Source organism: Leptonotus elevatus, chromosome 9 (assembly GCF_054856555.1).
Source record: "Leptonotus elevatus isolate MCC_2025b chromosome 9, RoL_Lele_1.0, whole genome shotgun sequence".
NCBI lineage: Eukaryota > Metazoa > Chordata > Actinopteri > Syngnathiformes > Syngnathidae > Leptonotus > Leptonotus elevatus.
The window spans coordinates 19556720-19700898 of NC_141247.1; the positions used below are offsets into that span (position 1 = coordinate 19556720).

Consider the following 144179-nt stretch of genomic DNA (forward strand, 5'->3'; position numbering starts at 1 on the left):
CTGCAAATAATTTATAGTCAAAACAATAAATTGATACACGAGAAAGAAACGGCTAAATATTAGCAACATTTGCTTTTTGTCTTGCGAGACGCCCGTCGTATTTCTCTGGAGGCATTTGAAATTAGCTGAAGAGTTGGTGAAAGGAAAAATCGGGGAAATAGAACAAGTGACTTGGAGTCTGATTTATTCATTGTGTTTCTTGAAAAGAAAGCAAATAGGAGCGCTTGACTGCATCTTGTTGAAAATGGAAGCAGCTAGCAGACCACAAAGCTGTTTTCTTGCGATGCTAATCAAAGTATGACACATCCTTTCCGCTTTTTAACTTTGCTCTATCTCACACTTTCTTTGCTTCCTTCCTGCACACAGTGGTAGAGCGCATGTTAGATCAGATTGCTTTTCACAGCTACAGGCCCTTTCAGGCAGCAATGTAGAAGAGCCAGCAGAATCTCACAAACAATTCAAGACATGCAAGAAGTATAAAAAAACGCGCACAAGCGGGGGTTGTCCTCTGGTGGTAGAAAATGAGCTTTCCTGCTCTTGTGATCGCTCTCGTTTCTTGCAATTTTTGGGATTTGGTCAGAATGCCATGATAAAATGGATCCTTGGATGAAGAAGGAATTCAAAGTGCATAACAGAAGAAAAAAAACCCCGGGTTACGTTTAATTGGCAAACACATGTAGCGAACTCAAATGGCTGACTCCACTTTGATGTAGACATATTGCTTAATGAAATGGACGCACACAACAAAACCTTTCTGTACATTTTATTTACAAAATGTATTAAAATTCTCTGTACAGCGCCTCGCTAATGAGGTTCAGTAAATTATGCATGCATCTCTTGCTTTTTTGTACCCACTACAATGCCTGGTGATCTCCCAGAAAGGTGAGCCTTATAAAAAAAAAAAAGAAGAAGAAGGTGGAACTGATTTACCAAATTAAAAAGAAGAAAAAAATAGAAACAGGGCTGAATTTCTAATCTAAGGTCAGTTTGTGAGTTGTAGGGCTCATCAAGCATCACATGCATTTTTTTGTTGAACAAAAAAGACCAACCTTTTATCATGTAATATAAATAGATTGTGTTCAACTGAACACATTTCACATTTTTCTTCACATTATCTTTTTATTTTATTTTTTATTTTATTTTTATTTTTTACATAAAAAACTATCCGCCCACGATTTCTGGTGATTTAAGTATCTTCCTAAAAATTCTATGGACTCACAGCCTTTTTGGGAAAGTAATTATTACAGCAATATGGACATGTGCTAAGCTTGCAGAACCGCCCTGGTGCAACCTTTAATAATATCTTTTTATTTCATTTTTTTATTTTTTTATTTGTATTTTACAATGAGAAATCACCAAACAATGTAATGCTCTTGAAAGGAAACCAAAGTGAAAAGCACAGTTCATTTTCAAATGTTCTTATGTGCAAAGAAAATGGTAAGATAGTCCACATAGTACAGTTTGAAAGCCTTTACTGGTATCCTTTAGTTAGATTCAGCACTTCAACTACAATTGATTTAGCGTTTATTGTCTTGGGTTCTACTTCCATCACAGAGAATGTGGAGGAGTTTAGGGGGATGAGCAACCATACTAGGATATTTTACAGGCACACGCACATACATTTTAAGCGTAGCGACCTTAATGTCGCACACACACGTACACACTTGGCAGTATTGGAAGTGCGAGTCATGACCTGGTTCCGTGGTGTGGTGTCAGCAGCACCAAAAAGAGTGCAAACAACACACTCTGACCTGTTTTAAATGGCATTTCGGGAGGATGAATCAATTAAAAGAGGGAGGGGGGCAAGGTTAGTATAAAAGCTAATTGTGGCATAATCAGTGTCTGGCGGTGCACTGACGAGATAGAAATAACACATTTGAATACATACAGTGTAACTCGTGAAAACCCGACAGCAGGAGAATGAGGAGTAATCTGCTTTTACGAGAAACCAATTAGACCCCAGTCATCTAAGATTCATCTTTTGGCACTTCAAAATGTGCTTAGGGTTGCAAAAATGATGGCTTTAATTCTGTCACATTACGTTTTCTATATGTACTGTAAATATAATACTATCCCACTGAGCCTCCATTCTTCTCTTTTGTGTGAGTTTCAAGCAAAAAGCAATATCGTTGAGAATGCGTTGCATTGATTGGACTTTCCATAAGGCACTGAGAGGAGGGAAATAGGCTCTTCCCATGATCGGTCCAGTCGTGTCGTCATTGCAGATTATCATACCAGTATCCGGCCCAAAAGGATTCGGCTCCATTCTCGTAATCCTTGTCCTTTCAGAGATATTTAATCACATTTGTACGGGACGATGGAAACATTTGCTAAACCTGTGTCAGGATACAAAGCAAAAGCAAATATTGAAGGGAATGATTTTGTATGATTGCGGATGATTTTGCATATAAATCACAGTTGAGTAAAACCAAGATGGATCAAATGTCTTGCGTGCTAATATATCTCAGGGAGATATAGATCTTACATGAACAAAATATAATTAATATGCCGAATTTTAGGGTCCTTCGGCACTGTTTGCAATTACGATAAAAATTTTTAAAAAAATCAGTGAAGAGCCGCCTGTTATCTAATTATCAGCACACATTTACTTCTTATCTCAATGGGCTTCATTATGCTTTAGCTTCCAGATCTTAATTCTTGATCAAACAACAATAACCAAGGCTGAAAAGCAGCAATCACACTAAAGGCTCAAGTAGCCTCTTGACGGTTCATTGTGTGCGATCTGTGTGAGAAGGGCGGGTTAAAAAACATTTGCAGGGCTCTGGTGCACATCCGTGTTTGACTGCACAAAACGTGTAAACAAACCAATTAAAAGCAAAATTAACAATTGAAAGTGTGTATTTAACAGTGTTTACTCCCCATTTGTGCAGTAGGGTGATTGCTTTAGGAATGGTGGTTCCATGGGAGGACGGGGCTGACTCTGTGGGAGCTGTTTTTTGTGAATGCTGCAGCAGTCAATATGTCTAATTAATAATTAACATGTCACTCCACTGACAAGCTGACACATGAGGATCATTAGCTACATATAGGAACCCTAAAGATCACATGTTAGAATGGTGTTTGCTCCATCTGTACGCCATATGCACTGTTGTCATTGTGCTTTTTAATATGCGACTAGAGAATGCCATTTCCGTAGACACTGTGTCTGGATGCTGAAGAGCTGAGACTGAACTGAAATTCTGTGGAATTTACTAAAATGTCAAATGTGAACGCAGAGGTGGGCAATCCGTCAATATTGAATACGCATCGATTAGCGTGGTTGTTGTCTTGCCGTGGTTATAAGTAATTTTAAGTTGGAATGGTTTGGGATAAATATGTGAAGTATTTCCTAATTTGGCAATTTTATTGAGAGCATTTGGTGAATGTGATAAATAGTTCCCAAGATATCCTGAATGAGTTGAATATTTTGTATTTGAAAAGGTTTGAATCCTCAAGAAATGTGGAAGCAGAAGGTAAATGTGTAAAATGGTAAGTGCAAATTGTATGCAATTGTCTGTTTGGTGTTCCTAACATAGAGAACTGTATTTTTCTATAATTTTAGTTATTTAGTATTAGTTCATTGCCTGTATGATGGTGAGATATTTACCCTCAAACAGATTATTTCTCCTTCCATTATAAATGAGAACGTTTTTAAAAATTCAAACAAATTGGCCATCTGCCGGTGTACGAGATTGGATCTTGTGTGACCTTCCACTGTGCAAGGTTAGAAGTGGTACATCTGTAACTAAACAGTAAATCATTTAGCCTCCAATGTAGCCAGAGGCACTATAGCCACAAGACCGTATGTTACAAGGAATACACAATGGCTATGGTTTTTGTATCTAAGTGAGCTTTTGTGTTTGAAATCTTCCAACGTGACATCTAAAAACAACTCTACAAACGGCAGCAACACGGAACCGCATGCACTTGAATAATTTAGTCAAACAGATACGACAGGAAGCTAAATGATTCAACACTCGTAAGGAGAGGTGACGTACCTCTAAATCTTTACACTCTCTGTTCCATATACATTGTAGCCTTCTCTGTATGTGGCAAAATTCTGGGTGTTGGTTGGGGGAGTTGGCTTAAAATTGTGAGCACTCTTGGCCAATTTCAGCCGTTTGGTTTCTTGCCGTGACTTATAACAGAACTCTATCAGGGCCACCATCATGGCCAGCCCCAGCCCTCCAACCAGAATATAGAAGACTCCAGCCACATTGCTTAGGCTGAGAGCGCTTGTCTTGTCCTGCGGGAAAGTCAAGAACACAGTTAAGCATTTGGAAGTGGCGCGAGTGCAGCAGCACAAAATTCAGCCTGACCAGTAAATCTGACCTAATGGATTATTAATATTAACAGCTACAAGCAACAACCCTAGAAATTCTGTTTGCCTTTACAGTTCAATCTAACGGATTTTCCTCAAAATTAAGAACTTCAGACTTCCCCTAAAAGGAAAGTAGCTGACTATTGAAGTTTTATCTAATGGTGAATGCATCCCTTCTTTACATCTACAGACTAGATCTGCTCTTGACCATATTAGGAAGCTGGTCAGCGTCGCTTAGGTCGACAGCTCTAACCATCCCTGTCTCCTTAGCGACATGTACGTATAACTCTTATGGCAACATTGTCATACAGTACAGTCAGAGAAGATGATCAAATCAAACCATTTTGCTGCCGCTTACTTACCGAACTTATTCATTAAAAATTTGTTCATTAGAGTTTTACTATTTGCAGTTTAACCCCTTGAGCATGGACGGATCAAGCAGCTCGCTAACAATCTCTAAACTGGACCTCAGAGGGTTAAATATTGAGTGTATTACATTCCCTGACTTCTTGCGGCATGCCAACCGAGCCTCAGTTCAATCGCAAGAGACCGCAAGTGTAAGTTGCGTTTGTCAAAGTTGTCAAATTTCAAGAGGCTTTGCCCATTCATCACACCACAGGAGGCCAACAAATCTAATAGACGCAGCTCTTTTTTGCAAAGTAGTAATAACGCAAATAAATCAAATTTTCATTAACAGTTTGGTAAATAGAAACGGCAGCATAATGGTCAAAGTGTCATGAAAGTGAGAATGAGCATAAAAGTAGCATTTGTCAACAACTGCTGTGATTCAATTGCAATTGCAAGGCACTCGATGGTTATTTCCCCACTGGATTACCATTACAGATTCTTAAAACAGCTTCACAATTCATATGGTGTGAAAAATGTTCTATGGCAAAAGAAGCAAAATTGGGGGAATGAGTGCCCTGTGAAGCCACAAACCATATTACAGTTAGTGGCAGGTCCAAAAGAAGTAAATTATGTGCAGCAGATTAACACAATGTGAACTACTAATGTTGAGAGAGGTTTGTCTTGCATATGAACAGTAGGTCAAAATGCAATTTGGAATCAGTACAAAAGACCTGCAGCGACTGACCTTACTTCCAGAGTCCTTGGTTCCACATTCACCCTTATCGTACCACCATTTGTTTTTCAGCTTGTCTAAGATGCCTTGTTCACTGAGTTTCAATACTGCAAGGTTTACAGGAGTTCTTCACGTGGGAAATAACATAAATAACATTATAATATGTTATTTTATGTTATTCAACTTGTTTACTACTTACATATTTTACAAAGCGATAAAGCAGGGATCCTGGCCACGGCAACATGACAGAGAGCAGGCATTCTACCTATCACCTTTATAAACCCTTACCTACAGAGCCAGGACCTACCCATATCGCTTTGAGTAATCGGCATACGCTGTTACCATGGCGACGGGCAGGTACTTAAGAGTACGATCTGCCAGTCTGTGCTTGGGAGGATTTGGGGGGCATTTAAGAGTTTCTGAACAGCATTCAACAAGATCAGTTCAAAAGGAGCTTTGTCTTAACAAACGTTATAAATGGCTTAATTGTTCGATTTTAACAGACTGTGCGGCGTATCAGTTTAACTTTATGATTTGTAATGCTTTTGTCATGAGGATTGTTGGAGTCAAAACGTATTTAAGTTTTACTATGCCTAAAGAGTGTGCTTAATTGTTCTAAATATGAGAAAGAAGTCGCCTTAGCGGAAAATTGTCACAACCAAACGGCATGCCATACTTGTGTCAAAACAAGAGTAAACTGAGTTTCCCCCTGAAGATTGATACAGTATATTAACGATGACTTTGATTACTTGTATAACACTGGATAATTTACTTCATAAATCCACTCATATGCCTGTAAATTCACAAATGCAACTTTTAACGCCCCTGTCCTTTTCAACACTCAACACACACATTATGTGATGAGATCTCACAAGGATGTTTTTTTTTTGTTTTGTTTTTTTGGGCCACAACAGGGTTCCAATGTGAAAAACTATCATGAAGACCACACAACTGGGAAGGGACATACTTTGTGGGAAGGCAGTACATGTCTATGTCTGTTGAGTTAGATTTTTATGCTAATTAAAAGTGGCATGTTGATTCAAAAATTACACTCAGTTTTTGTCCTAGGCAAGTTTTCTTCTCCTCAGATAAGCAAAATTAGCTGTAGTAAGACTGTAGTAAGAAAAGCAGGTTATAATTGGACTCATCTACAGCCACGTGGCAACTTCTTTGTACAATTAGGTCAGTACTATCAATACTTAGCTTAGCTACCGCTCCGCCTCCTGGAGGACCACCATCCGATAAGGAATATATGGAGAGAGCTTGATTTTCGTCGCGCATTTTCTTTAAAAGGTGGGAAATATGTCAAGTGTCACAAAAAACGTCCCTAGTAGTACACTACATTAATGCAACTCATTGGAACCAGCCGTTTGGAGCTGCTGGCTACAAAATAAATGGAGTTGGTTGTAGGGCAAGGTGAGAGTGGAAGCCAAGCTATGTTGTTTTTGGTTGAAACAGTACTACTTTCATGGTGTAAATTGTTATTCATTAAATCGTTTGTGTCTGGATATACTCGTCTTGCTGTATGTATATCGAAGTCTTCAAGCTATCTTAGCGTGCTAGCTGTTAACAAAGAGACCGCATGTTTGCAACACATTCCTCAGCAGAGATCAAGCCTGAGTTAAAGTGTTGTGATAATCGTGTTTAAATCGCTAACTTTTGGTTCAAAATTACTTCAATACTTTAAAAAAAAAATGTCTGAATGATTGTGTAACTAAATATAATATGGCACATTCATCACGTCTGCCTGGAATTTAAGAGGTTAATGTTATGGCCCACTGTAGGTTCGTAGGTTCGCTAGCCACCATGCTCGTCTTTCACTCAACTCCACACTGTCTTCCGCCTGGTTTAGAATCACTGCCGGCAGCCGAAAGAAGTCGTCGTTTGGGTGTGTCCCCAAAGAACATAGTCGGACTTATATTCTCAACAATGTCAACAAAAAACAAAAACAAAAAATATATATATGTGAGGTGACTCCCTGTGTGTCTTAAAATGGTTACTTATATCAATAATAAAATAGTTGTATCCCCAAATTAATATCTGTAGTGTATTGTGTCGTCAACATGATATTTGTATTGCCGGTAATGCATACAAGTATGGGTCATACGTGGTTCCGCTCTATGAAACATGAAAAGCAAATTGAAAGGAAGAAAAAATGGTACATCGATAAATGAGTGACATAACTACTCCCATCCCCGAAGGAATCAAGGCAATGCATAATTACGATTAGAGATTACGCCACTGTATGCCTCCAAGACAATCCCGAGAAACAGTTTGTGATGACCCGAGCATCGTTTTGGCTTGTGGAGACATTGATTAACAATGCAATTACCCTATAACATGCACTATGTCTGAAACTCAATCTCGGCTGCATTGTGTTGTGCTGAAGGGCAAGAAACAAGCGTGTGTAAAAAAATGTAAGTGTGTTTGTGAGAGAGCGAGAGTTGGGAGCGAGGGGGGTTCGTCTGTTGAAACCGCAAGCTGTAAGCATGATGCAAGCAATGCACGGTGTGGAAGTGAGTGCTCCGGGACACACTTAATCGGGCCTCTCTGATGACTCCTGAAGAAACTAAACAACCCGGCAAACTAACACAAAGTACATACCTGAGTTTTATTCTATAAAAAAATAATAAAAAATCAACGATGGCTCCTGAGTATACTCTTGGTAACAAAAAAAAAAAGAAGACTTAATGAGCTTAGCGACATAGCAGCATTAGCAATGCAAATAGTGCAAAAATGTGACTCAAGAGGGAATCTTAGGAGGAGAATGTTTAATCTATGCTTTAGCTTTGACTTATGGTGCTGCTTTGGGACCCATTATGCGCATTTCCGGCACTACTGAAGCTGCTTTGCATGATTCACTATGCAAGAACCTCCATTTATCTTATAGTGACCTTTTCCACATCTTTTGTTTAAGTAGTATTATTTGAAAGGAACAACCTCTTAACACAATGTTATTTGGTGGAGTCATAACTGGCGCCTTCACTTTGCAAACAATGTCAATGGGAAAGTCAGTAATAATTTCATGGTGGACACAATGACTCTTTGCGATAATGTAGAACATTACTTTTGGTTCTATAATACACTACAAAGGTTTTAGCAGTAATACATTTAAAAATAATGCATATATTTTTGGAGACTGGGGTCAATTTTAAAAAATGTGCAGAATTTCACAAGTTACTTCATGTTAAAGATTAGATAGCTCTTAATATGAAAAGAAAAATGCACTGAGCTGTCAATGTCTTAAAAATGCAATTATGCCATCTAGTGGCAGAAAAATTACCTTATTACAAATCAATATCACACTCATTTTTTTATAGTACAGTACATCTTTTTAATTTTAACTCAATTTTCTAAATTATTATAAAATAATCAATGGCTAAAAGATGCAGCCATATTTCGATTAGTTAAACATTTTTTTCCACTTTTATGTTGAGTATGACAACTAAGAATTTTTATTTTTTTATTTTACATGTTGAACAGATACAAAATTTGCGATTAATTGTGAGTTAACTATTGAAGTCATGTGATTAATTACAATTTAAAAAATTTAATCGCCACCTACAATACATCAATCCAAAAGTGGGATGTCGATAAATCAGGAACGTGTGTGGTCTCCATGACAACAAATCTCAATTGACTTCCTTTGACATACAATTTCTATAGTCCAGAAAAGCACTCGGTAAAAAGCATAGCTACTGTCTTTAAGACGGATTGACTCCCTCTTAACTGCTAATTGTGGTCAAGGCCAATTCATGACAAATAATGCTAAGTGGTGTAATAACACAGCTGTGGTTCACAGAGGTTTTCACGTGGCATATAATCTAACCAATTACCTGACCTATATCATCCCATTTGAGGTGACAGCATCGTTTGTCTTTCCATTGACCTGCAATGTAAAGACTATAATGCGGCTGTCTCATATGTAATGCGGTGAAAATAGCACGATACGATCGCACATCATCTGAGTAATGTTATACTTGGTTGTCATGGTTGAGCGGGGCTTAACACTTGCACCATCAGCTTCCATAATGGGAAAATCATTCATCATTTAGCCACAGAAGAAGTAGGGAGGGTGTGATCAAAAGGGTCAACGCTGGGTTATTAATGAGCTCAATAGTGGAATCGGACCGAAGGTATTTTATCAGATGATCCATTAAAAACAAATCACAAGCCTTGAAATGTTAATTAGAATTCTCACGTTGCAATGTGCAATGCTTAGTCCCCTCAAGACGCCGCTGTTCCCCTTGCTTTGCTGATGGCTTCCATGAAACCATTTCGCCGCAGGGAATGATTGATCCCATTGGCTTCAGAACACATGGATTCTGGGCCTGGATGTGTACAGAGCAGCTGCGTGTTCAATTAAAGAAGAACTGACTTTTCCAAGATTTGAAAACATATGCTAGGAATGTTTACAGGTTCCAGGAAAAATATTTAAGAATTGACTTAGTTGATCGTAAATGCCTATCAGATTGACTAATAGTATTTCCAGAAAGCTATATTGTCCTCAAGTCCTAGATGAGGTGAGCTGCCATGCAGATTTGTAAGCATGAATAAAGCCCGCCAAACTTTCATAACTGCAGGGCAGCTCATTCACGTCATAAATTGATTCATGTGCGCTTGTTGTCACTAATCTCTTGTTTGCTAAGCAGGGCTCCTTTGTTTGAGCTGAGGTGTTAAACAGTCTGGTCAGACCATCAGTCAATTTGGTGATGTGCCGTTAGGGCAGCAGCAGGTTGCCGGGAGCGGACATTTGGTTCGGTTCTGGTTGGGTTGCTATAACAGCCTTGCCGATTACTCTGCACTGTAGTACCCGATTGTGGTGACATCGAGGCTGACCTTGGAGTCACCTCCCCCGCTGCCGCACTCTCCCTTGTCGTACCACCATTTGTTTTTCAATTTGTCCAAGAGGCCTTGCTCATTCAGTTTTAAAACTGCCAGGTTAACAGCATTTCTTGAAACGATAAAACATAACTTGTAAGAAAATGCACAGGTCCGTGAGAAATCTAATGCAAAGTAATGGGTGTGCCAAGCATTATGATAGGTCAGGGTAGAGAGGCTACCACTGTAGCAGGGGCTTACGCAAATAATCTGTTAATCAGAATGTTCTGGGAAAGGACAAATTGCGGTTTAAGAATTTCAGGAATACGGAGAGATAAGAGAGGCTCACTTAAGGTAAAGACAGTGTTAAATCTTGGAAAAGGTGGCAAGGGGGGTTACGTAGTTTAGAACTGAAGTGTGCGGGATGGGGACACTTGTCATTGAGAAGAGAAGTAACAACAACAAACATCATGCAATTAACATTTGTCACAAGTGACAGCACAGCTTTTAAAAGGCTAAATTGAAAAACCATCGAACCGTTAAATTAAAAGTGACAACACAACAGTCAGGTAGGACGGAAGGAGAGATGGAGGGGGGGGGGGGTGAAGAGCAACAGGAAGACATGAAGAGACATGGAATGATTCTTAGCTTGAACTCTATCTTATGGGTTTGGTTAAAATAACAACCCTAGCACATGTAGAAAAATCCTTGGAAAGAAAATGATGGCATAAAACCTTTGTATCCAAGGTCATCGAAAAGCATACTACCGTTACCTCTGCGTCCATAAAAAAACAAGGAGAGGATGAGAAGAGAATGACAACAGGGGGACATCAGGGTAGGTGGAATACTATAACAACATGGAGGATATTGTTATATTATTCCACCCACCTTAATGCTGAGCCTTTGGGCGTCGCCACTCCGTAGCCTTTGGAGTCCAGGTTCCCGCCCACTTTCATGGTGTCGCAGGGCTTCCGCTGCTCTATGTACTCGTTCATGGTGGACTCGAGGAGAAAGGCAAACTTGCCCTTTGACTTTCGTACCCGGGCCACGCCATCGGGTGTTGTCTTAACAAACACTGAGGGCTCGGCCGATTTCATGTATGACCACATCTTCTCGTATACGGCAATTTTGGATCGCTGTGCGGAAAAGAACACAAGAGAAGAACGAGGTTCAGAAACACAAACATCATTATTTATGTGCTGTAATGGATTTTGTAGCATTTTGAGCTTCGTGATCACTCGGTTGAAAATAGCATTAAGAAGTATCAAAAGACATCCTTTAAAACCACTGTGATATCTTGAAATACTTCTGAAAAATCTGCTGTTGGATTTTAGCAAGATCACAAAGCGCAAGAATTTACAAAATCCATTCCCCTTGTTTAAATACCTCAACGACTTGTTGCTATTTTACTTTACCCGAGTTTTACATAGGGTGACCAGATGTTCCGTTTAATCAAGAAAGTCCCGATTGTGAGCCTTGTGTCCCGTGACCCGGCGGATTTTGCCAGCCCCATTGTTTTGTCCCTCTAATTATGCAGAACCCGTCTTGGTGTCTTGCTTATTTCTTTTTTTTAGTCCACTCACCGAGCCAATTGTTTGGGCAATGTGTATGTCAATCACATAGTTGTCATAGCGATGTTTTCACCATACCAGAACTAGAACTACTTCCTGTTTCCGTGTCCAAGAATAATAGGAAATATAATCCTACTAGCATAATGCTGCAGTCTCCAGTCAGACCCAACACAAGCTGAGCTTTTCTGGTGGCATATTTCCAATGCTACCAATCGAGGCCGGCGTGAGGTAAGCGACACAGCCAGCTTCCAATAGCTGCCAGAACCGAGCAATAATGGTTTGATAAGTGAGTGTATTGACTTGTTTAGTGCTGTTGAACTGTCAACAAAGATAGTGTTTGGCATGAGCTAAATCAACTAGAAAAAGTGAAATTTCTGCAGAAATTGCGTGGGAATGGTGAAAGCTGAATGCATGTGCAATGCTTGTGAAATGCTTATAAAGTAAATTGAAAGATAAATTACGTGAGAATGACTAATTATGAATTGTGGTTGATGATAAATAAAAAAAGGAAAATGCATTAATCATTTCAATGAAATTATGATATGATAGTCAGTTGGTATACTTAGCATAATGGCCATGGATATATTTGCAATGTCGAAGGTGGGATTTGAACCCGCGACCTCCTGGTTACTGGATAATGCACTTTACCAACTGCGCCACTGAGCAGTATCAGACAGCTAGCAATGATGATAAGTTGTATGTATGGTAGTGGGTGTGGAAAGCAAGATTTTCAAATTTCAATGTCTGGCCCGTTGAAAATAAATGGGGAAAAGTTGATATTTAACATTAAATTGTGCAAATATTGTAAGGCGTGAATTTTTGAAGCAATTGGCAAAAAAGTGTGGAGAATAAAAATCACAATAATATGTGGGAATGCTTCCCACAATAACACAACCACCGGTCACCAGATTAAATAGCGATACAATTTGTTATAAATACTTTCTGGTCAGAATCTATGGTATATTTGATTTTCTGTGAAATTGTAGTACCTCGGTTTTTAGTTTTGATAATCTGGTCACCCTATTTACACATAGAAAATGATGACTAGTCATGCAAACAGTTTACAGACTTTGCACGTTTTCTAAATGTATGAATTGAATTCATCCTGACTGTGGAAGGAGTAATGCGAGCGTAGGAGAAGGCTTGGTTACTCATTCACCAGGCAGCCCATCACACATTTACTCAGATGAGCATATTCCAACTGCCTTGGGTCAGGATTAGCCAGCCGGCAAAATCTGGGTGAGTCGAGCACTATCTATAATAAGCATCAAATAAATTATTCAATAGTGCTGGATTTATTTTGGCATAAGGTGTTTCACACTTTGAACAGATGCTGTCACATGGCTGCTCATGAGCAAGTTTCCTGAATGGGAATACTGTACCTTACTGTGTGTACGGCTCACTATATGCAGTTGATAAATATATGTACTGTACAGTAAATTCAAGACAGAACTAATTGGATAATTTTCAAGAACTGACAATCAATCAATTAAATGCTTTAAGGCTGTAGTGTGGACAAGCTTTCAAAGAAAGGACATACTGTGTGAAATGATTTGTACACAAACACTTATTCTCACAAAATGTTAAATATTTTCTAATCATAAAGCCAAAACTAAACCCATGCAAGTTACAACAAATCCATCTTGTCCGTTGAAAAGCTTCAGTGTCACTTTTATAATCAATCAATCCCCCAAAAAATAATACCAACTTTAAGAGCTTTAATCTGCAGATAACAAGCCAAACCAACGTATGAGTCAAATCAATAGCTTGCATCCCCTGGGGATTATGTCACTTCAGTTGAGAAGCTGTACTGCAGAACAACCGGAAGAAACTCAAATAATGGTTATGTAAGAGGTCAGTGGTGCTATGGTGAGAGCTTGTTACATGACAAAAAAAAAAAAAAAAAAGATGATATAGCTGCTACTGCAGCTTTTTGAGATTTTAAACTAGCCCAATTTGGGTGATTATAGTAGTTTTGGACAAAACTTGCTTTTCCAATTAGATGAAACTAGAATGTGCCACACTGGGGATGTTTCATTCTCCCTGACCTTTAAATATTGATTGGTTATAAGAATGGGAAATGTGCTTCTGTCTGGAAAAGTGGTTCATTTATGCACTGCATAACATGTTTCAAGTTGTCTTCAATACTAAATGCGGTGTGCAGTATTTCATCAAATGTAATTGGTATTAGTTAGAATGGTTGTCAAAAACTCAAGAAAAAAAGTTTGAGAACTTTTACTAACAAAGGTAGTCCTTTGGATGGATTATGGATAGTATACAAGATGTGTACAGTATTCAGTCATGACAAATGACTACAATGTTTCAAGGCTGATTAATGTAAGAAACAAAACAAAAAAAGGCGAAAAAGTGATGTTGCTTTAATTGCCTCACTTGGTATTCTTTTCTGCCCATATACAACGTACACATATTTAGCTTCATGCACTGTAAACTACACAATCTGGCGAAAGGCAAAGACAAAATCATGATGATAATCGTTATTCTGATCTGAGTGAAAAAGTCATTAGCCCAGCGTGAAAAGAATTGGTTCTGTAAATCTCAGATAATGAAGTTGAATATAATGCAAAGGAGAATGATTTAGCATGCATACTGAGCTTTGTCACCATGTGCCATCCAGACCAGACTCATCGGCGTCCCAAAAAGCCTCCTTAACAACAACATATTCATCTCTAATGCATCTCTATTAATAAACAAATGCATTAACCTTGACCCGAGGATAGTGCTTTACTGTCTCGGTGCAATATACAATTTGTTTGTAGGCATTTGTCATAGAGCATCAGGCCAAGGGTGAGGATGAGATGAGACAGCAGCATAACACAAATTAAAAAAAGCCTGCCTGATGAATGTTCCCCCGCAAAGATGAAAATGCTTCAAGTCGGGACATTGGCTAGAGTGGTTTAATGCAAATATGATGGATGGGACTTGGACTTGGAGTTGGATGTGATGTTTTTGCTGACAATCTGGTTGCACGCGCGTATCATTTACATGTGTCAAACAGCATGGAAAGGACGGCAGTTGAGAGGACGATTTCCCCAAAGAGTGCAGGCTCATCTGCTCGGGCTGCAGAAAAGCGCAGACGCCTCCTCAAATGAAGAGAAAAGAATGGATCTGGGCATTGATTACTGACGACGGAGTGTGCTGTCTCAGTGCTTTATGAAGTCAATTCATCAATATCAGAGCGGGGGAAGCGGCGCGACCGAAATCTAAATAGGCTGATTGCACGGCAACTAAAGTCTCAGCAGGTCCGTTCAAAGGAGAATCAAACGGAGGGAACAGTACAAGGAGAGTACCCAGGCATGTTTGATTATGGATTTCTAAATTAGGGAGAGACGATATTGGGCATTTTGACGAATATCGGTATCGGCCTTTTTTTCCAAATCTGACAGCTGATAAAAGGTTAAACTAAAACGATTTTAATTTCAAGAAACTATTTATTTAGATTTTCAGTTAACTTGATAAGAGATGCTGCTGACCATGGGAACCTTCTGAACCTTTTGGTTTTGTTCGACATTAAAACAAAGAAATGTGAAAGTTTAAGATTTCAGGATTTTTTATGGTATTTGCTTCTTTAAGTTTCCATTTAACGTTTTAAGACGTACTGATAACCTTGAGAGCTCCTTTTCTAAAAATTACATTTTAATTTTTATTTTTTTATTTTTTTTAAACTTCTACATTTTGAAAAGTCTGAAAAATTGTTCAGTAAGCAATAATGGTTTAAGACATTACAACAAAGTCAAGTTTGGCATTTGTTTTTGATTTTCTTTTTTAATTTACGCCAATCCCCCCCCCCCTTTTTTTTTTTTTTACTGAAAATGAATATCGGCTTCAAATATAGGTAATCGGCCTCCTTGTAATGATCTGCATCGCTATCTGCCCTGAAAAAAACCATATCGGTCTATCTCTATCTAAATCAACAATGGGCTAAAAATGTGTTATTGCTATTCCATAATAAACTCAAATCCTCTTTAAAATGTAACAATGTATATTCCACAAATATGTTCCAATTGTCAGGTTGAAACATACTTAGCTACAAGCCAATCAGCAGTGAGTGCCCACATCTTGAAGCTATTGAGTAAACTGCTGGCTAATGTCCTCTGTACTGTATTAAAGTCATAATTTACAGATAGCAAAAGACTTTGAATTTATCCAAGTTTATTTTTGATTTTGTACTGCAGGCAGAAAATATGTTTTGTCCCAAAGCAGATGCGAGCCGAGTATATCTTCACAATTGTTTTCTTATGTATCCTATTCATGAATGCATTATTTTTGCCAACTTGGGGACACGAGTAACAAGCCGCAAACATGATTCACTTTTAGGATGATGTGGTAAACTAATTGCTGCCAAAAATGCCTCTCTCGGAGCAGTGGGAGTAATTTTGAAATAAATAGTGATTCATGAAAGTGTTGTGGTACAATAAGAGAGGGGAAAACTTTCTCCATTAAAACACAATAGTGTCGACATTTTTATCCACTCACCAGACACGTACGTAAAAACAATAAAGTGCTGAGTCTTAATTTTACCAACACGGCTTTGGTCACATTCAGAATTGTTCAACCTCAGGGGTGTTCATTTGTAATCATTTGCTCCCCAAAACGTATTAAAACTTTCTATTGTAAATGTTGCCATGGTCCCAAAAACGTTGTTATACGTTTTAAAATAACATGTTAGAGCATACAGAAGGCTTTAATACACCCTCTGAACTGAAGAGAATGCTTAGAGCAATTGTAGTTATTATAAAAAATGACCAGCAGGTGGCAGTAGAGTATACGAGATCAACCAGGGCCATGTTGCAAAAAGGCTCTCTTCACCAGTGTTTTAAACAGATTTGTGAATAATGATGAAACTTAGCTATATTCTAATACTAATTGCTACTAAATGGAAACAGACAGAATATGACTTTAATGATCTTTCTTTTGTTAGGTTCCATGTTTTTATAGCAATAGAACCCAATATTCTGTGGGCCTTGCAAAATCTGTCAAAATCCAGTAAACCGGCCGGGAGCGAAGGGGGATTGCTTCAGTGAAAATGTCTGGGAGTGAATGAGTTAACTTAAGTTAGGCTAATGATTATTCTTTAGAGACTAAAACGTACTGTATCTGAGACTCTTTATATGAAGCAAGAGCTCCCTGCCCTATGTTCAGACTTTGCGATATGTCCACGAAGAGATCACTGGTAGTTGTATATTTTTATAATTTTGCTGGCCTAAGATGTCCTAGGAGCCTGAATATAAATTTGGAAGTTATTTAAGTGCCCAGTCAAAAAGTCAAAAAGTGACTGCCCTGTCTAGTCTAAATAACACTTTCATTGGTTGTTTTCAAGTTACAAAGCATTTTCATTTGGATTGCAGGCTGTTTTTTTCATTCTGGCTTCACCCTAATGCCACTAAGTTCTAAGTTCTCCCTTCACAATCCTCCCCTCAAAATGTCTACTCTTTCATTCGCATTGCGGCCATACCGCCGCTTTCTTTCAATATTCTGGATGGACTACCGTTGTCCCAAGGAATAAAAGTTGACGCTCTGAAGGGTGTACTTGTGTCATGCTACGTCCCGAACTCCGATTGACACATCTTTGAAGTTTGTCCCTGAAGCGATGCTCTCTGAGGACAAAGCTTTGCCAGAAGCTACGCCTATCTCACAGTCGTCTATCATTACTTTCGATAGCTCCCTCTTATATGCAAACAAGCTGTAATCTTTATAGAAGCTCCATCAGTCAATACTCTCCTGAAACGCAACGTGACAAGGGCTCAGGGGAGTTGTGTTACAAAGCGCCGACGTGATTGCAGAGCAGCCTCCGGATTTCTGGAATAAATTGTCTCCTCTTCATGCAACTCTGGCCAGAAGCAGGTCCGCTCCGCTTAGAAAATCTACTCATTAAACCTTGTGTTGGACCATGCAGAAGCTCTAATGTCTGCGTCACAATAGCTGAGATGTGAAATTGATTTTTTATGCTGAGCAAAAATGCGTTGGTGACTGCGCACAAGCTGTTGTTCCATCTTCATCACACCTGCATGAGTAAGATCCATGCCTTTTGCCGTTGAGATGTTAATGTAAAATTCTTTGAGGGGCAAACGAGCCTTGGGGCTTATTCACGTCAGTCATTATCCTCTTTTCATGGTCATGCTGTTAAATGAGGTGGATGAGAAGGGTCTCTGATGGGCTCTTCCTATTTTTTCACATAATTAAACACTAGCTTTAATATATCATTGAAGCCACTATTATGCCCCATCTTCCATTTTGATGTGCAATTCAAAACATAACGAAACCAAGCTTTGTGATAGGCTCATCAAAGCGGGAGTTACATTACATGGTTCAGGTGACTCAAGTCAGATTTTTTTTGCTCCCATGTGGCTATTTGGATATGATTCATATAAGACCAATGAGGAAACAAACACAAATGGACCTACACCTCCTCAGATCGGAATTGGACCTTTTCCAAACCCGGTTAAAAAGAAAAATCATCTTTGAATTAGACAGATATCTGTCAATTTGACTACAGCATAAAACGGAAAGATTTTTGTGATATCAAAAAATGAGAGCCAGACAAATCCTTTAAAAAAAAAAAAAACGTTTCCCACTATTAAAGTGACCTATATCCTGTAAAGCACATCTGAAAAAAAACATATTTTTGAAAGGGGAAGTGAAAAGCCTTGAAAATGTACCCTTCAGACTCATATATCTGAACAGTGATATCCTTATGAAGCTGTGGAAGCTCTCATGGCTTGTGCTGTAAGTTATGACTACAATGACGGGAAAAGTCTACAAGAAAAGCTGCACTTTTAGGCGGGTTGATCGGAGGCATTTTAACTCATTTGCTCCCAAAAACGTATACATACATTCTATGTTAAATGTTTTATGTGTCCCAAAGACGTATTTATATGTTTTTATTTGTTTTTGTTTTTTTATATGCTAGAGCATACAGAAGGCTTTGATGCAGCCTCTTAACTGCAAAGAACGGTTGAAGAAATGGTAGTTATTACACAAACAGCCAGCAGGTGGCAGCAGAGTATAGGAAATGAACAAGGACCATGTTGAAAAAAACCCTCCATTATTCAGAATTATAAATAGATTTGTGAATAATGATGAAACTTAGCTATATTCTAATGCTAATTGCTGCAAAACTGTAACAGATAGAAATATACTTTTTTTCCTGATGAAAGAAAATACTTTCATCTTTCGTTTGGTAGGTATCATGTTTTTATAGCAATAGAACACAATATTTTTCTGTCACTAGATGGCATTAGCGTTTCATGTTAGATGTTGGCGAAAGGAAAAGACAGAGCAGGGAAGGTAAGGAAAGTATGCCTTTTAAAAATTAAGAACAACGTTAACTGCTGAGTAGACTAGCTACTCTTGTCAGTTTGTATTACGGTAGTTGAACCATTTTGGGAGATCGACTGTCTTCCTTTGTGAATATTTGTTTGTTTATTTAAGGATCCCCAGGAAGAATAGTCTCTACTAGTACAGCGACTATTCTTCCTGGGGTCTATAAAGTACACACAAGTTCCCTTCATCTTTTTGTTTCTGTATCTTATACACACAATGTGTGAGCTACCTCGACTTGTTATAAAGACAGGTGAAATCATAAAAAATTCAAGCACAGAATCTCATAGACTTGTCATCATATGATTAGTTTGAGACACTGATATTTCCAGCTGGCTGATGCCGTATGGATCTCATTAATGCAGATGGGGTTTTTTTCATGTCAAGCCTCTACAGCTTTAATTAAAAGTCACTCAGAATAGCAGTTCACACATGTCATTTTCTGTTTGAACGCCGGGTTGTAAGTAGGACACCCATTCCACAGAAGCCGGGAAAACCGTCACTTGGCGGCCACTTCTCAGATATTCCAAGAGCCTGCTGTGCCGCCATTGTCAGGTTGGGAACCTAATCTATAATTGGCATCCGTCATCTTTTAGATATAAAACATACCCCATATATAGGTGCAGCATCTAGGATGAAAGGAGCATCCATTGGGAAGAGTTCTTTTGAGAGTTGCCGCAGTCACATTCTGTGCATGTTTTTGCAAGGCATTTTTTTGTTAGAAACATCATTTTAGATATGTCCTTTTAGTGTTTTACACAAAAGTAAGTTGTCCTTTATGTGAGAAAAAAAGGAATATTTTCTTTTGAGCAGTCAGAAGGCTGTTTCATTACTACCTCTCTTTTCATCGCTCCTAATTCAAAAGATGTTTGAAGGGATGTTGCTGTCAACAGCAGAAACTTGAAAAAAAGAACTGCTGCAAGAGCCATTGCTTAGTGATCATGTGGTCTGCTTTGAGAGGCTAATGTAGATTCAGGTTTTTGTTAACTTAATTGCCCTTCTGGTCCATTTAGCCGATGCACATATTGCCCATCCCATCTGAAGGCTTCTTCAGGCAGCTGACCTCCAGAATTCTTCTTCATCATGTCCAATTTGCCAGCCATGGGCAGCTAACTAATTATATTTCACGAGCTGACCCCTCCGAGTTTGAGTCTGATGTAGGCTCTTGATTAGCCTCCTGCTTTTATCACCTCAGAGTCTTCGATGTTGTTATCACACGTTCTGCTGACAGCCCCGGTACCTCAAGGTTGCACACTGCAGTAGTGCCGCATAAATTTCACATTTCATGTCAAAAGAGTTCGAGAACAGCTTCTCTGTCAGCATGCCTCCTGTGCGGGTCAAGATTTCTGCACTTGGAAAAGCTGAAAAAGCACTTTATCAATGGCCTTCCACACACAAGTGTTTTTATGATTCAACAAGCCCTGACGTGCAACGTAACAAGGTGCTTTGTCTGAGAAGTAGCAAAAGAACTACTCACCCTGAAAAACTCTTTTGTGGAACCTGAGTCCAGAGTGCCATATGCTATCTCTGTCTGCTTTGCCAGATCTTCAGCGCTCTCTATAGGAGAGACCATCCTTTCCACTGTCAAGAAGGCAGCCAGGTTGGCTGTGTAGGATGAGATGATGATGAGGGTGAAGAACCACCACACACCACCGACTATACGGCCTGAGAGAGACCTAGCAGCAGGTTGTCCGTGTTATGGAAAACAGAGAGAAATTATTTAACAACACATGCGGACGATCATGTCCATATTGACTACATTTCACATGCAGTCAATATTCGGGTTTAGATCAGAATTCCGGTTTCTGAAAACAATCGAGGTAACACGTTTACATGCGTGGCGGAAAGAGTTACTCCCGTTTACATGCTCATTTGTGCTCAATTGGAATAACCTGTTCGGACCGTGACGCGCGGACAACGTAATTACATAAAATAACGTCATTTCTGCTTTTAACTTACTTTATACGTTCAATAAAAGGCATATTTAAGTCACTCACCACGCTAAATAAAGTAGCCGGCTTCCTCCTTGCTCCAGAAGTGTGGTTCTCATGTTTGTTGACAACGTCTTGAGTATTTAACGGTGGGTTACACACCAGAAGCACGGAATTGTATACTTGTATTTACCGGAAGTGTATATAGGCACATTTATGAAAAGGAGTAACCCAGGGGTCTTATTCAGGTTTTTAAAACCCAAATAAGAGCATATTTGTGTTATTGCGCGTGTTTACGTGGCCTTGCAAAAGTTTTAAAAGGGTTATTTTATTGCCTGCATGTAAACTTAGTCATTGTACCTTGGTTAAAGGTTGGTTAATCATTTTCATACTGTACATTTGAACCCTCCCAGTGATTTGGGTTTAGCTTAAATGAACTGCCACCTAAGGAATACAAAAAGTAACAAAGATGCCTGGCATCTGTACACATCCCATCATTACTCAACCTTTAATTTGATCTTTTGATCCACTGACCCACCTTGGGGAGATATCACAGCCCTGCTGCATGAAGGCGCCCAAAGAGAACCAGAGAGAATTGAAGATCCCAAAGTCATTGGGAGGATCAGGGGGCATCTGAAGGTCTTTGGTCTCGTCCTGGTCCTCAAGGTTCCACTCATAAGGACTGAACCGACTGACCAGGAACAGAACCACGCTCACCCCAATGTAGGCAAACACTATACACATCCAGATCTCATAGGCCAGTGGGTCCAGGAAGGAGAAAACGCCAGGCTTGGACTTTTGAGGCTTCTTTATCATAATGGAGATGCCCAAACTCATAAATGGCTTGGAAAAGTCTATCACTTCCTCTCGAACCAGAGTAATGGTGAGAGGCGCAACAGCTATATCTGCTCTCTGGAAACAGGAACATGCACAGTAACCATTAGTTATGACCTGCATAGAATGTCATGTGTGTACATATGAATCGCTGCAGCTGAAAACTTGTAAGTAAAGGAGAGATGTCATTTAAATCATTTACCAAATAAAAAAACTGAAGAAAGAACAGACATCTTGAGGCACGCTGCAAAACACACTGGAAAACAATACTTTAACATGGCCTATGAATTTGAAAGTTAAAAAAAATATGGCAAACTTTTTTTCTTACTCACCACACACACATACAAACATGGTCTCCCCTGTGGGGAAGCGAATCCACAGCACCTTTTTATTTAACAATTTGAGGTACGTGATTGAGTGACGTGAGTAGAGGACGACGTAAAACTTCGTTTACCGACGGACACACGCAACCGCGGTGCCGGAGAAATACGCAAATCTTCACTTTGGCCGGAGTTTTTAGAAACCTTCGTTTGTAATGGAAAAATGTTTTTAGTCTAGTGACATTGGAATCATGCTAACTTGACATTCTAAGAGTTTTGCTAATGTCTCTGAGCACATTTGATCAGTGGTATAACCTATAGAAGCTACCTTACCGTTAACGCTTACCATATTGAAACAAACCAACGCACATAGCTAATGCTGCTAATACTTAAACTAAAAATGGCTGGTATGGTGACCTAATTTAGAATAGAATTTTGGGAATAGGAGTTACCAATACTGAAATACATCAGTATATAAGCAGTAGGCGTAAAATGCTAGTTATTATTTTAACGGCAACAGTTTTAATGATTTGTTTTCAGTTACAAATAAAAATGGTGAGTCTTACGACATCATCTAAATTCTAAAGTAGCTTTCCTTTTATTTGACACCATTTCTAAGTAGAAAAAGCACCTTTTTATAGTCTGTTTAGTCCTAGAGCAGATTTTTACTTTGGAAATTGACAAAACGTTAGCTTGTGGCATACTGAAAATGTTTACAAGGTCAACTGCGGAGGAGCACAAATAGACCCAATAAATACCATTGTTTTCTTCCCCCTGTCAACACACCTTTGTGAAGGGCTATAACCATTTAATCCTTGTGCAGGCGTAAGCAGCCCTCAATCAATGGCCGGGGAAACAAAGCAATAGCAGCCTCAGGCCTAACCTTTAAAAGACAACTAAAATCTAATTAATTTAACGGTCAAAAGGTCAAAATGTACACAACTATTAGTCTCGGCCCACCTGCTGTAAAATTATGGGCTGGTAAAGACTTGATGGTGTTGTGAAAGATTTATTTTTGGCTTCCAGCGGGAGGAGGAGTTTCCCCATTTGAGAGATAATTTGGAGGCCGCCGCACATCGAACCATGCAATCGAGCAGGCTGACGGTTGGGAAATTGAACAGATGAGGAAGCTAAACCCTTTGTGCGTTTTGTATTCGGCTTCAATTCAACTTTTACAATGGCTCGCAGACAGACGTTCAAGGTAGCGTTGGTGTTGCAAGAGCCCGAGCTCCGTCAAGACTTGAAACATGGCGTGACCCTTTGCTAATGTGCGAGCCTCAACCTTTATAGAGTACAACACATATGGATCTTGTTGTCTCTAACCGCGAGCCGCCATTTAACTGTTGATTTTGTCAGCTGTGAATTTACAATGTGGCATATTCATCATACACATCAAACACTGAACACAATTACACAGTCACTTCAAAGGGACACAATCCATCTCTCATTGAAGTGATTACACAGCGGTTGCCATATGGACTCATTGTTTTCATGTACTTACCTTGCTTTCGCCTGCAAGAAAGGGAGATTTGTAGGCTAAGCAAGACCGAATAATTGCAGTGAACAGCACTAAGAAATGATTTCATTTTCTCCGTCTCAAGATGATCACCAACCCTCCCATGCTTGAGACTGCGGTGGACAAAATCCCCTCAAGGCTGAGCACCGCGGACGGCATTACGACTTTGTAGCGGGCAATAGCCGATGAGTTGTTGGTGATAAGCTTAAGACAGAAAAATGAGATCTCCTCTCATGTTGAAGTTCCTTGCAAACTGTCATGTAATCAGTGAAAACTCCCAGTACTCACCCCATAGACCAGTTCACCCACCATCCCGTTCCATGCCTTGGTCTCGGGGTCTCGGGCTCCATACTTCCCATCCATTACTATAGACAGTTTGTACTTAATTCCAACATGTTTGGCAATCTCAGATGCTAAATCGACGCAGTAGCCTTCATATCTGTCATTCCCCTCCAGATGCATAGAATTTTTCTTGTACATCACATAAGGAGCTTCCTGTAGGTTCAAACACACACTGGTTTACTCACCGCTTGGCACACAATCAGTTAAATACACAGCATGATACAAGCATGCACTCGTTTGAGCCTGTGCACTCACACTCACGCACAGATTTAACGTACTACATACTAGACTAGTTGCTATATCCATTTCCATGCAGTCATGCAGAAAGAGGTGATGCATTGCGAATGCACATAAATGCTCCGATAACAGCAGCGTGATGGCGTCGTGGAGTCGTGCACACGCTGCGATTACCAAGACGTGGAAGCCAGCATACACCAAGCCCAATGCGCCCAACCCAATTTGAGCCCAAGGGTGCAACTGTGTGGAATCTTAAGGAGTGAAGGAAGGGAGAACATACTTTAACCGTTTCCACCAACTGATACTGCATTTTATTGCAAAAGGATCACAAAATGTCTGACCTGAGCTATCCCACTTTTCAGTATTGCTATGTTGGTACAACAGTTGTCGTCGCATGCTTGAAGAAAATTTTGTTTCCTGTTTTGCGCTGCATTCTAGTTTGTTATGATAGGATGTAGAGGTGTCAAAATCGGCACGTAATTGATTATCAAATTAATCAACAGCTATTTTAACTCATTCATTCCCAGCCATTTTCACTGAAGCAACTCCCTTCGCTCCTGGCTGTTTTACTGGATTTTGACTGATTTTGCAAGATCCACAGAATATTCTGTTCTTTTGCTATAAAAAAAAGTACATTTGTATCTGTTTCCATTTTGCAGTAATTAGCATTAGACTTAGCATTAGAATATAGCTAAGTTTTCATCATTATTCACGACTATTCAATATACTATTTACATAGCTAAGGCAGCTTACACCTTGTCATCTCACATCTCATCTCAATTGAAATGTGACCCTGATAAGTGTTTCAAGATACGAGACGTATCACAGCAGACCTAAACAAATGGTATCATTTGGTGGAAAACGGGTGCGTTTACACAACATCAGAAGAGTTTTTACTTTTGGTTCTTGATATATGGTGTCCAAAAGATCCCTTTCTCACACAGCCTTGGAAAAAAAAAATCACTGAAATATCTCAAAACATGGCAATGTTGATTTGTAAAGAAACTGTATCTGGTCTTTTCAGTCTCAGCATGTCAGCATTTGCGTGGGTTTAACTTTTTACTGTTTAGCGTTAAAACCAATGTTGTGTAAATGGCCCTTACTGTGAACGGTGGGGGAGTACAGAGAGGCATAAAGGGCTGGGGAGTCATTGGATAGGCAAGGTCAGCACAGTTGTGGGTGAGGATGGGAATGGGGATGGGTTTCACAAGTAAATGCTAGTGACAGGAGAGAGATCAGAGTGCCCAATCTTATTTCAACATATTCAAGCTCATTTGCACTAGTGCATAATTATAAAGGCTGTTCCATTCCAAAAAAAAAAAGAGGGAAAGAGAAAAATCAATACAAAAGTAAAAAAGAAAAGAAAAAAGCTGTAGCTTTACGAAAAAAAAGAAAAAGAAAGGAAAACCACTCCCTGTATGAAGGAATTGGAGCAGGAGCGTGCTCGGTTTTCATCTCCCTCTCAAAATGCTGGTGCAGCTTATCTTTTCTCTTCCCGAGCACATCATCATTAACAAACAATAGTGGCTGCTCAGGAGAGCGGGCATCGTCATTACAGCCGCACGCAATTAGAGTGCAAGTGGGAAAGCGATGGTTTGTTTGTTCAGTGCTGAACACATCCCCTCACCTCGGAATCCGTCAAGCCTTTCCCCCAGTTAACTGCAAGTCTTCCTGCTACTGAGTGGTGTGCTTGATTTTAAATATGTGATTTTCATTTCTATCCATTTTTCGCCAGTTTTTATATCTTACACAGTAAATTCTGCAGAGTGAATTTGACTCTATTTAGAGTGGGACCAAATAGACTCCGTTTTAGAGTAATATTTACACTTGCAAGAGAGTACATAGAGAATTGAAAACAAATATAAAAGGGTTGAGGAACGAACTCAAAACCTTCAGCTCCGGTTGACAGCCGATCTACTCCCTGAGCCACGCAGCTCCTGCTGTGTTTAAGTATATCGTTCGTGTCAGCTGGAATCTTCCGAACTCCAAGAGCAAAAACATTCGTTTTTGGTCTCCTCTTGGAGGTAAGAAACAGCACACAGTAAATTCTGTAGAGTAAATTTGACTCTATTTAGGGTGGGACCAAATAGACTTAGTTTTAGAGTAATTATTTACAATTGGAAGAGAGTAAAGAATTGAAGAAAAAAAATAAAAGTCACTCAAGGGTGAAGGAACGAACTCACAACCTTCAGCTTGGGAGACAGCCAATCTACTCCATGAGCCACGCAGCTCCTGCTTTGTAGTTGTTAGTATATTGCTTGTGTCAGCTGGAATCTTTCTAACTACAAGAGACCAAAAAGGACGTATTTACTTTCTTGGCTAACAATAGGAGGGGTATAGTTCAGGTTATAGTGTGGCAGTCTCACAAACTCAAGGTCGTGAGTTCGTTCCTCAACCCGTGGGTGACTTCTTTTTTTTTTCTCTTTAAGTCTTTATTTTACTCTCTTCCAAGTGTAAATCTTAGCCTACTCTAAAACTAAGTCTATTTGGTCCCACTCTAAATTTACTCTCGAGTCAAATTTACTCTACAGAATTGACTGCGTAGTAATGACTTACTTCATAATTACATAATTACCAAATGGAAGTTCAACACAGAACAAATGGAAGGAGCAATAGAAGGGAAATAATAACAAGGGAAAATACCACAACTTCCTATTATTTAGCTTTTACCAGCTTGGAAAAAAAAACACGTCTTGATCATCCTCGAGTCATTCCTTCGGCCAGTCGATCCCAAGTGTCATTGAACATTTACTTGATGAGGACAGACAGGTCTACTTACGTATGTAACTGATGGAGTCAACCATTATTATTGATACCATTATTGTGATGTCACTGCTACGACAGGCCACTGAAGTATGGAAAATCAAAATGCTTTGACACCCACACGGATACAGTTGAAACACTCCCCCCCCCACCCCCGTCACGGGTCGACTGTTTCAACATGTAGTGAGTGGATGGAAAGCAACACAAAAAAGATGTGGTTCTACCCGCCCAGGACAGAATGTATCACTCGTTGGCAATCGACACCATGACCTTGAGTGGCAGAATACGTGAAACATTTCAAACAATTTGGAAAGTGTACCATAATAGTAGTGACCACAATCGTTCGGTTTTCCACTGAGGAGTCGTTGGTGACCTGCGGGTCCATTATATTTACAAAGCGTGTGAACTCGTTCCAGTACCCGATCTGTGAAGAGAGAATGTTGGTTAGTGCTGCTGCAGTTACAAATGACTACAACTTGGCTAATATCCCAACCTGAAAATGAAGGAAGACACTTTTGAATGATGGGACTACCATTATACTATGTATGTATATATATATATATATATATATATATATATATATATTAGGGATGTTCGAAACCACTATGAAGTGCAGTAGTGATACCTTGAAATAAGGCCAAGTATTGGCCCGATACCGATACCTGGAATCGGTACTCGCCCATCTCTAATTAAAATGTATCCAAATGGATAAAAAGTGTGAATACTGTACAGCTGGTTCAGAGCAGGAATCATTATTACCACATTTATAGATTTGAACTAACCAGGGTAAGGGTCGTTAATGTAAACGTGAAAACAACGGCAATGTACAGAAACCACATTTGTGGGGAGATTTTGACATGTCGTGATGAAAAGTCCAGTAGCGCTTGAAATCTACAGTAACTTTTAATATCAAAATTGACAATGGTCTAAAATAAGTGTAGGTGAAAATTAGGGAGGGGTCATTACAGATATCCCGTAATGGTATCAGGCCGATACCCAGCCTTATTTCAAGGTATCGGTATTCGGTACTCGTGAAATGCAATTTTAAGGAAAAATGCTATAATTCTAATATAAGTTGTAGGTCTTTCTTTAAAATAATAAGTAAATGTATATATCAAAATTACTAGTGGTATCGGTACTTGGTATTGGTGACTATTCAAGTGTTGAGTACTCGTACTGGCATCAGTCTGAAAAAATGTAGTCTTGAACATCCCTAGGGAAACTGAAAATAATCATCTGTGATCTCGCATTTGCATTTAACTGTGTTTTAATTAAAACATGACTTTAGTGTTTTTTAAAACAACTTAATTTTGGAGGTATTATTTGGTAATTATATTATATGTGGGGTCTAAAGACATCCCAAAAATTGTTTATGTTCCACCTAAAAAAATTGCATAGTGCATAATAACTTGAAACCGCAACAAATATGCTTCCATACGATCTAAATCTATAATCATGAACTTCGTATGGTCCTCGGAGGACTTGAGAAAAATGTAAATGTTGCCTTTGACAGAAAAAGCAGAACCAACGCCTGGTTTAGGCCGTAATGACCTTCGTGCCGAGCTCTTTGAAACAATGCATTTCCCACAAGTGTGCATTATAATACTGTAGCATAATAGAAACAAATGAGATGAATGCTAAAATGTGAGCGGTGCAGTGATGTGACTATTTATCACATACATAAAAATGCGTCATTAATTTTTAAATTCTTCCATGTTTCTTTGTTGTTGTTGTTGTTGTTTTTTTAAATCTAATATTGCAGTTGAATGTCTTTTTCAGCAGGAGATGAGAATATGGCAGACAACTGAAATTCCTACCACTTTCAGCCTCCCAGGTTTTATGGTAAATAATTGATATTCAGGCCTGTGAACTGCATACATGCTTAATAATTGAGCATATAATTCCAGTGGCTCTACGGTTTCTTCTGTGAGGCCCCACCGCGGCAGTTCCTCTGCATTCTGCCGTACAGATGCTTAACTCACACCAATGTCAAGTGTTTGTTTGCCCATCTGAAATAATGGCTCCTCTGGCTCACGATGAAACGCCTTGCATATGTTGCTGCCAGTGTTCTAACTGTTGCTGGCTCCGATTTTCACATTCGCATCTGGCCTCCATTCCCCCCCCACCCCCCACCCGTCAGATCTTTAAATATTTGGGCCAGGCAGGTGTTAAAAAGAAGGAGAAAAACATTTCACACGCTGAGTGGAGGCGTTAGAATGCGGCAAAGTTTTGCCGGGGCTGTTGAGAACGTATCGTAGTTGTTTCCACAAACCGCAAATTGTTTATCCCTTCCTGTCTGTAAGCTGGTGGGATGAGAGCCGCGGAATGAGAGTCGTGTCATGGAGCGCTGCTCCAGAGGCAAAAGTCCTGATTTCACCCTGAGTGGCTGGGACACATATCAGCCCCATACATCACTCGTGACAGTCGCAGCTTGCAGGCCTCCTTCTCTCACTGCCGCTGGGCTGACTTGGCCTCCCACTCCTGACAAACTGTTGCCCAGCTTGTCTTCTGTGCCCTCGCTTGCTGCCTCATATTCACCCTGTGACCCCCCTCGCCCCCCCCCCACCCTCTCGTAACCCCCACCAAATCCCCACTCTCGGCTGCCTTTTTAGCTGTAAGGGTAGCGTGATGCTAATTGAAGTGTGAGTTTTATAGGCCTCAAAGGCCGGCGGTGTAATCATGTGCCATATCGGAGCCGATCACACTCACGAGAAAATCCCAGCTGTCTCTTGGAACTGGGTGAGGTTATGAAATAAAGCCAGAGGTCATTACATGTTATAATGTGAATGCAAGGCTGGGAATGACCATTTTAAAGGCGAGCCAGAGAAATTGTCAGATCTTTTTTTTTTTTTTTAACAGTAATTGGTTATTTGAATGGTCATTACTGTCAGGAGAGGGCCAGAAATCATACCTGCACGATTCCACGGGAATACTCTTTCATCTTTCATGATGGGACACTTTTAGCAGGCTGATCACAGGCTGTGTGCGATTTGTGCGCCTTTTAATCGCAGCAGAGTAGCTGTCCGATAGAGGTGGACAACGGGAAAATGCTGCTGTACGTATGACACCGAGAGCCCTTAGCATTGAATAAATAAATTATTTAAAAATATTAACCAATGAATTGATTCATTTATTGTTTAAAAAATCATCAAAATTGAGTGCAGTATTTGACTGTAACCAGCAGAGGCGCAGTCAATTCACTCTTAATTTTATCCGCCATTTTAAAATTTAGTCTCAGTTTTGAGTCCAGTTTCGATCACACTTGTTAGTTTTTATCATAGTTTGTCAACCTCATCAAATCGAGCATTTTAGTCCAAGAAAAAAAATATATATAAGAGGCTTAAAACCCCAACTTCGTTACTAGTGATGTTCCTCAACGTTAAGTTGTTGAGCCATTTCGTAATCTACTAACTTCCGCTTGGCTATATATACTGTGAATTCAAAATCCTTTTTCATTGCTTAGCGAATGACACCCAGCTCTACCTAGCCGCTAATCCACACTATCACACGGCTCCCTCTCTGATTGTTTTCATTCAAATTTCTGATACTTAGCATAAATTCAAATGAAATGCTTTGTTTTGGCACAAAATCCTTGGAAGAATTGCAAGCAGGCTAGCAAAGTTAGCACTTTAGTAACTCTGCATTACTTTCCTTTGTTTTTCTTTTTAGCCGATCATGGCGTTTAATATTTGACTGTACATTTTTGTTTTTCTTAAATGTCCATAAATAATGTCGATAATGAGAAAAAAAAATCACATCAGCTTATTTGGAATGATGAAGGCCTTTTTCTTACCTTCCTCGGCCCGCCGATTTTCATCTCATACACATCTATGGTGTAGTTGGTTCGACGGCCATAGTTGTCAAACTGGATGTTGCCAGTCATCCCCTTCACTTTGACCTGCCATGTGACACACGCACACAGATCACTTTGCATATATAGCTGGTATTAGACTTCTCATGTCCTTGGAGCTACTGGAGTGTGCACAGTCTGTTAATCAAATGATGAACTGGATTCATTTTAATAAAAGATGTCGTTTTATGGTAATGAGGGTCTGAATTTGAGTGAGCTCTGCGCAGAGATATCTGGAGGCAGGACGGCTCCATGCTCGCTCGCTTCTCTTCTCTCTGTCACTTTCCATCTTTATCTGATTCTCCTTCGCTATCTCTGCGTCGCTTCTTCCGGTCTTTTTCGCCCCTCTCACCCGCCATCCTCCTCCTCCTCCTCCTCCTCCTCCTCCTCCTCCTCCTCCTCCTCCTGCTCCTCCTCCTCCCCTACCGTTTTGAGAGCTCTCTCGATATCGATGCCTTGGCTCCAAGGAACAGCGGGATTGGCAAGGCAGTCTCCGGCGCTGCCGCGGCGAGAGACGTCCACGCGTTGGCGCCGCAGGTACCGGAAGGCCTCTGCTATCACCAGGATGGCATCGTGTGTCAGCGCTGAAGTATACTATAATGGAAGAAGAAAAAAAAAACAGGCGGAAACAGGGCAAGCTTGAATTACTGATTTTGAATTTTGTTTTGGCGGGGGGGTCCACCGGCAAAGGGATTCATTCCTCTTCACATTCTACACTATAAAAACTGTTGGGTCAAAAATAACCCAACTATGGGTAAAAAATGGACCAGTCCTCTCCTTGGGTCTAATGACCCAACTATGAGTCAAGAAATGGGTCTTTTATAAAAGAACTCATAAATATTGGTCAAATCCTAGACTTGGGTCCAAAAATGGTGTAATTTTGTATAAAACAACCCAGAAAGTGGATCGGTCCATTTTTTACCCATAATTGGGTTACTTTTGACCAAACTGTTTTTAGAGTGTGTCTTTGCCATTTTTTCTTCTTCTTTTTTTTTAAGTTAAGACTACCGATGCAGTTAATGGAACTAAAAGGTTGCTGGTTTGACCCCCACTTTCCTTTCATCCTATTGAAGTGTCATTCTAAAGCAAAAGTCTGATTACTCAGTTGCTCATGAATCTGAATAAGAATCTGGGGACAGAATAAAATATCTTTGAGTAATCTGAAGCTTCATGAATACTCCATAAATGCATTTATCTCAGCAATCTAATCAGACAGATTTGATTAGAACTTCTAGCCATGTGGTCAGAATCGCTTTCAAAACTTTGAGTGCATAATTTGCACAAAGCTAGCGCATCAATACGGGATCTTATTCCCTGTGCACGTCCCCTTTAACATAGCCTGACCTTTTCACTAGCGACGTGGGCAACTTGTTTTTTTTTTTTTTGGACCACCGCTGCTTGACAAAATCTAATTAAATGCCATTCAAAATCCATTTCTTTCTTGCGCATTGTTTAATTAGATGTAAATTGGAGCTACGATATAACCTTGCCTCACAGTGCTTATCGATATATTGATTGTTGGGAGGGGGGGGGGTGCAAAGTAGAGGAAGTAAAGAGCGGGAGGAAGACATAATGACAAAGGCAAACAGCGGATGAGCGGAAAGGAAAAAAGCAGGACAGAGATAACTTCAGAGGGAGCGATCATCTTACTTTGCATGCATAGTGTAAGGCCTTCCAATCAAAGTACCTTCAGAGGAGCATTCCGGGCTTCTGGGAATTCTCTTTCATCTAGCCGCTCCCAGCGCTGCATAAACTGCTGCACAATGGGGTTCTGAGGGTTGACTATCTGAAACCCTGAAATGTTGGCTCCTCCGGCAAAGACTTTGTCCAAGCTCACATTAGAAAATCCCTGAGACGAGAAAGAGGGGAAGCCGGGTTGGCAAAAACTTGTGTAACTTGCGTTTCTTTTTTTAATAAGGCTTGAGGCGAAAGACTACAAAAATATTAGCGTTATTATGGCAGTGCGCAAGGTGCACTGTACGAAGAAGCTCATGCTGTAAGGCAAAGTGAAATAACGTGTTTGCTTGCTTTAAACTTTGTGGTGCAACTTGTAGCCAAATAAATAGCATTCCCGTAGACACGGAAGTGTTTCAATTGAGGTTCTAGAACTGACTGTTGTATGTGTGTCGTAATCGTAATTAATCGCATTACTTCAATAGTTAACTCACGATTAATCACAAATTGTATATCTATTCTTAATGTACAATAACGTTTGGATGTCATTGGATCCCAACTAACTGGGTGTGTGTTGCGGAAGTGGTATATTTTTAGCGTTTCATTTAGCATGTGCAATTCGAATTGTCAAAGCCGAGACAAATTGTGCTCGCTGTTGTATTTAAACGGCATGCAGAGCAGTGCCGATGTACTGCAGACAAAATGAAAGGAGCTTGAGAGAACTTTTCCGCTTGTGTAAACTGTTTTGAAATGCCAGAAACAAAAATGATTGCTTATATTGTGTGTTCTGCAATATTATTATAAGTAACCAATCACAAGAAGGAGTCATGCCATATGACCTATGATAAAACTCCTTTCAGCAATGCATTTCCTTGTGTCCGGGTCATTTGATTTCACTGCAATGTGACAATGTGAGTTTTTTTTTAGGTGCACTGTCCAAAGTTTCTAATGCACGGGCTGGGCAGATACACCAAATGCCCACACAATTGGCAATTGGCAATCAAACAAAACATGGCCCTTATGTGGTTGTTGTTTGCCCCCAAGTCATCAGAGTGATATATTTATTTCCTGTAACTCAGTAATGTGTCTTCTACTAACTCTTCCAATTCCATTAATTCTAACATCTTCTAAGATCTCCCAAATTTTCAATGGTAAAAGCATGCTTTTAGAGTGAACCCCAAGTTTTGCGCTGCAGTCACTTTGGCAGATATTCAGTTCATATCCAGTTTTATCCACATTTTCAAGAGGTCTAGTCGTGTCACTTCAATAATTCTGATCCAATTATTCTTTTAATCCCACTGCAGCCATGACCTGGATTTATACTTTTTTTTTAAGGTGAAGTTGCGGTTTTCAGTGTATGCGAGTGCTGCACAACCACATTCTCAGTCTGGAAAAATGTGAGTGGGATCACTCAAACTTGTGCAAAGTGAACATGTCTCATAGCAGAGTGAGTGGGCTGCAGGTAAAAGGCTGTCCTCCACAGGCGATTGAAAATGTTTACTGCTATTTTCTATTGCCTGTTGGGCTATTTATATTGCGCATTCACATTTATTAGCACTTGTGCAATATTGTCTTACGGCCGTATCGGCGCTGATAAAATAGCGGGTCAAATGTGAACCATTGAATGCAAACGTTTTTTGGGTGTGTGCCATTAAGGAACCTCGATGTCTGCAGCGTCTCAATGACTACTTACAAGATTGGACAGAATGTAGTGGTAGCCACGACTATTCTTCCCCAGGGCCACAACCTTTTGGAGAACAACACGAGCACAAAAAATTAGGCGTTGCATATGACACAAATAAAACGTAAATGTGGCAGATTCCTATAAGCACACGGTCTTGCGCTGAAGTGGAATGTGGCCTGGAGAAGAAACAAAAGACCAGGAGCAGAAATTAATTGAGGTGACGCTGATAATGAGAGAAGCACGCAGAACACCCTTGACTGTTTCCGCTCATTTTGAAGCCGCTGTGCAGGAGACGCTGTTGGACAGAAAGGAGAACGAGAAGGGGAGAAAATGACATATTTAAAGCAATTTACAGTGAGACAGTGAGATGCACTGTGGATGCCGCTCTGTTTGAACATATCACACCTTTGCAGCATAAAAGCGCGTTTCAGCCCACGCAGCCTGTCTGAAAATAGTAAGTGCTGTTCTACGCCTTTCCGTGACTCTGCTACCAATCATGTTGCTTTTATGCTACATTTTCCTCCCACTGTTGATTATTTTGTTGATCAGTCTGACACTGACACTTCATGTGGTCCTGATGCTATTGCATAACATATATATATATGCATAACATGTTGGACAACAGCCATATCGGAAGAAATTGTGCATGACTTCTACCGTATGTACAGTCGAAAATCTGTGTATTGATTGTATGTTGCCTTTTAAAGCAACATTAGCATGTTTGCTTTCTTCTTGCTTTGTCATGACAATGTTTGAACAATTAAACAAGATATGGACAAAGGCAATAGTAGCCTTGACCATTAAACTTACAGAAAATAAACATTAACTCATGCACTCCCAGCCATTTTCACTGAAGCAACCGACTTCGCTCCCCCCGCTGTTTTACTGGATTTTGATTGATTTTGCAAGGTCCACAGAATATTGTGTTCTATTGCTATAAAAACATGGAACCTACCCCAAAAAATATTTGAGTATCTTCTTTCATCAGGAAAAAAAAGTTTCCATTTTTCAGCAATTAAAGTCAGAATAAAGCTAAGTTTCATCATTATTATTCACAAACCTGGTAAAAACACTGGGAAAAAGAGCTTGTTGCAACATGACCCTGGCATTTTTTCTAATAACTACCATTGCTTTAAGCGACCTCTTCTTGTCAGAAGCTCTATCAAGGCCTTCTGTATGCTCTAGCATAAAAAAAACACAAGAAATGTATAAATATGTTTTTGGGAGGGCAGGACAAAGTATTAAAAACGTATTTTTACGTGTTTTGGTTTGTATGCTTTAAGTTGCATTTTGCATGTGTAAAACCCATCCAACTGTGAATTTATGGAAGGGCTGACTGACATAATAAAGTATGATTCCTTTCTAAGGAAAACCAGACTCAAGATGTATTGTTTTGTTGTTGGGAACGAGCTGAAAAACTACATAATCAATTTCCATAAAACGTTGGGCAAATTTACATTGGAAGGAAGTATGAATTTGTAATTTGTCTATCTATTCATAAAGTCTTGCGTCAAGTAGCCTAAAAAACACATGAATAAAATGCCAAATTCCTTTTTCTTTTTAAGTACAATTTTATAATTTTTTGCTGATTGAGTATCAACAAAATCATTCTTCCTGACCCAGAAGAAAGAAAAATTGTCATTTATCACAGAGGTTACATTCCAGAAGCTCCAGCGAGAGACAAAAATCCGCCAAGTAGCTTTATACAGAATACCATCACAAAATATGCATATGAGGTCCACTGTAGTATCTGTGACTTTGATTGATTGTCCCTTTTACCTCATTAAGGCCGAGAGCGCTCTAGTGCTCTTCTACCTTTAAAGCCGGGAGAGCGAATATGTCATTTTGTACGATGAAATGCATCAGAATATACAGAATGTGTCTTGAAATTTAAATTCGAGCATTCATCGCTGACGCAGATTCGTGGGATTTATGAAATAAATGACGCGCTTGACGACGGCGCGAGAGGACTTCGAATCAGTGTAACCAGTCGACAGTGGCATATTGTTAAGAAATATGTTTGTAGACAATGGGGTTGTCTACAAATACCTGCAGATGTGACACAGTTGTTTGTTGATTTTTTTTAACGCCACAGGTGTAGGCTCTAAAATGTTTTGGGAAATATGTTTTTATCTGCTTCAGGGGGCTGAGATATCAATTATTTACTTGGCATTGACAATATTGTTGAATATCCAGGAAAACTTCAGGTTCACCCATAGATTTTAGAGGCATGTTTTAGCAGGTGCTTTAGGCCTTAATGAAAGGCAGGACCTGGCCTGTTGAGTGACGTCGGAGTCAGCGAATGAGGATAGAGCTGGCCTTGTTGGCTTAGGATAGCGCTAGCTAACCATTAGCCAGCCTGCATGTTGTTGCAGCTCGTGAGTGAATGTGCTGATGCTCATGATGATGTGCCAAATGAGTAAATCTTTTGTATCACGACACCACCTTATCCATTAGAGGTGGGAATCTTAGAATGTCTCACGATTCGATTTGATTCCGATTTTTGGGTCTGCGATTTGATTCTAAATCGATTTTCGATTAAGAACGGTTTTTTATTCAAAATGATTTGATTGACAATGATTTTTGCTTCAATTTATAGATGTGCAAGGAATCATAATGATCTACTCCAGTCGGACTCGCTAATGCTAATTAGCACGCTACTCGCGGCACTTTTATCACTCAAAAGAACGTTTATTGGAAATAATTTGACTGTGACTTTTTCCTTCTACTCTCTAATGTGGCTACAACTTAACAGTGTATCAGACCGCGTGGAACCACACTGACCCTCAGTGGCCAAATTGGGTACAACAGGAACAGAGCTCCCAATAAAGGCATACACAAACAAAGGCAAGACAGTATAAAATGATTTAAATCAAATCAATTTTGGGACATTTAAAATCGATTCTGAATCGTACTAAATGAGAATCGCGATTCTTATGAGAATCGATTTTTTTTTTGGGCACACCCCTATTATCCATGACATTATTTCTCCTTCACAATGCTCTAAACTCTGGAATACAGCAAACAATTTAAAAGTCGCCACAGTTTTAATGGGGTACTTGTATAAACTTAACAAACCGCTTCTCCCCTTACAACCCTGTCCACCCAGGACTTAACGTTTGTTTTTCCCGGAGAGCAGTGCAATTGGGGCGAGCGCATTGTTCACTGTCAAGTCGTTTGGGAGGGTCAGTGTTCTGTGACAACTTCCCCATCGTTATGGCTTTAAACCCGGAGCGCTGCAGGATGTCAGAGCGAGGCGGCTATCAGAATCCATCAGTGTGCATCTAATGGCTCTTTTACAATGACGCATCCCCTTCGCACTGTAAATGTTGCTGTTTTTCTCTGGAATCCTGCATTTTATCGTCCTAACCTTGACTTTGGCCATAAGCCTCGTCACACCTGCCCTGGAGCGGGCCAGCCAAATGCCACGCCCCCCCCCCCCCCCCCCGCCCCCCTCCCCCCAGCTCGCTGTCAGACTGGCAACAGTGGCACACGACAACCTTGGCATGGAGCACAGCCAGCTTCTCGTCACATTACCTTGTCTGTAAAAAAAAATAAAAACTGCAAGGGAACAATGACGATCTGTTAATGGAGTCAATGAGAAAATGATTCTCTTCTTAGTGCTTTCATTTGAGTATTGACTTTGTGTTAATGTCAAGAGAGAAAGATCAACCTTCATTCCCTGAGAGCACCAGCAATTGTCATCTCCGCCTTAGCAAACCAAATGCAATTTTGCTCCTCTTTCCTTTAAAATTGGTGAGTTTTTTTTTTTCTCTCCAAAGGACAAAGCTAATTTAATATTAATCCAGTTTACGCCATCGCCATTCTCCCTGAATTGATTCCTGCTGCTTTTAATCTCAAACACATCCAAAACAGAAACCTGCTAACCCCATTATTCCTTTTCATGGTGACATGGGAGAAGGAAAAGTGTTTAGTGTGTCTGTCCCCTCTATAATACAATTCCTCTTTTTCATAGCCGCATGAAAATCGATCCGTCCGAGCCGGGAGTTTTTCCTTAAAAAGCCCAATGACGACCGACAACAACTATGACGACCTTGACTTCACCCTCCGTGTAGTCTGCCAGACACACGGAGAGCTCTCGATGTAGAGCTACAGCTTCACGTTCTCCTCTAGCTTTGACCTTTCCAATGCCGGCTGTGCTGCAAGACAAGACGCCGCTCTGATAATGATGGCCTCCACGCTGTTTGTACACAGCTCACATTCCTTGCGGGCATATGGACGAGGGGCCTTTTGACATGTTAAAGTATCACGAGGCCTGAAAATAACATGCACCAAATGAAGTGCCCATTGTATTTGTAATTAATTACGTTAACACATAGTTGCATGCATCACAATAAATTTGATTTTCCACGCCCACTTCCATACGTACAACTGATCGTCATTGCCAGGTGTCTGATACTGCTTGGTGGCGCAGTTGGTAAGGTGAATTGCCCAGTAGCCAGGAGGTTGCACGTTCAAATCCCATGGCCGTTATGCTAAGCCATATACATGTATACCAACTGACTATCATATCAGGAAATGTATTATAATTTCACTGAAATGATTTAAGCGCATCTTAGCATTCAGCTTTTTTAGCATTCCCACGCAATTTCTGCAAAAATTGCGCTTCTGTCGAGTTCATTTTAGTGTTGCAATTCAAAAAGTGAAACTCATGAAATAAATAAATCAAGAAATAATTACAGTGAATAATTTGTTTAAATACACCACCTCAAACAAATACAATATTGTGCTGTATGAAAAGAAAAAGAAAAAAAACTAACCTAAGAATGGCAGTAATTAAAAAAATGTGCCTTTTGTGTGTTTAACGAATCTGTACGTTTCACGTTTTGAATTAAACTACATGAGTAAATTAACCTTTTCTATGATATTCAAATCTATTGGGATGTATCTGCATTCGTATTACAGATTAGAGCACAATGTACATCCACGATATTATGTGGTAATTGTCGTGATATAAAACATGATACGAGAGAAGCCTCATATGCTGAAACAATTATCTCTGGGACGATGAAACATAATTTGGTCAATTATAAAGCATGATTGCTTTCATTTGGTGATTCTCTTATCATTTTAGCACTCATTTGTAAACCTTCCATGTAAGAGGAACCATGATTACGTTCGATGTCTGCATTTAGACTCATTATATTTGGTCTTAATATTTGATACGCCATGGAAAATGTATCCAAGAGATCCAATACAAAAACTCTATCAAAATATCAAATGATTGCTTTTGATTAATATTGTGAGAGAGGTATTTCACAGTAATTGTTACAGTTCAACAGTTTCCATTTTGTGTCTCCGATGTGGAACTTGACAGAATTTCGAATCTTCGAGGTTCCACTTCATCTTTATCCATAGGGCCAATTGTCTCCTCTTTGCTGCAGAGATCTCGCCGCGTTCCACTTCACTCACAATGAATTGGAGATTTGAGAGCTTCGGTTCACTTGTTCAGTGTCCCCTAGTGGAAGTATGAGCACGCTTTGGCTAACAGCCATTGGCAGGAAGATGATCTGCTCCTCTGTGCATTAGACAGGGTTGGGCTGGTTACTATGTTCCGATACGGTTAGTAATTAATTACCTATTGGCAAATGTAGTGCGTAATAAAATACCCACTTGATTATTTTTAATTACTTTTTGATTAGTCCAATACTAAATATGCTAATAAAGACAACATACATTACAATTTGTCTGCCAATTTCTCCCGCAAAAAAACCGAAAATAAAACACAAACACATACTGCCCCGACTCCTGTGGTTATAATATAATGTTACACGTTATCAACTGCAAAACAATCTTGTTTATTCTCGATGTTTAGCAGCTTAAATGTGAAATATAGTGTTTGATTACTAAAGCAGTTTGTGATTGTGTTCAAGGAAGTGTAACACTTTGCGAAAAAGCAGCCAGTGGCGCGGCAAGCAAGCAGGCTAGCCAGCTAGCTGGCTGCTAGCTAATGTTAATTTTGTTCATGAAAGAGTTATAGTCAACAACCTTGAACTCATTTGCTCCCCGAAACGTATAAATACATTCTATTTTAAATATTACCATGCTCCCAAAGACGTATTTTTATGTTTTTATGGGGGGGTTTACGCTAGCGTAGTGGTGCCCAAATCCGATCCTCGAGAACCCCAATCCAGCCTGTTTTCCATGTCGCTCTCCTTCAACGCAGCTGAATCTAATGACCAGCTCATCAGCAAGCTTTGTAGAAGCTATATAAATAACGATCCTGATCATGAATCAGGTGTGTTTGTTGGAGAGAAACATGGAAAATAGGGGCTCTCGAGGACCGAACTTGGGCACCCCTGCGCTAGAGCATACAGAAGGCTTTGATGCAGCCTCCGAACTGAAGAGAATGCTCGAAGCAATGGTAGTTATTACAAAAACGGCCAGCAGGTGGCAGCAGAGTATAAGAGAACTTTCCCCACTGTTTTAAACAGATTTGTGAATAATGATGAAACTTAGCTCTCTTCTAATTCTAATTGCTGCCAAACGGAAACAGATAGAACAATACTTTTTTTGTGCTGATGAAAGAAGAGACTCTAAACTCTCTTTTGGTACGTTCCATGTTTTTATAGCAATAGAAAAACAATATTCTGTGGGCCTTGCAAAATCCAGTAAAACAGCCAGGAGCGAAGGGAGTGGCTTCAGTAAAATGGCTGCGAGTGAATGAGTAATTTTTTTACAAAATCGACCTATTTTTTTCTGTTACTGTAGCACAATACCTTACCTTTTTATGTCCTAATTATGTAAATATGTTACTCCCTAAGCATGGCATTAGGACATACATCGCTGTGCCCATGATTTAATACACAATGAAGCCATACAATATAGCTGTCATATGCTGGCAACGCTCCAACTGCTGAACATTTCCAAACACCTGATTCATATTCAGCAGATTGTCATTGCTGAGATATGAGATCAATTTGAGACTTGATGCCTCAAGGCAATGAAAATAATGAGACACCCTCATGAGCGCAAGTTTTTATGTGAGGCTTTTTGAAACAGCAAGGTGTCCTTCTCCCCTCTCGGTGAAAACGATTGCTGTGATTTTGCTTTATGTCATAAGCAAAAACATGCTCTGCTTCGTAGACTTTAGTGTCACAACACTGCGTCCTTGACACGCGTATAAATTGTCAGCAAAACATTCTCAGCCGTTGGAGTCAGCGGGTCCTTTTCTCTTTGACGATAACACAAGAATGCAATTTAATTCCGTACATAATAACAGTTAGCAAAAAGCCCGCAACAGTCAAGATTGGTGGCAAGAATTTATTATTGAAGTAATCAGATTTTTGGGCAGAAAATTGAACTATATTTCTTTCAGGCATTCTGCATGGATGCCAATACCACAGCTACGCTCATAAAGACTTTGCCCTTTGGGTGGGTATTGGACTTAATGTCTTTATTAAGTGATTGCCATTAAAAAATATATTATAATAATAAAGGTTGGAGTAATCTCTTTCTTAATGTTTGGAACTCTTGTTTTAACTTGCTCTATTTGCATAGATGTAACTCAATGTCCCACAGTTTTTGTATTTTGGCTGCAAACTGCATTGAGACGGAATCGACAGCAACTCTGCTGCTTAGAAGTGCACTCTATTTGGCCGTACTCGTTTGAAAACATGATTGATCAATCATCATTTATCAATTTATCAATATGACATTTCTGCTGTTATACAAACGCCACCAACTTTGAAACCTTTTATTGATTTGTTTGTAATTGGGAAATCAATACAAGAGCGACATCAAAAAGTCTGCTTTGACAAAAATCTTTAAAATAGCGTGTCAAAAAAGGCAGGTGTAAACCTGATTCAGAGCAAAAAAATGAGAGGTGGCGCAGAGACCTTTTCCTCATATAAACATCTTTGAAATGCCATAAAAAAATATGGTGACATATCACCTATTCAGCGTTGCAATTTTTGGAGTCAGTCACAAGAAGGAGTCATGCTATTTAAACGACGAGAACGTTTTTCATGTGGAATCGCCAAAGTTTTAATTGTAATGTTAGACAAATACTTTTACATCGAATTGCCACTCTGCTTTTAGTGCTATTCCAAATCTTTCATGGTGACCAAAACCCTCATTTTAAAATGGTATACGAACCGTCTGGATGTTTCGTGTGCAAAACCATCACCAGCGAAACAAGCCAGGCTGCAGTCTGCTTCTCCGAAAATTCCCTAATAAAGTGACTTTAAAAATACAATCAGCTTGGTCATCCCAGGAGAACTCGCTTCTTATCTGAAGCGCGAGAAAATACTTTTAAGTCAGGGCTGCTCGATTATGGAAAATAAGAATCACGATTATTTTGGCAGTAATTGAAATCACGATTATTTGTTTTTATTTTCACTTTCGTGAATTAAAACGAAGCCTAAATTTTTCAGATAGTGTGTTTTCCATGTAGTGAGCGACAGCTAAGCTGTCTCAGTGGGAAAGCATTATGACCACACTTTATGCCTCTGCAGGCAGGAGAAGGGATGTTGGAACAAATCCCCAGATGCGCCGCTCAAATTTTGTTCTTTTTTTATGAATCCTTCTCACTTTCTGTATGAAAATGCAGCTTTGGCAGAGCCAGCTCGTTCCCTTCCAGTCTTTGAACAGCTTGTGCGCCCTGGGCCTGTCCCAGACGCTTCATTTACATTTATTTATTTATTTGTCTCTCCCCCCTCTCCTGCTTCTCTTTACACTGGCGCTGAGCAGGCTGTTGCCGCTGAGCAAACTCCGGCGAAGAAATCCCGGGAGGGAAGTGGGCCAGGAAGGCGCATAACAGATAGGAGGCTATATTTGTGCAATCTCATAAATGCATCAGATTAGTCATGATTTTATATATGGCCGGACACTGTACTCACAAAAAGACCGATTCATTTTGAGGAATTATCATTTTGATCAGTGTAGCAAGACAGCAGATGCTCAAGCATGTGTGCAATAAAAAAAATGTGTTGCGACTCAGGGAAAGGATGGTCGTTGCATTAATTTCTCTGCACTGCAGTGTATTGATGGGAAAAGTCCTGCTGGTGATAAATACAAAGTGGTTGTTACAATAAAATGGTAATGGCCCCGATAGCCTGCTCCTCAGCATCCCAAAATTCATGCCTTGAAACTTTTTTTTCAGAAACAAAATTGTGTCTGATGGAACATTATGCAAATATGTTTTTTGGTTTCGTTCCCATGCAGCTCAATAGTGTCAACACTTACTAAGATAGATGATCAAGCTTGATCAAAAATTATGATTTAACACTGCTCCAGTGTATTTATCATCTCATAGTAGTGTTAATTTAACATGTTTCTATAATTGTGGTTTATAGTGATGTTGAGATATAGTAGAAACTGACAAACAACTATAATGATAAACATATTTGATCTATCTATCTATCTATCTATCTATCTATCTATCTATCTATCTATCTATCTATCTATCTATCTATCTATCTATCTATCTATCTATCTATCTATCTATCTATCTATCTATCTATCTATCTATCTATCTATCTATCTATCTATCTATCTATCTATTTAATAACATATTCATGTTTATTTTTGATGATTAAAGATCCACCAGAGTGATAGACCGACAGGCAGTCAGACAAACATATATTGTAGCTATTTAGCTAGCTAGATACTGAAGCTTGCTAGCTAGATAGCTAGATAGATAGCTAGATAGATAGCTAGATAGATAGATAGATAGATACTGAAGCTAGATAGCTAGCTACATACTAAAGCTTCAGTATCTATCTGGCTAGCTATCTAGCTAGCAAGCTTCAGTATCTAGCTAGCTAAATAGCTACAATATTTGTTTGTCTGACTGCCTGTCGGTCTATCACTCTGGTGGATCTTTAATCATCAAAAATAAACATAAATATGTTATTAAATGCCAAATTGTAAATACAGCTGTTGTAATGGCATCGCTAGCTAGCTATCCCCCAACTGGCTATTGTCACTCATCAAAGACAGAGTATCAATGTGATCTAATGTTTTGTAGTGTTCAACGCTATTAAAGTTAATGTTTCCAAGCATTTTAACAATCCCAGCCATTAACTTGTTTTGACATGAATATGTTCGGAGTGTCAAAAAGTTACTTGACGCATTGCCTGTACAGTTCTCAATGAAGTAAATTTCACAAAGAGTTTGTCGGAGAAATCCGTCTGTGACTTTGGCGATTGAAACTCGTCATTTTGTCCTTCAGTCAGGACAATCGTTAGTTGGTACAACTACAACAGCAGGTAGAAGCAGAACGTTTACGTCAAGGTATAAGAGTGTCACATTGGGAGCAATTTCACCACATAGCAGACGGCCAGTCCCTGCTTTAATGTGCACACTTATGTGTCTCAATAGGGGGTCTGCAGCAGAGAGAAGTCCAGCAGCTTCCCTCAATTCCTCTGACTCATCTGCACTAGTGGATTATTTCAATTAGGCCAGGACAGAAAAAAAAAAAATCATGCTGCGGTTATCACTGATAAAAATGGGCCAAATTAGGCTCACTGCTGTTATGAAGGTTATTAGAGCTTTATCTCCCCCTGTGCTGAAAAACAAAGTTTAGCCAGTATGTTGTAAATAGCTGTTGAAGTGGAAAATATGTCTAAAAGAGGGTATTAAAAAAAAACACATCCTAATTGAGAACAAAATCATCATTTTGGCCCAGCATCCTTATTATTGGAACAATTACACAGGCACACATGAATGCACCTTCAGTCTAGTTAAAAAAAAAATAAAAAAAAAACCAAATTAATGTTTGAAAGTATGAATCTGGCTTGAAAGGAGACTCATGCATAACAAATTAAGTTAAAAGTCATTGAGGGGATTTTTGGTGAAGCACCGAGACACCAATATTCAAATGAATGTTAACAAGCACAATCTAATTTGTTAGATAATTGCCTTCTAAGCAGAGGCAACGGCAGCAAGCACTCGGGTGCGCGGTAAAGTGATGCAAGATTGAACTTCTACCACTGTGGGAACGAGTGGACAAAATGGAAAAAGTGATTTTGGGTTTCCTCTTTTAAGTGTTTTTTTTTTCTCTCACAAAGAAAAGGATTAAGCAAGCAACGTCATTGGTGGTCTCTCCAAAATAACCTTAATCTCTGGTGCAGCTTCAAATCCCACAATGCAGGCTTACTGGTGTGACCCATTCAGCTGTTAGCCATTGGTCGAATCGTACTTGTTCAGCAAAAAACACATAAATGATAAACCATAATGACCGCATTTTTAACTAGTCGATTTTAAAGTAAGAAAAGGAGAAAATCAACCCTAACCCTAAATTGCATTCCAAAAGAGGGTTGTGTGTCACAGCCAAAACATCACTGCACTGGCAAATCGCTCGGCCCGTGATTTAATTCATTTTGGGATTGGTGATCGGCCGATCCCTTCAAATAAAACCAATATTGTCCGTCAATCTCATTTCCCTCCTCAGAGGTCTGAAAAACGGAGCCACTGTCCTCTCCTGCTGTGAGATAACTAATAGGCTTTTCATTTTTACTTAAGAGGCCTGCTTCATGTAGGCATATAGGGATGGACAAAAAATCGCGATCGGCAGGTCAGACTGATCGGCCAGAAAATTGTGATCGGAGCACCCTTACTTGTAATGAATGCACACTATTGGTGTAGTTGTATACATAGCTGACGAATGCAGCTGGTGTGGAATATATACTTGGTCATGGTGTTGTCTGCTTTTGCGCTAACTGTCAAATATAGATTAAGCAATTAACTTAATTAACATTCACTCCCAAAAACATTTATACGTTTTGATGTTTTTATGCTAGAGCATACAGAAGGCTTTGATGCAACTTCTTACCTGAAGAGGTGGTTTAAAGCAATGGTAGTTATTACAAAAAACGGCCAGCAGGTGGCAGCAGAATATAAGAGATCAGCCAGGGCCACGTTGCAACAAGCTCTTTTTGCCAGCATTTTCAACAAGTTCGTTCACAATGATGAAACTTAGCTATATTATAATGCTAATTTCTGCAAAACGGAAACGGATACAAATATAGTTTTTGTTCCTGGTGAAAGAAGAGACTAATCTTTCTTTTGGTAGGTTCCATGCTTTTATAGCAATAGAACACAATATTCTGTGGGCCTTGCAAAATCCAGTAACAGCCGGGAGCGAAGGGGGTTACTTCAGTGAAAATGTCTAGGAGTGAATGAGTTAAGCAGTATAAAAATAACTGACGGCTTGATGAGTCCACAATTAATTATCAATTCAAATTCAATTTAAAAAATGTATTTCTTATTTTATTTTCATGAAAGGGGACAGAAAGAAGTGAAACATATGGTATCTGCCCATGATCAACACAAAAATAAAAACAAAAATAAAAATAAAGAAAAAGAAAAAGAAGAAAATTAAAAAATAAATAATAATAATAATAATCAACACAAAATAAATGACGTAAGCAATCAAGATGCTTTCAATGTAACAATTAAACAAAATGATTCAACAGCATGACCTTGTGCTATATATATTTTTTACAGTAATTTAGCTTTTATACATTTAAAAAAAACCAATACAAATAGACTGAAATAATTTAGTTTTATAATCCAGATTGTTCCACAAACTGACACCTTGAGTTCAAATGCATTGTTCTTTTTGTTTTGTTCTGTATTTAGGTTTGGAAAAAAATCTCTCTAATTTGTACTCACTTTCCCTTTTTTTTTTTTTTTTTTTTAATTTGCATGTTAATTGGTAAGATTTCATGATGGGTTTTATACATTGTTTTAAGGTGGTTGAACTCCATCAATTCATAATTGTTTTAAGTTTTTAGTTGTATAAATATTGGATTAGTGTGGTCTCTGTATCCACATCCAAACACAACACGAATAGCACGATCAATTAATCAAATGAACTGAATGAATCTTTTTTTATGTTATGTTACTAAAATGCGGGTTGAGTCCAATTCCTGGTAAATCACTGAATTTATTAAGAGCAGTTTCCCAAGACTTGTATCCACATGAGTGTGCTGTTTTGTTGTTGTTGTGTTTTTTTTTTTGTTTTTTTTTGGGCAGCATCGCTTCCCTGCTGCTGCTGAAAATGATGACAATGGCGCAATATAATCAAGTCAGTGGGAGGGCCAAAGCAAGATTCCACGTTAAGCAATGAAGCTAAGAGGAATGTTATTGAAAGAAACAAAGTGTCCCTCTGCACCGTGCTCAACTAAAGCAAACAAACAAAATGCCCGGGGCGGAAACACTGATGTTTCCCATGATGCAACCGGGCCGTTTTTTTTTTCCTTGCCTCGCCTTTTCACCACATCTCGTGATTAAAACATTTGTTATAAAACACGGTTTCATTTTGAAGATAGCTCACCTGCTCTAATATGGTGTTGATCCTGCCCACCTCGCAGTCAATCACAAAGCGCTTTTCCTGCCTCCTGTCCATCTCCTCGATGATGCGTCTGAACTCGGCCGCGTCCGTGGTGCTGCTGACGGAGCGAGCGGTCACCTGCCAGTTGTTGGCCACCGCCGCCTCCATGATGGCCTGCAATATGGAGAAGCCTGGAAAGGGAGGGAGAGACAAGGCGTGACCCTGAATATTAGACGGTGGAAAGGCTGGCACACCGTAAAGACTTTGCCAGGATGGAGTGGCTGCTAATTTATTCTACTGGGGTTTCCGCTTGAATCCAAAGGTCAAAGGCCATCTCATTACAATCTAAAATAGCATTCTGAAGTCCCACTAGCATATTGTATGGAGGCTTGGCTTTGTGCGGCGCTGTGTGTGTGTGTGTGTGTGTGCCGATTCACATTTGCATATTGAAAAGGCAATATAATGAAGTGAAAAGAGCGGAATTATATCTCCATATTATTAAAAGATCAGCGGGTGATGTTATTGCGTTTCGCAATCAATTGAATTATGGCATTTAGCTCAGCGACATGCTAACGTTGACACATCCTGCTTAGTGTCTCCTTGGAGGATTGTTCCAGTTTATATTGAAACAATAAAAAAATATATATTGAAGACAAATCTTGTGCGGGAAAAAAAAGTGAAATATTTAACAGATTATTCAGAAACACTACGGTGAGGTCAAATCACACAGTTCGTTTCGCTGTATTTCCTTTGTGTAGTGACAGATGAAATATAAAAGGGCCAACTGCTCGGAAGATGAAATTATTATGAAATTAATTAAACTCAAGCGCAGAGCTGATATCTCATTAAGTCACACACGCAATAGAACGATTCGGTTAATGTTTCACCATTTATCATCACGCTTGTATAAAAGGCTACAAAAAAACAATATATGTACTGTACATACTGCATTGATATATATAAATATAAATATATATATATATATATATATATATATATATACATATATAGCAAATGGGTGCACTTATATAGCGTTTTTTTCTACACCATATATATATATTAGGGGTGCAACAAAAAACGGTTTGAACCGGCAAATCTTTTTTTTTTTAATGCATCGAACCGAATCCAATCATTCCACTTTGAAATATATCGAGATATAAGTATCAAATTGTCTTTTACTGGAGAGAAATATCTTAGAAGGAAATGGCACCTTTTACAGTACTGACAAGTTAATTCAAATGTATGTAAAATGGCAACAGAAAAGTCATTGCATCGTACGTACCCTGTCGAACTGAGAAGCACCATACGGAATCGTATTGTAATCAAACGAATTGTTCTACTTTCTAATCGAACCGTCCTCGAATCGTTTTGCACCCCGCGTATCGAAAACCGTATTGAATTGACTTTTATGGAGGGATACATATATATATATATATGTATATATATGTATGTACTCAATAAGTTATTTAATATGTTATACAATCAATTTGAGAATTTGATGAATATCAGCATTGGCTTTGTAAAAAAAAATATCTGATAGCCGATCAATTTAAAATGGTTAACTTCAGGGAACAAGTAACGGAAGTCGTGGTCAGAGTTAATGTGCCACTATTTTTTTTTCCTCACTGCGAGTTATTTTTCCGCAAGGCCTTATCTCGGTAAACATGCAGCCTCCAAACAACCTCGGAGACCACAGCAAAAACAACTTTCTTCATTTCTCCCGCGCTCCCCCTTTCCTTTGCAGTCCTTTTGAATGGCCAAGTAACCTTTTCTTAAGAAGCAGCGTTCGTAAGCACTCTGAGACTGTTGCACAGTGTGCGTCTGCCCTTCTGATGTGCCTCCTGCACTGCAGCAAATAGTCACATCCTCAGCACATGACCTTTTGGGGAGTTATAGCCAAGACCAACTCCAGTGTGTCATCCGTCCCGAGGAGCGAGGGTGCTCCCTCTGGAGACATCCGCCTGACAGGACTCAAGGTTATCGGGCGACTGGTTGTCAGCTCGTTTGTGGTTTTTTTATTTTTTTTTATTTAAGGTGGGGGGCATACGCAGGTGAGCTTCTAGTCCCTTCTCAGTCACAGCAACCGTTTTTGTACCACTCGAAATAATTCAATTCGATTCAAATATATTTGAACAGGTAGCCTTTTTTTATATTGACTGTCAATGAGTTGTCGTTCGACAAGACAAAAGCCAACATTTTGATTGGTAAAAAATATCTGCCAGTGAAGTGAAATAGTCTGAGGCTTTTCTAAAGTGTCACCCATTTTCCACGAGCGCAACGGCGGCAGCAGCAGCCTCTCATGCGCTGCACTTCCTCCTCCCATCTGTGGTACCTACAGCCAAAGTTGCAAAGTGACGATTTGAATAACACGGATGCATTATTCATTTTCCCGAGGCAAACGCTCAGAACCTCACCAACCCCGAGCCAGCTGGATAGCATGGCAGGCTTCCCAGCAATAAAAGCTCCTCACATTAAGAGATGTCATGCAGTTTAACTGGGTTAAAATGCTCTCTGGTGGGTTGGGACCCATTGAGTTGGAGGGCTGGTCTCGGCAAAAAGATCAATGAACCATTTTCTTCCTAATAATCACGGTGTATGACTTGATAATTACACATAAAGTATGCACGGAAAGCATCATAGAAGAAGAAGAAATCCTGCAGTGGGTACATTTTAAAAAATCTTGGATGTGAAATAAAACCGCAAATTATGCAAATTTCCGTGAGCACGGGACTCTTATCAGCGAGATTAGAATCACACAAACCTTTTTTTTATTTTGAAATTGCTGATATTTTCCTCTCTACCTGCCTGTGGCGAGCCACAAACCCCGAGCTTGTGAACAATTGGATTCAGTGAAGATTCAAGGAAGATTCCATGCTTGCCTGCTTTTACATTTGTATGGAAATTAGCAGATGGGATCTGGTTAGAAGTAAATAGTCTGTCAAGAAATTGATTACTTTTAGTCCTGTCTCTTTAAAAGTCAGCTCTAAAGTTTGTGTGCTTTAGGCCAACTTTTAAAACAACCAAACCGCAAGAGTGTTCGCATGTCTGTGCTGCAAAGTGGGAATTTGGAGCCCATTCCCAATCGTTCATGTGCACTCCCATAGCTACGTCGCCCAATTGGATGATTAAAAAAAAAAAAATAAATCAAACACAATGTTTCATAGGGTTTGATGCCTGCTCTTCAAATATTTATGCATGAAATATGTCACTTTAAACAGGCTTGTTCACACTATGCCAGCTACTTAAATGTGGTCTGAGCAGGTGTGCAGTAAATTTCATAGAGTACACGCTAAAAACAGCTGAGTTAAAAGTAACCCAATTATGGATAAAAAATTGATTGATCCACTTTATGGGTCAATTTGACCCAACTTTCTGGGTTGTTTTATACAAAATGATCCAATATTTTGACCCAAGTAATAGATATGACCAATATTATTTATATATATATATATATATATATATATATATATATATATATATATATATATATATATATTATTTATATTTTATTATTATTTATATATTATATTATATTTTATTTAATAATTATATGAGTTTTGTTTTTTTACACTAAAAGACCAATTTCTTGACTCAAAGTTTGGGTCAAATTGACCCAATTAGAGGATCGGTCTATTTTTTACCCATCGTTCGGTTATTTTTGACCCATCGTTCGGTTATTTTTGACCCATAGTTCGGTTATTTTTTACCCATATTTTTGTGTATTTTTTACTCTACAAAGACGATATTTGGTCCCAGTCTAAAATATTTTACTCTTTTCTGAGTGTAAAGTTTATTCTGTTTAGACTGTGACCTTTACTAAATGTAAATCTCATTGTCATAACACTGCTAGCTTGTCTCCATTAATGCCAGTATTTATTCATTTTTTTAAAACTGTATTGTTTTTATTATTGGTTTAATTATGTGTTCCAATCAAGGTTATTTTAGTTAACGAAAAAAAACTAAAACTAAAATTCAAAAAACGATTTCGTTAATGAAATAAAATAAAATTGAAAATGCTTTTTAAAAAAACGAAAACTAACTGAAACTAACTCGAGAAATGTCCTTCGTTTTAGTCTTTGGTAATTAATTTAATACATGTGCCTTTGGGGATGATTTTAAATGTGATTTTAAGTAGATTTATTTCAATATTAACCGAAATAAAGATGTCTGAAAGTGTGTCACACTGAAGTGACGTTGTCATTTTACCATGGTGTTTTGCACAAGTAATACACGTTAAAATAAACAAATAAATAAAAATGAAATCCAATACTAAGAACTAAACTAAATCTAAGCATTTTTAAAAAAAACTAAATCTAATCAAAACTAACAGAACCACCGCGAAAACCCATTAAAACTAACTACATTTAAATAACAAAACGCAATAAAAACGAACTAAAATAAGAATTGGAAAAATACAACAACCCTGGTTCCAATCAGTGAAGGCATCACGTTTAATGCGTGTCATACCATTTGAGCCCAAAGCGTTTAAAAGTGAATGTATTTATTGAGTGTGTTATAAAACAGGGACTGTGATAAGTGTTATTGCGTAACTGCAGTAGCCACTGATGTTTTCCCCATTCAGTGCATGCTTGCTTCCTTTGTCCAAACCGTATGAACTCGTCATCAAAGTTGAACCAAGAAGCAGCGTGGGCAGGCCATGTGTGCGTCTAATCTGAATGTGTGAAAGGGCACGTTCGCGGCCAAACCTGGGAGTCGAGTTGCTTTTAAAATCCCCAACACCCACTTGAAACAACTGTGCGCTCGAGTGCATGCAGACGGCACGGTGATGCGTGGAAACTCAATCATTTCCTTTTTAAACCGATATCCCCACATTGCAGTCTGCAATCAAATCCCGCCTGAGCCTTTGGACGCTCAGCGCGCGTATAAATCAGACTTGTTGTGGCGACGAGCTCCGTCCTCTTCTTTGCCTGTGAGTCGGATTTTAACGGGATGAGTTCTGAAACGTCACCCGTGGCGGCTCGGCTGTAATTGAATTGCATCTAATCTCATTGCCCGGCTCCTCTGGTTCCCCGCTTCTCATTAGGGCGGGCGCGGGGTGTCGCAGAGGCCTCCATCTCCAGCGCGCTCTCATTCGCGACCCTCTCGCATATCGCACAGCTGACCCAGGCTAACGAGGCAAATTAGAGAGCCGTATTGCACATTTCTCCAGGCATACACTTTAACCGCGACACACACTGTCAGCTTTTCTAGCACTACTTGCTCACACTATGTCAATGCAGAGAGTGCACAAATCCTGAACTTAATTGTGTGAATGCTGAATTTTCGTCACTGTGTTGTTTTGGGTTTGTTTTAGTCAATGACGAAATTGTTTGTCAATTTTAGTTATCGTCTCAATTGAATGTTTTCATTTTCAGCTGAATTTACCAATTTGTGATGAAAAAAAATTAGCACTGTGTGAATGACACATTAAGCATAGCAGATTCACATAATTTTCATTCGAAATTCCAAATTTTCAGATAATTTAATTCACCTTGGAAACAATTTTCCAAATTCCAAAAATTCACACATACCCAAAAAAAAATCCTCTTTTTTCCCCCAACATATTGAAAATTGTTCAGCAACATCTTTCCACATCATTCCAAATCTTTCAATGTCATTCCATATCATTAACATCATTCCGCATTTCATCATGTTGCACATTTGCAACAATATAATTCCTCATTATTCCATATCATTCAATAATATTCAAAATCCCGCAATATATTTCAATATCGTTCCACATCCTTCCATTACTCCGTTTCATTCAATATCATCTATCTCATTCAGCATTCCAGCATTCACACATTTTTTCGTCTACTAATCTGATCAAATAAAAATAAGCAATGAACAAACATGAGTGCACCTTGGCTTGAAAAAAAATCGACCCCCAGGACTCCTTAAAGAATCCAAACGAAATGCCCACATGGTCATGACTTCAATTGTAAAAATGCTACTCTCGACTTGCCAATACACATCAAAATGAAGGTCTGTGAAAGGGCGACACAGCCCACTGAGCACTGTCTAAGGTCTCGGAGAGCATCAGGAACAACTAAATGGAAACTACCAAGATAATGGCTTGGGCTCATAACTGTGGACTTGGCTTGATAACGCGTTTAGGACTCCGCACTGCTGAAATAGGAAGACAATTTACACGCTTGACTGTGGGACATTTGCCAGACCGCACCACGTCTTCCTCGACTTTCCACAATTTAAACAATAATTTCATAATAAATAAAAAAACAAATAATCAAAATTAATTATTGTGATCGATTTAGAAATTGATGCAAGATAAATGAGCTGCACTGTTACCTAGTCTTTTATTTTATTTTATTTTTTATTTTTTTTTGGGGGGAGGGCGACGGCTGCAAGACTTCACAGGAGCCCGTGAAAATAGCATTTTTCAATTTGCAGCGTTGAAGCGTTTGGGTTCAAAGTCATATTTTTGCACAGGGCCCTAAATCCCTGGTGGCGCCCCTGGTACTACCTGAGTGTTCATTTTGATGACTGATCTAAACACACCTACAACTAAACACCAACACACACTCACACAAAATTTTGCACCTTTGGGCAATTTAGAGTCTTCAATGAACCCTCCATGGAAACTCCACACAGACCCAATCTGAGATTCAAACCAAGAAATTCTTGACTCAGAGGCAGATGGGCTAATCACTACCTCACCATGCAGCCCAATACATCGAGTACGAATTAATATTATGAATATTAACTAATTTTCTCAAAAAAACCCGTATAAAAACGTTCTATTTTAATTATTGCCATGGTCCCAAAAAATGCACTTTTTTAGGTTTTGTTTTTTTATGCTAGAAAATACAGAAGGCTTTGATGCAGCCACTGACCTGAAGAGGTCGCTTAAAGCAATGGTAGTTATTACAAAAAACGGCCAGCAGGCGGCAGCAGAGTATAAGAGATCAACCAGTGTCATGTTGCAACAAGCTCTTTTCCCCAGTGTTTTCAAAGAAGGGACTATAATCTTTCGTTTGGTAGGTTTCATGTTTTTTATAGCAATAGAACACAATATTCTGTGGGCCTTCCAATCATCTCTCAAAATCCCTTTTTTGGCTCAATGAATCATCAAGTGTGCACCATTGCTTTCATATTCCCAACGATGCATTGTCTCTCCTGTCTTTTGAGCAAGGCAAAAATAAATAGATACTTCTAAACACTATGTGGAGCTTGCTGACTATTTGCCTCCTGGCTAAATAAGCTCAGAGGATTCTACGAGGAAACCCCCCAACCCCCCCCCCCCCGCCTTGTGTTTGCACAGTGGAAAATACAATCTTTGGCTTCGTAAAGCCTTTATACTGTCTCTCATTAGTCATTTTGGCATTGGCCCATAGGTGTAAGTCTAAAATGATGGTTTGTAGTTTTAAACACCTCGTAGAGCGCTACGGCAATTAAAGTCTGATGGTTGTCTATAAGTGAGAATGTGGAAGTGGCTGTAAAAGTGTGGCATTTAATGTAGGGAGGTTTTCAAGAGGGAGGATATAATCCAGACTGGCTTGCTGTAAAAAAAAGACGTATTGTGCTGGACCACGGGCGAGTATGACATTTGGTTAGCAAGATGACTGGGACGAAGCTAAGGCGTTGACACCAGGCAATCGGTAGACAAAGTTATCAGAAGCTAACAGGTAGCTAACCTCTTTGCTAGGCTGTCTGACAGACATTTTCAGAAATAGATAAAAGATTAATTTGGTTATTTAATTTCAAACTTGACGGGTGGTTATACACTCCGGAAATCTCAATATTTTTAATATACAAATAATTAAAAGTAAACTTTTCATATCGCTTATCGTGTTCAGCTTCACGGGGAGGCGGAATCAATTAGGGATAAACAATTAACGGAATTAAAATCAACAAGGCAATGTATTCAAATAACAAAGGCTGCAATTTGGGTGACAACGTGTTCAATAAGTTAGTTCAATCTAATTGAAGTAGATAAGTAAACTGTCTTATTTCACGGTTCATTTGCCTTTGTTTTAGCGTAAGCCTAACCTGTAAGACCAAAACATTTATTAATATTAAATCTGATATTGTTTATTGTACAGATAGTCCGAGGACGATACAATAACAATCAAGAAGGCTGATAACCGATATTTGGAGCTGATATTCATTTTCAGTCAAACGGAAAATATTGGTGTCAAAATAATAATAATAATAAAAAACAAAAAACAGAGTCCAAGTTTGTTGAACTATCCTGGAGCTTATTACCTTAGACAATAGACATCTTTGTTTTAGAATCCTAACAAAACGTTCAGGGAGCTCATCAGCATGTCTTAAAAAGTTAAATATAAACTTAAACAATTAAATAGCTCCCTACCGTTTTCTACAGTAAATAACGTTTTCCAAAACGTCCATTATTATTATTTTTTTTACTTAACTTTGTTTTAATTTCAAACAAAAAAACAAATGTGCAGAGTTCCTAGAGTCAGCAGCATCTCTTATGAAGTTCAATGAAAATGTGAATAGTTCCCTGAAGTTAACCATTTTAAATTGATCGGCTATCAGATATTTTTTTTACAAAGCCAATGCTGATATTCATCAAATTCTCAAATTTATTGTAATACATATTAATTAACTGCTTGTTTGTTTTAAAAAAAAAATGCATGAGAGGGGGACCTTTAAAAAATAATAATCACATATTAAATCGCAATATTGAGGGGGGAAAATGATGGCTTTTTTTTTTTTTTTTTTTATCTTTCAGCGCTCGAACCTATCCCAAGTACCTTAAGGCAAACGGCAGATTACACCCTGGACTGGTCGCCCGTCAGTCACATACGAAGACCAACAACTCATTTTCCATATTATGTCTCATGCAAAAAAATATCGCAGGATGTCTCGAACTTCTCCCTGCATCCCTGCCAACCGGAGAAAGGAGCTTAAGTCGTGTGGAGGAGCGGAAGTGTGAAGCGAAAGCAAAAAGTAGCCGAAAAAAGTGCGACGCCAAGACTTTCATGTGGTGTTTAGAGTGAGTCTCTAACCAAAACAGTTTGGCTGCCAAGCGTGCTAATCAAAAAGACAGCACATGTCAAATCAAACAGAAGCAGCGTGTTGCCGGTATCTTTCGAAGTGCATACATGCTGAGGGGAGGGGAATATCCACCCACAGACTCACTAAAACGCCACCATCTCTCTTTGCCTGTCTTTGTTTCCCTCGTTCTCCCTCACATGAATGGAGAATGTGTGTGTGTGTGTGTGTGTGCGCTGGTTTCGACCAACCCGAAAGTGAGGCAGAAATGGAAAGATTTGCGCTTGTTGTGGACATCCGTATTCAATGTGTTGTTTCCTCCACCCCCTTCATCAAATTGCGCAATATTCAAATGAGCTTTGTGAACTTGGTGGTTTTCTTGGAATGGAGAGGAAGCTCCCAGCAGTGATTTTATGGCAGCTGATGCCAGCGTTGAGTAGGTGGCGGAATGGCTTTATTCCAGCTTCGCCTGTAAAAATTGGAAAAGCACACGGTGCTTTATTGTGTGATCCCTGTGACAGACAACACTCTCTCTCTCTCTCTCTCTCTCTCTCTCTCTCTCTTTCTCTCTCTCTCTCTCATGTTTTTAAAGGCACTAGATTTGTTCTTTTCGAGGGGCCAATAGTGTGGCACTTCTCAACTCAATGAGTACGCAAATGCCAATTCAGCTATGATATCAGTTCATGTGTGCAAAACAAAGAGAGACGCCAGTGATCCGTGGCCTCATTCATATTTCGTTAATACTATTTTTCATGTGCATTTTATGGGCTCGCTTGCCGTGCCCTTTCTTGTCAGCGTGTCCGAGCAGATTTCATTCCTCCGATGCATGCATAATTGAGTTGTTATGAAGCGGGCGTGAAGGAGAAGGCCAATCCGAGCACACGAGTCATGTGCTTGTGCAAAGTCTCAACTGGGATCAGATGATGAGCCATTATGGCGGGTGGGATGAGACGGCAAATACGAGGAAACATGATGTATTCTACACTTCAGTATTGTGCACGGATCCAGCTATGTATTATTGCACTTTAGAATATGCCTTCCATGAAAAATGGTTGTAATCAACTTTGGGAATTGAACATAAAACTACTGCCTGCAGTCTTAAAGGCTTAAAGGATTTGCTCAATACACATTAGAGGCACATCCGCAATAAGTAATTAGTCATATATTAGTAAAAAAATTATCAATAATCTGACCATACAAAGTTTACATTGGTGAAAAACTGCACTAGTGCTTATGATTAGTAGTAGTAAAGGAGAGAGACAAGACAGCTTTTTATTTTCTCAAATTTTGAAGGTCAAGCTCTGTAGAATATGCTAGAATTCAAAGTGAAATACTTTTTGTGTTGGTTTTCTCTGTGCTAAGATGAGTGCTAAAAGGTTGAAAGACAAAAGAGACACTTTGGATGGAGTGGCAAAGACAAAATGGCCAACGTAAATACCAATGATCTCTACACAAGGTGAAATGTTCCACTGACAAAAAAATGGGCAAATGAGAATAAAGATTAAAAAAGTTTGATAAATAAAAGTCAGAGTTTTCATGGAAAATATAAAATGATCTAGGTAGTGTATTTCTGTAATGGAGAGAGATTCAATTTGTAACTAGCTAGCTAGCTAATTAGTTAGCGAGCCAAGTAGATGGATGGATAGATAGATAGATAGACAGATAGATAGATAGATAGATAGATAGATACTAATGATGAGAGAGATTAAATTTGTAGCTAGCTAGTTAGCTGGATGGATGGATACTAATGATAACAAAACATCAGTGTCCTAGCTAGCTAGCTAACTTACCATATAAATAGATGTGATTATTATAGCTGTTGTTACAGGATGCAATTAGAGTGTAGAGGTGTGCCGAATAGTGTCTTGCAATTGTACATACACAAAACATGTAACTATAGATATAAATGCAAACATGACAAAAAAAAAAGGGAGGGAAAAGCAAGAACCGTTTCATGTGTGTCTCTGTGAGTTTAATCAATGGAAAGTGGCCAGCTTAGTCCATGCGCTCGCCTTGTTTACAACACTACGAGCAATGGCAAAACAGTGCGATCAAATTATAGCGCATGCTTAATGTGTTGGGCCATCAAAGGCATCCAGGAGAGCAGAGGGAGTCATTTATTGCTTGACTGTTTAAGCAACATAGGCAACAGTCTCTGGATGGCCAATTAGAGGCTTTGTTGAAGATGAAGGTGGTGGAAGGTTGGCGTTTGTTCTAGTGTGTCTGTGTCTGATTGCTCTCCTTTTTGCGTTCTATGTAGCTTAGTAGCAGAGAGTAGCGATGTGGCTAACTACGTGCGGTCATCACGTCCTCACGTTCTCAAACCTCTTGGCCCTGTTGGCGCGTCTCTATGCCAACTGAGTTAGGGCGGATTGATCATCAACAGCTCATCAACAGAATGTATGGATACGGCAAAGCCGTGTTATTGGTGTGGTCAAAACAAACACATCTGATCTGCTTTACTATTAGCATCATAGATTATACATCTACGGGACTAGGGATATGGATTTCTAGTATGGATTTTTGTTTTTAGGTCGATGCCGATTCCCACCTTTGGCAGAAAACAATTCTCATACATACAATGCCATTAGATGTTAATTTGTTTGTGTTTTACACTGATCTTATCATACAATGTGTTACTGCTTTAGTTTATCTTGCCAGGGCACCAGATGAAACTTTATTTGAATCCAGTTGTCTCATAATCGGTGTAAAAGTTGATAATACGTTATGTTGCAATGACAGAGTAACCCGCCAACTGGTTACCTGCCAATCTATCAGAATTATCACCCCGTTATAAACTTTTCTTATTGTGTTCCTAAACCTCCTATGATCAATACAGCCTTTTATTGTTCCGAATAGCCTTGCTTGAACGGACTGCGCTGCAGTGTGTGTGTGTGGGGGGGGGGGGGAGGGGGGGGGGGGGGGGGTCATTGGAAATATTGACAGAGCGAATGAAAGAAGTACCTCGGGGATATTTCTACGCTGAATTCTGGGAAACAGTTTCCATCTGGCAGATTTCTCTTTAAAGAACATTCAACTTCCCAATGCTGTAATGAGTTTATGACATTGAACACTGTTTCAAGTGCAGGTTCACCTGTCAAGCCGCTAAATGATGGAAGTAAATTAAAAGGCTGTGTTTGCTGTGAACACAGGATCATTTCCTCTATACTGAAACTGTGCAGACAGAATATTGACTGTTTAGGGGAGTGGTGCAAGGAAGCCACAGGAGGGACAACATTGTCCCTGATATTGGTACTGGATGTAATTCAGCTTACTTTGAGAGACGATTCAGTCGTTGTGTCTTCACATAAGTTTCCACTTTTTTCCCCTCTGAGACGCACAGAAGTATTTTTAGGCTACTGTATGGTTACACGACGATCCCGGAGGACCCTGCAGCCCTGGTTGCCCAACATTTCGTGCTCCGTAAGATTCTTTAAAAAAAAAAAAAATTAAAATCTTCTTATTCAAGATCTGTTAACTTTTCTCATGGGGGCCATGGAGGGAGTTGAGGGAGCTGAGTCCTGAGGCTCAAAAGTACACGAGGTTTTGGCTCTTAGTTTACCAGGAATTCCAGTCTGTTCCCACCCAGCCCACCATGTTCTGTTGGGGTTTCTCGCATTTCTTATGTTCTGTCGTTGGGCAGGTTTGTAACTGCTAACATTTTTGTCACTAGTTGTAATGATGTGATTTAATTTTGACTCCAGAATTTTTGCCATGATTAGCTTTGTCTTTATTCTGGACAGTTGTGCTTTGTGAGTCCACAGTGACCTTGATAGCTGGTCGTCAAAGTCGAATAATTTCCTTCTCAAGTCCCAGTGGATGTTTGCAGCAAATGTGAAAATGCTTCTCGACAGTCTTGAGATATACTGCCCACAGTCATGAAATAATGAATGAGGAAAGCAATCGACTTGTCTGTTGCTAGTGTGGAAGCGCAGAGGATTTATATTAATTTGTTGAGTCTTCCTCCAAAAGAGTTGTCACAATAACAGCAACAGTTCAGCCATAACTGAGTAATAATAAACAGGCATGGCAGGCTTACGAGGTTATGCAATTGTTTTACTGCATTTGGGTACTCATCAGTTCCGGTCCGCCCGTCAGCAACCAATTGCTGAAGATTTGGAAACAATTTTTGCCCACTGTCACCATCATAAAACCTCAAGTGTTAGGGTTAACCATGCAGCCTATATTTAACTCATTCAAACCCAAAAAAATTATAAATACATATTTTTAATACGTTGTCCTGCACTCCTTATTTATATGTTTTATTTATGCTAGAGCATACGGAAGGCTTTGATGCAGCTTCTGACCTGAATAGGTGGCTTAAACAATAGTAGTTGGGCAAAAAATGGCCAGCAGGTGGCAGCAGAGTATAAGAGATCAGCCAGGCCCATGTTGCTCATTTCCCCCAGTGTTTTCAACAGGTTTGTGAATAATGATGAAACTTAGCTATATTCTAATGCTGGTTGCTGCAAAACAGAAACAGATAAAAATTTACTTTTTTTCCTGATGAAAGAGGAGACTCTAATCTTTCTTTTGGTAGCTTCCATGTTTTTATACCAATAGAACACAATATTCTGTGGGTCTTGTAAAATCAGTCAAAACCCAGTAAACCAGCCGGGAGCGAAGGGGGTTGCTTCAGTGAAAATGGCTGGGAGTGAATGAGTTAAGTAACATTTTTGCAATCTTAGCTGCGTCAGAGTTGAGGGATCACGGTTGGTTGGTGTTTTTGTTGGCGAACATTCCAAAAAGCCAAGCTTGAGGATCATTAAGATTGCTCCAGGTATAGCACTCGACTCATAGTGACATGAAGCACTTACACCAAAGGCATAATCATATAAGGACAGTGTCAGGATGGTCAGGCAGGCAACAAGAGACAGTGTGACTCATAAATCAAGTTGGGGTGAGATTGCTGAATCAGGGGTTGATTGTGCCCAGGAGAGACAATAAAGCCTGTAATCATCTGTCTCTGCTGCACAGACCCGGCAATTATGTGTCCATACCTGACCACCCCCACAAAATCTTGCAGCACCCTTGTCAGCATCTGAGTTTTCAGGGGAAATTGGAAAGGATGGCGAAAACAAGAGAGCATAGAGGATTTGTTTTATTGTTAGTAACATTAGAGACAACATTAGTGGCAATGTTGATTAGGATATTGAATTTTACTCTGTACGCACACGCACGCACATCCTGTCAATTACTTTGAAATAAAAAGAAGCACGGTCCCAGTTGAGATGGTATAACCAGTCCGACAGAGCTTCAATTTGCTTCCAGTGCGGCTGCTTCATCACAGCGTCTGCTTTCAAGCAGCTGTCTGATATTGGCGTTCGGGGTACAAATTTACCTCCATTTGCCTCATACAGTACATCTAAGCCTGACGCATAGCAGCCATCACTCTGAGGATGTGAGCGTGCTACACTAAGGCCTAAAAGCCTTTCCTGCCGGCCAAATAGCAGAACCAAATGAATAGCATGGCTGTAATTAATCTTCTCTATTGACTGAATAAAACCTTTTGGTGGGACTGGGAGAGTGAATGTTATTTATTATCGCTCCTGTTTTCTCTCAAGCGTAGAGTTGAGAGAATAATTGAAAAGTCGCTTCCATTATTGTGGATGATCAAGGCTTTGCTAAAATCACACAAATAATACATTGCACCATGGGAGTTTGTGTTGTCCTTTAACGGTGTATTTATAATTGTGGCTATAGTTTGAGAAGTGTAGAACTGCAATACATCGAGTTCAAGCTTTTTAAAAATTATTTATTTACAAAAAATCGTACTGTATTTTGTATGTACATTTTTTTAGTCGACGAAAAAAGTACAAAACGATGATTTTGAACTATCGTGAATGTTTTTCGGACGCAAAAAAAAAGTACTTTACTGTAACGGACAATCAACTGGATCGGTGCCCGGTTGTTCAAAACTCGGTTATATTTTTAACAACTTGTTAATTCGATTTACCCAACCGTTTACTTTGACGGCACCGTTATCTTGTTCAAACCTCAGTTAACTTGATGTTAAAGTTAACAAACTTAAGGACTGAGGCTTAGGACTTTTTAACATTGTGGTTAATTCATAAGATGGTGAATCATACTTTATCCATATTGTCAGAATATTTTGTTAAGCTGGGAAAATTGCATATTTTACAAATGTATTCAATTTATAAGACATGACTGTGATGTGTTTGGATTTTTGAACATTGTTACAAAATGAAGTCAAAACAAATATTGGAAATATGTAAACATTGCGTCTGTATAATGTCTATATTTTCTCTGTCCATGGTAACTTGAATAACAGTCTACAATTTGATCCGATTAGATATACTATTATAGAAATAAATAAATAAAGTGTCGTAATAATTGAATTGAAATAATTGTGGACTATGTTCCACAGTGAAGTCAGAATCATATTATATCCATGTGAAGCATACACAAAATATTTGTGAAGAATGTCTGTGAATAAATAAATAAATAAATAAATAAATCCTGCATCTTTTCTACCTAGGAGTGTTCTGGATCATTTGGCTAGCAATTTTTTTTGGAAAACCGGCATAAACTCATTTGCTCCCAAAAACGTATACAAGACAATTTTCTGTGGGCCTTGCAAAATCTGTCAAAATCCAGTAAAACAGCCGGGAGCAAAGGGGGTTGCTTCAGTCAAAATGGATGGGAGTGAATGAGTTAAACAAAATGACGAATTGTGGGATATACCGGTGCTAACCAGTGACGTGAACCACGCGGTTAACTTTGACTGTAGCATTAATTAACAATGTGACTAATCATGTTTTGAACAACACATATTTAACGGGTGGTCAGCTAACAACGGGAATTTAACCGGTGGTTTGTTAAATTTAAGTTCTAGCAAACAAATCAATCACCAGATTATTGATTATTTAAAAGACGGAAATAGTTTGTGTGTCAGAAGTGTGCGTTCATATTATCAGGGGAGCTGCACTTGGTGATAAGAGGAGGTAGAGGCTCCCTGACACATCTGTCTGCTTGATGAGCCAAGTGTCAAAGACCCCCAAAGAGCTGGATGGAGTGCATCAATAAACGACTTTAATCCCCTCCTGGGGCCAATGTCCTCCCACTAATAAGGGATCGTCTTACACCGCTGGCAGTCAGGATCGAGGTAAAAGTGGCTTGGCATGGGCTCTGGCACGGGGGGCTCCACTGTACACAGGGAATTGTCTGGACACAGGTAACAGGCTGTAAATCACACGCGCCTGCTGTTGCCTTAATTGCCGGACTGAATTGGTGTTTTGTTTCCCCGGTCTCGCGTTCCACTCCCTCTGATGCCCTCTGGTCCCTCCACTTTCTTTACACCAAGTGTCCGCCATCACTCTCACTCCACCACCTCCTCCGTTTTAGTTTCCCAGCCTCCTCTTCCCCCATCTCTCCGTCCGAGACTGCCCTCAGACACACGGAGGAGGCAAAATGGAGGGACGGGAGGCTGCGGCTTAGCAGTGTCGGCCGTGCTGAAGGACGTGTGGGTTGCTCGCATCCGCAGGGAAGAGCCGACGCGAGTGTTCTAGTCAGAGTGACCCTAATTAACCACGCATTATCTGCAGGCTGTGCGGCGGATTAAGGCCTTCAGCTGAGAAGCAGACTTGAAGACCCAAAGACAGACTTCATATCCTGCCTCAAAGCAGGAGGAAGAGGGGCGGGGTTGATGAGGTGAAAGACAGAAAGGGCCAAAGAGAAGTCAGGATGCTTGAAGCTTATCTGCTGGTTAGGACCTTCCATTAACGAGCAAGTAAACATCTCAAATCCAAGCGAACGTGTGAAGACTGTGCTGCCACGCTATCGGCGCAGTCATTTTGTTTCCCCTCAAAGACAAAGACATAAAATAGCTTCGTCTGTCAGAGGATGAACATGTACCTCCCTCCTGCGCAGGTGCCGAAGTTTTCAGTAGGAGGGGATCATTATTCCGTCGCGAGATAATGAGCTCCTTTACTCATTTGACATTAGAAATCCCCCCGAAATGAACACTTCACCATGTTGACAGGCCGTCCTAAACATGAGGCACTGCTGCATTAAACCGGAGTCTATTGTCAACAGGGCAATTCAATCTGAGAACAACACAAAGCCCTCATTGATGCAGCACAAAGCGCGGCAGCCGCAAGCGGGCGGCGCCTGCGATTTTCGGAAACGAAAAACATTTTAGCGGCAGATGTGACATACCTCATTTCCCACGACGGACGAGCTACTATCAACATGATTAAACAGAAGATTAACTGTCACAAACCAGCCAACTGTTCCAAGTACCCAAAGATCATTGCTCATGAGACACCATTTCTTCAAGTGCGATGTGTTAATACAAGCTGCTGATTTATTTGTACAGATTTACATAACATAGCACTACTGTATACATTAGTGCTGTGTTATCACTTCAAGCATTACAAGGCTCTTAGAGAGTATTACGGGCTATCCTCCGCTTACCCTTGTGTGCGGATGCTATTCTGAGCCACTGCAACATTTATTGTGTCTTGCCACTGTTCACTGTCGGAAATAGCGACACAGGAGTAGTCCATATAACAGAGGAGAAAGATTTACCCTAACGTACCCCACAAGACTCATTTTCCTATACACTCACACTGGGCCATTCGTCCGGTACCGTATGATTACACCATTCGCACATATGACTCTTGTACTTAGCTTTTATCATAGTTCTCAATCACGTCCCTCTCGTAATCTCTCCATCTACGCCTTTCTATCCTGTGTGGCCCAAATGATCCCTTGTACAAAGGTACGGTGTTTAACATTTTTGGTACCAGGTTGCACAGAATGAACAAAAGCAATTTTACTAATGATCAGATTGGAAATAAAGGTTTATTTTTTTTTTTAAAACAGATGCAACGTCAGTGCCTGTGTCAAAACGCTTATCTTGCTTTCGTGATACTTGAGAAAAGTGAGCCCAAAAGCGAGCAAAACATGAGTAAAATAAAGACGAAACAAAATGGGTTTGGAGAGCTTCTTCAACCAAGGTGAAGAGGCCAAATGAGACAGAATAAAAGCCTACAAACTCCAAGAAAAAAGAAAGCTGTTTTAAATGACAATATCAGCAGTCCTACTTAACAAAGTGGTTTATATTGCTTACACTCACCAAACCTTCTCTACCTAATAAGTCATGTTTTAACGGTAAAGCGGTTCTTGGCGAAAAACAGGTTGGAATCTGCTGTTTTAGACCAGTGGTTCTCAACCCCGGTCCTCGAGTACCCCTATCCAGCCTGTTTTCCATGTCTCCAACAGCCAACACAGGTGTTTCAAACAATCAGCTAATCAGCAAACGATCCTCAGCTGTTTTGGCTGAAGGAGACATGGAAAACAGGCTGCATAGTGGTACTCGAGGACTGTGGTTGAGAACCACTGTTTTAGACCGTCACTCAATTTAAGGTCTATATGCCATAAATCAACAACAATGATACATATCAAAATCATTTTCTGTTTCTGTAAAAGGGAAGACACCAATATGTGGAAAAAAAAGTTTGATATGAAAAGTGGAGTCAATCAACCAAGTACTTACTGTAATTCCGGTGTTAAATGCACTAGCTGTGTCAATCTTTGATTATTTTAGCAATTAGCATGGTTTCCCCTTTCGTTAGAATAATACGGTACTTGTCAGAAAGGTATCTTATTTGCTGCCAGGGAGGCAATGAATTACGACTTAGGAGCAACTCCGTTAACGTCTTTCGGCGCACTAGTAGCCAGCCGAAGCTCATTGCTAGCTAGCTACTGTAGCAAAAGTAGCCCAGACCTTCCCTCGCCTTCCAACGACCTGCGATAGGTGATTTGAGCCCAGCAAAGCTTTTTGGGTCCTTGGCGGTTCTTCTTCTTCTTCTACTTTCTTTTCGCGGTTGTTTCTCAGTTTTGCTATTCAATGTGCCAATGAAAATTTTGCCTTGCAAACTGCATCTTAGAGAAAATCTAGTGAGCTGTTGAATTCTGTTTAAAGTTGCTCATTCCTCTTCAAAATGGGAAGACGTCTAAAGAAAGAGTTCGTATTAAAGTCCAAGATGCTGGCTGGTGTCCTTGTTTTTTTTATGACACATTGTCTAATAGATTTGTTAAGCAGTGTATGTCGCCAAGCTGTAAAAGTCAAATGTCAAGGGTACAACAGCAGTATCTTTGAGGGAACGACCACAGTGACAAAGACGTTTTTTTGTTTCGTTTTTTGTGACTGCATATTTCACGGCAGTCTCTTACCTCGGTCTGTGTCGTAGAGGTAGACAAACTTCTGCCACTTGTAGTGTGAGATCAGACTTAGGACTGCCCCTCGGAGCGCGGGACGCATCTGGATGACGAACTGCACCTCGTTGTCGGTGGGGTAACTGGGTGTGACGAAGGAGGTGTGCAGAGCGCCGCAGAATGACGTCAAGGTGTTCATGGACTTTTTGTCGTAGAATCCGAAGATGGCGTACACTCCACGGGAGAACTGGGAGCAAACTGCAAGAGAGCCAAGAGGTGCCGGGTCATGGGGGGGTTAAGGCTTGTGTCAGCAAAATAAGCGTATGCACATTTAAAAACTTTCCCCTCATCACTTCAGGCACTAAACGATCGATTGGGTCGTTTGAACCTCTGCTAATAGCCAATTAAAGCTTGATGTGACTCCTACAGCCCCTCAATACACTTGATCAGCCTTGATGGCATATCCTGGATAATTTACATTAACATATCGTGCTCTTAATATAGGCCGAGCCTTTCTGCTTAGATTCTTCTGCTTTTTCTTTAATATCTTGCATATGAATTGTGTATTACTTGTGCAAAAGATTTTTCTTCTATGGTTAAAAAAATGGTATAAATTACACACAAAAATGATGTAAAATCATTTTGGGATTATAAAATGTATCTTTATTTCCTGATTAACTCATTCACTCCCAGCTATTTTGACTGAAGCAACCCCCTACGCTCCCGCCTGTTATACTGGATTTTGACTGATTTTGCAAGGCCCACAAAATATTGTGTGCTATTGCTATAAAAACATGGAACCTACCAAAAGAAAGGTTAGAGTATTTTCTTTCATCAGGAAAAAAAAATATATATATATTTTTTCAAACAAATCTCGTACACACAGAAGCGTTTCAAGACTTGCGTGTGTCCAAAAGAAGACGCTGAGGACGTTTAACGGCTGCAATGTATATGCAAAGTCTAGAATGGCGCTGTAGCGCAGCCACAGGGAGTTAACGGAAAGAGTAGAAGAATAATCAGCGAAGAAGCCGAACACTTTTTTTTCTAACTTTATTGCAATCTACAGAACAAACATGGCTTTGCATGTATCGAAACAACATGAAAAAGGCGAAACACAGGAGAAGTTACAATGGCGGGTGATTCAAGTACAACGTTGTTGAACGTGAAAATAAAGAAGCAAAATATTTTGCTGCAAAAGCACAAGCAAGCTAAGGAGGCTGCGCAAAACGACTACGACACGGCTATCCGCCATTGTTGTTGACGACGGTTCGCGCGGAGTACCGCGAGAATTGGAGCATACGCCATCTCTGGAGGAGTATCCTGCGTATGGTACGGGATGCATTTTGAAAATTTTCCACTCTGGAGCCCGGTTTCAAAAGTGATCGGTTTCAAGCTCCCAAACCGCGCCGTCATGTGGCCGAACGGCCGGAACGGTAAGAAACTTGCGAGGATACATTGAAACTGGCTTTCGTGTGGACGGGGCCTTAAACTGTGATATCAACTAAAAACACACAGTGGCAGTCAAAGGGAAGAAACCCCGCTGCCTCATCTCCAACAAACTCCCCGCAGCCCCCTGCCACGCGTTTCTTCCTGCAGCCTTCCACGAAAGTCTTCTTTTGCCTCGAGTGAGAGCACAATTGCGTATCGTTAATAACCTCGCGTGCCGCATTCGCGGCAGCATTTGATCTGTTTTCGCTGTAACAAAACCCAGAACTCCTTCAGGGGGTTGAACATGTGAGCATGAACATGGCGACACAACCACATTTGTCTGCACATTCATCATGCACTCCAGTGGGTGATGAATGCGCACCACTAACAGACAGAGAAGTTTCCATTTCGTGTGAAAGCTCGTCCTACAGGTGTGCTTTCCGAGCCTTTCAACAACTGCTGCTCGCTTACTCTGATTTACTCTCAAGTGCTCCCACCGGGTAATGAAGCATCCCTAGCAGCTGTAAACACTTTGAATATTTCACTACAATGGTCGGATGTTGGGAAGGATCGTTACATCGTGTCACGTTAAACGGCTGTGTTAAACATCGGTGCCTGATTTTGCCGCAGTTATCCGTTCAAGGTGCACATGAAATGGCATTCGGTCTAAAAATGGCTTCTTTGGCTGAGATGAGTCAGCATGAACTGAAATCAGCAGCAGTTTGTGTTTTCTAGCTGCATTTAGTCAGGGGTAGGGTTGCTTGATTATGGAACAAATAATAATCACGATTATTTTGGCAATAATTAAAATCACGATTATGCAAACAATTATGTATTTTGGGGTACAAAACAAGAAAATGTTTACACATTTAAAAATATTAACACCAATTTAAAAAATATATAAAAACACTATAATTATGTAAGTTCCTTTAGGACCAAACACAATTTGGTTATTTATATATGTTGGCAAAAAACTTGAAGTTGGAGTGCAGCATGAGCACTGTGCAGTAGGACGATCATTTATTTTTGGTACAAAACAAGAAAATGTGTAAAGTAAACGTAAAAAAACAAATACAAAATATTAAGACAAATCAAATTCCTTGAAACACTGTAATTATGCAAGTAAAACAACATTTATTAAATTAGTTATTTTAAAATTAAAAAAAAGGGCAAACATTTAAACAACTCAAAAATTAGTATTAATAATCTTAATTTTACAATTATGCTGATTTTGTAATTGTGGAGTGTAATTATTGAAATTGTAATTGAATTTGGATTAATTGCACAGCCCTAATAAGGGGTATTCAATTAATCGAATTCAATTCAAAATTGCAATCAGGGTTTCTACATCTTGAAGCAAGTTAAATGAAACACTTTTTAATTAGATTTGAAATTAAATTTAAGACCAACTTAAATAAATGAATGAATTAAAAAAAAAGTGAAATAATATAATAATAAAATAATGTTATATTTTATTGTAGTACATATGAATTCATTGTTGTTTGTTTAAAAAAAACATGTGAAGAGCCCCTTGGGAAAAAAAAATCACATAATAAATCGCAATTGGAATATTGAGGAGAACAAAAAACTGCAATTATATCATTTTTCAAAATGATTCAGCCCTAACTGCAGTCAAAACACAAACACCTCTTTGAATGACTTCCTGCAGGTAAGCGTTGTTGTGCCTCAGGAGAACATGACAGAGCTCACATATTGAGCGCTTTAGCGCAATTACTTGTGAATGAGAGGTCTGGTTAGTGGTAGGATTTGCCTCATCCTCTCTAATTCCCTTCCCCGGCTAACTGTCCCGTTGCAGACACCTCACCCGAGGTGCGGCACCTTCAGCAACACCCGCATACTGTAAGCGAATCAACAGACGGACAGCAGTATTGTCACAAAGAGCTGCTGTTATCTTCTACACTGAATGGAAGCCAACAAGTTTCCTCTGCTCCCTCTTAATTAATTTGGGCCAGTTCTGACGCAGAACCTGTCCTAAGGGACTGGGTCTGGCGCCATCTTTTGCCCCCAATCCAACTGTCCTCTGCTTATGAGGTTGAGCTTTGAGCGAGGCTGATCTTCAATAACAGATACTGTGTGATATGGCACTGTACTCTCTTTGCAGTGTGACAGTCTGATTGTCGTGGAAAGGTTTGTGATTCCATGAGCAATAGCGTGGTGAACAATGTTCAGAGGCGTGCTCACACTGGCAAGTTTTTAAGGGACTGAGAAATGAGCTCTTCCTTTACAGGGGCACACACTGCAGACAGTTGCACTGCTCACATTTACAGTAGTCGGATCCTAAAAGACCGCCTACCGTTTCTAACGATACTATGAACGAGTTCAGAAAAATGATGGACACAAAATTCTTCGTCATGGTTTTTTATGCAAGACCACACAAAAGGCTTTGATGCAGCTTCTGACATGAAGCGGTGGCTTAAAGCAATGGTAGTTATTACAAAAAACGGCCAGCAGGTGGCACCAAAGTATAAGAGATAAGCCAAGGCCATGTTGCAACAAGCTATTTTTGAAAGTGTTTTCACCAGGAATGTGAATATTGATGAAACTTAGCTATATTCTAAATTGCTGCCAAACGGAAACAGATACTAATATACTTTTTAATTCCCGATGAAAGAAGAGACTTTAATGTTTCTTTTGGTAGTTTCCATGTTTTTATAGCAATAGAACACAATAGTCTGTGGGCCTTGCAAAATCCGTCAAAATACAGTAAAACAGCCAGGAGCAAAGGGGGTTGCTTCAGTGAAAATGGCTGGGAGTGAATGAGTTAATCAGGAAATAAAGATACATTTTATAATCCCAAAATGATTCTACATCATTTTTGTGTGTAATTTATACCATTTTTTTAACCATAGAAGAAAAATCTCTTGCACAAGTAATACACAATTCATATGCAAGATATTAAAGAAAAAGCAGAAGAATCTAAGCAGAAAGGCTAGGCCCGTATGCACACCTGCTTTCTGTTACACCTCGTCCACCTAAACACCATTTGCGACATATAGCAAAAGAAGCATTCACCGCTGCTATAAATAGACTTCAAGCACTGTTAGTGTAGCACTACATACAACTAATGGAAGCTGTGTTATTGATTTTCAATGAAGCTGGCGTGTGCAGAAACCTTTTGTGTTCTTACTCTTACCCACTAACAAGCTCCGCCACACGCTGGGGCTTCACGGGCGTCGGCATCCCGCAGACGGCATTAAAAGTAACTTCGGAGCGACCTCGAGGGAGTCGAGCTTTGCTGTTGATCATTAAGCCTTAAGCAGTGTACCATCTTGTCAGTAAGGAAAAATGACCATTACTTTAGCCAGGCAGCTTTAACCAAACACTAGCATAAAGAGCAAGAGAGATCATTATGTAAATTGTAAACAAGCGGCAGGTTCTCTTCGCCCTTTTGGAGACAAACAAAAGGCTGCGATATTACTGTAATGAATAGTCAGGTGTGAGGAACAAGCTCGCGATTGCACATAACCACCTGTTGTGTCAACTCAAGCACACTTGTCATTCTCCGACAGCAACATGCTAAATATCTAAACGATGCATTTGTGCCATTGATGTTATCCATGGAAATTCAAAATCACCTAAACGTAGTCATGCACTCACTAGAAAGTAACAGTAGAAACTACCCCTTGACCTACCTATAAATCTATACGTCCTTATTTGAGTGAGATGTAGCCAATCTCAGGTGACTTTAGATGAGAGGCGGAGTACACAACAATCTATGGACAATTAAGACTTTTTTTAATTTTATTTTATTTTATTGTATTTTTATTATTTTTCATATAATATTGTGAGTTTTCACACATTATCGTGTGCTTTTTTTATATCGCCGACCTTCCCACCATATTGTGAATAATGATCGTATCATGAGGTTCATATCGTGATATTTATCGTATCGTTACATCCCTAATGTCCTATCGATGGCAGCCTTCATTGCAATAACATTTATTTTGAAAGGACATCTAATGAGGGTTGTTTTCTTAAGCCAATCACTGGGTAGCTGTGGACTTTGATTAGATTGGGTTACTTTGGTACCCATGGGTAGGTAAAACGGTTGAAATGTGGATTGTGGTGGTAGAAAAGATTAATCTGGGCACCATTTATGACAGTTTGAAGTCAATTTAATCCTGCAATTTTTGAAAATGTTGGTGGCAGCTGGATGGCTCGGTGGGTAAGACCTCTTTGATTCCGGTCAGGGCGGATGGCCAATGAAAATGGGTGGCTTGCATCAGATGGGAAAACTGCGCCAGACATATCATGTGACAGGAGAAACTCACTTTTTAATCACAGCTGTACTGATAACCTGGTAACCTATTTCTTGGCAGATTTCATTTTGAATATTTTTTTACCCCTTGTTTGATCAAAATGTTGGGTCAAATCCTCAACCCAATGTGCTGGCTATAAATAACCGGCATTTTTCCCACCCAATTTGGGCTACTTTTGACTCAGCAATTTTAAGAGTGCAGTGACAAGTAATTGACTTGTCCTTGGTGGAGTAAAAATGTGTTTGGTGTGATGAAAAGCCATTGCGAAATTTCTTCTTCAAACTGCCTCTTGTCAAAATCAAATTGAATGTAAAAATCCGTGCTGGTTGGTCACAAGAACGTTGCACGATTGATCCTTGACGCCAAAATTACTTTCTATTCCGACTTCCTCAGAATTCATAGTTCACAATTCTTCAGAGCTCTACTGTTTTTAATTGATCAATATGTGATTTTTAAATTTGAAACAAGCAGCGACATTTTCCTTCACACTATTACGCCCGTGCAGACTGTTTCTATTTCTTAGTGGGGAAGCAGAGCTTACTACTGATTTCCTTTATTAATAATGAGGAAAATATGCAACAAGGCAATAAGCCGTTACATATTTGCCCACCAGGGAGAGATTTGAAGTTTGCTGTAAAATGAAAAGTTCACTGAAGCACCACTTGCTGCTAAATAACTGGAGTAAGCCTCAAGTCATTGGAGTGAGTTGAACATTAGTTCTTACATATGGAAATTCCAGGCCGGCTGGAGCCAAAGGGGGGCGTAAAACTGTATTTATGTGTTTGTCTCCACAAAGTCCTGAACTTTCCATCGCCTCTTTCTCCTCACCTTTATCCTGACCTCTCCTTTTGTTGCCCGTCTTTTGCCTCAGCCATCTGCTCCTGCCCTGCAGCAAACCATCTCTTCAAGTGTGCCACTCTTTCTCTCTCTCTCGTTCTCCACCTGAGTGCCTCTCGCGCATCCCTTCTCACTTAGTCCCCCTCCATAATATCAGTCTACTGCATCAGCGAAGTAGACTGGTACTGGACTCCTGGAAAAAAAATAATAATGCAGCGTGCACACTCAGAGGAGAGAGTGGCTGCTCTTGCATGAAGCTCATCCCTCATGGTGATTAAATAAAAATGAATACGGGTTGCCCGTTGAGGGAAAACACAAAAGGCCGGAGCTGTCCCCGCAGCTCGGAAGAAATCACAGACTGTTTAGTCTAATCCGATGATTCCTCGAGTGTCACCTTGAATTTCAATAATAGCAAATTACTCAGACAAGCGTGTGCGTGAATGACGTCAGGGCGAAAGCCTGTGTGGGGACGTAATGATCTAACAATGCAAAGATAAGTCATTTTCTTGCCCGTTCCTTCAAAAGGGAAGGCAAGCCAGAAATGTTCTTGACAATAATGTGTTCCAAGCAAACCCCACTAGTTTAAAAACAGTATTCTGATTAATATTGTAGTTGTGGAATATGAATTAAGCAGCAAAATCTACCGTTATTTCATCCATCTTAGCCACTTGCAATGATATCACAGTTGCTTGGGTAACGACCAATTACGACTCAGCTTGCGAACATCACATGGCTAAACTCAGAAAACACGTGAGCCGTGATTGGTCGTTATCTAATGCTGCCTTTGAGGAAGGTTGGAAGTCGGACTTATCCCAGTTGAATTTTCCCAGTTCTGACCTGAAAGCGTTTGTGCCGAAAATGGCAAATAGTGATGATTTATTTGTATTTTTTTGGTTCTCAAAACACATTTTAACTTCCAGCAAACTTGCCTGCTCGCAATTTTGCTTCATTTATTGTTTTAATCATATTTCATAAGCATTCCATACAGTTCGGTAGTTCACCGTATAATTTCATGCAGGGAGATTGCGGCATACTGTCACGTATGGTGTGTTACGTGAAGTTATGTCGAATATTCATGAATGAAGAAAGCTATCTAGTTTTATACTCGAGTAAATTGTGTTTATCATTTACCTTCTGTGTTTCCTAAGGGATCGCCATTGTAGAGTGACGTCACATTGTAGTCGGTCGGTGAAGTCGGGTTACTTTTTATTCCCCAGACTTCGCAAGTGGGATTTCCGAGTTCAAGGGGGCGTTCCCGTACACACTTCCTGGTTTGAAGTCCTAAAAGTGCGACTTCCCACTTTCCCCAAATGCAGCATAAACCCTGAGCAACCGTGATGTCATTTTCAGTTGAAAGGAAGTGGCAAAATGGCCACCCCCTTGCGATAGATAAAAACATGTCACGGTTGTGGCGGAGGTTGTGGACCCAAATGGAATGGAAACGATGCACAAGACAGGGATGGAAGTAAACATAAAATATTTATTTAAAACAAGACAAAGGGGATGAGATGGCAGCAGTGACCTGACTGGACTCAACGGGACTGGACTGGACGTAGCTTGATTTGGCTGAATGTGGACAACTTGGCTGTAGACGACTTGACTGTGGCGACGAAGTGGTTGTGGCTGTGGTTTGTTGAGATGACACTCAACAAACGCTACGTAACGCCAACAGTTGGCAACAATGCACCCACGCAGACTGAACAAAAACAGCAGACTGTATACACTCACACTGGTTGACACAACACAACACACCTGGGTGAGGGCACTGATTGGTCCACACATGGGAAAGCGAAGACACACGCAGGTGGAGGTGGTTGCACATGACGAGACAAGGAACACATAACAAAACACTGATCGCACAAAGACAACAAGAACACCCAAAATCAAACAAAACCCAAAGAACCGAAACATAACAAAACAGCTGCTATTGCTGCTTAATTCATATTTGACAAACTAAATATTAATGAGAATTTAGAGGCGCATACAACATTTTTGAGTTGACTTCCCCTAATCTCATTTTCCCTTGCTCCTCGTCTTGTGTGGCTAACCGCTCTTCCGCGTCTTCCTCCCCCTTCGCTGCTGCAGGGAACCAAGCATCCCATCTCCAGTTCACTGGTCAAACACACACAGTTGTGCCGCCCTCATTCCCTTCCATAATCAGGACACACAGTAATGCTACAGGGATGTTACATTTCTGATGCATCACTTGAGATGACTGGCCTGCTGGAATGCTAGCTCGGATGGCTACGCGCTATCCTGCAGGCACTTTGGGCTAGTTCAAGAAAGACAAATCTTTCTTATACTGTATTTAGACCACGGTAACCTTTTTTTTTTTTTTTGCAGTGCCAAGGGGATAAGGGCGGAGGACACTAAATGTCAAAGATGATTGTATCTTTTTAGCTTATTTCTTTTTCATAAACGGCACATTATAGCGAACTGTTGTACGCCGCGTTTAGCTTTACCCCCTACTCTTATTCCAACTTTGGGACCTGCCCTGAAGAGGGGATGCTGTCAGAAGCAGATAGCTGCTAAGTGCCCTTGGGGGGTTGCATCAGCTCTCGCCGCGGAGATGTGCAGCGTGCTTCAAAGTGTTAACTCAAATGGCAAAGCCGCCTTGAAACATTAAAGAGAAGATGTCACTCGTCGTGCTGCATCAGCTTCTCATGACGGTCCTTGCATTTTTTTTCTTTCCTATATGTATATTTTATGCATATTCATATTTTCAGAATAAAACTCTCAGTGAACTCGCTTGATAACAGAACTCCCCTGTTTCTCTCATGCTTCCAGGGCAATTGCAATTAAAGACTTGAAAAGAGCTGTTGAAAATGGGTGTTTATCACTGTGGATGTGACAATAATATTTCCTTGAAAGACAACATAGTGTTCATAAAATGTGCAAATGCTCCCAAAGGCTGTTATGAGCATAATACTGCGCTCGCTCCCAACTAATTACCCATCAGGCAAGTGCAACCTCGCACATTTCTGGTTCATCACAAACGGGTGCGAGAAAAAAGTTGAAAACAATTCGTTTGTTAATATTAGTGGTGCAACGGATCACAGAAGTCACGGTTCGGAGCACGGATTTGAGTCACGGATCGTTTTTTGGATCAGAAAAAAAAGAAGAAGAAAAAAAAGATAAATAGTACTTTGTCTTCATTTATTTTGTAATGCGCTTTTTCCCTTGAATTAAAAAAAAATCTATTCAAAATGTCTAATATAGCCGTTTAGGATTCAGGAATACAACTTTTAAGTGCAATATGAGAGACACATTCTTATTTTTACATGGTTCAGGTGTAAAATAACAAGGTAATAATGGCTTAAAGTTGTGCAAAAAGTACACAGCTGTACACTTCATGTATTGTAATTACAAATCACATAACTTAACTCATTCACTCCCAGCCATTTTCACTGAAGCAACTCCCTTCGTAATCTTGTTTTACTAGATTTTGACTGATTTTGCAAGGTCCACAGAATATTCAGTTTCTATTGCTATAAAAAACATGGAACCTATCAAAAAGTTTGTATCTGTTTCCGTTTTGTAGCAATTAGCATTAGAATATAGCAACGTTCATCATTATTCGCAAACCGTGTTGAAAACACTGGGGAAAAGAGCTTGTTGCAACATGGCCCTGGCTGATCTCTTATACTCTGCTGCTACCTGCTGGCCGCGTTTTTGTAATAACTACCGTTGCTTTAAGCGACCTTTTCATGTCAGAAGCTGTGTCAAAGCCTTCTGTATGCTCTAGCATTAAAAAACAAATAAATACATTTTAGGGAATGAAGGACAAAGTATTAAAAACATATTTATACGTTTTTGGGTTTTAATAAGAGTTCTATATATTTTGGGGGAAAATGTTAAAAAGTGAATTAATTGCAGTAGTAGTAACGCTTCTACAAATTTCAACCAATCTTTCAAAAATCTGATCTCTATGTCAAATTAAGAACCCGGCAAAAGGTCAAATGTATCAGTTTGTACAGTATATTTGTACAGTATTATCGTGCTTCACAATCGCTGACTTCATTCGACTATTCTGCCCACCATCGCCTTCCACCTCTGTGGCCCTCCACTTGGCCTCTTGGCGATGGCGTGCTGTACTTGAGAGATCGCCTGGTAAGCATATCCCAAAGGGAATGAGCGCCTCTCAAGTCCATCCTCTTGTGACAGTTATTGTCACCTTCAAGGTCTTACTGTCGCGCATTGTTCGACAAGAGAACAGCAAACAGGACTGAGAGCCGAAAGATTTTTTTTTTAATCCGCATTTTGACGCACCTTGTTTGAGTGACAGACTCATTATGCAGGAGCAAGAGGGCAGAAAGTTTAAGCGAGAACGTCGTTGAAACATGATGGCTATTTCCAAACTTGAGATAACGCCGGCTTTTTGATGGTAGCTGCTAAGAAATCACTTGCGAGAGGGGCTTTGATGCATGCAGAAATTTCATGCCGCGTGCCCTCGACTGCAGCATGTCATCTCCTTAACACATGCAATTAAGGACTATCTGCGAAAGCAGATAAGAGACGCGAACCCTCGGCCATCTCTTCCCCTTAGAGGCTGGCCGATATCAACGAGCAAATAACAATCCCTTCTTGGTTGAGCTCATGCTGTTCACCGTTTGCTGCAATGCAGGGGAGAGAGGAGGAAGAGTGCTCCAGGCCTTGTATCATCCTTAAAAAAAAAACACACACACACACACACACACACACACATCTCGCCTCGCACTTTCAGGGAGATTGCCACGAGAGCACTAGAGAGGGGACAGCTGCTAAACACTGACCCGGTGAGCACGCCTGCGTGCATTTTTTTAAGGAGGATTCACCCGTGTATGAAACACGTAAGGCTTATGATATTCCATAATTGGATTTCCCAGAAAGCTGGTGACAAAGTCTCTCGCACGCCACTAATCCTCCCAATCAACTTTGCGGGCCCAAAGCGTGCTCCTCGTCGCATGATGAATGAGGAAGGCGCAGGCGAGCTCGAACGCGCTGATGGAGGATGAAACCAAGCGTTGCCGTGACGCGACGGGAGCGGGCAGTCATTAAGAGGAGCGGCGACGCGTCCGGCCACACGCGGCCTTATCTGCATCTCTGGAACGAGACGAGTCGCGGGGAGGTCGCGACGAATTCAGCGCGTCAGCTCGAACACAAACGTTTGAATGCTCGCTGTCACTTGCAGTCAGGGCTTCTGTCAAATAATGATCTGCTTTTGCTAAATCAACGGAAACGGATCACGCTAGGTCTTCGTGAAAATTGCCTTTCACCCAGGAAAAATAAAAAGGACTTGAGGCCCCGTCAAATATATGACAGTAATTGTTCAGAAAATAATTCAACTTGACTGGAGGGGGGGGCTGGCCTCGCTCGGGTAAACATTTATGGTGATATTTCATCTATAGAGCCAAGCAGCCGACTTGACTTGTTTTGAATTCAATTGTAAACATCAGGAGAAAATACCTGGCAGCTTGTTCTTGCTCTTACTCGGATGATCCAGGGCCATATTTTCGCATTTTTTCCAATGTCAAAAAGCTGGATTATTTTTCTGTCCATCAACATCAATTCATGTTGTTTTCGCGGCCTACTCCACTCATTGATTTTTATTTTACCTTATTTTTTTAAAAATGTTTGCCCTGCGATTGGCTGGCAACCAGTTCAGGGTGTACCCCGCCTACTGCCCGAAGCCAGCTGGGATAGGCTCCAGCAACCCCCGCAACCCTTGTGAGGACAAGCGGTACAGAAAATGGATGGATGGATGGATTATTTTTTTGCGTATGTTTCCGAGTGGTGCTACTTTCAGAGTCTTGACCATGGCTCCAAAAATAAACATAATATCCTTGCTAAATGCAACTAAAATTGTCTGTTGAAATCTGCATTGATATCCCGACCATAGCATGCAGCTAATTTAGCCTTTTTCGGCATATATTATGTACATCACATTCTCCAAAGCATAAGGCTAATGATGGATGGATAGGACGACGGACAGCGAGCTTTTTTCACAGCAGGTCCATCTGCAGGATTTTGTGGCCCCAAATGGCCCCAACGAAAGTGGACTGTCACAAAAAAATACATAATAAATAAGTATGCTCTCATGCCACCACCCTTCAGTCCATCTCAACCAAATGCGGAACCAAAGTTATGTTTACAAAATCATCTACAGATTTAGATGACAGAAAGCAAACTATTGGTTCCAAAGCACTCTAAATTCACTTTTGTACAACAACAGCGGACACAAATGGCATTCAAAATACTGCATGAGGAAACACGAGACATTTTCATTTCTCGTTTACAGATGCTATCGACATCCAGCACTTAATTCCTCTTCTTTGTTGAATGTATTGACCGCAGCATAGTACTTTGTTTACTCTGAACAGGTGTGTCAAATTGTTCACTGATACAAATCTAGTTCTTCAGTATCAAAATGTGTGGATTGGCAGGCAGAGGATTCATCTGCATAACTTTGGTAATTTGTGCTTCAAGCAGATTAATTATCATTATATTAATCATTATTATTGTGAATACTGACAATTAATGCAACTGGACAACAGCAGTGAAAATAAGAATCTTAAACATGAGTTTCCCAAAAGTGCTAAGGTGTTGTTTCCGGTTGGACAAAAGGCCAAAAGACATAAAATTTATGTAATCTATGCGGACTGGGCCGCCGTCCTGCTTGCTAAACCACTTTCGGTTTGCCATTTTCTCTTCCGCTCATCTACATGGCAGCGCAGCAAGGACTGCTGAATTTCCATATTTCTGTGGCGGTGCAAAACACGTGAGCACAATGATTCCTGACTTGTTATTTCTGTCCTGGGGGATTTTAGATTGGTGTTTCCTCCGTGAGAAACCAAGGGGGCTGTCACACGGGGTCTGCATGAGTGGGCGATCATCAGCCACTTGCTTTCACTTTCAAGTTAGCCTTTGCCACCGGCTTTGCTTATCTAACGATATGTCAAGATATCCTATGGGGGGAAATGGAAACGGTCACTGATTAATTTGCATGGGGAGGCTTGATTACAGCCGGGGTGGAGTGTAAGGACGGCCGACTCTCCTATCTTGTTAACATTCTGTGAAGGACAATTGACAAAATCAAAGAGGACGGCAGATGGAACCAGTTGTTTAACCTTGAAGACGTCACTTGGAGAAAAATAAATCTTCACGGCCTCAATCCAATCCAATGCCACTTTTCATCTTATTAGCACCCTTGCTGAGACAGTACCCTGTGCCTGAATGATAAAAGTGAATGTATAAAGAGAGAGAGAGAGAGAGTGAAAACAGAGGATGGCGACTAAGCTGTAATCTATTTCAAGGGACCAAGTCAGTCAAAGCCTTCAATAAAAGCTCACTCTTCAGCAAATTTTACACCCCCAAAAAAGTGTGAGCTGCACTTAAGGCCCGCCGCATATCGACTGGCGAGGCTGAACGTTACTGAAGTGGTCCACCTCGTAAAAAAAAAAATAAAAAAAAATAAAAAAAATCAGTTGGGGTTTGCTGCCATATATTCCTGATCAGGACGCGTATCCTCTGCTGAAAAAAAAAAAGGTACGGTACAAAAATGGTGTACTGGTCGTTTGGGGACCAATGCTGTACTGTATTATCTGTTTTAATCTTTGTCGAACCACAAAAAAAATGGTACGATTGTCAAGAAGAAGTGGATTGCCATATAGAAAGGAGTGAGTGCGGAGTGATTGCATGTTATAGCTGACATGTTCACCAGCTGTTAAATTTTTGTTTCAGTTGTCATGTTTCGGTTCTGTGGGGGTTGGCTTTTTGTTTGTTATGGGTGTTCTTGTTATTTTTGTCTGTGGTTCCTGTTTTTTTCCCCTTGTCTCGTTATGTCTTACCACGTCCACCTGTGTGTCTTCCCTTCCCCAGGTGAGTCTCATTAGCGTTGGTGTATTTTGTCTGTTGTGTTTGTCCAGCCGGTGTGGGTGCATTGTCTACATTACGTGTGGAAGTTCGTGTGTCAGGTCTTCGTCACAGCCAAGTCGTCCTGGTCACACCCATTGTCACAGCCAAGTCGTCTTCATCACAGCCAAGCCATTGTCACAGCCAAGTCATAGCCACTCTACAGCAAGTCAAGTCAAGGTAAATCAGGTCCTGTCACGCCATGCTCGTACCATTAATGGTGACCAATCTAGTCACGCTCGTTCCAGTCATGGCGACCATTCTAGTTGCGTCCTGTCCAGACATGGCGACCAGTCTAGTCACGTCCTGTCTAGTCATGGCAACCAGTCACGTCCAGTTGTCTGCTCACCTTTTCCCCTATGTTTCATCAAAGTACCATGCATTGCACTTGATTCCTGTTTCACTGCCTTATTCTCCTGCATTTGGGGCCGCCATTTTAGTTTTCACTTAGTATGCCACATGTGATTCATATTTGACCACAAATATCATTATGTATTGACTGAATTTTACGGAATAAATAACTCTTTGGTAGGCTGCGGAATAAGCTGTGATGCACTTTTACGCCTGTGCCTATATATAGCATAAAATTATGATTTTATTTATAACACAGCAGGGGGGAAGATTGGTAGCATTAGAGTCATGGCAGGGTGGTGGCGTGTGGACAAGAAGCATCAATAAAACAGAAATATGGCATGAATAGGCCTAAGTAAATCAGTAGGATTTCCAAAATAACTGTAAAAAAAAAAAATCACTATTCAGAAAAAAAAATCAATTCTGCTGACTTATGTATGGTCAACTTATTGGTAATCATCGCCAAGGCCTTCTAGTAGCGCAAACATGCTGTAAATTGTTCCTTTAAACTCCTGTGTCACTACGAAACATGTTTGCAGCGACGATCATTTCATCATTTATTGCAGTGATTAAATAAAGCCATGTAATAACCATTTAGAGTTCCAAGTCAAGCACTTAAATAAAATACAGATTATCCCCTTCAGGTTTGCTGTGATATGAAGTCAATAATTGAATGCGGCAATCAGCTGCAATGTTAAAAACATTAACGAGTTTTGTGTGAAATGGGAAATAAGGGTGATAAATTCTCCACTTAAGATGATGATGCCAGAGTTCAATTGTAAATGATATCATCATAAGTGTCAACATCACAAAACTGCCATGACATAAGAAAAAAAGAGAAAATGTAGAAATTGTCTCTCTTTTTTCACCTTCCTCATGATGGACCATTTTGATATCACATTCATTTTCATCCTCTTGAGTGGCTAAAAGTAATTAGTATTAAAGCATCATAACTTAAATTGCTCCATAACTGCAAGATGACCGAATTGCGTCCAAGCTGATTAAATGTCCGTGTTGCCCGCAAATGGTCAAGGAGTAAAAGGGGTGTCATTACGTCTCCATATGCTGTTGAGGTGCAGACCAACATAAGCGGCAAACAAACCCCTAACACGGTGTGAAATTTACCCTGACTTTCACAACCTTTGAGACTTATTTTCAAACTCATGCTCGGTCGTGCATCGAGTGCCTAATGGGAATGGCAGCACTGCAATAGGCAGGAGCAGATATATGTTGTTTAAAGAAGTAAGCCGGGTGCTGTGCCCTTCATGGTTCTTGCGCAGTGGAGTGAGGAAAGAAAAACGCATGCCGGTATTCATTGTTGAGGCACAAGGTGAAAGGTTTGTTCGTTGAGGAACCACAAATCAGTCGATTACCTTTGTACATATTTTTGCATTCAGGCTAAAGCTTGTCAATAATAGTCAGTCCAGATAAAGTTTCACAAAATAAGAAAAATGGCCGACTTGACCAGCTGTCAAGCTGTAGAGCATGTTTACATTATTGTTGTAATCTGCATTTTAGTTTGTGTGATTTCCTACTGATGCACCTTCAGTTTTGCCATAGTTACCCTGAAAAATTAACTTATTTTGTGGATTACTTGATTTTAAAAGTAATTTAGTTACTTCACCGATTACTTGCTTTTAAAAGTAACTTTGTGATTTCCTACTGATGTACCTTCAGTTTTGCCATAATTACTCTAAAAAAGTAACTATTTATGGATTACTTAATTTAAAACGTAACTTAGATACTTTACCATTAAATGAGGTACACATTGGAGTAATGCGGCGTTTACCAGGCCAATGTCAATTCTGATATTGGGGATAGAGAAAAACTTCTGATACCTGATTAATAGGCAGATTATAAAAAAATAATAATTAAAAAAAACATTTAATGAATAAATTACCTTATTTTTTGGTCCCTTAACACTCAAACAAGGATATGAATTACAGGTAGATCATCTGCCTTTTTTACAAGACTTTGTCCTTCAGTATTTGTTTATTTGTTTAAGTTAAAAAAAAACTAAAAAAAAACATGAATTTAGCTTTACCTTTAGGCCATAAAGATATGCAGCAAAACATTATTATTCACAGTCTTCTATTCCATTGTTTTATTTGCCATTAAGTGATGATTTTGGGACCCAGTCACGGACGGTGTGTGGTGGTTCATTCATCAGATTTTGGTGCTTATTAGTTCCAGTTATGAATGTGAGTGTGAATGGTTGTCGCAATGCAGTGTGAATGGGGTTTAGTACGCCTTTCCCTCAAAGTTAGCTGGGACAGTTATAAGCTGTTCTAGAATATGGATTGATGGATGGATTTTGGGACCCTTTTTAATATAGCCAAATACATACTTAACTGAACCATACCGCCTGGCAGAAATAGAGCTAAAATGAGCCGCTAGTACACGAAATAAGATGTTGAGAACATTTATGAAGTGATAGATGAATCCTCATTTTATATTCACTCTCATTTACCTCACTAATGTCATTGCACACTGTCTGTTTAGTATTGCAATTATCAATGCAGTTGAGCAGATGGAAATTTAATGAGACTTTTTGAAATATTCGCAGGAGCATCTCAAGGATATGTGTTATCCAAATTGTTTATTACAGACAATTAACAAGAAAAACCTGTCCAGCATGATTCCATCCTACACGGGCGCAATCACTTAAACTTATTGCAACACTTGAGTTTGTCATTAATGATCTGCTTTTCCTCGCAATGGTGAAATTCATGTTGTGGACCTTCAGTAGGACATGTGCCGGGAGCTGCTGTAAACTCAATTTAGAAACTTGTGCACATTCACCAACATAGCAGCTGGTCACTTCCCGTCCCCATCCACTCTCTTCCATCGCCTCCTTGTGACACACAACTAAGCCACTGAAGTGTCGCATGTCTTTTTTTTCATCATATTCTAACACCGTCAGGCCGTATCTGAGCGACGCTTTCCGCCGGGGACTCGCGAATGGATTCACTCCAAACAGCCCTTTCATTCTGCAGCTGCGAAGGATTAGAACTCTGTCATGAGCCCAGATAAACTTGCCTTCCTGATTTGTATTTGCATGACACCAGAAACAAAAGCCATGACACCGGCATAATGCAAGGATGAAGAAGGATATTAGGAGCTGCGCCGGCGAGTAGCCAACGGTTGATGATAGAACACTTGAATATTTCATCAGACAGTGGCTGGACTCGCGTACGAGGTCCGCGGGCCCGGCAGCAACCGCCCACAGGTTTTACGTAGCCATGTGTGAAATGGCAACAGCACTCTGCGACTTAATCATTGAAGGGAAAAAACAGAGGAGGGTCATGGTTGAGCGAGCACATCATGTTCACTTAATTCTCACTCATGGGGATAGTGAGCACCGAGGACAGAGAATTGCGGTAAGAAGCGTGTAAAGCAAAAACACCACCACAACAGCCACATCGCATTAAAAGCCTTTCCTCCATTCACACACACCAAAACCAACATTTACTCTCCATATTGACTCATTAGCTCTGTTTGGACGATCTGATCATGGATCTTATGAGCAAATATTCACAGATTTATTGTGCGAATGTTTAGACAGTCAAGCATTCACTTCGTTATGTTATTACATCCATCCATCCATTTGCGACACCGCTTATACCGTTCAGGGTCAAACGCAAGCTGGAGTGTATCCCAGCTGACTTTGGACAACGACATTAGTCGGGTTTCCATCCAATTGTTTCGAATTTTTTAAGCACATTTACCGACAATGCGCAAAACGGACATGCGACTTATGCCCGTTTCCATCTGTTCTTCTTTTGCAAATATTGAGAGGGGACTCCACCGCTGTAGGTGGTGGTATAAACCATAGAGATGAGATCCACCAGTAATTTAAAAGAAGAAGAAAAACAGGGAGCGACTGCGCCGTGCGATGACGTCGTATGAGTTTGCTTTTGTAATTCTTGATTAACCTCTAAGCGTAAAAACGTTTTTTGCGTCAAGCGGTATTTTAGCTAATGCTAGCAACCGTCTTGGTCACCTCCATTCTTGAATGTAGTGATAGGTTTACATTTACGTGGCTTAATCGACTACGTTCAAAATAAGCCATTGTGTGTCTCTTGTACGAGGGGGAAATTCCTCTTCGACCTTCATCTACCCACCGTCGCAGTAATTGAATTTGTTTCATCCTCTGTTGCGTCCCCCATTTTCTCCCTGCTGTCAGCGGCAAAAAAAAATCTCTAAAAAGTGCCATCCAAATCCTGCTCGCTTAACAAAGTTCAGTGAGTTATCGGTTTACCACGGTCTCAAGCGTACGAGATTACATCTATTAGAGTTGCTGCCATGTCATCAGTTTAAGTGTCCAACCACATTGTACAATATCTAGCCATTTCTGCTCTTTGGGGGGGGGGGGGGGGGGGGTCAGGTTGGTTCATTTTGTAGAGAACTGCAATTTCTCACTCATTTGATAAATTTCTTCACAGCAGTCATGCAGACGCGGTGAAAGCATTGCATTCATTGTGGCTCAGTGAACGATCAGAAGTCCATGGACGCACATTATGCTTCGAGTGACATGTTTCTCTTGCCCGCAGAAGGTTTTAATGTTGCGGTGTCAACAGCACTTTATTCCGACACGCCCTCCACTCATCAACCGTAGTAATTATCTGTAAACGCACCCCTGTCTCCAGAGGTGCTGCTCAACATGATGACTCTGATTAGATAAATTGTCTTTAATATTAAGGACGGAGTATATCCACGTTTTTTTTTTTCTCCATCTCTTGATCACTGCAAGGAATATGCTAATGCATGTTTCTACCTCCTCTCCTTTAGTTGCATGCTCGAATGCCCATCCACTAGTTTCACAAGGTTATGATGCTTCAGTGGCCCGGCGACTATGAACTGTCACAAGCAATCAGTTCTGATGGAGCCCTCGTTTCTGCACAGACATGCAGCTTTGGCAGCGTTCTGCTAGCTACCGTCTCTTTTGGTACACGCCAGAAACGTGAAGCCGGAAGCAAACGTGATCCAATATTTACTAAGAGAGAGTGCATTCTTGATGTTTTATATTCAGCACAACGCTGACCGGTGTCCTTTCCATTCTTGACGATCCTCGGCTCAATACTTATCTGCTACCACACACGTGCAGAGGAAGTAATAAACAAATGATAACACAGTCCGAGTGGACTGAGGAGATTAATTATTTATCTTTTCATAATAATAACCAAAACAGAGAATCTTTCATAAGCTGCTTGACCTTGGTTGGTACGTTGACATGTGCAGAAGAAGTGAAACAGTTTCTCTTTTGGACCCTGTGAAGTCAAACCAATGAAACCACTTTAGATGAGGCCGATTCCACTGGAGGCAAAGGATTACTGTGTGTAATGTGAATAGCCAAGGCTAGCAGACTATGATTGCGGGGATGGAGCTGTGATGTTTTTTTGTTGGATTGATCAAGACACAAGAGCAGAAAGAAAAAAAAGCTAACTGCAGCATCAACCGTCTTTAGAAGTCGTTTCTTAACTGCGCCATCCCTGCTTTTTCTACTACAGGTATGAGGCTAAATGGCATCCTGGAATGGAAAATAATCTGTCACAAACAATATGTCCTATTCTCCTTGAGAGCGTTTGCTCAATGAAAGAATAAAAATCAGAAAGACGATTGGCTGCGCAGACAAATCCCTTATTCCCTGATGCACCTGAGATGAATAGTTTGAAGTGGCAGCAAAGTCCCCTCCCCCCTGTTGATTTGATTTCAAATGTGCATCTCCCACACGAATGTTCTTATCATGCTTTTTCTTTTTATGATTACAAAAAAAAATAATGTTAAAGCACATAAGATTCAGCACATATCCGCTTATGGTCCCTCATAGTGTTTATCGCTGGTCAGCCAGGTCCTCCTCTTCATTACAAAGCAGCGCTGATATCATCTTCAATAATGGAGCCCAGACTTGTACTGTTGTTGTTGACTTACAGTTCATAAAGCAGCCTATTATTTGAGGGGCGGAAAAAAAAAAGGTCTCGATCTATTCATGTGCAGGCCATAAAGCTAACATATGGGTCGGTGTACTGCACAATACGTCATCTATGTATCACAAACCTAAAATCAGAATTTGTGGTCTGGTGCCACATAACATATTCAAACGAGTACATTTGCATTTGAAAGCTACCGTATCTTTCGAACTATAACTCGGCTTGTCCTGACGACTTATTCTCAGGTACGACTTGTGGATATTAAAGCTCGAACTGGCTCCCTACGCTCCAAAACCGTGTAGTCTGTTTTGGCGGTTGGTGAATACTTTCGGTGTATCGCCGTCAGTGGCCAGAAGGTGGCGGTAATGCACCAAAAAGCAGAAGAAGAAGAAAACGAAGACAAAGTATAGGAAGAAGAAGAAGTAGAAGAAGAAAACGAAGACAAAGAAGAGGAAGAAGAAAAAAAGAAGCAGTAGTAGAGGAAGAAGACGAAGAAGTCATGCATCACCGCTGGTAGTCAGAAGGGAGCGGTGATGCACCAAAACTATTTGCCAACCACCAAACAAAAGTAGAAGAAATGGAAGTAGAAGAAGAAGCAGAAATGGCAAAGAATGTGTGACGTATTGCTAGTTTAGCATGCGACTTCCTTACGCCACAACTGCGAAAGGCACAATCACCGAACAGATATTCTAACTTTGGCCACGATGCGATGTGGGATAATAGTTCATAAAAGCCATTTTAAACTAAAAAGAAAAGGTTTTCCGTGGTTAGAAGTGGAACTTGTTTTCTGCCGTCAATTTGTTAACACGTTAAGGAAACAAGGATTTTAGGTGCGAGTCCGAGCTCCACTGTCCTTGTCAGTTTTTGTAAAATAAATGTACCACAAAAATGTGACTTACACTCTGAAGCGACTTTTATGTCGTTTTTTTTCCTACTTTTTTTTTGGACTGGTACGACTTGCGACTCGGGAGCCACAAAATACGATACTTATTTTACTATGGTACACAAGGACCCCATGTTGACTGTAGGCTCTGTGAAGTAATTTGAAGTCGTAGCATGATGATATCATCAGTGTCCTGACAGTCCATCCATAATCATTTTACCGTAATCCCTCTTCTGCCTCCCACTTTATCACATCTGGCCTACAAAATTGAGCAGGTTGATAAAGGAAATCAATAGGAAATCCAAAGACCTCAACAACCCCCCACTCTGAGCACAAGCCACTAAAGAGTTACGAGTCAGGACAGGGGAGATTATTAAAGCTATCATTGTAAATACTGTATATGATATTAGCAGTGGTTTAAAGGTTCCTTAACTTACAGCACCTACATGGTTCCAACATGGCCTCTCGCCCAGTGTTTGTGGAGGATATGTGGAGATCTAAAGCAAACAACATTGAGCGAGGAAAGCTGCTGTGTTACCAAACAGCGTCTGCCAGAGTGACTGAGTCCAAGACAAACAGCACTCAGACAGAAACTCTTCTCCTCAGGTTGACTTGAAAAGGCTCTTTTGATATTTTCATTAAAAATGCATTTTGTAGAACTTGCCTTTCGGTCTTTTTTTACATCTTGCTTTCCTGAATCTCATTAGTCCGCCTTAAAAAAAAAATGAAAGAAATGTATATGTGAAAATACATTGTATAACATGAAAATTAGGTCAAAAGAATGTTCCAATTGGATATTTAGGTTTTGGCACTCTCCCAGCATTCGTGTTGTATGAAAGAGCTTTTTAACCCCATGTGGCCAAAGGTAACAGTGCAAGTGATGTAACCACCCAAGCAAGACTGCGCTGATGCGAGCCTCTTAGCATTAGCAGCTGTCGGTCGACTCTGCTCTCATTCTTGTAGAAGAACTGTAACACGCAACTGGATTCAACACATTGTCCTTTCTGCGGGCGTCGCCTCGTCTTAGGTTTGAACGGTTTTGTCAATATCCTCACAGGGACCTTGCCCTTCGCACCTCATTCGCTACAGCGCCAGTCATCCGATGGCCAGCAACTTCACAAGGCCCCTGAGAGCACCCGGCCATCAAACCGTCATATTACAGATGAGAAGTTCACCTTTGATTTGACTGCACTGTCACGGACGGCGCTCCATTCAAAAGCGCATTGCCACGCGTCATTACGGACGTCGTCGTCTTACAAAGCCATGATTTAAGAGGACTTTGGAGTTTTGGTTTGCGATTCAGTTCAGCTTATGTTGAAATGTCAAATCAAAATGTGTACATATATATATATATATATATATATATATATATATATATATATATATATATATATATATATATATATATATATATATATTTCATAATACAATATCTATGGTATTCACGGGGGTATGCATCTCCAATAAAAGACGATTCGATACGTATATCAGTTCGCGGGTATAAAGAAATTAGCACACATATAAATACTCCAAATGGGTCATTTCCTACAAAGATATTTCCCGCCAATAAAAGAGGATTCAATACGTATCGATATATTTTTTAGCCGAACGATTCGGTTTAATTTTATGCATGTAAACATGCATGATTATAAAAGTTTGCTGTCCCTCATATTTGTGCCTCGCTTGTGGAAGCGAAACTGCTTGCAATCTAATTTATATGTTTGTTTTTTTGTACCTTTCATGATGAAAACCACCTTTGTTGGTTAGAAAGTGGCTTTGTCTGAACTGTTTATGTGCAGGTGTGTGCGGGTGACAAATGGTGTGCCAGCTCAACTGGGATGATGAAGGGGCTGCGTAGCTTAAAAAGTTTGGCAGAGGCTGCTATCCACTATAGGCTCTTCACAATAACTTGCAGTGAAAGCAAAATGCTGCAATAGTGGTGACCCTTTGAGAGGATCTTAAGTTCACTTGCTATATCACAGCCAACTTAGTCAAGATAAATGAAAGATTTATCATCCTTCAGCCGACGGGGGTATTTATGAAACTCCACATTACACAATAGCTTTAGTCCACATAAAAAGGCGTCGCATGTCAAAGCAGCAAATAAGTGGAGTGCGTAGTAGAATGGATTTATTCTCAAGATCAGTCAAGGCAAAGACTGCAGGGACAGCAGTGCTTTATTTTGTCTTTTACAGAAAGCAGTTCAGTTTATGTCACCAAATAAAATATATGCCAAGAAACACGTTTAACATCTCGTGGTTCATAGTTTCATACTAATTGACTCAGACTTATCCTCTCTATTTATAGATAGGTTAAGAAACAGACACTCATTGGCCACACCATATGCACAATGCGGTGCACTGCATCAAGCACCTTCTCCGGACGAATAACGTTACTGTTTGACTGCACCAACATGCTTAACAAGTTGTGTCTGCGTACAACTGCCTTTGCGCATGTTTTTCCAAACGCACACTTGCATATGCACACGCCTGCATGTGTGTCCATAAACAAACCTCCATCTGTGCCTCCACAGCTGAACCGGGAAGGCTGGGTTTCCCGCTCGCTCCTCAGTATTTCACATTTTCCTTCTGGAGTCGTCATCTCCGTCCACACACAGCGCAAAGACATCTAACCCCCTACCGCACCACCCTTTCTTTCCCCCCAGCTTCCCCTGCCATGCTTCTTTGGTCACACCTTTCAAATTGAGTTACAGCCTGCAGAGAAAAGTGTGGCACTACAACAAGCACATGAGAGGCTTGTGTTGACCGCAGCGTGTCTCCGACAGGCCACGCACTGGAAGAAAAAACACGTCTCCCTGTCACTTTGTTAACCATCTATTTACACTGCAACAAAAACAGCTCCAAACAGTTTGAAAAAATGTGGAATGATTCGGGTCTCTTCATCCACGCTTCACAAGATTCACCTCTTACTGTGGGAGACGTACTGCACGAGCAACAATTTGTCGTCATTTGACCTTAAAGCTTGAAAATCATTGTTTTTATTTGCGGCCGTTAAAGCTGCCCTATGTACCAATTTGCCCCAAACTATATTTACAATAGCCTTTTTAGTTGACCAATCATGACTCAAACATTTTTTAATTAACAAATTAATACCTTAGCTGTTCACAATGGTTACTCCTGCAAGCCTCTCTGGCTAATAGTTTTCAGACTGGAATCGGGTTCGAATTTCCCGCTCTCTCTCTGCGAATGTGGTGTCATGTGCGAATTGTGTACTTGAGAAGGGAGTGTGGAGTTTCATCGTTTGGCCATAGGTGGCAGTAGCGATTCGAAACTAAATGTTGTGCATTGGGCAGCTTTAAATCTTTCCGAATGTATTCAAAAAAATCCATTTGACACATCGCATCTACTCGCTTACATAGACTGCCATGTTTAGGTCTTTTCATATTCGCGAGAATGTGGAAAAAAACCATAGATAGTTAGTTAATATTCAGCAAAGACACTGTCGCTGTTTTTGGTGGAATACTGGCTGACTTGCAACGGCTGTATTCGCATTGCGTTCAATTTCGTATCTGTTTTATTGCCATCATACCGTATGCCATCCCGAAATCATGTTCTATCATGAATTTAATATGCTAAAAATGAATATGTGATTAAAATTGTATAATACAGCGCCAGCTGGCAGGCGCTAGCGGCTAGTGGCTAGCAGATAGTCGAGTGGCCTCGATCCCCTGTCTGGATTTTTCATTGTTTTGGACTATGACATATTTTTGGGGCAAAAGTACAATTAGTAACCCATTCGAGTTGATTCGGGACTCGCGGCTTAAATGGTAAATGAATAGCGAACGCAGATTTTGGGTGCGAGTCCGGGAAAAAAAATCAATCAACCCATATTTTAATTTGTGAGGGACACTGCTAACACTCATTTGAGTGTTTTCTCACTACAGGTTTGCGGCTGATGACAATTTGGCCAAACATTTCCTCACATTGGCTAAACATACTGTTTTATTATTATTCCACGAACGCATCATTAATCAGTACTGCGTTCTGCGAGAGCTGGCACATACAATGTATTCTTGCCTTAAAAAAAAATCTGGGTTTTAGTTCCTCCTTATGGGTGTGTTCATTGTCAGGAAGAAAGATGAATACATGCAAGCCACTGAATATTCATTAATCTAATAATGCATTGTGGTATTAGCCATCACATTACAAAGCTGAAAACTGCTGCAGGAAAACTGTTCTTCCTGACTCTTAATGTTTTTTTTTGTTTTTGTTTTTCATCAGTGGCTCTCCAAACTTTTGGATCCCGACACTAGACCCAAGATAAAAAAAAAATTCATCTTGAGGATATTTCTCACTTATCATCACCATAGATCATCCTGTACACACACATTGTGCAACCAACACAACATCCGAGCTGAATGCAGCAAAAGTAATAAATAATTCCGAGGCGCATTGCTTGTACCAATACTGCGGTATGAACGTCTCCGGGCTGTGTTAACCACATTCCTCTCTTTGTTTACAATGAGGCATTGCGCTGCTTTTCTCACATCTTTCAATACAGTCGCTTGTGCGTTCGAGCCTGTTTCATCTAAAGTAACTAAAATGCTGAACATGGTTCAATATTGCACCAGGAAAAAAAAAAAAAAGAAGACATTTACTACATTTGCTCAATGGAGAAAGAATGGCTGCGGACCATTAGGGAAATAACAAAATGAGGAAAATGAAGATGAGCTTCAAAAGCAAAACACTGCAGAATGCGCCTTTGAGAAAAAACAAGGCGAGTAATCGAGTAAAAAGCGTGTCAAGGAAAGGTGCAGGAGGGCTCACTGTTCTTTCCGCCTCAGGTGGAAGAGAGGAAGAGAATGAGTAAACAGGAGAGGAAAGGATGGCGGGGTCATTAAGTTGGCTAGCCGTGACCATCAGGAACATTAACGCTGTCCGCTCTGCTTTCTTCAAACTGCTCCCCTTTCGCTTTGAACTCCTCTTTTCTTCTCTCCGAGCGACCCTGACTCCCAGCTTCCGCCGCTATTATAGAACCTGCGCTGGTAATTACACATTTCCCAATTTCTGAAGTCGCTTCAAAGCGATGAGTCTTTCCACCAAAGCAAACTGCAAAGCTTCGCTACAAAGCCGAGCCTTGAGGATAACGGCCGCCACACGTTTGTTTGCTGCCGGTCACTAATTCAATTAATATCAAGTCGGCTGAAAAGCCGACTTGAAAGAAAATTGTCCTGACACTCCGCCTTTATTATACATGTGAATTCTAATATTTTCTCTCTGAGTTTAATTTGACTCACTGTAAGCGTGTCTCTATTATGTTGGGTTTAAAGGGTGTTATAGTTTTTTTTTCCTTTTTTTATCGATTGAGCGGTAACGCCTGCCTCAAAATGGATTAACTCCCCAAATCCACATAAACGCTTCTTTCCTAACGTCTTTGATTGGATTGCCACCTCATGAAAATTAAATGTACTATGCTGTGTTGCTCATAAAAGGTTTGAGTCACGCGCAGGGAGCTATTGATGACAGAGGAAGTTTGAACATCCGCGTAAATAACTGTGACAGCTTGCACAACAAACGCTGACAAATGTAAAAACTCAACGGCGCGGCAGCTCTTCCGTCAGCCTCCGAGGCCTGCGAGTCTGCAGATGTATCTCATTTAATGACCTGATTTATTTCATTGTTCTTTCATTGTCTTGGAGAAGATAATCTGAGGTGCGTCGGAATGTTGCTCGCTTAGCTTGTCGCGGCTATCACACATTTGGCAATTTCGTTCGGAAACAAAACTGTTTCTTGTGTGCTTGGATGTGTATGACGGTGTATTGGGGCCACGTATATATATATATATATATATATATATATATATATATATATATATATATATATATATATATATATATATATTATTTATTTATTTTCCAGGGGGGTAATATTCAGAGAAAAAAACTTGCAAATTTGACACTTTATAAAGTGACAAATTTGCAAGAAAATTTTTCAAAAACTTACGAAAAATACACATAGAGTACAACTCGGATGTTTGGGCCAATACTTTTTGATCGGGTTTTCAAAAAAGGAGATAGTAATTGCTTTAGCAGAGATGAACCATAAGCATTCGCTCTTTGAAGAGTTGGGTACGGCCAGCGACAAAGACGCCTCGCTTTGCGAAGGTCCACGCGCCAAGGATCAAGCATTTAAGTTAATGTTTTAAAATGTATACAGTATTTACTGGTACATTTATGCTTCCACAGTTATTATTTACACATTCATACATTTTGGCACTTTTTTTTGTCCAAGGTAGCTAAGTTGATGTGTCAAATCTGCTGCTCTCTGTCATTCACTTGCATTTACCTAAAGTATGTTCTGATTGGTTAGTGTTAGTCAGCTGATAGGGGATCAGGCAGTGTTGTCGCTCTAGCTGCCGTGTATGACGAGTAAAGTTTAAATTAAGAATGAATCCGTCTCTGTCCTGTCTTTTCATTTTATAAACAGTGCCCCAATAGCCACCAACGAATCCTCACAGTAGACTATAGCTACGCTATGTGTATTTGTTGTAAATTTCTGAGTTTTTTTCTCGCAAATTTGCCATTTTATAAAGTGGCAAATTTGCACTTTTTGGGGGGGGGGGGGGGGGGCAGTATTCAGCCAGCCACCCCCAATCTGGAAAACAAAAAACGTATATGTGGCCCAAATACGCCGTCGTAGGATGTGATTATTTTTTCACACTGATCTATTCTGCCAAGGGACAAGTTCCATGATTGTAAATCTTTTAAATATATTCTAAATATTTCTGATCGCTGAGTTTGGCCAAGCTTCGGATACCACGATTATGACGACAAACAGCACGATAGCCAATTAGGAAGTGACCTGACGCTTGTGTTGTTGCTGGACACAAATAGCACAACAACTGAGTTTGTGTAACATGTCTCGCAAGTCATGATTCACCACAATAAAAATGTCAAGGAGAAGGTTTTGATTTGTAGCATCGTTATGAAATAAGCTAACGGTTAGCCAAGCTTTTTCTATTTCTTCTTCATTTCTACTCTTTTGTTCTGTTTGTATTTTACCGTGTGGCACCGTTCTGCCCCTAACAGACCAGTTTTGACAAACAATGGTCCGTGGAAATATCATGTGTGATGCGTTGTGTTGGCCATCTTGAATACATCACGCTCTATACATATGCTAATGTGTTGTCATCATGGGTGAGGTTTCTCAAATGTTATGGTAAACTATTTTATCTCGCGCTCCTCACATTGAGCAGTATAGATCAAGAAAAAGACACTTCCTAAGGTACAGTTTTCTTTGTTCTGTAAGATTAGATTAGTTGCTTTTTACTACTTTTACTTTTAACAGAAAGCACCATTTTTATATTTCTGTTGTGTACAAGCAGAAACATGAAATGTCATTTGCATGCCAAGCTAGTCGTTGCTTGGTAGTTGGCCATCTCCAAAGAAAGACACAAGATGATGTTAGATTTGTTGTATTAGTAACGCTATATTGACCATAAATAACTGTATTGCCAAACAGTGATATCTGGTCCAACTGTTAACATTTTTATTATATCATGTTTGAGTTTGTATGTCTGTTAGCAGGCTACTTCCTGGTTCATGGAGAATGAAGAACAAAACACTTTGAGATTTGCAATTGTCGTGTAAAATGAACGGCCGAAATGAAACGATACTTTAAAAATGGCACTGTAAAAGGTACAGTTTTGCTGGTTGCACAAGTGGCACATTTTACTGGAAATTTGATCAAAAATCATTATCTTGAGCAACACAAGCACAACAACAGCATAGAGGTTCCCCATGATGACACTGATGACCCATGATGGTCCTGTTTTCACAAACTACCATAATTGACTAAAAGAGTGCAAATATTTTTAGTTGAAACTTGCAAATAGCTTGTAAGCTCTTTTACAGTTACGCAGACTTGAAGGAACTTCAAACATAGCAGATAAATGCTAATCCTAAAATCCCCTAAATAATCAAGTGATATTTGATAGTCACTCATCCTATTTTCCGCATCTTTGACGGATACGGGCCTTTAAAAGTAGTTGTGTCAGACTTGACAGTGGTGGTGCGTGTGAAGTTTAAGACCGTCCTGAGACAGTTCTCTTGATGGAAAAGCGTCAACATGGCAGCAAGAAAGACGAAACGGGGCCACGGCTCCCACAGGAGCCCCCTTCCCCTCGCCAAAGCTCAGCCTGCCCGTGAATTTAATTAGATTCCGATATCAAGCCTGTTCCCTCCTATGCTTCCATTCCTCTTCAACGTGCGTGAAATTGCATGGTACTATCTAATATTTATTCATACTCATTTGCTTATTGTTTCTTACGAAGCCTTCGTTTGGGTCCTTGCAGCTCGGCTGCTTCCGATATGATGCTCTACTTCATCTCCCCCACCGCCCAGGCCCACCTCCTCTGCAGATCAACTCGTTTGCTGGTCGGGGTGGGGAGCTATGGATTTTTTTTCTTACCCCCCCACCTCCCCACCTTTTGCCCAATGACAGCACGGTGAGGTGCTATGAGGGCTGGGTGCTAATGAGCTGACTCTGCAATGCCGGAGAGATGCTCTGTAACACAGGGGGGAGTGAGACGATGGAGCGGGCGGAGACTCAGAGGGGCCATTATGACCATGCAGCACGGGGGTTAGAGGGATGAAGGCGTTTTGGCTCCGGAAGGCAGCCCCATTCACTTGGCTCATCTTTTCAAATGGCATCCCCAAATGTCACTCTGAACTCCATTCCTTCCTCGTTTATCCGCTCGGTGTCTGCTAATTGCGATTCAAAAGGGGGAGCTTATTTGTCGGCTCTGCACCATACTGTATATGACCAATAAAAGAGCCTATAAAAACGCTTAGAGCAAGGCAATGCACGTCATTCTCGACTGTTTATATGCTACTTATATTAACCCTTTCTAAATCAATTATATGATCAGATACGACCAACATACAAACTCTATAAATGCTTGCCACGATGATTCTTGTGTGTTGCCAGTGGAACTTGCTCAGCATGCGAGTCAAATTTTCGCCACGTTTGCATGCAGGCAATATTCGGGTTACATTGAGGTTTCTGAAATATTAAGGACGTTTACATGCGTTACTCCCGCATATATATTCCGATCTAAATGCCGATTTGCAAATAGACGCCATTTCCGCAATTAACTTTCTACGGTCAGTAGAATTCATTGGCCATGTATGAATATGCACACTATTCCTTATATGGTGCACTATTGAGTGATCACGCCATTTTGTAGGGGTCTCAAAATGCCCCCCCCCCCCCCCCCAATGTAGTGAACATGAAATTACCCACAATTGCACTTGGAAAAGTAGTGAATAACGATGGTCACGCAACAGGTAAATATAGACCACAATGCATTGCGAGCAGGCCACAAAATGACACAAGCAAGCGACACGTCCGCATCGAAACTACTCTAACCAGGGAAATTATTAATTGGAAATACATTCAACAGAGAAAATAAAATAGTTTTAAAAAATTATTCACAATAAATAGGCAGAGATCTTATTGTGCCGGTGTGTCATGACGTGATATACGACAAGCAGCAAGTAGTTAGCTTTAGCTAGCTGTCCAAATCGCCAAAACAGAAGGAGGCACGACTATATGGGCTACCATATAGAGCGGGACTATAGAGTGAATGTGGGTGGACATCCGGACACAATTATATTCATGTCAATCATCACAATAATAATTTAGTCAGTTTCCTCCTCGCTTCAAAAGTGTACTTCTGTCCTGCATCCCCATGTTCCGCCATTTTGTTTAGCTACGCTTGTGTATTTCTTATATATACGTAAATATGTGTGTATATTTGCACACAGACTTGAAAATAACTTGAAAACACAGCAGAGAAATCAATGTATTCAAGTTTGGCTCGTTTTGCGAGTGGCAATGTATTCAAGTTTGGCTCGTTTTGCGAGTGGCAATGTAAAATGGCCGCCGCGAATACAAGTACAGATTCCTTGCGAAGGGAGCAGGCGCCGGAACACAAAGTTACAAAGTTTTTAAAAACACGAATAAGAACACATTCAGGGTTTTGCGCGTGTTTACGTGACATTTCAATTATTGACTGCATGTAAACGTATGCCACCGTCACATCACAAAACACGCATCATAATGCTTTTAACTGCGTGCATCTTGCTGAGTGTGCAAGTCATGAGTAAGTAGCGTGTACTCACACGCGTGGGTGACCGAGAAGCTGTTGGAGGACTCCAGGTTGTCCACGTTGTAGTTGAGGTGGAAAGGCTTCTCGGTTGTGTTTTGGTTAGTGTTGTAGAGTTGCACCGCGAACCTGAAGGCGCTGTGCTCCTGCACGGTGGAGCGCATGAAGAGACCCCCTGCGAGTGGCAACAACGCGATCACACCGCGCGCAGTCACTTTCAGCTTTTTATTAGTCGTACAATATCGTGCGTGTCATTCATTATAGCGTGATCCTAGTTGCCCTTTTCATCTTGGGGTTAATTCAACTCGCTCCATCCACGTTTGGTTTTTAATCCAAACAAACAATTCACAATAGACTAGAAGACTGCAGCATTTATTTTTTATTTATTTTTTAACACTTAACTTATTCACATCTCTTACCGCTAACGTCCGGTTCTGCGCAAAAAAAAATCCCGGCGCAAATCACTTACCGATATTAATCTGATTAGGAAATCCCGCGGATGATGTGCTGAAGAACCACAGGAGCAACAGCACTAAGCTTCGTGCCATTTTCGCCACCTACGACCTCACTGTTCAACTCCTTGGAAAGAAGCTCGGCAAAATGCATATGTTTCGGGAAGCTGGCGGTGGGAATCCAGTGGACGGATGATGGTCGCTCACAGTGCACCAATAAGGCTCATTGAGGTGCGCTAGAGAGGAAGCGCGACGGGGGGGAGAGAGAGAGGAAGAGAGAGAGAGAGAGAGGGGGGGGGGAGGAGGAGAGGGAGTATGGAGGAGATCTGATTGGACCAATGTTGGTCAAACTTGATGTGACATTAAATTAAAAGGCAGCAACCTGCTACTTCACGACAGCCTGGAATAACCCCCGCACTTGCCTGCATTCGACGACCAATCAATAGGAAGCACTGCAATCTCGGGTGGCCAATAGCTGCCTGCATGCCTGCGTGACCATTCCAGCTGCATGCTGCAGTAGCGGGGTTAGTTACTTATTTATTTATTTATTTCCACTGAAAGTGATGCTACATAGTTTGCATCATTTAGTGTCCAGTATAGTGTGGCATTTTTATTATATCAAATCAATGGTGGGGGCACCATCTGCTTCGGCGGGTGAAATCCATCCAATCCATTCATTTTCGATGGTGCTTCACCTCATTAGGGTCGCGGGCGAGATGGAGCATATCCCAGCTGACTTTGGGAGAGAGGCAGTGTACATTCTGGGCTGGTCGTTAGTGTGCCGTAGGGCATTAAAACCACAGCCAAGAAAAATTACTGCACTTCCTATGATATTGTTTAAAAATCCAAATGTTGAGTTGTTGCATATCTATGAATTTTGAGCAGACCAAATGTTGCATATTTCAGTTGAAGATTGGAGAAAGCTGGTCCCCATTCTGTGTAATGGGTTGTAAGTAAATGTAATATAACATTCTTAGAAAATTGTGGTGGAGGATACTCAGCACACTTTGGACATGGGGAGCGGGGTTCAAATCCCAGTCAAGTTTGGCGGCAACATCCAGTTGGGTCTTTTGGCAAAACCCTTAACACTAGATTTCTAATAAGAGCATCCGTTGTGAAAACTGTGCCGAACATATTATGCAAGTAACTACGACAACCCCTAATAGTGACAATGTGCTTCTTCTTCTTAGAAAATGTTCATAATACAATACTAAAAATAATCCAGCATTGACTCAGCCGTTTGGGTTCATTTGAGCCCAACAGTTATAAGTGCAGTCTATAAAACACTTTGACTGTAAGCCATGATAAAATAACTTAAAGAAAGGTAAAAATAGAAATTTACCTCACAGATGCTGGACCGAACTCCATTTAAAAAAAAAAAATCACTTTTAATATTACCCGGTCACTCTCTGTTGCTAAACAGAAATCAATTCTGTCCCTAACAAAAATTAAATGGTGTGTGCCGGTCCGAACCTTGAGGCGTTTTGAATGGATAACTATAGGCTGGCACCTGAACAGATATCCAACATGTACAGAAAATCAGTCCAAAACTTACTAATGTAGTATAGTAACACAAAAAAATTTTTTTTTTTTTAAAAGGAATCCAAAAGAAATGGAAGATATTAAGCCCCCCCCCCCCCCCCCCACCCAAGAAACACACAAAGCCACACAACCCAATCTATGAAACTGGATTGAAAAACAAACAAAAAACAACTGTGACGAACAAGAAACACATCAGCTCACTCTTACAGCTGTGCAAAATTGATGAGGCGGAATTTTTCCAAAACAGCTACGCTTGTCTGCCTCAGGTTCACTGATGAGGCAAGAGAGGCTACCATTTCAAAACTCAATGTTTTTAACAATTAGCTCTGCCTCCATTCATAGGGGACGACAATAAAAGGACACATGCATAGTAACTGCTAGCCACAGTAAATTCTGTAGAGTAATTTTCACTCTAAACAGAATCTGTTTGGTCCCACTCTATACAGAGGAAAAATGTACACTTGGAAGAGCGTAAAATATTCAGAGTAAATTGTACTCAAAGTACTTTTAGTGTGTATGAAATAATTTGCCTATCCCATAAAAATAAAAAAAACATTAAGGATTGTTCACTCAAAAATTCTTAGTAAACTTTGCAAGGAGAACAAAAAAACAGCAAAAAGTTACACAAGTTTTGAGCAACAACGAACTCACGACCTTCAGCTTGGGAGACTGCCACTCTACCACCTGAGCTATGCCACTCCCACTGCCTGCTTATATCCAAAAGGAGACCAAAAACATTGGCGTTAACGACGATACCACATGACACGAGCGATATACAAAACACACAGTAGGAGCTGCATGGTCAGAGTGTAAGTAAGTTGAAGTTGTGGGTTTGTTCCTCAACCCTTGAGGGACTTTTTTTTTTAACTCTCTTCCAAGTGTACATTTTACTCCGTTTAGAGTGGGACCAAATAGACTCTGTTTAGAGTAAAATTAACTCTACAGAATTTACTGTGTAGCGTGCACGCCATTCCAACTGGACAATTTGCAGTCACCTTTAGTTGGTGCCAACAGTTATTAGGGGAAATTGTACAGATAATCCTTAAATATGTCAGTGCAACATACAAAACGATCAGTCAAGTACGCATGTGGATTGATCCGGTGATCATAAGAAGACATTTTCTTTTGCAAAAGGGGTCAAAGTTGACGTCGTCTCCCCCAATTCACGTGTTCCCCGGGGAAGAATCAGCGATCACATCACATCGATTCCTCGGCTCTCCGCGGATTCCGTACCAGACTGACAGGAATGTCACATTTGTGACCCCCGCGGTCTTAAATCATTATGACCCGTGTCGAAGCGTTGGCACGTTGGTTTGTCTCCACTCTGACGTCGCCTCACAATGCGCAGCAGCGCCTTGACGCCTCAGTGTTTGTGGTTTTCCATTACAAAAAAAAAACACACTCACTTTAAAGTCTCATTTCAGTCAAGCGCAGCAGAAATGAATGGCTTATTTCAGTGCACGCTGGTTCTCCGTGCGAGCCGGCTAATAGTGAAGCATTTCAAACAAAACGGTTAAGGAATTAGACCTATTAGGGGGTCTGAGTAATTGAGATAAGACACAGATGTAACCGAGATTTGAAAACGGGTGATTGTTCAACATTCTCAGCAATTAGGAAATCCCGGCCATGCTGCATTATCGTCTCAACTCCACCTCTGTGCGCAAATCCTATTTGGACCTGAGCGTTAAAACCATAGATGCGATCTCCTTGAAAGCAGGAGATGGAAGAAGCGAGTTGACTGTTTAAAATAAAAAGTCTCATATGAGGTAAAAAAAAAAAAAAAAAAAAAAAAGGGTAGGCATTGCGGGTTCAATCCCTGGCTCCAGTACCATTGCAGCTCCATAAAACCCATTTGGCAGTATGCAGCGTTGGTGGCTCCTACTGGTTGGGCAGAGCGCGTGTATGAATTGGAGGTGCGTACTGGTGAGTCAGTGCTCACAGATCATCATGAATGCGGGGTGGGCGCGAGCACGTGGCTGCGTCGAGCTAAACCATAAAGACAAATAATCATCATCATCGTTACCGTCATCACATTAGTGTAGTCTGAATCATGGGGGTAGCATATGCCATCTGACTTAAGGTGAGGGGAGGAATACACCCGTAAAAGATCATTTGACAAGAATAAAGCAGGTTTAGTGCAATCCTGCTATTCAATGATTTGTCAACAACAGCAGGTGTTTGGGGAAATGCAGCAGTCTGTTGCAGATTACTTGGGAGCTTTTAAAACGGAGAGGCTGCAACACATTGTGGCCATATGTCTTCAATCAGCAATGATGACTCCAATATAGCAGGACTCATTTTAGGGGATCATTCCAGCTTTTCCATTTTAGGCGAATCATCGCAGTTTGGGGCGAATAAGAGGAATGAATGGACAGCTATGCGAATGCAGCGGAACGTCTAAGATCCAACAGTCGGTAGTCGGACTGTGGTTGTTGACCTTGGATTGTCGAGAGAAAGAAAGAATCTATTCCAGCGCATAATCATCATCGTCATCATAACACTTTTAACTCATTCAAAACCAAAAACGTATAAATACGTTTTGAATACTTTGCCCTGCACTCCCAAAAATGTATTTATACGTTTTTATGTTGTTTTTTTTATGCTAGAGCATACAAATACAGCTTCAGACATGAAGAGGTCGCTTAAAGCATTGGTAGTTATTACAAAAAAAATACGTCCAACAGGTGGCAGCAGAGTATAAGAGATCGACTCGGGCTATGTTGCAAAAAGCTCTTTGGCCTAGTGTTTTCAACAGGTTTGTGAATAATGGTGAAACTTTGCAATATCTATCTTTTGGTAGGTTCCATGTTTTTAGAGCAATCGAACAGAATTTTCCTTGCAAAATCACTCAAAATCCAGTAAAACCGCCGGGAGCAAAGGGGGTTACTTCAGTGAAAATGGTTGGGAGTGAATGAAGAGGAACATGAAGCAGGGAGCATTAACAATGGTGATGTAACAGGTTCGGAGGGACCATCCATGGCCTTAAGAGAATTTCCTAATGTCGGCAATGAGAATAAGTCCTGGCAAATGCACCTTTTTCCGGTGTTAAAAAATTCAATGTCAAATTTGAAAAAAATTACAGACGGGTGTATAGTCGTCCAGTTTAATCCGGGACGGCCTCTGTTTTGATGGAAAGATGGAAGATAGCATATAGCATTTAGCTAAAGCAATAACAACCAATCGGTAACCAGACTGGCTAGCAGTTAAATTTATTATAAATAGTTCCAGGTGAGAATTATTCTATATGTAATTTCCAGTGAAATTGTAGTGTCCCGGTTTTAATTAAAAAAAAACTGGTCACCCTAAAGAAAAGTCTTTTTTTCTTTTCAGTTATTGGTGACGAGTAATTGCGACACAAATGGTGCCAGCCAAACACCAACTTGTGTCGGGCTGGCAGTTTCCGCCAAAGATCCTCTCGCATTCCGCCGCTTAATCCATGCAGCACAGTGCTGCTCCAGCGCATATTACCCTAACCAATCTCAACTTTGATAACAAGTGACAACCCCGGACTCTTACTGCCTTCAATGTGAGTCCATTACTTCACTTTACAGTAATATACGGTGTATTTTCTTCTTTTCGTACATGCTTTTTCTTTTAAGACCCGTTGTTGGAGCAGGTCCTGCTTTTGGTATAAATGTTGCAAAAAAAAAAAAAAAAAAGTCGAAACCTGCTCGCTTACTTAAGAAAAGTCTTGTGAGGTACATTGAGGTCACCCGCAACATCACGCAATGGCGATGGTTGAACTACGAAGATTTGTGTAACTTTAAAGGCAATTTTCTGAATTCGATGACCAACTTCAGATTTGAAATGTGACATGTCCTCTCAAATTTGTTAATCACAAACCCTCATGCCAGACTCTGCGCACTTTCTCTCGTGGATGAAATAATTTTCCCTTTTCTGCTCTCAAGAGGTTGTAATAATTATATATATATATATCCATTCCATTCCATCCATTTTCTCTACCGCTTGTCCTCACAAGGGTCGCGGATATATATATATATATAAATATATATATATATATATACATACATTAGGGGTGTGAATTGCCTAGTACCTGGCGATTCAATTCGTATCACGATTCATAGGTCACGATTCGATTCGCTATCGATTAATCCCGGTGTGAATCTATAAATTGATTATTGCGATTTTTTTTTCTTTTTACTCAAATTAAGAAAATACTAATCAGTAAACTTGTACATGTACACTGTAAGATTTGTATGAAAATGTATTTATTTATGTGAAAATTCAGGCTTGTAACTGAGCCACTGCATTTAACGTTTCATGTTTGAACAGCACTGAAATTAAATGTTAAGGCTTAATGTTCCATTAATATAACATTCTTTCATGCTTAATGTGTGAATCCTAACCCTAAGTAAGACGTTTTGTTGAATATTCCCATAAAAAATGTATGTTTAAAAATCGATTCGGCCGCATATCGAATCGATTCGAGAATTGCGCGCTGTAATATCGCCACATCTATTTTTTCTAACACCCCAAATATATATATATATATATATATATATATATATATATATATATACATACATATATTCCAAGTTGAAATCGTTTGATATAAAAAAAAAAAACGATGTTTCGGTTTTTGGTACACCCCTAATTAAGATAGTTCATAAGAGATTCCTTATTCTGTCAGCGCATTCTTTTATGAAAATATCTGTAGGACGACATTGGTCTGTGAAATCAGAAAGTCTCTTACCATTTTCAAATGTGCAACGTTGCACACAAATTCTCCAGTGGCGTAAAACATGTTAAAAAAAAAATCGTCTGAGAAGAAACTAAAGGCGCAACATAATGTCAAAACGGACTAACACGGTTCGAGGAATGACATCACTACAGACAGCAATTTCACAATCTCATATACTGTATATGTGCGGGACAAAAGCATCGCTCCACAGCAAACAGTGTTTGACCGGCGTGTGACGGAGGCCATGTTATCAGCTGCACAGGCTGACACACTTCACTGTCATTGCCTCTGGCTTTGCACCGTCACAAACATGGGACCGCAGCAGTCAGTGCAGCGTGGCATGAAGACATCTTTACCACATGAGCTTTGTGCTACATAAAGGAGGACGCCTTGTGCAACCATGACTGGCATTACTGTACCACACGGTGTATCATAATCATTTCTTCAGTATTAGAGTATTAGAAGATAAGGACATGGATTTTTTAAAATCTTTATATTTGTTCCTAATAAAGCTATAAAAAAAACAAAAACAAGGTTGACCAGTCAATAGCTGCCATTCAGAATGCTGCAGCTTGGATTCTGACCAGACAAAAGAGATCAGAACATTTGACTCCAGTCCTTAAGACTTCACATATTGGCTTCAAGTCAGCTGTAGAATTGACTTTAAAATTCAGCGTCTGGACTATAAATAACCGAATGCTTAGGGTCCTGAATACATTAACTCATTTACTCCCAGCCATTTTCACTGAAGCAACCCCCTTCGCTCCCTGCGGTTTTACTGGATTTTGACTGATTTTGCAAAGCCCGCAGACTATTCTGTTCTATTGCTATAATAACATACCAAAAGATTAGAGTATTTTCTTTCATCAGGAAAAAAAAGTATATTTGTATCTGTTTCCGCTTTGCAGCAATTAGCATTAGAATATAGCTAAGTTCCACTGCGCTTGTTGCAACATAGCCCTGGCTGACCTCTTATACTCTGCTGCCACCCTGCTGGCCGTTTTTTGTAATAACTATCATTGCTTTAAGCGACCTCATCAGGTCAGAGGCTGCATCAAATAATTCTGTATGCACTAGCATTAAAAAAAAAAAACATATAAATATGTTTTTGGGACCATGGCAATATTTAAAATATACGTTTTTGGGAGCGAATGAGTTAAAAAAAAAGTTGATTGAATATAGGGTTGTTGTCATCACCCCTCCCTCCTTTTCTTCCTCATGTTTTCTTTTTTGCCATCTCAGAAACTCGGGGCGCTATTCAGCAAACATCTGATTCCGATCTGTTGGTGCATTTTCGATGATATTTGCCATGTGACACCTTGTAGTTCAATTGGCTACAATTGTTTACCTGTATATACAGTCTCGTGGCATGCATCTCACTATAATCTAATCTATTCATTCATATTCACGGGTATCCTATTCCATGCCGTGACGCATATCAAGACTGGGCCACGTGGGAGAAAAAAAAAATGGAATTAGGTCACATGATTTGAAACACGAAGTGTAAGCCTTAGTCAGTCTGGATCAGAAAATTAGAGTTGCCGGGATTTTAATGGTCGTATTAGTCGACTCGGCAGTCACAACAGTCGTCTGATATCGGCCCCGTTCCCATTGGTCCTATTGTATCATTTCCATAATAGGAGAAAGGAGTTTCTCATTGCCTGCATGCTTAATTGGGAGGGAAAACCAACCGGTTGCTACAGATAATGGGAAAGGCAATCCTTTTAAATAATTGCCAGTGTTGACTGTGTCGCATTACCGGCACTCCCATGATAGATGTTCCAGCTATTATGAGCTGTTACGACAACGGCGCTAAAGCAAAAGGGAGATCAATCTTAAATATAATGATATATAGGCATGCAAACACCCGCATTTAAGGTTATTTCCCCCCCACTGCTACATTTTTTCTTTTTGTAGCAGCAAACCCAAGGTGCATCAAAGGTACATAAATTGCAGCGACGAATGGAGACAACAGCCCTTTTGGTAGATTGAGGAAAATATAAATATTTATCACACATTCCACATTTAGTGCACGGCATTATCCTAATTGTATCTCCTTTGATTTCCCAAATACCGGCTGCATGAGAGCACCGTCCAAGGTCAGGTATTACACCATGATAAATGTTAAACATCCTCCAGATACGTTGCGACTACGCTTCTTAGTAATGCACTCCGCATCCCGGCAGTTAGAATGAAACATTCAGTAGCCGGGAGGATGAATGTTGCATGTCATTAATAGATCAAAGAATCGGGAGGTCAGGAGATTTCAGATTTGGTATGGCGTCTCCGTTTACGTGTGTTGCTGTTTGTTTGACTCGATGTAAAGTCATTTTACATTTAACCAAGAAATATCCCGTAAGATTAAAAACAACGGGGTTTTTTTCAAGGGAGTCTTGGCCAAAAGGCAACGACAAAAAATAAAATAAAAATACTGTACAGTTACATATTGAACATATTGGTCTCAAAAGATATATCTCCATGAAAAAAAATCGCAGCGACAATCTTTACATTAAAAGAAAAATGGTGTCAAACCCTTTTACAAATAAAAAAAACTGTGTTGTTTTCTGTCAATTACTACTTTCAATACCGCCGTGATCGTAGTTTTCTTTTTTCTAAAGCCAGATTGTTGCACTGATAAAATGTCATTTGAGTACAAAAAAAAATCCTTTATTTGCTCACGAAGAAGAATTTTCCTAAACCTGAAATTGAATAACTAAACTCACAGTAGCCTAACTAATTAGTCCTCACTTGGTATATTTACTGTATATAATGCAAATGACACTGTAATGTGCTGGAAAACTACAAGAATCCATGAGCTTAGGGAATCTTACGCTGTCAATCAATACAAAATTGGATTTGCAACATAATGTGAAGTCAGCTATTTCTGCGCATTCATTCCACAGATAAAACCGTAATCAAGCTAATGTGGTCGTCTCAGCAGAATAGTTGGAGCTGTGCAAGCTGGAGGGAAAAAAGAAAGGGGAAAAAAAAAGACGTGCTTTGAGTGAGTCTGCCGCTTTGTCGTCCATGATACTGACAAGACATCTTGTCCGTACAGGAATGAGAGTGAAGCGCTGCAGAAGCAACCTCTTGGAATATGACATTTAATGTACATATTGATACCCATTTGCATATTCCCACGTAGTGTGCTGTCAGCAACAACGGTGGGTGGCAGAGGACGGCTAAGAGGAGTCGCTTTTTTGTTCAGCTCCACATACTAATAGAGCAGAAATGATATTAGGGCGTCTGCAAGGCCACTGCCGACCTGTAAAACGTTACTTTCAGCCTTCGCAGCAATCTGCATGTCTGTCTTGGCCAAAGTGTGAGTCATATAGCACATGATGTGGAAATAAAAGGAGGAACATAAACCAAATGAGCGCCACTGTTAAAAGTGGCAATGTGTAAGAAGGACTTACCGGCTTCAAAAGTTCGGCCAGGGTATTTGAAGTGGTGCGGACGGTTTTCCCAAAACTTTGTTGACGTCGAGGGTGGCCGGTTGGTTTTGGGGGAAGGGTTGTGTGGACGGTCTATTACCCCCCCCCCCCCCCCCAAAAAACCCAACACAACATGACAAGTGGCTGCCATCTTGGTGGATTTTTATTAATTTTTTCAATAAAAACATGTAATGAGCTTCTCAAATGCATCTTAAATAAGTAAAATAGGTATAAGTAAATCAATTAACTCTTATTTGAATGTGTGTTTTGACCAGATTTCTATAGGCAATTCATACGTTATCTCAAAACTTTTTTTTTTCCGAACACAGAAAACTATTTTCTCTAGAACGCATCATCCCATTTTTCCAAATTCTTGATGCGTGGTACTCAGGTTTGAAGGTTCCAACTTGACTCAGCAATTTTGTCAAGTTGCTACCAAAATTATGATAGTTTTAAATTTTTATTATAATTAGTTTGATTTAAATTTTTTTACTTATGTTTTTTTTTTTATTACATTTTGATTAGTTTATAGAACCTGCTCTATAAACTAATCAATTTGTTTGTTTATTTTTTCATAAATACTTTTTTTTTTTAGTTTAGTTTTTGTTAGTTTTAGTTAGAGGTAGACCGATATGTTTTTTTCAGGTTCGATACTAATACCGATAAATAGTAGTCACGGACGCCGATAATCGATATTTTGAACCAATATCCATTTTCACTAAAAGGGAAAATATTGGCATCAAAATTGAAAAAGTACAAACTCCAGCTCTAAATCTAGCAAAAGGTTCTGGGATCTCCCAGTGGCAGTAGCATGTTTTCAAAAGTTACATACAATCTTAAACAATTATTTTCTAAAGTAAATAAAGTATTCAAAAATTTCAAATATATCAGAATAATTTAATTTGTACTTATGTTAGTTTAAATTTCAAATAAAAACAGAAGGTGCAGAGAGTTCCCAGGGTAAGCAGCATCTCTAAAAAAGTTCCCTGAAGTTAACACTTTTAAAAAAAGGGAGCCTATCCCAGCCGGCTTTGGGCAGTAGGCGGGGTACACCCTGAACTGGTAGCCAGCCAATCGCAGTTCTTTAAACACCATTTTTAATAATCGGTGCAAAATCAATGCCGCTAGCATGTACAGTAATTCAACTTCCTATAGTTGACATAGTGTGATGTATTTTATTCCGATTTATTTGCAATACATTTGAAGACATGATTATTCAACAATCCATTCCACATAATGCACCACATTTGCAATGATTAATCAAAGGATTAAATGATAATTCATCGACTCGTTTGGCCATCTCTTGTCAACACAGCACACAAAAGCAGTTCCGAGCCAGTAGTCATGTTTCCCTTTCTTAAGTGAATGGCATACGGCTTGTCTCCCTGCATACAAGGTGTGAATTATATATTAAGTCAGACTGCAGATGCGCGGCAGTGCATTATTTACTGATGGCAGCAGAAGAAACACAGATGCTCTTGAATGTTCAGTGCACTCCTGGCAGCTGTACAGGTTGTTCAAGAAGACTTCTATTCGCGTCAGCAGAAGTTCACCGAGATGAAACATGATGTGTGATGTTTAACGGACGTTGTACCAGATGCCCTCTTGCTGGGAAAATGGTTAGTTTCAGTGTTCATTCACGCAGAAAATGTTTTATAATGCTTTTGTTAAAAAATATTTCAATAAGTAAGAATTATAGCGCGCTTTAACATCTGGTGCTCAGCCGATTTGGAGAAATTAAGCCACGCCCACCTCGACTGCTCGGCCAATGCAGTTTGGCTTTTGTTACCATGACAACAAGGACCAGAGCTTGTGGGTTAAGACACGACAAGCGGCTACAAGTGGAAGCAGAGCCCAGAGATTGAAAAAGAAGAAAAATTGTGCCCAAAAGACGATAAAAGGATTTTCATTCATGGAGTCAGCACTTCATACACGCGCCGCGACAATGAGGCACTCTAAAATGTCCACTTTCTGGCTGCTAAATCGGATTAGCATTCCTTCCTCCTTACTCTTTGGGCCTTCTACATGACGTGCATGCACTCACAGCAGACAATGATGCACTCTAAATCAGCCACGGCAATAGACTATCTGAATATAAGTTGCATATTTGGGGTGTAGGGCATAACTAGCTAAATGGTAAATGGTACTTCATTTATATAGCGCTTTTCCACCTTACAAGTCCCTACTGGTGATGCAGCATCAGGAGCAACAAGGGGGTTCAGTATCTTGCTCAAGGATACTTCAACGTGGTCACAATGGCATGAGATCGAACCCGCAACCTCTGGATTGGGAGTTGACCAACATACCACTGAGTCACGCCGCCCCAAAGCTAGCTAACTACTAAGTTAAGTGCTTATGCAAACAAACCCGAAAATGAGGAAAGTGCAACTGATTCAAGGTTTGAACCATGATGAGAAGAAAAAAATTGGAAAACTAAAATGTTGAAACCGTCTTAAACTGTTCAGCAATCAGTCATTAAAACCCATCAACGCCTTTTTGTTACTTCGACTGATGCCGTCCTGGCACGAAAGAAGTTAGCAAACTAGCTAGCTAGCTAGCTGTTACGACAGAACATGGATGGATTTAGAACTCTACCAAAAGCAAAATGAATACATAAATAAAAACACCCTGGGTTCTGCCATTGGCCAGTGTACGGCGAGGAATCCTGAGGGTCAAAGTTATTTTAAACTAAAAATAGGCTGGCGCGGCTGTGTTAGCATCGGTGTACACTAAAAAAAAAGTGCATATGAGGCCTGGTAAAGTGTTTTTATTTTTATTAGAATATAGCTAAGTTTCATCATTATTCACAAACCTGTTGAAAACACTGGGGAAAAAGAGCTTGTTACAACATGGCCCTGGCTGATCTCTTACACTCTGCTGCCACCTACTGGCCATTTTTTTAAATAATTACCATTGCATTAAGCAACCTCTTCATGTCAGAATATGTAGCCTTCTGTATGTTCTAGCATAAAAAAGTAAAAACTCCATAAAAACATATAAATACGTTTTTGGGAGTGCAGGACAAAGTTTTAAAATCATATTTATACGGGTTTTTTTGGGTTTGAATGAGTTAATAGCAACATTAGTCTCGTCTCAAGTTGGATCTCATTACCTTGCGCAACTGTCCCTAATTTTGTGACCTGTGACTGTATACGACAAGTCGTGCGGCTCGGCTTGTATTTTCAACATTTCCCACGACAAGCTGCACTTTTTAGACAATCCTCACATCGTTTTTCCCGAACACCACATTCCTCTTTAGAATCATTAAATTTTCACACTTTTTCTCCTTTCTTTTAGAGGTTAAGTGTACTAGATGTGTCATCCGCGTGATGGAACTGGCTCTGACAGAAGCGGTTTATTGCGCAGTCTGCCTTCCCCACTGCATGGCATGCACACGTATGTCCTTGCACAAGCACCCTCGCGCATTTCCATTTATTTGCTGAAGCGGTGGCATTTGGGGCAATAAAAGGGCTCATTTATTGGACATGAAAGCAGATTATTAGTAAAGACAGCCGGAGTGGGGACAACAAAGGCAGAGGAAATCCAGAGAAGATAGAGTTGGATTGATTTGCCTCAGAGAAAACGAATGGCCCTGTCACAAGGTTGGAGAGTTATAATTCATCCCACATTGGTTCGCCAGTAAACCTCAATTGTTGTTCAATGTTAAGCGGAAATAACGAAACCAATTCAAGGTCAAACCTTAGGACAAATTCTCTACATTCCAAAATATTATGGACAAAGGAAAATCATCAGCAGGTTACAAAATGGGAAGTGGGAGCGGTGTGATTTTGACTCTCTCTTCTCACTCCTAGAGGTCACCAAGGTCGCCTATGAAGTCGTATTTCCAAGAAGTCTGTGACACTTGTTTTAGAAGCCCTCCGCCTGACATTTGGAAATGTTAATGTCTACAAAGGCTAAGCTAATTAAATCTCTTCAAGATGATCACGCTCGCAAATATGATGTCATCACTAATGTCTTGTGACATGACTCCTCCCCCTCACCTAAACATGGGACATTGGGCGTCATGGAAGTCAAATGGCAGCGTTTTAGATAACCGCGACTTTATGTGGATGATCTTACATCACTGCGTTTATTTAGCAGTGCCATATGCAAATTAGTTGCCCAGTCTGCCTCTGTCCAGCTCTTGCTTTAATTGTGACACAACCGAATATTTTTAGAATCAATTAAATCGAATGATTAATTTAAAGATTACAAATTATTATTTTTTTATTAAAATGTATTAACTGATTATCATTATTTATTTATTTTGCAATATTTTAATAATAATAATAATAATTCTATTTTTTATTATTTTTATTTTGTTTGTTTTATTTAATCGTATTGACAAGACGCTGTGCAGTTTTCCTGTTTGACACGAATCCTTTCATCGCGCCTGTGTCTGATTTATGACAAGAGTTTGGTGCGAGAGATGGAAGGAAGCTAAGGAGAAAGTAGTGTTTAGCGTTCCATAACATACTGTAACACACCCACACACTGAATTATGGTACATAACTGGAGAGCGCAAGTAGGTGTTAAGCAGACTGACAGGATTCATTTTTCACCATCTTTATTCACACGCATGCATGCTATGTATGCCCGTGGAAGTGATGTGATGGCGCTGAAGAAAATAACTGCTTGTCTTGTAAAGTAGTGAAAATTATGTGTATAGGAGAGGAGATGTTTATTAAATGTCAGCATGTTTAGCTGCCATTTCTCAGTTAATTACATTTTTCCTCAGTGTACATTGACTGAAATAATCAATGTTTAGCGCTAAGTAAAGCTTGCTTAGCCACGTGAATTTTAGTTCTTGATTATTTTCATTTTTACATTATTAGCTTTTTTTTAGAAAATATAGAGCAGCGGTGTCCAAACTTCTTCTTTGAGGGCCACATACATAAAAATGGAAAGGCTATTTTAAAATGATTCAACTTTAATTGATTAAACACATTAAAATCAGTCAAGCAAGTAATTATAAATTGTTTACATGTTCTAGCATGTGCCACGTAACAGTTTTCTGTTAAAGAAGATGAAGCAAATAGTTTAGTATTTTTCAAGATTTTGCGGACTAAATCCACCCTTGCATTGAACAACAGTTAAATCTCAACTCCACATTCAGACCCAAAACAAGAGAAAACTGTAGTAGCTTGATGATGTTTAAAACATCAGGAAAAATATATATATTTCTATCTATTTCCGTTTAGCATAAATTTGCATTAGATTATAGCTAAGTTTCATCAATATTCACAAATCTGTTTAAAACACTGGGGAAAAGAGTTTGTGTCAATATGGCCCTGGTTGATCTCTTATACTCTGCTGCCACCTGCTAGCTCTACACTACATAAACCAATTTATTATTCTTAGTGGCACCTATTTCTTTTGTGTCAAATGTAAAATTTAGTATATGCTGCGGACCACTAAAAAATGGATGGCGGGCCACAAATGGTCCTCGGGCCATAGTTTGGACACCACTGATATAGAATATGTCCCATACACGAAACGAAGGGGGTCTTCTGTTATTTTTTAATTTCCATGGTAGCAACCAAACCTGCTTGTGGAGAAAATGGCCTGAAAATGAAAGCAGGCAGTTTTTGTTCACGACTCCACGGGATGCTTGAAGCAATGTGTGAACGCAAACTGCACTCTGTAAAGATTTTACATGTTGCAGCCGCCATTTTGCAGCATTAAAATAGGCATTGTTGAGGCTGTGTTCCTGATGTACTCTATCTACTAGTAAGCCTCACTAAAACAGTATGCAAATTTAAGTCGATAAAGGCACATCTCTAAAAGAAGCTCATTTACACCAAAATTATACCGCACTGTAAATGTAATCTATTGGGTGTGCAAGCCAGCGTAAGGCGTATTATATTTAGAGAATGAATGTTTTTGGAGTATAAGAGGAAGCTGGAGCATATGGTTGAACAAAACAATTACCCCCCCCCCCCCCACACCTCAATATTGTGATTGCATTTCTTAAGCACGGAGCTTATCTAGACCTGATTTGACTCCTTTTCTCCCAAAAACGTATCATTAGGTTTTTTAATATTTGTATTTATTTATGCTAGAGCATACAGAAGGCTTTGATGCAGCCTCTGAACTGCAGAAAGCAGGTGAAGCAATAGTAGTAGTTACTAAAACGACCAGCAGGTGGCCATCAGAGTATAAGAGATCAACCAGGGCCATGTTGCAAAAAGCTCTTTTCCTCACTGTTTTGAACAGATTTGTGAATAATGATGAAACTTAGCTATATTCTAATGCTAATTGCTGCAAAACGGAAACAGACAATTCATATATATCTCTAAGTTTCGTCAATATTAACATGCCTGGTGAAAACACTGACAAAAAGAGCTTGTTGTAACATGGCTCTTCATATCTCTTATTCTCTTCTGCCACCTGCTGGCCGTTTTTGTTAATAACTACCATTGCTTTAAGCCACCTCTTCATGTCAGAAGCTGCATCGAAGCCTTCTGTATGCTCTTACATTTTTGGGAGTGAAAAACTTTTTTACACGTTTTGGCGTTTGAATTAGGTAATACCAAAAACCTCTGGCAACAAAAGTAAATACACCCCAAAGTGAAAATACCCAAAATGTCAATATTTATGGTGATGACATCAGCGCTCTCAATAACCTGTCGACAAATTGCAGCCCTTTTAGAGTCATTGCCGTTTTGCATTTTTTTTTGTACAATATTGTGAATGCACTTAGCAACACAATTACCATGATAATCTTTTGTTTAAGCTTCATTGCATCGTTGGAAAAACCATGCTCCTCCTCTTGAACTTGCAAACTAATATAAAAAAAAATCCAAGTCCAAATCATAAATAGACTTGCTGACGTGTCATGCAGTGTTATTTGTCTTCGTTCTGGACACATGGACGGAACAAACCAGAAACCCTCCGACAAACCCAAAGACGACGTGCTCTATCGGTTTGATCAAGTCCCCCTTGCACCGAATGTTTAACAAAAACTATCAGTGGTTGAGCGGCTGCTTCCATTGCCAATCTTCTTCGCCTCGCTCCTTCAATCACAACTTTCCAACTAATAGCATCAAATCAGAAGGCACTTTTCAAACATTCACATGATGAAATCATTTCTAAACCCTGACAAATGAATGCGAGAGACAGATTCTACCCTTGTGTGGTAACCTGTCAGGCTGCTGCAATAATTGGCAAGGGGCTTTATATCCTGCACTCAAAAGGCAGTCAAGCAAGCGATCTGTACCAAAATGATGTATTACAAGACAGGTCCAAATTGCAGCACATTTGTTAGACCTTTAACTAAACCCATGTGGTAAAAAAATATATATAAAAAAAAATATATATATATATATATATATATATATGACTGTGCTTCCATCAAAAATATACTGAGTGCAGATTCGAAGTGGTGTCGAGTGTAGAGTAGCCACTTGCGGGACACTTGAAATGTGTTACTATATGGTGCTCTTGATGGGAGCGCTGCGTTTCAAAAGACCAGGCATGATCGGCCATTCAAAGGGCCTTTTTGAGCCGGAACACGTCGCAGACGGAAGGTGTGAGTGGAAGTGCTTGCTTAAAAGTGAAAAGAAGGGTTGCCAAGGACTTTTGCTCTTGATTATATAACGGAACATATATATGGTTGATCACAATATGTTGTGATTTATTGTATTTTTAAAAAAATATATACATATTTGCCATACTAAATAATGGAAATTAAGCAACCCGTTCACATTCCTATCTGAGGATAAGAGTTTTTGCAGTTGGAGCTCAGTAAGTGAATTTTCTTGAGTACTGAATATGTCAAACTGTTGGGCTTTCTTGTGCAGACTGTTCCAATGCAAAATATTTGTGTACCTACACTCTAGCAAAAATAACCCAAGATGGGTCAAAAAAGGACCCATCCACCTTAATAGTAGATATTTTTTTAATGTTTAGATTTGTACACATCAACCCTTTGTTGTTGTTTTTTTGTGGATTTTTCATTTTGACCCAACACTTTGGGTGACACTCTAAAAACAGTTGGGCCAAAAATAAAAATAAACAACCGACAAAATAATAGCCTGTTATATGGGCTCTTAATTTGACCCAATTTTTTCGGTTGTTTTTAGAATGAAGATGAATAATTGAAAGTTGGGTCAGTCTCTTTTTTTTTTTAACATGCTGGTTTATTTTTTACCCAATTGTTTGTAGAGTTCAGATGAATAATTTAAAAAGTTGTGGATTCCTTTTTTACCCCAATTTTTTTTTTTTTACCGAACTGTTTTCAGAGCGCAGAAGAAAAACCGAAAAAGCAAGGTCAGTCCCTTTTTGGCCGATTTGGGGTTATTTTTTTACCCAACTGTTTTTGGAGAGCAGATAAAAGACTGAAAAAGTGGTATCGGTCTCTTTTTGATGCATTTTGAGTTATTTTTTGCCCCAAGTAAACGTTACAGTGAATGCATACCACTTCTCGTTGTTCAATGAGATCTTTCTTGGCTTCTTACAGTAACCAAGTCTCATGTTCCCCACATTTGTTCACCAGTTATATTTTTCTCTTTCAAAAGTTGCACCCGCAGGTAAATGCGTGTGCAATAGCAGAGTGCGTACAATTAAAATGCAACTCGTGCGCCGGCCACTGCCGCAGGGATGTGGGTTGATGTATTCCCGGCTGCTTCTCTCTGCAAGAGGAGGAGGAAGGATCTGTCAGACTGGGCGGACAATCCTCGAAGTGGGTTGCTACAAAAATGCCATTTTCCCCGTCTCACTTGGCTTGTTATGACAGGCAGCCATTATTTCAAAGCAGTTCATAGCACAGCAAAAAAACAAGGACAGATTCAGCTGTGTTACGACCAAATATGAAGACCATCGTCACATAAAACAAGCCATTTTGCACGGTTTATTGCCTGTTTTGTAGCCGACTCTTTATAATTTTGTGGAATATATGACAAAGCGTTCGAATTGGTATGAAAGTCAGATCTTTTGGAAGGTTACTTGAAAAAGATTTCTGAAGCAATCAAGTGAAAGGATCAGGTCTGTGACGCACTCTCGCTAGTGTTAACCTCCTTCTCCATTCCCAAAAACTAGCAAATTAAAGGGCATTCAAAACTTGAGCACTTCAAGCTACCACAAGAAATGGGTAAATATAGTTTGGAGGAAAACTCATGGAACCCCATAGCCCTTTAGTTGGTCTCATTCTACTTGTAACAGTTGCGATTCTAACTAATTCAAATGCTACTGAGAACATGCTAACGCTAACGATAGCGGAAGTTTGAGATTGGAACACACTGTTTGCGGAAGTCGACCAGAATCACAGAACGGAGGTTCTCCTCCAGCCTAATTGCCGTTACGCAAACACGAGTAATGAAATCAGTCATTGACACAATTACTTAAGGGAAGTGCCAAGGTGCAGATGTGCCGGCTCACAGAGATATAGTGCTTCAGAGAACACAAGTCCCATAATGTTCTCTGGAGGCCAGGGAGGATGAACAGCCCAGATCGCGTTAGCCATGAAAGCTCCATCAGACATCCGGACTTCACAGGCAAGCTGATCTCCTCCTCCAGCGGGGATAATTGCTTCATCAACCTAGCAGCATCCTGACCCTCCTGTAGTCCCTTTGAACAAACTCTGCATTTCAGTTTAGTCCATCGAGTGACTGAGTTGCTTCTTTTTGTGTCTTCTCGTTGAACTCTTGCAGTTGGCAACTTAAGCAATAGGCAAGGCTCGCCGCGGGTGTTTTGACAATTGGGCCCGCTGGTCTTCAACAGTCAAAAGTTTGCAAAAAGTTCATCTAAAACTTACGTCTTGCTCAGACCAAGTCTAGCAACGGCGCAGGGTAGACAGCTGTTCTGACACAAAATACATTTTATTCATGAATATGTGAACAGCTGTCATCAAACACCCGAATCTTTTTATTGTATTGTTTTAATCCCACTGGGCGGCACAGTAATTTGTGGGGGTGGGGGGGGGGGGGGGGGTTAGCGAAGATGTGCTTCCGTTATGTTGAGCACAACACTTTTAAAGGGAATGATTGATGTCAGCTGTGATCACTCCCACACTGGCCAGCAATCGTGTGAGAAATTACCGACATCGAGTCGAATGGTAACATTTTAGCCGAATTAAGGACATCGGATTTGTCATATTTATGTTAAAGTGCTGGTTTGTCTTGCATAAACAATTTCTTCCTATTTGCTTTCATATGCTGTTCAAACCCCCCCACCCCCAAAAAAAAAAAACATGCTGGGAAATATTGCTTTTTATGTTTATCAAATGAGGTCTTAAATTCAATCCGCAGTGGCTGCGATCTAAAAGGCCAAGTGACTAAATCTTTTTTTTATTTTTTTTTATCAGGCTCTATTTAGACTGCATGCTGTAGGGAAATGTCCACTTAAATCTACTCAATAACAACCAACCTGATTGATATGAGACAGAAAGCCGTAGAGTTTATGGACTGGAGGGGGAAGCTGGCAAGGGAGTCGCGATTTAAGGAGAAATAATGGAACATATGCCATGAACGACTGAACAGAAGGAGGAAGCTGGTGTGGTGAATATTGGCTCATATTAGCTGAATTAACAGTTTTATGTCGCCTTTTTTTTTTTGAGTGTGTTACTATGTGTTAAACATGAATCTTTATTGAAGCCTACGCTATGAATACATTCATGTTTTCAAGCGAGCGAGCGAGGGAGGTTGCTTCAGTGAAAATGGATGGGAGTGAAGGAGTTAAAGAGATTCTGAATTGTCTTAAAATGCAATAAGTCGGGTCTTTCAAAAATGTAATCAAATATATTTAAATTCATGTGAACAGTACATTTTAATAAATCAGTAAAGATACAAAAAAAAAGAAGACATTTCAAATTCTATTTTATTAAGAATTGATGGGAAAAAGAGAAATATAAAATAATCGTTTCATTCGCATTATGACTCGATGACAGGCTTGAAAAGGAAAATCTATTCAATATCGATTATTCAATTTTTTTTTAAAACCCAGCCCTACAAATTTGTTTCCAGCAAGGTTGTTTTCACTTTCATCTTGTAACCAATCAGGAAACATCCCGTTGTTGGCAGGTAAGAATTCAATCACAGCGAGTCGTTCCGTATGGCAAGCGCCTTTTGACAGACAAATCTAACCACTTTAGTTAGCAGAGTTCAAATCATGTATGATGTCAGTTGCATTAGTGCGGCGCAATGGTGCAGTGGTCGTCTAATGAATGAATAAATTGAAATAAGACTCGAGTTAGTCGTTTCTTCCACTTCATCATCATCATCATCATCATATCTTGTAGCTGTAATTTTAGTTACAGTATACTTGTGTTTTTTCGACGGTAAGGCCCATGCACGGGAAATACTTTGCGAAAGATGCCAAATTCCATTTGAATGCGTTGAAAGAAGCCGCAGCACAAAGCAAACGGCGCTCCGTTTGACAAAGCTGTCTTGACACGCCTGTTTACAACGGAAGTAACAGCAGATTAGGATGTTTCTGCGTTGAATCCCCGTCAATGACGAGACAACCCATTTCTTTTATCCCTGCCTACAGCTTTTAAAGCACTGGCTGCACAGTAAGAACATTGGCTGCTTTTTAAGAGGGATCCTCTCCATTATTCCCGTTTCCACATTCAAAATAGCAAACGGCATCTCAATACGGGAGACAAAACTGTGACAAACTGCATTGTTTGTGCTCAGGGTTGGGAGGGTTACTTTTGAAATGTAATCCACTACAGTTACAAGTTACCTGCTAATAAATGTAGTTAGTAACGTAATCCAAGTACCATAATATGAAAGTAATGTAACTGGATTACTTTTGGATTACTCCAATATTGAGTATGCTCATGAAGACAAAATAAAAATAAATATCACCACAATATATATTCTTTACAATGTGCCGCTGCTATTTGCGGGTGATAGGGACCCGGGCAGCCTACAAATAGCAAAAATCTTTGTGTAATTAAAAAGCATGTATGCTATTGATTGATTGATTGATTGATAGAATGCCATATGCTGTTTTCGAACTATCACTGAAAGCAACCGCACCTCACAGTTTGATAGAGATAGATAGATAGATAGATAGATAGATAGATAGATAGATAGATAGATAGATAGATAGATAGATAGATAGATAGATAGATAGATAGATAGATAGATAGATAGATGGATAGTCATCCAATGAGGATGACGATGTGTGACATTGGTGGGAGGAAGATTTGTTTGGAAGGTGTAACTCACATTATGGTTGTAGGCTAGCGGGCTAGCTAGCAAGAAGCTACAGCGCGTAGCATGCCGCTGGACTCTCAGCTCAAACTTTCGCTCCGAGTAAATTCCAGTGAATAGCGGTCGCCATCTCCTCCTCCCGTCCGTGAAGCTTTTTCAAACTGGACACGACTGTTCAGTTCGTTCGTTCCCCCCCCCCCCCCGACATGTGGCAACGGTCCCACTCGCGCGGGCTTGCACGCTCTCTCTCTCTCTCTTTCTCTCGCCCTCTTTCGCACACTCTCTCGTTGTAGAAATTGTAATCCAATGAAGTAATCCCCATTTTTAATAAATGTACCTGTAATCTGATTACATGTTTTTTTCCTGTAACTGTAATGGAATACAGTTAAAAAAAAATTGCAATCTGATTACATAACGGCGGTACATGTATTCTGTTACTCCCCAAGCCTGTTTGTGCTTGATTATGCTATATATGTGTGTTTTTTTCTTACAAAGCTTCAATTGGTGATCCGATATGAGCAGTGATTAAGACGAAGTGGGGGGACATCTGTCTTGTTGCCACCACTTGTTGGTACACCGGTAGGACTTAACAGCATGTCTGAATGTCTTTTGTGAGTAAATGAGACTTTAATATGTTGCACCATGGAGATGGGACGTTGAGTGTGTGGCCCCTGCTGTTGCCTTCATCAGTGTCGTGGCACATGTGGCGCCGCTTGAACCAACTCTAATCTCAAGCAGCTATCTGGAGGAGCGCGAGTCTCCGACTCTAATGCTTCTCTCGGTGGTGTTTACCAAGACTGGGAGGTTTAATACATTTCAAACACAAGGCAACTCAATGTGCTTTACACAAAGAAAGGCAACAGCTATAAGCGTCAACAAACACAGTAGTTAACAACATTCAGAGCAAAGAAGAGAAAACAAAAGTCGGTTACAAAATGTGCTAAAAGAACTTACAACATAACAACATTTACTCGTGACTGCCACCTCTGGCCTAAAGCGTAATTGCAGCTGGCTTGTTCAGCCACACACTGTAAACTTGAACGTTCAAAATAATCAAATAGATTACGTACACAATACTCCAAGTTTTATGAAAACTACTACTAACTTAACTTTTTTAAGTATGCTTTGTATGCTTTTATGAGTAATTTGTACTCAAACGTTTTGATAAAATTGAACTATACTGGTTATTGGGTAACATAAATGAGCTGATGATTCATAATTTATTTTATTTATTAATTTGTCTTTTTATTTTAGCCATAAAGTTGACATTGTAAATTATCATTTGTTCTCCGTTTCCTATCTGGTTTAAATAAATTAATAATAATTTATGTTAGATTATAAACATATGGTCATAGCAGGCGGCATGGTGGCCAAATGGTCAACATGTCTGCCTCCTCGTCCAGAGGTGAGATCGAATCCGGCCCTCTGGCCTTCCTGGCTGGAGGTTGCATGTTCTCTACGTTGCTGCGTGGGTTTTTTCCGGGTACTCCAGTTTCTTCCCACATTCCGAAAAATATGCTTGGTATGTTAACTCATTCACTGCCACTGACGTCATAAATTAATTTGAACTATTTCTATTAGTTTAACATTTTTTTCCCCACTTTTGTTAACAAGAGTATGAAAACCTAGATTTTTTTTGGGTTACATTTAGAACATATATAAAATGTATGATTAATCGTGAGTTAACTAGTGAAGTCATGCGATTAATTACAATCAAAACTTTTAATCACTTGACGACCTAATTTTTAATAATATTTTATATTAAAAAAAAAAAGATTATTTAAAAAAAGAAAATATTATTAAAAATTAGGGCGTCAGGCGATTTTTAATCACATGACTTCAATAGTCAATTTATATCTGGTCTAAATGTACAATATTTTTTTCCTTAAAGTGTAAAAATGTTAAACTAATAGAAATAGTTAAAAATGAATTTTTGACATCTAAAGCTGTCAATGGCAGTGAATGAGTTAAACTGTTTTACTCTTGTGCTTAGTTTTCTTTGAGTTTTGTGATATTCAGTCAAAACCACACACATTGTGACTCTAAGAAAACGGTGATTACCCTTCTTTTCTTTTTGTGTGGGTTTTCAAAGGATTTAAAAACTTTTGTGGGTTAGCCTGTGAGGATAAACAGTTGGATTTAATCCCTTCTTCCTTTTAAGAATCAACATAGCTGGCATCACTTCCTGCCATTTGCTTTGAAAGGATGGTTTGACTTTGTTTTGTTTGCTGCTGCTTCCAGTATTGCAAGTAGGACATTCTGTAGTTTACCTAACCCTATTACTGGTCGTGGGAGACTTGAGTCTCATCTACTAACAGCTTCACGCAGAGAGAGGTGCGTACAGTTGAGCCGTCGATGCTGAGGGCGCACCTGTGGGCGCACCTGTGGGCGCATTTGGTGAGTGATTTTGGTCCAATGATAATGATTCGCAGTTGAGTTTGAGGAAATTGGTTTGGGGCCGGGATTTTATTTCAGCGATACAGTTTGGCAGGCTTGAGTGAGCAGTGGTGGAGATTGCCTTTTTTTTTTCTTTCTTTTTTTGGGGAGGTTAGGGGAGTGGGTAAGGGTGCAAATTGCGTTTTCATTCTGTTCAGGAGTAGTAGAGAGAGACGTACCCACGTCATCAAGGTGGGTACAATCTGACACAGCAGGAATAACGTACTCGTTACGGTTGACCGCACAAACGGGCTGCATACAGAAAAATAAAAAACAATCAAGCAATAATTATACATTGTTTATATTTTCTAGTTGTTTACAAAAACAGCTTACTGTTAAAGGTGATAAGGCAAATGGTTGAGGATTTTCCAGATTTGGGGGGGTCTTCGGCCTTGTATCCACACCTGTACTGAACAGTAACCAAATCTCATCTCCACATTCAGAACCAAAACCAGCAAACTGCAGTAAACGGAGCATTTTTTTCAAACAGTTATTTGAGGGTTCAATATTGTTCATAGATCCAACCTTGACACAGAGCAGAAAGTGGAAGAAAAATATTTTTATTCTAAAATTGTAATTATCTTTATGCCTAACCGTGTTTTGAAGATAAATTGTGTTATTTTATCCGGTGGTGTATTTGTATTTTTGCATATCTAGAAAAGCTCTCCAAAACTGAAAAAAGTATTTATTTATTTAAATGTATTTATTTATTTAAATTTATTTACTTATCATGTCAAATGTCATTTTTAGTATCTGAAAAATGGTCTGTGTCTTTCTTTCTTTTTTCTTTTCTTTTTCTTTCTTTTTTTTCTTTCTTTCTTTCTTTATCTATTTATTTATTAATTATGTCAAATTTCATTTTTAGTATATGAAAAATGGCCATAGTTTGAAAACCACTGTTTTAGTAAATGACAAAGCGGTGAACTGTTATCTATTGCCTTTTTATGTTGCATAGCATTGCTAGCCCGTGTCGTTGCTATGTTGCGAACTTGTATGACGTTCGCCACGGCAACATCAATTCAGAAGATTCAGATAAATATTCACTTATCGTAATAATTCTCCGCCTTCCAGAGCCAGCTCATATATTATTGTGCAGTTGCATGAATAAAGAAGATATACAGTATAGTTCAGTAAATTGTTCACTTTGGCTCATCATGTCCGGCACATATTCGGCTATTTAACCATTTGAATGTTCTATACAGTGCGGTTGGAAGCTTAAAAGTTGAGTATGTTTTTTTTCGCCCTCTTTATCAAACATCTGTAATTACGTTCTCAGTGAGCAGCAGTGTCACTATCACTCAAGTGAGATTGCAAATTTAAAGCCATCAGATAAGGTGTAAAACATATGGATTGGGCTTGACATGGTTCCTTTGATGAATGCTATTAGAAGACCCTCTTTCACTTTGAAGGCTTATAGAGTGATATTTATCTTGAAAACCGGTTTGTTCTATTTTCCCTCCACCATATGGTCTGCATGCGCATGTTCATTGCAACTATAAAGCATCAGTGTAAGTTAAAAGAGATACATTTGATTAACAATTAGCTTTTTATAGGATTATATTCTAATTATGTAAATGGGTAGTCATTGTTTTTGTTATAGTTGGGGAATTATGCTACATCCATGCAGACTTCTGCTATGGATACTTCTACTGGCCCCGCCCTCGAGTCACTCATCCAAATTAAACACCTCCAGGGTCTCAAAGCCAGCCTTACCTTATGAAACTCTTGCAATAATCCGTATAACATATACGACGGTGTATTAGGGCCACATATAATTATAGATTATTTTTTTTTGTGACTTTATAAAGTGGCAAATTTGCGAGTTTTTTCTCTCTGAATATTACCCCCGCCCTCTAAAACAAATATATTAACACGCGGCCCTAATACGCCATCGTAAACATAAGTGTTTGTTTGCAAAAAAATTGTTTTTTTAATATAATATTTTTATAAAATGACGCGAGAAGCAACCCTGCAGTTGTATTACGTCAATTGGTGTTTCCAGATAACACGTGGCGCTCGCATACTTTTGTTAGTATGTCGAGGTTTCTTGGTCAAGGTTTCCAGCCCTGCTCTCTGTGATTACTTTGTATTTTTAAAGTTAAGTTAAAGTTAAGTTCCAGTTTCCCGCATTCTTGTCCAGTCTGCTTTTGGGTCCATATTCCGTTCCTCACGTGACACATATTATCATCCGTGTATTGCTGCATTTAGCACAAACTGAAAAGGAACAAGACAACTACAATTCTACAAGTGTGTAATTTATCAAAACTGACCAAAAAAAAAAGAAAATGCCCCCATTTCACTACAGATCACACTCCGTCCTTTATCATCAACGTACCAAATTACACATCCCAAACATCTCCGTGACCCGTCTTGCCAACTTAGTGACTTTGTCACTGTTTTACATGACTTATCAAACCTCGAGCGACCAGCTAAATATATGGAGACAAAACTCCCTCACAGATGTTGACCCTTCCACTGCCAAACTGCAAGTAAATGTTCTTTTTGCGCAAAGCCATGAAATCATCACACCATATATGGGATATATTGCTTCGTCTCCAAACCAATCGTCAAGTTATTTCCCTTGAAGGACTATTTATTTAGTCAAGGCCAAAGTAGTTTAGTAGGATGGCTTTCATTTCACGGTTCATACTCTCAATGTGATTAATAAGTAAAATGGTGTTTTCTTTGCAAAGACGTTTTGGGGGAACGAATATTTTGTCGCATTCACAACTCATGTCCGTCCGTACGCATGGAATCAAGCATAGCTGTTTTGGATTTGGTTTGACGGCGAGTCGTCTGGTCTGACGACAGAAATGCCAGGGATGGACGTTTTGGAGATGAGAATATCAGGGAATCCTATCACGCTATTTGTCAGGACTGATTGGACTCAAGGATTACGAGTGAATCCCACTCACGTCAACTTCTACTCTAATTCAGCCTTAATTGTAAAACTATATTCTGTCAGCGCATACTATTATCTCGATCGTTTTATTGCGCTTGGTATCTAGGTATCATTGTCAAAACAAGAAGCTATTATATAGTATATTGTGTATATATTGCCTGTGTAGCACTTAAAGGGATACTTGACTCATTGAGCCATTTTCAGCAGTAAAAAATATATATTTTGACTATAATTAATGTAATGACTTCATTATTTTTCATGTACAATTAATACCTTTAAAAACAAAATTTTCGACTTGCTGTCAACTGAAGATGACATCACCAATCATGGCTCAGTTTACTGACGAAACACAGAAAACAGGTGAGCCATGATTGGTTGTTACCTACTTCCTCAGCACAGATGATGTCATCATCAGTCGACAGCAAGTGGAATTTTTTTTTTTTTTAAAGGTATTAATTGTACATGAAAAATAATGAAGTTATTACATTAATTATAGACAAAATATAAATTTTTCACTGCTGAAAATTGCTAAATGAGTCAAGTATCCCTTTAATTTGTGTTGAATCCTAAATATTCCCAGTGAAAGTGTTTGCATTGTTTTTGGCCTACACCTACACCTACAATTTGGCAATTTCAAAATTTGAAGGTTAATGTTTTCCTCTGCTTTGTCAATAAAAATAAATAAAATCAATGACTTGCTAAATGGAACAAAAATGAAGCCTTCTGTCTTTTGGTTTGATTCACAACAGAACCTTTCAATATACTAAATGAAGTCATCTTATATCGCTCTTCTTTTTTTTGATTGCAATGGACTGGATCATGCAAAATGAATAAACAAAAAAATTGTAGCGGGACACAAAACAAGAATTCAGTGGTCTCTCAACCTCCAAGTTGAGGAAATTGATTTTGCAGATGATGCAGCACTTCTGTCTCACTGGCCAATCTGAAGCAAAAACAACAGAATGGCAGAACAGCAAAACTGGGATTGAAAAAAAACTAAAGAAAAACTGAATTACTATGGATTATCCACTTAGATAATAACAAGTATTCATATTAATCCATAATAAGATATTGACCATTCACATATTGGGGAAACAAAACAGCCGGAATGGGAAACGGCAGCTGCATTTAGGACCCTGAGACCACTTTGGACTTCACAGGCTGCATCATTAAAAACAAAAATATGCATTTTCAACAGAAACCTAAATTTAAAAAACGTATTTATTTATGCCTGTGGACCACGAAAACATCTACAAAAAAGTTCAAAAAGTCATTAACAGATGCTTGAGCCATGGTTTGCCAAAAATAACAATGAAGAACTTCTGTAGAAAACATAACAAGATTTTGCGGAAACACACGAAGAGACAAAATACAACATATTAAAATTTCAGATGTTATATTTTTATGTCTGCATGCGCTGATTTCATCATCACATTGATTGGTTATTGGCTACCTGACATTTACTGATGAGTCCCAATGTATGTTAGACCCGCTTCTATACAAGACCAAAAATACATACGTGTGACAGAAAGCAGACTTTAGCCCAAAACGAATATTGGATTCAGGGCCTTTTGGGTAAATGTCAGCAAGCCTCCCAGCACCGCCCAAGCAGTCAAACAGCAATTGCCACAGAGATGCTGCTGACCATATGGCCGCCGTAATTAATCACAGCGATTAGTTTTTGGCTCACTCTCGATGTCTGCACAGTCACTTATGTAAACGCACAAACCTATGAGTCAGCACTTCCAACGGCTTTTCATTATCCTCGTTCAGGTCAAGTTAACACCAAAGTAGTTTTCTTTTGCAAAAATGAATAAATAAATATGGACTAATGGCTTTGTAAATACATGACAGAAGTCTGGTATGATTAAAAAGTTAATTAACATATTAAACTTTGATTATCGCTCTCTTTTTCCTTAATCCTTACAAGTGTTGAAAAAAATTAAGAATTGCACTGTCATGTGTGGTCCAAATATTTGGATGATTACTATTGTGCCCTGGATGTGAGTCTCTTTATAGTAAAACAAGTGTGTCAAAATTATTATTAATTTTGAATTAATTTAAAGTTCCTTTAACGCCACAAACTTTTTAAAATGCGCCATTAATGACCGCCCCTTAATTGGAAAGCCTGTACTGGGGGAATTCATGTCACGTCCACGTCAAAATTTAGCGGTAATAAATGTAATAATAATGCATATATTTGTGGAGACTGGGTTCAAGTTGTATTTCACAATTTTAAAAATGTGCAAAATTTCACAAGTTACATCATGTTAAAAATGAGATAGCTCTTAATATGAAAAGAAAAATGCGATGAGTTGTCATCGTCTTACAAACGCAATTATGCCATCTAGTGGCAGAAATATGGCTTCAACACAAATCAATATCACACATTTTTTACAGTACAGTACATCTTTTTAATTTTAACTCAATTTTATGAATTATGAAATTACTGTATTCATGACTAAAAGATGCAGCCATATTTTTAAGTTTAACATTTTTTTCCCACTTTTATGTTAACAAGAGTATGAAAGCTTAAATGAAAATGAAATAAATGAAAAAGGTTTTCTATTAGTTTAACATTTTTTTTCCACTTTTGTTAACAAGAGTATAAAAACCTCGAATTTTTTAATTGTCCATTTAGAACAGATATAAAATTTGTGATTAATCGCGAGTTAACTAATATAGTCATGCGATTAATTACAAATACAAATTTTAATGCTTTCATCACAAGTGATTAACGATCTCTGGATGCCTTCCTACATGTTTCATAACCTTTTTACCGCAGTGTTTACAGAGAGATGGGTTTTTTTTTTCTTTTGACATTTTTCCCTTCATTTAACTTAAGCGCAGACTTTCGAAGTGACCTATAATAGCAGAGTGCCCTAAGCCCTCATTAGTATGCACTGAGCTGTCAGAGTATGCGTCACCTGCTGTGTCGAAGGGCACCATACTAATCGTCCTTGGGATGACTAAAGCGTGGATTATGACAACACGTTTCTACTTATAGAAATGCAAAGATTGGCCCTTCAGAACTAAAGTCAGACATGGAGTCAGAGAATGTTGGGGGGGTTGCGCCTGAAGGGGCTCATGCTCGTCTGCTTTCGAGTCTCATCCCGCTGCTGCTCTTTCACCTTACCTGGTAGCGATAAGACTTGTGCTCCTGCAGCTGTGCTGCTCCGGAGCATTGCACAGTGATAACAAACCAGTGAGAGTTGAGCTGTTATCTCCTTGATGCTGACATTCACCTCATATTCTTGGTAACATGTGCCCAAAAGGTACGGCGCACCCACTGGGAAAAACGGCGGGAAACCACGAAGGCGGAAACAGATATGAGCAAAGAAGAGCAATCACAAATAAAGCAGGTGAGTGGATCCACCTGCTGAGCCGCACATTTGTGACAATTTGACAGGTCAATTAAAAAATGTACCTTTTCAGACAGTAGTTATTAATGTGCGCTGCTTTGTCAGAAAGCGGCACATCAGCTGTAACGAAGAGCTGTGACCTTTCATGGTTTCATCACTTCATGATTTGCTTTCAAAAATGATTTTAATATCTTGGTGCTTGTTCGTATACCCACAGGGTCCGAAATATGTTCCCGTACCCTGGTGTTGATTTTAGTTTGTTTTAGTCTAATTTCATCACAGTTAGTCAATGCCATCTCATTTTTATTTAGTCACCTTTTAGTCAATGGAGGACCAAAACTGCCAAAATAAAAAAAAAGACAAAATAATTAAATAAATCACTAAAAGTGAAAATAAAAACGGATATAAAAAAATAATATATATATATATATATATATATATATATATATATATATATATAAATGGAAATAAAAACAACAACAAAAATGTATATCCCTAAATAAATAAATGAAAGTAAAAATAAATACAAAAATAAAAACGAAATGTCAACATATTAGTCTAGTTTTAGTCAGAAAAATCATTTGATTTAAAACAACTTAACACACAATTACATTATATCAACAACGTGGCTATTATGACTGCATGCTACAAGCTAGTAATTTAGCTAGCATTTGTTAGCGGTTAGATTAACATTGTAAATTGAATGTTAGCCTATAGCTGGTACGTTACGTTGCACTCGCTAGCTGCAGATTTGAAAGGGGGTGTGTCACTGTGTTTTAGTGGCAAATTAGCAAAGACAGGATTTTACAACATCATAATTTTCGTCTCATCTTTGTTCATGAACTAAAATGTCCATAGATTTTAGTCCAGTTTTTATTAGGTGAGCTAAATTTTCATCTCGTCTTTATTAGTCAACAAAATGCATGCTGATTTAGTCCCACAATTATTGTTTGTTAATGGGGGCTTGAGTCTAGCCTAGTCTAGTTTTCGTCCAGTGAAAAATGTGTGTTGACGAAAATATTTTTATTTGTTTTTCGTTAACAAAATTAAAGCTACTTCACCCTCATATTGTTTTTTTTTTTTTAAAGAAAATCTCTGGGGCTGGGCAATAAATTGAATGAATTCAATTAATCGCTATTTTAAAAATCAAATCGTTGAAAATTTGCTAAATCGTGAAATCGAGTTTTGTCTTCTGCATTATTAAAAGCTGGTTTTTTTTATGTTCTGTAACATCCAAATGTTATTGTGAGTTGTAATTTTGCACATGACACACATGACATAATTCTGGATGGGGGGTTTACAAGACATGTTTACAATAGCTACCAACTACTTAGTTGTGGCATTTAAGTGCAAACTATGAATGTCCTGAATATTTTTGTGGCATATTGCCTAGCCCTAATTCACATTAAAAAAAAACAACAACAACAGTTGACTTGGCCACTCATTTGCTTCCTTTAGTGAATATTATGGCATGACTGACCGATTATATCTCAAAAAACAACAACAATTTTGCGATACTGAATAGAGCTGAATAAATAGAACCCAATGAAATAAGATTTGTAGTTTTTAATTTACCATGTTATATTAATCGCAATAATCTATCTCTCCCTCCCCTATAAAGTCGCACCAGGCTGTTGAAGAGAGAGAGACGGTAGCGTGCATATGCATACTGTTTAGCATACAGTATATATAATGGTAAAATAAATTTCTATGGGCAGCACATACATACATTACCATTATGCGCTGCTATTTATGAGTGGGTTAGCCAAAAACGCCTTGGACTATTTTTCATCCCAGTCCAGGTCTGTTTGCACAAGGCCTTAAATCCTGGACATTAGAGGGAAAAAAATCATTAAAATGAGAAAAGACACAACTGTTCTGAAGCTTCCCCCCACCTCATTTTGTTTCAAATGTGTCGTTTGAACCAAGCGTAATGTGAGACACAGTTCTGAGACACTTTGTTCCCCTGAATTAAATTATGTTGTACAATAAAAGCTGTTGGTACTCCATAAGTGCTGCCAATAGAAAGGGTAGGACGTACCTTATCTCTGACTATACTCTCCCGCACATTTATGGCGGAGGTAATTTGCATTTTAATTTGGAGCTTGAACTTGCGCTTAATAGAATTCAACTGTGAGCGTTTTCTGACCCCTCAAAGTCCTGCAAGTAGCAAAAGGGCAGAAAGATTCAAGTTGTTGTGAGTCATGTGCGCAACACCTTCTGAGATAAGTGTAAAAAATACAAATGTGTGGTTATTTTTCGTGGAAATATATTTTGTAATCAGTGCCTGTCTGTCTTCGTGTTGAGAAAGGTGTGTGATTGTTTGTGCGGAAGCAGGGTTGGGCTTCAGTACTTTAAAATCGTTTTAAAATGATAGACCATCTTGTACAGAAAGTTAGCGCATTGTCTTTATCACGTTAATGCATTGATAGTGAGCAAACAATTTAAATCGTTGGGCTCAAATTGGTCATTTTCACTTAGGGGTGTACTCACTTTTGTTGCTTGTGGTTTAGTCTAATTTCTTCAGTGGTGTTCCGTCAAAGGATATGATGGAATATTTACCAATTTTAAGGGGTGTGCTCACTTTTTTTAAGACACTGTTTTAAGATTATTGTAAAAAAAAAGAAAAAAAAAAAGGTCATGCATTTAACCACGTCTTCAATCAACTTATCAATAACTTATTGTATTGCGATAAAGAATGTGTGAATATCAGTTAATTAACTTATTAAATTGTGAATCAAGTTAGGCTGGCGGGTTCCTAATCTGACGCAATTCAACCAACTGGCGCAGCTTCATTGGGAGAGCTCAATCTGCCGGTCTATTTGGTTCGTGAGGATTCTTGAGTTCCTTCGAGGTGCATTTGGCATCTTGTCTTGAAAAAGTGATTGCTAATTCGGCTAATTGAAGCTCCATTGAGTTTCGCAGGCTTAAGAGTCAAAGTTAGACTGAATTGGATTTGGACGCTGGGTTCCCGTACCCCCTCGCCCCCCATAACCAACCCAATAATGACGGTGGTTGTCTCCTCGGCAATGAGACGATATGCCTGGTGCATCTACGGTGGACAAACACAATCCTGTTATCGCTGCCTTTATTGGATCCCACATTTGTTCCCAATGACGTCACTTGTGCTGCACAGCATGAGCAATTACAATAATTTTTATTTTTTTATCGTTTGCCTTAGAGGTTCTACTATTTAAGCTAAATGCATACAATACACCAATCTGCTAAACTGCTGATGTGTTCGATCAAGGAGAATTCGAAGTAGCGTATATGGCCCAAAATTCTAATATATCTTTTTTTTACACCCACCAGTTTCAAATCAGTGCCCGAGCAGGCAAAACGCTATTCACAAGGATTTGTAAAGCTTTGAAGGGGCTCGATAGCTATCAAAGATAACAAGATCCTGCGCTCAAACTAAGGCTTTCTCAAGTGTGGAAATCATACGTCTGAACTAACAGATGGTCGTTACACACAGTTACACTTTGAAGTTGCACCTTCTCCGCTCCTCTGCCAGCGAGCATTGGATAACATTCTCTCAAGAATAACATAGTGGCATGCTTTTAAATACGCTCTTTGGCTGTCCTCACAAAAAATCCAGTCAAAAAAAACAAAATGCCACCCTGTTTGTTTTGCTCAAGGAGAAAGCGGCATTCAGTTCAATCTGAGGGGAAACCGAATAGAACAGAAAACCTGGATCTATAATTGGAATCTACGCTCGGATGTGCAGGACATTCGCGGATATAGCGCGACAGATATTTGCTTCGTCTTGGGACTGTATGGACAACTACTGTGCTGCTGCTATTCTGCGTTGCATAGGTTCCTCTAAAGCTCTCATCTTAACAAATCCAAATAAACATCTTGATGGAATTGAATTCATTCTGGGAGCTCAAGTGACCGTTATATATTTAAACAGCGTGACAACATCCCGTCAATGAAAGTGCGAGTTTGTATTCAGGTGTGGAACCAATTGAAATTTCTTGGCAAACCAGTTGCAGTTATGATGAATCTGGTCCCAACTTTGACAAATGTTTCAGTAGATGAACAAGTCTGATGGAACACTGTGCAATAGCTATCACTGTCACACTTTTAAAAAAAAGGGGGGGGGGGGAGGGGCTGACATCACCTTGGGGAAGCTCAAAAGTATGCGATCTCTCTGAGGCCCTCTTTACTCTTTTCTCGTTTGGACATCCAGAATCAGCCTTTGACAGAATCCATTCAACAAGGCCGCTGACGGGTGTAGGAGGAAAAGGCAGAGGAGGGAGATGACTGCGGAGAGAAACAGTGATCTATGACACGGTGATGTGTGATAAGGCGTATGTATCACTTATAGTTTGGACAGTGCGAATGTAAAATCATATAGAATAATGGGGTAGGGCTCAGCATGGAACTTTACAGAGTGACCAAGTCAGATATTCTTAGGTCAGTTTTACAAATGCCTTCCATAATTTCGGATTTTAAATCAGAAATATTAGTAATGTAGCATTTTGACGACTATCGGGATCGGCCATTTTGAAGAATCATATGGCCGATAATAGATCTACTTCAGGGAACTAATTATTAAAATGTTCAGAGATGCTGCTAACCCTGGGAACTCTCTGCACTCTTTGCTTTTTGTTTGAAATTAAAGCTAAGATAAGTACAAATGTAATACTTCAGACATGAAATTTTGGAGAACTTTATTTAATGTAGAAATCAATAGGGAGCTATTTAAATAACTTTTAATGACAAAATCTAACTTTTTATATTTTTTCTATTTACTAAGATTTTTTTTTAAACTCCCAATTTTTTATGAACTTTTTCAAACATAAGCTTCTTAAAAAAATAAAATTAAATTAAGAGCAGAAGTTTGTATTTTATCAAATTTTGATGTCAATATTTTCAAATAGCCTAACGTCCTTGACTACTAATAATCGGTATCGTGTCGGCCCTGAAAAAAATATATCGGTCTATCTCTAAGAATAAGTACCTTATATATAAGTCCTTTTTAAAAATCAAATAAAAATACAGTTAAAGACAAGAACACATGATTTGACGTGTGCCACAACGAAGGTCCAAATCTGATCAGGTTGGATTAATGGTCTCCCTAATATGTTCACAAGTAATGTACTCTTGCACTTCAGTATACTCGGCTCGGTTGAACCTTGCATCTCATCCTGTTTTTATTTCAAATAAAACATCACTTTTATGTGCCAGATAAGTGGCCCGTTTTATAAACATTGGTCGTATCATTGATTAACAACAATATGACACTTATCACCTTTTCCACATCTATGAAAAAATAATATGCGATGCAAATGCCTATTTACTTTTTGTCTGTATTTTAACTGGCAAAGGAAAGTCAAAAACATTCCATCAAAACATTATTTATAAATGTGCTTGTGCAAATGTCAATAATTCATGCGGACACATGTAAACAACTGCTGTTACATTAATTTTTTTTTTTTTGCTAATGTGGCGCAATACAGAGCAATACACTGCCTTCCAATTATATACAGTCATAATGTAAGTACCTGGCTTAAACCAGGAGCATTTCTTACCTTCTACCACTCATTACTAACACACTATTATCATCGCATTCTTCATTTATGTCCTGTTTAATCGTAGCTAGCTGTTTATGTTGTTAGGTAGACGTCAGTTAGCTGACGTTTTTTTCTAGCTGGGATAAGAGAAGCTAGCGAGCTAGCTACTGTGTCATATGCATCTGGCGATGTGAATGTCTATAGATAGGATAAAGGAATTGGCCACACTGTTCTGATATATTTGGATGAGAGTAGACATACATACATCCACTTTGTCTGACCCAGTTTTGTCTTTAAACTGAGTCAGCTCGGGAGATGTCCCGTCTCTTTTATCTGTGTTTATGCTAACTGTCACAAGTTCAAATTTGCAATGATTACAAATGCATCCCTTTATCTTTGATTAGTTTAACTTCCTTTCCTTCAATAAATTCCGCTTGACTTCAAGAAGTCCTCTGTCTCCTGGGGACAGAAATTGTCTATGTTGTTCGGGGTGCAATTGTGCCCAAAAATATCTTTCTCAGAGCTGCTCTGGTCCTTATAGCCAGAAACACAATCTGTTGCAGTGCTACGGCAAAGTTCAGAAATCAATACGGAGTAGACACTGTAAATGGATAGAGCCAGTTTGCCAATCTAATTCCCTTTATCATGATAAAGAGGGTCGGCTTGACTTGAAAGAACTGTGCCTTGAGATATTGGCGGAATCAGGAAAGGGTAAGTAAACAGCTGCATTATTACAAAATAGAGGGATGGTTGGTCGACTTAGTTCAGTAGTTTAGAATGATTCTTGACTCATTTTCCTCTCTCGGAAGCCGTAAACCATAAAAACACAAAGAAAAAACAAATGTCAAGTTAATCTTAGGAACACTTAAAGCAATGGTAGTTATTACAAAAAACGGCCAGCAGGTGGCAGCAGAGTATAAGAGTTCAACCAGGACCATGTTTTCCCAGATTTGTGAATAATGATTAAACTTAAGCTATATTCTAATACTGATTATTGCAAAACGGAAATAGATAGAAATATACTTTTTTTCCTGATGAAAGAAGAGACTCTAATCTTTTTTTTTGGGGGGGGGGGGGGGGGGGTATTATTTTGTTTTGATAGCAATAGAACACAATATTCTGTGGGCCTTGCAAAATCAGTCAAAATCCATCCAAATGGGTTTGCTTCAGTGAAATTGTCTGGGAGTAAATGAGTTAACAAAAACTGAAAGTGATTTTACAAGCCCCCATCATCAGTCACCACTATTTTGACAATTCTTTTTTTTCCCCGTTTAGCGCAAATACCTAACACAATTTACACCCTGTATAGTGTATTTTTAGTCACAAATGCCAGTAATACATTCACACTGTTGATCCTTGCATGGAATCTTTCAAACCTCAGAGGCAGCTTTATAGAAAATATCAAGCGTAAATTTTGCCTGAGGCTATGCTTGATATGATATAATCATCCACACCTTCAAGCAAAATCACGCACCACTGGAAAGTCCTACTCTTCACGCACAGCGCTACAGTGGACCAGCGGCTAATTATCTTGGCCCAATAAGTTGATGAACACCATCTTGCAAGATGTGTCTTGGTTGTCGTGATATTTTTCATTCCTACATGCCTGAGTCTATGTATGTGTTTGAAACGCACTTACATGCGAGTAATGTTTGCGTAACGCTTCCCTTGGGCCATCTCTAAGAACGTGGCTAGCAATGTTAACTTCTTCTCAAATGGTTTATCATTACAGCCATTGCATTTTTATTGCACTACAGTGCCATGGGGGGGGGGGGGGGGTATGGAGAAAATGTACACACAGTAATGCTCAATTTGTCACGAAGGAGCAACATAAGAACATGCCAAACAGGGACGGGACTCTTCTTTCAAAATATTTTAGAGTATACACAAACACAGCAGATTAGAACATTGTCAGTTTTTTACGTTACTTGACTGAGGTAAAATTCCATTTCCATTAGCACCTTAAAAAGAGGATGATTCACGGTTTTAGTTGCTGTTGTTTAATTCCCATGCATTGTGTACGAAATGTAATTGTAGGTTTATCGAGGTTTAAATTGGGTGCATTTATAAAGCAACTATCTACCTTCACAGCGCTCCGCACACAATAGTGCCGCTGCTGTTATTTACCACCTTTAAAAAACGACTCTACTATTTTAAGGAAATATCTGGTCCACAATTTATTCGAGATCAAATAAAACCTCAGCGCCAAAGAAGAAGCCAAAAAACGGAAATGCCCTTATGTAAAATCACATCCTGTTGTTTTCTACTGTAAATTCTTGAGCAGGTGGTAGTTACTAGGGTGAATAGATTCCAGGCTTATACGTGTATTATAGTGTCAAGATTCGACAGGTTGATATAACACATGGTACCTAATGCCCAGTCTCGGTTGTCACATTTCGCCCTTTGATGCACCGCTAAAATTATTCTAAAGCAAAGAGAGCTTCATACCCACCAATGTCACGTCAAGCATACAAAACCAGTTCTCTGTGCGCGAGCCTATTCATTTTGAGACAATGAACAGATTATGCATCGCTGTGTGAGACCCCGAGACTTAATTCTGTGGCATATTCTCCAGGTTTTTATCATTTTAAAGATATTTTATGTCACAGGAGTTGAAAGGAATGTATTCATCCTGTGACAAGGAAGCATAACCAACCACATTCTGAGCCTTATCTATGATCACCTTGGAAAAACCAATGATAGGTTGGTGTGACAGGTAGGCCAAAAAAATGTACGTATGCGAGTGTAAATGCTTGCATTGTATCTCGTATAAATCTATAGGATGGTTGACTGAATGCTATATTTCTTCCAAATGTAATAAAAATCTGATATGAATGTGAACAAACGTGACTATAATCAAAGGTAAAAGATTTGGTACAAGAAGTTAATGGCACCTGCAAAAATGACACGCCCCTATCTAAAGAGTTTATGTGGTGAGGTTTAAATTCGTCAACAAAAACTAAACAAAAATAATTTCGTCAACACACATTTTTCAAAGGACTAAAACTAGACCAGACTAGACTAGGACTAAAACCCTCATTAATAAACAATAATGGGACTAAATCAGTATGCATACTAAGACGAGACGAAAATGAATAAATTAATAAAAACTAGACAAAATCTATGGACATTTTAGTCCATGAACAAAACCGAGACGAAAAATTCTATGATTCTGTAAAATCTTGTCTCTGCTATCACTGTCACTGTGAATCTGTCATGTGACACATAGTCACACATCCCCTTTCAAATGTGCAGCTAGCAAGTGCAACATGCACAAACACATGGGATAGAACATTTCAGATCTAAAACCATTTCACATGCATTTTTCTCTCATCTTTTTGATGAAAACTACTTAACACACAATTACAATATATCAACATGTGGCTACTATGGCTCAATGCTATGAGCTAGTAAGTTAGCCAGCATTAGTTAGCGGTCGGACTAACATTATTGTTGGAACGTTAGAGCTGTTGTATTATTGTGACGCTATATATATATATATATATATATATATATATACTGTATATTTACTTTTCACCGTGAATCCACCTCCTGTTTACATGATTTTCCTGACGAAAACTAGACTAAAACGTTGAGAGTTTTTGTTGACTAAAACTAGACAAATAAAATTATGTTTTCTTGGACTAAAATAAAGAGTAAAATGCTGGATTTATAGTCTACCAAAAATGGTCTAAATAAAATAGTCATCTAAAAAATGGATGAAAAAAGATGAAAACTAACAAACGTGATTGAAACTGGACTGTTACTGTGAAACCCATAAAAGAGGCTAATCCCTGCCCACTGAGATCACTGATACCGCTTAATTTGGGCAAAAGAGCCCCAGACAGCAATTAACTGCAAAAACTTAAGTGTGAGCTCAGCGAGATCATGTACATGTAGACTCCTTGCCACAAATTGACAAGTGCGATCAATACCTTTAAAATAGTTTCAACCCAAGTGACAGCTTTTCAAAACATTGCTTTACCTCATCACCTCAGGCATAACGAGCAAGCCGCAGGATAGGGGTCAGTCTTTGAGATCAAGTTAAAAAAGATGTCGAGACACCAATGAAAAGCTTGTCTTTTCAAACAGAAAAAAACCCTCCTGCATATTAAACACAGCCCTAAAGTGCACTGTTAATGTTTGGTGTTCCCTCTGGTGCCGCGCTGTCAGGAGCATCTGGTTCATTTCAGGCAAGAGCGGCAACATTTCTCTTCGTATGCAGAGCGGCTCGGTGGCGCAAATTAAAGGTGCAGCAGCTGCATGTTATCTCAGGTGTAAGAAGGAATGAGAATAGCATTAGTTCTCACCAGAATGCATTAAGGATCCTGATAAATATCCAAAGTGAAAAGTAGCTCATGGGAATGAGAACAGAGATAATTAGAAATTTCACATCACGACTCTATAGACAAATTAGCCAACAATGTCGTAAAAAAAAGGCAGGCACCCACCAGGATATACTCATCAGTCGCAACATTGGGATCACCATCTGGTAAATACAAGAGCCCTGTCATTGGCTTTGGCACCTTAGCATGTTGTGAGGATCATTAGGCCTGTTATAGAAATTAATTGGCCCAATAATTAGTCATTGCAGTTTGGTGCATTGAATGAATATTTCTATGGATGTTTGAGATCCTAATGTGTGAGTGGTCATTGAACACACCCCGAGTCTGCCGAATGCGAGTCAGTACAGTACTAACTTATTTTTGTTGTTGTTGTTGTTGTTGTTGTTGTTAGTCCTCCGCGCAGCTATGGAACGAATGTAATGTTGAATGTAAGCTCTTTTTTTTGGGTGCAAAACCTTGTTTATGAAACTGAAAATCAAAATACACGACCACAATTGCTCAGCTTGCGTTCGGTCTGACTACATTTCCCATGATTCTTCGACACAGAAACAGGAAGTAGTATTCCTTTAAATTCCTTTTTAACCTATTTGCTCACAAAAAACGTATAACTTTTTTTTAAAATATTGCCATGGTCCCAAAAATTTATTTATGTTTTTTATTTATGTTTTTTTTTAATGTTTTTTTTTATGCTAGCGCATACAGAAGGCTTTGATGCTGCTTCTGACCTGAAGAGGTTCGCATAAAGCAATGGTAATGATTATACAAAATGGCCAGCATTTGGCAGCAGAGTATAAGAGACCGACCAGGGCCACGTGTTTTCAACATATTTGTGAATAATGATGAAACTTAGCTATATTCTAATGCTAATTGCTGTAAAACATCTTTCTTTTGGTAGGTTCCATGTTTTTATAGCAATAGAACACAACATTTTGTGGGCCTTCTGTCCAAATCCAGTAAAACAGCCAGGAGCAAAGGGGGTTGCTTCAGTGAAAATGGCTGGGAGTGAATGAGTTAATTGGTTTATCGTATGAATCATTATGGCTGTGTGATTGACCTATAAATTGACCAAACAATTGGCTTGCTGACTGGAAAAAAACGGAGACCTCGGGACGGGACCTGTGTAAAATTGGGACAAAACAATGAGGACAAAACATGGGATAAAATGGCCAAACCAGAACTGTCTCGATTAACGAGACGGTCGATTAATTGCAACTGCAATTGCAACCACGGCATCTGGTCACCCTACACATCGAGGCTTTTGTCACTACAGTATTTTGCTTACCCAGGTCATAGCTAGCTAATGCTAAGAAATAATCGTGAAACACTATATTATATGTTACGTCTCCCATTGAAATATTCTTTAAGAAGACATTGTCTTATTTACATAATCATTTCCCAATAAGCAATAAAGGACTCCTAAGGAAATGCCCATCCGGAACAAAGAATTCTACCAAACATGTTTCTAAAGTTGCAATTGATCAAGCTATGAAAGTTAAGGCAGTTTGACGATAGCTTTTTTTTCTACAGTTACGATCCAGTAGGCCTTTTTGTGACCGTCACAATATGCTTAGTCATTAAAATTAAAAGCGAGTGTTTGTTCTACCATCTTAAAAAATGTGCTGAGTAAGCATGCCAGATGGGTCTACTAGGTCTACCATGGTTGCTAATATGTGCATCAATATATACAGTACAGTGGGTCCGCAGAATTCAAAAAGCCACTAAAGTTACATAGAGTCCTGCAAGGTCCTTAAATCTCAAAACTCGGCCAACATCCTCGCATGTCGCATTTCTTATGCAGTTTTAGCTTTTTTCTGTGACCCCATCACAGAAGTCAGAATGTCGATAAAGAAGCGCCAACACAGTAAAGCAGACACAAATTGGTCTTTTACTAAAACATCTCTAAGATAAATGGCCTATGCTTGTATGCGATGAATAATTGAAAGTACAAATCAACTATCAAAATTATAGCCAATTTTCTATCCCCTGCTAATGAATGTCACATTGTCTCCTTGCACAGACAAAATGTATTCACACCACATCATTAGCATCGTAGATTAGAATGGGACATTTTGAAGAGATATGAAACGATTTGGAGAGTTATAATGGCTTCAGTAAATCTATGCAAATCTAAATCTTTCGCCCTTTTTTCAGACCCCATTAACAAGTCGGAGGGTGGTGCAATAATGGCGTCTGTGTGAAAGATGAGCTCCGCAGTTGTGGAAACACAAAGACAATTCTTCAGTACCTAAAATGGTTTTCTTCAACTGACAATTCTTGCTGATTAATCAACTGATAAGGACATGGCAACACGACACAAAATCCTTTTTTACCCCAATTACAACAACAGTCAGCAATCCGCAGCTTGGTGACAAAACCGAGCCATTCTTAATTTCCAACAGCTACAAATGCCAGAACCCAAGGCGCATGGAGGAGGCAGATAAAGTTGTTATTGGCAAATGTCCTTGGTGCAAGCGAGTGAGCGCTCAGTAATCCTACTGTGTCATTAGTCTCCCAGGACCCTACGACTCTGCGCTACTATCACAGGCTGCTCCCATGTAGATAAGGCAAGCGCCATTCACCCTCACATCTACTTATTGCTAAATGAACTGCTTATTATTGCCCCTTTTATTTTGACACACTTCCGCCAAAGCCTTAAACTTTTTAATGCTGGACTTTATCCGAACATGCCTTAATTCTCCATTAAGTCGTCCGGAAGAACGACATCGATGTCATCAGCTTTGCTCTAAGCCTTAATTGAGCAAGAAGCAATCAGGTATTGTACGCTTTGCAATTTCAATTCTTCGCTTGTCAACAAAAATGCTACCTTCACAAAGATTAAGGTTTAATTGAAATGACTTTCAATATAGGGTGTGTATTGTATTTGTCATGAGGGAACGTGAGTGGATGAGGGATGGTGGCCCCAAATGCAGGGAAACAGGAATCAAGTACAATGTGTGGTTCTTTTATTAACCATAGGGAGAAAGGTGAGCAGACAACCATGGACTGGACAGGACGGGACTGGACTGGTCACCATGACTGGACGAGACGGGACTGGACTGGTCGCCATGACTGGACATGACATGAATAGACTGGTCGCCATGACTGGAACAAGCGTAACGTGACAGGACCTGATTTGCCTTGACTTGCTGTGGAGTAGCTATGACTTGGCTGGGGCTGTGGCTTCTTGGCCGTGACGAGGACGACTTGGCTGCGACCAGGACGACTTGGCTGTGACAAGAACGACTTGGCCGTGATGAGGACGACTTGGCTGTGACCAGGACGACTTGGCCGTGACAAGAACGACTTGGCCGCGATGAGGACGGCTTGGCTGTGACCAGGACGACTTGGCCGCGACAAGAACGACTTGGTTGCGATGAGGACGACTTGGCTGTGACCAGGACGACTTGGCCGTGATGAGGACGACTTGGCTGTGACCAGGATGACTTGGATGTGACCAGGACGACTTGGCCGTGACAAGAACGACTTGGCCGCGATGAGGACGACTTGGCTGTGACCAGGACGACTTGGCCGCGACAAGAAGGACTTGGCCGTGACGAGGACGACTTGGCTGTGATGAGGACGACTAAAACACAAGAATAAAAGGCACATTTCCAACATGTTTTGTTCGACGCTAATAAAAAGTAAAAGCCAAAATTGCACACATGCATATTTGCATTGATTTACCTGGATGGTTTTCTGTTGCCGTTTTACACTGATGACAGCTTTGAAAATAAACAAGTAAAGACCCATGGCCCTCATGTCAGCTGCCCAACCCACAGGACATGTTCAGAATATAATCATATTTAAAAAAGAAGACAGCTTCCAGCCTGCTATGCGACAAGGTCGTACAGGTGAGACTGTGATTCTCCCTCGGACCAAAAGGATGTCACTTGTGTTTTGTCACTCGACTGCTTGTGTTGATCTTAAGCATGAACAAGGGCAAAAATGCATACACTTTAAACTGTGAATATTCTCTGTCATAAGAGTCATTTTAGAGGGCCTTCTCATGCATCGGAACTTTTTTTGTGCAGTGCCATCAATTTTTTCTTTTGGTGTTTATCTGTGGCATATGTATATCCATCGATTTATCACCCAGGCCTATCACACAGCAACACATAATAAATTATAAGGCTGTGACAGCAGGTTGCATTTCACTGACACAAGTGACTGAAGGTGCCACTGAATCATTTCACTCTCAATTTTGTCCACTGTCTGAATGTTTTATTTGTATGCATGTATACCAGCTATGTTTATTCCACTACAGTATTCACATATTATTGCACATTAAGTTTTGCCTTGGGCTATTATTTAACTTGACCTTTGGAAAATGCAATATGCCTTAATAGAAACATACGGAAAATACAGAAAATATAGCTTTCACATTTCAACATATAACTTTAAAAAGTAATGTAAGGAAGTAAAAAAATATTCCCGTTGTGTCGTTTGGCCAGAGAGGCAAAATGCAATCATCTTAACAAAAATATTTTCACTGACCTTTGAGAGAACATCTATAGCACATGTTTTTATAGGCATGAATTTGGTTTCATAATGGCTTGAATGCAGGGCTGCAACCAATGATCGTTTTGATCATCAATTAATCTGTCCATTATTTTGTTGATTAATCGGATTAAAAACATGTTTTAATTTCCACGCCTTTATTGAAAATAATGACATTATTTCAAATTGTCATAAATTATGGTTCAGTTACTGTTTTGTTTTTTTATCACGCCAGAAAATAGGCAAAAATGTTAATCATTGTTTTATAAATTTTTGTTGTTTCCGGAGTTAGATTAGTTGACGATTAATCGTTGCACCTCCACTTTAAATACTTTTAGACTGAAATGATGTGAAT

General features: G+C 39.6%; 1 protein-coding gene across 4 annotated transcripts; it reads right to left on the minus strand.

Annotated features, from left to right (window-relative positions):
* Positions 1 to 748: 748 nt before the first annotated feature.
* LOC147168693 (glutamate receptor 3-like) lies at positions 749 to 99191 on the minus strand. Of its 4 annotated transcripts, none has more exons than XM_086084611.1 (16): positions 98944 to 99190; positions 98491 to 98649; positions 66766 to 67005; positions 47587 to 47774; positions 34293 to 34346; positions 32613 to 32774; positions 31352 to 31519; positions 30869 to 30973; positions 27395 to 27499; positions 24022 to 24228; positions 21602 to 21975; positions 20610 to 20808; positions 11112 to 11359; positions 5415 to 5529; positions 3999 to 4246; positions 749 to 2336 (listed from the first exon to the last, which is right to left on the minus strand). In XM_086084611.1, exons 1-15 carry the CDS (start codon positions 99020 to 99022, stop codon positions 4001 to 4003), a joined length of 2649 nt encoding a protein of 882 aa, XP_085940737.1. In that variant the 5' UTR covers positions 99023 to 99190; the 3' UTR covers positions 749 to 2336; positions 3999 to 4000. The 4 variants fall into 4 exon arrangements, 3 of the variants coding, with proteins under 3 accessions (XP_085940737.1, XP_085940736.1, XP_085940739.1); XM_086084610.1 differs by lacking the exon at positions 5415 to 5529 and adding an exon at positions 10242 to 10356 and having other exon boundaries at positions 98944 to 99189; XR_015095945.1 differs by lacking the exon at positions 749 to 2336 and adding an exon at positions 10242 to 10356 and having other exon boundaries at positions 4099 to 4246; positions 98944 to 99191.
* Between the last annotated feature and the right edge of the window lie 44988 nt (positions 99192 to 144179).

What these genes read in the sequence shown, in the direction of transcription:
- LOC147168693 (XM_086084611.1), bottom strand. Translation starts at nt 99,022, where the DNA reads ATGGCACGAAGCTTAGTGCTGTTGCTCCTGTGGTTCTTCAGCACATCA. An exon ending in AAATCGGCGGGCCGAGGAAG is followed by an intron (nt 27,500 to 30,868) that starts GTAAGAAAAAGG and finishes CTCTCTTCACAG; the next exon opens with ATCGGGTACTGGAACGAGTT. An exon ending in GGCTGTGATATCTCCCCAAG is followed by an intron (nt 20,809 to 21,601) that starts GTGGGTCAGTGG and finishes ACCTGCTGCTAG; the next exon opens with GTCTCTCTCAGGCCGTATAG.